The 142,867-nt window shown below is 49.0% G+C and overlaps 3 protein-coding genes and 1 pseudogene across 10 annotated transcripts; 3 read left to right on the forward strand and 1 right to left on the reverse strand.

Moving 5' to 3' along the window:
• Positions 1–3,698: 3,698 nt before the first annotated feature.
• PHC2 (polyhomeotic homolog 2) lies at positions 3,699–53,897 on the forward strand (the record flags this gene model as incomplete). 6 transcript variants are annotated; one of them, XM_080920922.1, is made up of 14 exons in its annotated part: positions 3,699–3,878; positions 6,690–6,848; positions 7,719–7,796; positions 8,235–8,399; positions 9,682–9,834; positions 10,742–11,045; positions 22,770–23,146; positions 23,405–23,567; positions 44,683–44,885; positions 46,335–46,464; positions 46,929–47,043; positions 48,273–48,414; positions 49,227–49,503; positions 52,547–53,897. In XM_080920922.1, the coding sequence occupies 14 exons, from the start codon at positions 3,699–3,701 to the stop codon at positions 52,699–52,701; spliced, it is 2,601 nt and encodes an 866-aa protein (XP_080777048.1). In that variant the 3' UTR covers positions 52,702–53,897. The 6 variants fall into 6 exon arrangements, with proteins under 6 accessions (XP_080777048.1, XP_080777049.1, XP_080777050.1 ...); XM_080920923.1 differs by having other exon boundaries at positions 9,748–9,834; XM_080920924.1 differs by having other exon boundaries at positions 9,748–9,834; positions 10,748–11,045.
• Positions 53,898–61,952: 8,055 nt separating this feature from the next.
• A3GALT2 (alpha 1,3-galactosyltransferase 2) lies at positions 61,953–67,097 on the forward strand. Its single transcript, XM_080921510.1, has 3 exons — positions 61,953–62,017; positions 62,311–62,448; positions 65,739–67,097. Exons 1-3 carry the CDS (start codon positions 61,974–61,976, stop codon positions 66,424–66,426), a joined length of 870 nt encoding a protein of 289 aa, XP_080777636.1. The 5' UTR covers positions 61,953–61,973; the 3' UTR covers positions 66,427–67,097.
• A 5,079-nt stretch (positions 67,098–72,176) lies between these two features.
• Positions 72,177–103,677, reverse strand: ZNF362 (zinc finger protein 362). 2 transcript variants are annotated; one of them, XM_080921622.1, is made up of 9 exons: positions 103,296–103,677; positions 93,078–93,203; positions 88,813–88,876; positions 88,427–88,673; positions 85,297–85,624; positions 84,381–84,605; positions 76,369–76,447; positions 76,080–76,238; positions 72,177–73,715 (listed from the first exon to the last, which is right to left on the reverse strand). In XM_080921622.1, the coding sequence occupies exons 2-9, from the start codon at positions 93,113–93,115 to the stop codon at positions 73,599–73,601; spliced, it is 1,257 nt and encodes a 418-aa protein (XP_080777748.1). In that variant the 5' UTR covers positions 93,116–93,203; positions 103,296–103,677; the 3' UTR covers positions 72,177–73,598. The 2 variants fall into 2 exon arrangements, with proteins under 2 accessions (XP_080777748.1, XP_080777749.1); XM_080921623.1 differs by lacking the exon at positions 93,078–93,203.
• Positions 103,678–128,349: 24,672 nt separating this feature from the next.
• LOC308424311 (small ribosomal subunit protein uS19-like) lies at positions 128,350–128,765 on the forward strand (annotated as a pseudogene). Its single transcript has one exon. The product of its transcript is annotated as a small ribosomal subunit protein uS19-like (transcript).
• The last annotated feature ends 14,102 nt before the right edge of the window (positions 128,766–142,867 follow it).

The following is a 142,867-nucleotide window of genomic DNA, read 5'->3' on the forward strand; positions in this document are numbered from 1 at the left end:
AGCCTCTCAATGAGAGGAGCTGGAGGGAAGAAGTGAGAAGGGTAACACTGAAGGATGGGCAATGGAAGGAGAAGGCTGTTCCCCAGGTGGCTGAGGGAAGTGCTAGTCTTGCTTGGGAACCATGCTGTTCTTTCTTGGCAGTATTTCCATAGAGGAATGCTGCTAGTGTTTGTCAACAGGGCCTGAGTACGCACTCTACAGTACCTGTCCAGCCAAAAGCAAAGACTGCAAGCTAAACTCAGTCACCCGGGACCTGGACATCCTCTGCTCTGTTTCTATGGCTGCCTGCTTCCTGTCTGATTTCTTCCAAATGCTTCAGCTGAGATGTCTTGGAGCATGAGCTGAAGAGTCTGAGAGTGTTGACCCAGTTTTGCTCAACATTTAAGAAAAGGAAGATAAGGGCCCTTCAGGGCAGCCTGTGCTTGAAGGTTGCCATCATTGCCTGGTTTGCTAAGGTCACAGTTGGACAGGCAGATAAGACGGCTCGGCAGCGGTAGCCCTTGCTGTACAAGCGTGAAGCCTGGAGCTCAGACCCCGGCACCTGGCAAATGGGAGTGGAAGACAGGGAATCCTGGAGCAATGTGGCTACCCAAACTAGCCAGAACAGTGAGAGCCCTTACCTCAATAAGGTGACGAGAAATGAAGAAGGTGCCCAACATCACCCCAGACCCCCACACTGCTGGAACATAAACATGCATTTAGGCCCGCCACATAAGATAATCTACAAAATAATTTTTATATACTTTTAAATTTCACTCAGTAGCTAGCTTTTTGGTTTCTGCAAGGCCTGGAATGGTGTTTTGCATGGTTTTTCATCAGCCTAAACACCTGTTCCTGGAACATAGACATGGCAGATCTTTCAGAGCCTGGCACAGGAGATCCATCTTATTCTCATCCACGGGCATCCTTAACAAATGACCAGCCATCCTGAAGCCTGGCTCCAGTGCAGGTCAGCACTAAGTGTCTCATGGACAAGGGCCTCTGTGGCAGTAAAAGCAGACAGGCCTCGGGGAGAATCTGCTTGGTGGTCCAAGTCACAGGCCAACAGGTACTTGGCAAAGTTCCCACTTGCTACCTGGAAGTGGCTCCAGTTTCCAAACCCCCAACATTCCTGCCATTTGACCTTCACATACCCATACATGTGGGATCCAAAGGTTGAGATCGGGTGCCAATTACCCTGTCTCCCTTATGTATAGGGCAGGGTCTCTCGTACCCAGAGCTCGAAATACCTAGTCCAGCTGGCTGTAGGGAAGTCCCCATCTCTGCCTCTCAAGCTCCCGTATGACAGGCATGCCATCACATCCATGTGACACGTGGGCACTGGATCCACACTCTGCTCTTCATGCTTTCCCGGCCAGTCTCCCTATCAAGCCATCTCTTCAGCTGCCTTCCTATAATTTTTTTTTTTAATCCCACAGGGAAACTTTCTGTCTGAAGAAAGTGGCTTGGGAAATGTCAACCGCAAATTGAGAGAAGACATTAACAATTCTTTACACAAATCAGTGTTTTTACTAATATGAAAAATACTGTTTTCTTTATGAATTTGGTGTCATCTACAAGGAGAGGATTTAATGTCTACAGCAGGTGATATGGAACCAAAATGAATATCTAGGTGGATGGAGGATGTATGGATGATGGATGGATGGATGGGTGAATGGACAGACAAATGTATGGATGGGTGGATGGATGAATGGATGGAGGATGGATGGATGGATGGATGGATGGATGGATGGATGGATGGACAGACAAATGTATGGATGGGTGGATGGATGAATGGATGGAGGATGGATGGATGGATGGACAGACAAATGTATGGATGGGTGGATGGATGGGTGGATGGATGGACAGACAAATGTATGAATGGGTGGATGGATAGGTGGATGGATGGATGGATGGATGGACAGACAAATGTATGAATGGGTGGATGGATGGGTGGATGGATGGATGGATGGATGGATGGATGGATGGATGGATGGACAGACAAATGTATGGATGGGTGGATGGATGAATGGATGGAGGATGGATGGATGGATGGATGGATGAATGGATGGACAGACAGACAAATGTATGGATGGGTGGATGGATGGGTGGATGGATGGATACTAGTAGTGTGTGTGTGTTTACAAACAGGAAAGAACAGAGAGAAAGGTTTAGGAAGAGCATGAAATACTAAAAGTAGGACTTGAACTCAGGCCTGATGTGCCTCTCCCACTGTTCCTCACTTCTCTCCCAGCTCTCTCCAATGAGGCTCTGGGCCTATAAGGTGATGAGGACACACATCTAGACCAATGAATGGCCTCTCGGGGAGTTTCTGGTGCTCCCTTCTGGCTAGGACACCAGATTCTTGGAGGCTGCATCATCTTGGGAGAAGCATGACTTATTAGAGGCAGACAGTGGGAATCAGACAGGGGCAGTATCATGACCGTAGCAGGGAGGGTCATTGAATAGGTGATAGCCTGTTGGCACTTGGCATGGCCTATTACTCTGTTCTTTGTAGACTGTCACATTTGACAGGTTAAGAAACAGGGCAAACAAGGGTGCTGTGTGTGGTCCCCAACTAGAAACTGGCTAAGCCAAGACTCTGACCCTAGTCCATCAGATCTGCGACACAGGAGATTTTAGTTAGTCACCGAAGGTAGAACCTGTTCCACACTGAGTACCTAGGCAGTGGGGAAGGACTTAAAGCAGAGACTGCAAACACCTGAAGCTGTCAAAACAACAATGCCCATCATTTCTTGATTTGCCTCTTTTTTCCCATTCTACAGAGCAGGGTTCTCAACCTTCCCAGTGCTGCAGCCCTATAATACAGCTCCTCGTGTTATGGCCAAAGGGCTCACAACCCCTGGTTGAGATGGAGATTTTTTAAATCTCACTTTTTTCACCATGTGGGCTGTGTAGCGCTGGTATAGGTCCAGGTGTTCGTTTTCTCCATCCCAAAGATGAAGAGACTGGTAAGGTGTAAGGTGGTCCCTACCAGGGAGAATGTACCAGAAACCCTCTTCCTGCAGAAGAATTAGACTTCAGAGCAGACACACCTGATTTCAAGTCTCCTAAAGAGCTTTTCTTCTTTAGGGGTCCATATTCTTCTGGGGTCCAGTGACTCAAAGCCACAGTTGGGAGCTGGGTTCTGAGCACTGAGAAGTCTGAGAAAGGAGGACAGTAAGTTTGAGGCCAACAGAGAGCCACATAGAAAGATCCTGTCTCCAAAACCCACACCAAAGTACAACAAAAGCCTGAGTTCACAAGCGGCCCCACGGCAGCCAGCTCACAAAGCTGGTGTGCTGGAGTCTCACTGGCTGACCCACAGAACAGTTCTCAGACTTCCCAGTACCTCACTCCGCAGCTGCTTCACTCCCTTACACATGCAGCCTACGTACGTCATCCCATGTCTTCCAAATAAGCTCTAGATCTTCTACAGCATAACAAGGTAGATGCCAAGTAGCTTGTACTATATTATTTGGAAACTAGCAAAAAAAAAAAGGGGGGGGTGGTCAATTTATGTTTAATTCTGACACAATTTCTCCAAGTGTTTTCCATCCTAGGTGACAGAATTTACTGAACTGGAAGGCTGGGACATGATGGGTCAAATGCTCGTATCTGCTAAGCTAACATTTGCTAAGCTTTTCATTTCTCTTCCGTCCTAGCATCCACCTGCTCTTCCGCCACCTGAGCTCCCTGACCGTGCCAACCCATAGGCCATGGAGAATGAGCTGCCAGTCCCCCACACATCCAGCCGGGCCAGCGTCACCGCCAACACCAGCGGGACCAATAGTAGCAGTGGCTGCAGCGGCAGTGGCAGCAGCGGTGGTGGCAGTGGCCGCCCCACTGCACCCCAGATTTCTGTGTACAGTGGTATCCCTGACCGGCAGACTGTGCAGGTAAAATCCTAATCAGCCTGGGATTCCATCCCTCCCTTGACAGGGCTGCTCAGAAGGAGTGTTGGGGTGGTCTGGTGGGCAAGAGGGAGTGTGGGCCAGTGGATAGTACTTGTATGTGATTAAAAGGGGGAAGTGGCACCTGATGCGTCCAACACGGGACGCTGAGACAGAACTTACATGGGGAAAGCCCTGGCTCCCTAAGAGATGGGTGCTGAGGATGCTGCCTGTGGAGAAGAGGTGTGTGAAAGCAGAAAGGCTAGAACTAGCCAACGACAAAATGACCGGAAGCCTCCGCTCAGTCACAGCCCAGACTGGTCATCTAAGTGGCCACTGCATTTAAAGAACTAACATAAGGAGACTGCAGGGACAGCTCAGCCATTAAAGCACCTGCTGTGCAAATTTGAAGACATGAGTTCGGATCCCCAGCACCCACTTAGGAAAACCAGTGCTTTTGGGGGTGGAGACAGATGGCTCCTTAGAACTTATTAGCCAACCACATCGCCTAGTCAATGAGCTCTGGAAGGGAGAGACCCTGTCTCAAAAGGGAAAAACAGGTTAACAGTGATCGAGGTTGGCAGCTGACATTGACCTCTGGTTTGTACACACATATACACAATACATGCATGCACACATACACACATATACACTCACACATACACAACACATATACACTCACACATACACAATATATACATGCACCCATATATAATACACATACACAAACAATACACATGCACACATGCATGTGCAGATATACACATTCAGACAAGCACACACACATGCACAATATACATTCCCACATACACATGTTCATGCATATGCACACATACACTTGCAGACATGCACACATACACACACACCCACAGACATAAATTTAAGGCTTTCGAAGACAAGTGGCCCCAGACGATTCTTTGTCCTTGAGGCTTTATCACTTCTCTAAAGTTGGCTGAGTGCCGCTTGTCAGGTTCTGCAGGGCGTTGGACCAGTCATGGCATACACTTGACACTGTGCTAAGCTTTTACATTGTAATCCTTATTGTAAGACAAGATCTCAGTCTATTCTAGACTGGCCTGGAACTCACTGTTTGGTACAAGCTGGCCTAGAATTCATGGCGATTCTCCTGCCTCAGCCTCTCAGTGCTAGGCTTACAGGCACGTACCACACGTCTGACCATGTATGTCCTCTTCAGTTATGAGAATGGCTGTTGTGAGGCGCAGGTCCACACTTGACAAGTCAGAGTCTCAGATGAGGCAATGACTTACCAACATAAAGAGGAAGAAGAAGAACCCAACTCTCCAGCATCCTCAAGCAGATGGCATTTCCTATTTGTTATTATTATCTGTTTGAGCATCCTTGTAAATACGGGTTAGAGAAACCACTCCTGAGAAATGTTTACTTTAAGTAACTGCTGTTGCAGTTTGGATAAACTAGACAAGTGACCTCATCCTGCGCTGGTCTTAGGCCCAGAAGAGAGAATGGGGAGAAGTGACAGCAGAGAGTGGGCAGCCTGGGAAACTGGCCTGTCACTCTCCAGGTCTCTCTGTCCACACTTCATTAAGTTGCGTCTCTGGTCCCACTGCAGGCTCTTCCCTGTCCTTTCACACTTGAGTCACAGTCAAATGTGCATTCACCAAAACTGTAGGCAAAAGACTGTTGGGATTTCTGCCCTAGTGGTCTCTGCATTCAGGACCCAGACAGAACTACTGGGTTCCTCTTGACTCCGGATAAAGTCACCCTGGTGTAGAGGCGTCACAGAGTCCCTGCCACGACTGGCTGGGCTGCTGGGGTCACTTTCAGGAATCTGAAGGAAATGGACCTAGTGTGGGAGGAAGGACAAATGGAACAGGAGACAGTGGGACAGAAAGAATGTGGTTCTTTTATGCAGGGTCTCAGAGTAGAACACACTGAAGCTGAGAGGAGTCAGAACTGCACTCACAGGAGATGGGGTTCTGGGGAACACCAGAGCCCTTGGAGGATCTGTGACATCGGCCTGCTAGAACTGAACCTCCAAATCCAAGCCCATTTCCCTGGAGCCACTTAGGGGAGATCTTCACCAGACACTCTCTGCCAGTCACTGCTGGTCAGCAACAATCCTGAGAGCAGACACTGTACTGGAATGGGGGAGCAGGGCTTGGGCCTGCGAGGGGCATCATATGAAAGGGGTAGTCAAGAAGGGAGGAAGAATGTTTCTGGCTCTTTTCGTGCTGGTGGTGAGTGGGGAAGAGACTAGCCTTTACCGGTAGCTGCTTGGAGGCAGCCCCTACGAAAAGGAGGAGCGGAGAGAGGAGGGAAAGGAAAGTCAAACCTAGTATGTTGCCTCTGTGCCAAGGCTATGGCCCTCAGAGGCCACAAAGGGCTTCTTAAGGGAATGACAGGACTCAGGGAGCTCCAAGTTGGCCATCTAGAGAAACAGTTACTTGGATATTAGTCAACTTTCCTGGCCCCTGATGAACCTTTGGATTCATCTTTTTGTTCTGCACCCCTTCTGCCTGTGACCATGAATGTAAGGGTACAGAGTAAGGGGGGAGTTGTCTACCAAGCCTGGCATGGGAGGCTGTGTTTCCCATTGTGGGCTGAGGAGCTGGGTACTGGCAGCTGAGGCAGAGCACCCTGTTAGGCAGGAGCTAAAGACAGGCATCTGACTGATTAGCATAGGCAGGCATAAAACTCCTCGGATGGCTCTCTGTGCCGCCTGAGGAGTGACGTGGGGCTCTTCTCCGGGCAGCTGTTGCGGAGGAGGCATGAATGCAGAGAGGACAGACACCCTGTGTGGCCGGTCCATACTCCTGCTTCCTCTCCCACGCTTCGCAGGTGATCCAGCAGGCCCTGCACAGGCAGCCCAGCACGGCGGCGCAGTACCTGCAGCAGATGTACGCTGCCCAGCAGCAGCACCTCATGCTGCAGACAGCAGCCTTGCAGCAGCAGCACCTCAGCAGCGCCCAGCTCCAGAGCCTGGCAGCAGTGCAGCAGGTGAGGGATGGGCTGACGCTGGTGCCCAGGCTAACTCGGAATCTACATTGTAATACAGGAGGGATATGAGCAGAAACAAGTCCTGTGGCTGAGTCCCGACAAAGCCCCCAAGCAGCAGGTATTATTGTAACATGTCCTTCAGCAGGTGAAAGACAGATACCAAGGTCTACTGCTTGTGAGTGGAATATCTGGGGTTCTCACCTGCTGGCTTAGCAACTGCTGGGTGAGCCCATTTAATGACTTACCCAGCAAGCCTGCCTGTCTGGTGATGCCCTCGGCAGACATACGTTCACTGATGGATTCGTTCCTTCACCCAATGCAATGTTTCATGTACCTTCTGTGGGTGAAGCTGATGTCTGGCACAGCACAGGTTATATGGGGCCTGCCTCCTTGGAGCAAGTAAGCAAGCCCTTCATCTATGCTGCGACTCTCACTAGAAAAGAATGGGCCGCAGCAGCTGGACCACAGGGGCTGCCCCTACATCAGGTGGTCAGGGACGCTCTCTCTGCTGGAGAGGGGCCAGAGGAAGAGTCAGGTTGGACTTGCCAGTGTGCAAAACTCTCATGCGGTGCCAGTGACCTCATGGATGGGATGGGTGGGATGGAGGTCTGGAGAGAACTGGAGTTGTTTGCTGGGCTGTGGTGATGACCAACTGTCAGAATAACAGGGTTCTCGATGGTTCCTCCACACACTGAGTTATTATTACTGGCCCCTTATGAGACAGGAGACCGGACCCATGTGGATGAGGAAAATGGTGCTAGGCCCCGGGGGCTGCTCTCCTAATCACTGCTGAGAGCGCTTCCTAGAAAATAAGGGGCTATGAGTCACCGAGATGGAAGACACTAATGACCAGAGTTTGCTCTTCTCCAGGCGAGCCTGGTGGCCAACAGACAAGGAAGTACTTCCAGTAGCAGTGTGTCCTCGCAGGCTCCCGCCCAGTCTTCTTCAGTGAGTATGGTATGGGAATGGCAGGCCCACATTCATGGACCGACTCTTGCCTGTGATGCTCCTTAGATCCTGGATCCAGCGGAGGGGAAGCCCTAGCCATGTAGGGTCATAGCTGGAATCTGTTGTTCCTGCCAGAAAAAAAAATGCACATGCCCCTTCTAGCTCTGATATTAACACCCCATCGTCTTTCTGGCGGCAAGGCTCCGTTGCTAACCGTGCTTGTACCATAGGCTCCCACTGTGTGTCCAAGCCAGCTATGGGGCATAGTTAGAGGAACCACCCAGAGCCAAGAGCAGGAGATTGTCCTAAAGGATGCCACATAGGCCATAGAACAGGAGAAGAGGGAGGCAGAAAAATAGAGACAGTGCTTGCCCCAGCCTCCTGAGATACTGCTCACCCTGGCCTCCTGTTTGCTAATGTGCACGCCTCTCTCATCAGCTCAATTTGGCAGCCTCCCCGGCCGCAGCTCAGCTTATCAACAGGGCCCAGAGTGTCAATTCAGCCACAGCCTCCGGCCTCGCTCAGCAGGCCGTGCTCTTGGGCAACACGTCCTCTCCTGCCCTGACTGCCAGCCAAGCACAGATGTACCTCAGGGCACAGATGGTGAGTATGAGCGTCCTGGGTGTGTTCCTGGACTACGGGGACACAATCAGGAAAGATGGGAGATTAGAGTGAGGAGAGAGAATGCTAGGAACTAGGCGCAGGAGGAAGGGGATGGAAGAAGCCCAGAGGCTGAGTGGGAGGCTGTAGGGCTCAGGAAGGGTTAGGTCTAAGCTGGAGCCAGGGAAAGTCAGCCACAGTGCTTCCCTCCCCTCCCCAACTCAGAACTAATTAGGTAGATAGGGCAGGATGTGTCCCCAGTGGTGCCTACAGCTGCTGCCCAAAGGTGAGCTGGCTCCCAGTCCTTCCAGCTTGCCCCATTCTACTGGGGCCAGGTGAGCTTGTTCGTGCCTGGCGTCTCTCGTTCAGATCTGCCCCTAAGGGGTCCTTTGGTCTGGGAACAGCAGACTGGGAAGCAGCCACATAACTGCAGTGGGCTCCAGGTGACAAGTCCTTGCTTATACACCCTGTGCTGAAGAGCTAGTTTTCTCTTTTTACCCACGAAGACACCATTCTGAAGACAGCATAGTCCGTCCCTGCCTCTGTTGTTATGACAGACTCCCATGTCTCCAGCCAACTGGCAGCCACACCTCACTTTACTCTATGTCCCCACTGGGGTCCTGATGCCCATCTGCCTCCCCACTAAGAGCAGAATATACAGAGGGAATGATCCAGGATGCCCCAGAACTGAGAGGAAGGGAAGGCCCCTGCCCAGACTCCAGCTTATCCACAAGCATGCAGACAGAGTCACACAGAGGTCAAGGTGCCAGCAGTGTCTGCTCATTGTCCGCACCCCTCCAGATGAGGTGCGGTTACCATGGCTCCAGGCCATCTCCTTCCTCTGCTGCTGCTGCTTCCAGACCCCCCCCCCCCCCCCGCTAAACTGGAGCTAACCAGAAGGTGACCATTGTGCATACCTGATTTAATCCCTTTTCAAAGATAATCTTACTCTGATCTAGCCCCAGGGACAGAGCTATCTTAGACCTGGAAGATGGGCCTGTGACAGCTGCCCAAAGCTCTCCTCACCAGGGCTGAGTGACTGAGTCTGGGGAAACAGACTCCTTCAGAATGAGCCCCTCACAGAGGGCTGTCCCTAACTGTCTGGCCTGGTTCATCACACCCCAGCCTTTTAAGATGTCTGTTCAGTGTCCCTGGGCTTCCTGCCATCTTGGCTTTGTGTCTTCCTTGCCTAGCTGCCTACACATCTATTCCCTGGCTACTTCTCTACCCTGTAGCTGAGCCCATGCCGGGCAGGTAAAAGGCACCTCATTCCCTGTGACCCCAGGCCCAGCCAGGTGACTTGGTGCAGGTAGCTAGGAGCCTAGGCCGCACTGTTCCTTTGTCCCCTCAGCTCATCTTCACGCCCACGGCCACCGTCGCTACAGTACAGCCTGAGCTCGGCACTGGCTCCCCCGCTCGGCCCCCTACCCCTGCCCAGGTGAGGACCCCGGGCTTGTGGGTGGGCTGGGGGGTGGGCAGCTCTTAAAGGGACAGGGGTGCTGGCAGTCGTAGGACTCGCTCAGTAATTCCCATCTAGCTGGACTCAGCATCTCTTGGCTCTGTTTTGGGCCCTCTGAATATAGGTAGGCAGGAGAGGGCACCATGAGCCAGCACTGAGAGATGGGGACTAGACGCAGGGACATACTGAGAGAAGGAACAGGATGAGTCCTGACCTCCTACCTCCTGCTATAGCACATAGGTGCTATTCTGTGTGAGAAGTCTGGGAGAACCTGAGAAAAGATCTCTTACTCCACCTTCCCACCCCATCTCCAGAAGGGGGACCCAAGCTCACAGATGGAGAAGCTAGGTTATGAGTCCGGCACTGCCTCCCTTTGTCCAGCAGAGGGCAGCAGGAACCAGACTGAGTAAACAGGCAGCTGTCTTGGAAATGCCAGGCGTTAACCTGATTGTGAGGACAAGCTATGCCTGCATGTCATTCTTGTCCTGGCTTTTTCCATTCTGTGCTTTGCCTTGGTGGTACGCAGCAAGCCCCGATGGTGTCAAAGGGGTGGGGAGTAAGGAAAGAAAGGTGCTGGCTTCCCTGCCTCTGTCTGCCCCAGCTGGGTAGCCCCAGAATTTGGTTCTGATCACTAAACCATACTTCCTGTGTTCTTTACAAACTCCACCCACTCCTAGCTTCTCTTTCAGCCCCTAACTAGCCCCCTCCACCTCCCCGTGTGCCTCTCTTTCTGCTGTCTTTTTTCTATCTCTGTCTCTTTCTCTTGCTTTCCCCACTTAGAACCCATTTTCCTGTCTGTAGTCCTGGATCTGCCCTAACTTCCTGGTGTGTGTTGCTGTTGCTCCAGCCTGCATTCTCTGGAGTCTCACAGGCTCCTCTCTTTCAGGTACAGAACCTGACACTTCGAACACAGCAGACACCAGCAGCAGCAGCAGCCTCAGGCCCTACCCCCACCCAGCCGGTCCTGCCCAGCTTGGCCCTGAAACCCACACCCAGCAGTAGCCAGCCTCTGCCTGCCCCACCACAGGGCAGGACCATGGCTCAGGGTTCCCCTGCGGGTGCCAAGCCTAGCGTGACTGACAATGTGACGGAGCCTCTCAAGACAGGAGATGGTAACAGCAACATGGAGGGCCGGCCTGTGCCTAGCCGAGCAGTTCCCGCTGTGGCCTCTCACCCACTCATGGCACCAGGTAAGGTCCCAACATGATGAAATCGGGGCTGTGGGTGAAGAGAGCCTTCCAAACCTTCCTTCCCATGTGTGCATTAGGAGACACCAGCCTCTCCCTGTCCTCTCCCAATCCTGGGGTGTTTGCCAACTCCAGGGCCAGTTCGTGCGTAGTCTGAGTTTAAGGAAGGAAACCACATCCTTAGGGATAAGCATTTTCACGGACACAGCCCTGGCTCTGGGAAGCCGGTCACAGCCTTAACCCTGAACGGGTGGAGACTGGTAGCTGGACTATTTTGGGATTCCTAAAGTTAGTGAAAGGGATGTGGCAGCCAGAGCTTGTGAGAGCCACAGGCAGAGGAAAGGCAGGAAGCTGACTGTCATCCATCAGCAGGCCTCAGCTAACTAACATGGGCAAAGCTTTCTACCTCCTCTCAAGGAGAGTGGCACTGTGGCCTGTTCTGTGCCTAAGCTCTGAGCCCCACGGTAGAGCAGAAGGACCACAGGAGGACAGGAGCTGGGAAAGGCTTGCCTGGGATCTCCACACTTGGGTGTAAATCTAAAAGATGGCAGGGGGTGGAGGTAGGGAGCCGATTGTTTGTAAGGCACATCCTGCAAGCAGGGAAGAATCCTTGGTCTCTGGCTAGCCCCCAGCCCTGCCCACTGAACCTCCCAGCACTGGTCAATAAGAAAATCAGCCAAGAGCTCTGGAAGCAGACTTTCTAGTTGAAGGAACAAGTGCGAGCAGTTCAACAACAGAAATGACACAACAGGGAGCATATGGTTGGGTTAAAGAAGTCCCTGTGGCCAACCCCTGAGAAAGCCACCATCCTCACTCACACCACTTAGATTCCAATAGACTCCACATGGCCTCTGACGTTCTCCTGAGAATTTGTCACTAGAGTAAAACCAGGTGCTCAGGCTGGGGTGTAACATGGCCGTACAGTACTTACCTTGAATATGTGAAGCCCTGGCTTTGATGCCCACTGTCACCAAAAAAAAAAAAAAAAATCAAAGTATGATTTCTTATCTAAGAGAGTTTACCTATACCGTTAACTGCAAGTCCATTCAGGCTTTTAATCCAGTGTAGGTGTAGATGGCCAACTCACTGCCAGGCAGCTGGGTCTAGGGTGCTCTCGCTCAGAGGACACAGCACCTGAGTCTTTCTTATGTAGCCTGGGCCAGCCCGGAGCTGCCCATCTTCCAGCCTCATGAGTGATGGGGCACAGGCATGTGCCAGCACACCCAGCTGGCACCCGAGTCTGGAAGTATGCGTGGCACTAGCCCAGCACACCAAGTGCCTCTGCCTGGCGCTGCGCTTTACAGAGACTTCCCCTAGCCTTGTTCTGGTGGGAAAAGAGACTGAGACTAGACAGCCAGACTTAGTGGCAGCCACATGTGTTGAGAACATTAGGCTGGAACTAGGGCTCCAAACCTCTTCCTGCTCCTTTTCTTCTTCTTCCTCTTCATCATCTTCTTCTTTTGATTCAATAACATTTAAAATTTTTTATTGAAAAATGTATACAATATATTGATTATCTTTTCTCCTCCCCCAATTTCTATCAGAGTCTCCCCAACCATCCAACTTATCTCTCCTCTTAAACACACACACACACACACACACAAGCAAACAAAAAATACACATCAAAAATGGAAATCATACAAGCCAAAGACCAATAAGACAAAAACATACAAACAAACAAAATGAGGTAAAATTTCTACAAAACCAGCATCGACTTTGTATTGTGTTGGCCAATTACTCTTGGGTATGGGACCTGTCCTAAAGTGTGGTTAATATACCAGCGAGGTGCTAGTGCAGAACACTAGTGTTTCCTTTGCCTGTGGGTATCAGTTGCAGACCGCACCGTGGTTAGGGCTAGGGGCCCGTGTTTACTTGCCTCTCTCATCACTGATAGGCCTGTGTGTGCTGCCGTGATCTCTGTGAGGTCATGTGTGCATCAGCCTATTGTGTCTGGAAAACACTGTTTCCCTGGAATTACCCATCACCTCTGCCTCTAACATCTGCCCAATTCCTTTTCCAAAGGGTCCCCAGACCTCGAGGGGAGGGCCAAAGCCCCACTTCTAAGTTCCATCACTGGAGCGATGTCAGGACCTAGGACCTTAGGGATCCCATTCCTGCCCAGACCAAAGTGTAGCTTCTCTCCAGATCGAAACTAGCAAATTCCAAGGATTTTGAAACAATACAAAGCAGGTCTTGAGTGTCTCCCAAGGCTGCTGGCATCTCTGTGATCTCTACGAAGCTGGACAGAGAGGAAAGACACCCACCGGCAGTCTGTCCTTTGGAGAGCATGCAGTCTGTCCATGCCATTTTTCTCTACCTTTGAGAGAAGCTGAAGCCAGGGAGATCTCCCCAAGAACTTCCATCATACCGTCCTCAGAGTCACAGGCAGTCAGTGAGGGGCTAGGTCCAAGTCTGTACCCCATGTCCTCAGCTCCTGAGACTGGCCCAGAGCCACTCCTAAATCTCATGGTGACTTGGAGCCTCCTTGCCTCTCCTCTTCCCAACCCAGAGCTCAAAGAGCCTGGAGGTTCTAACTAAGACTGTTTAGGGATTTGCAGATCCAAATGGCTACCTCTCTGTGCTCTTGGGCCCCAGAAAGGTTAACAGCTGTGAATGGCAGGCTTGAGGGCCAGGGCCTAGGTGTGGTCTGAGCCTGCCAGTGTGGGTGTGATACACATGAGACCCGTGGCCCCACAGAACTTTCCGTGGAGCAGCTGTGTGCTGAGGAATACAAAGACCCTCTCCCCAGAGACACAGATCAGTGGGCTTGGCATTGTTCCTGCCTCCCACTGTCTGGCCCATTCTTCCTTTCTCTCCCGCCCCCATCCCTCCGTAAGCCGCTCTACTCCTCAACTCCCACCTCCCAAAAGGAAGGCAGCTGCGGGGAGGCTTAGGAGCCACTGGGCCTCTCTGGGCCTGTGGAACAAAAAGACTAAAATAATTCTTTCAACCTGATGGGGGGTTGGGGGGCAGAGTGAAGCAGCACCTGTCAGGCTGCATAGTTCCTCTGGAGCAGAGGTGACGGCTGGCCTCCTGCCCAGCCAACCCACTGTGTGTCAATGAGGCAGGGGCGAAGGCGGGAGAGCCGGAGAGCTGAGCAGGCATGCTGGTGCTTGTGAGAGAGCACTCACAGACTGGAGGAGAGTCTGTTTTGTTATGGGAGCATTTTTTAAAGCTGGCTGGCAGCCCCAGAAGGAAGGTAGGCAGTTGAGACTTGTGGGGGGCAGGGGCAGAGTAGCAAAGAGGAATGTGTCTTCCCTAGGGGTGTTTCCTCCAGAGAGGCAAGCCCTCCAGCCCCAGCTGGGACCGCTCCCACTGACAGCTGTTTGGGGGCAAAGCCCCTCCCCCATGGCAAGCTCCCTGCTGTTCCTGCTCCTGTCACCTTGGCAACCGGCTTCTTTAGGCTGTGCAAATAGAAAAGGTCCCTTATGCCCTGAAAGAGTGTGGATGGGGGAGGGGAGGCAGGACAGGAGAGCAGAGCCGAAGATGTTTGGCCTTGGAAGAGAAGGCAAAGGGGTCTGGCCTTGTCCTTCTTAGGGATAGGGGGACTGGGACATGGAAGGCAGAAGAGGACAAGCAGAAGGGTCCTGTGGGCCCGGCTTTTGGGGCAGCCAGAAGGCAACCTGACCATGGCTTGGTCCTTTGAGTCATAATTCTGGGCGATGAACTCCGGGCTCTGGGTAACATTCAGGCCCAACGGTAAGGAGACAGTTGCTGACCAGGAGTGTGTTGTTGTCAAAGACAGTTGCAGAGTCTGAAGATCCTGGGCCCCTTTCACTCAGATATACCTCCAGATGCCAGGTCTTTGTTCAGTCTCCTCAACCGCCTCAAGTCTTGGCTCAGAGGGGGAATCTTCTGATGGGCTGTCTTGTTTTATCACAGTGGATTTGTGTCAGGGCGCAGGCTTCCATCTGTGATAGGCTGGCCATAGTGATGCTTGTGACTTCAAGGATTCTTGAGTGCTGTGCACTTCCCTCCCAAAGCAACTGCTAAGTTAATGGGTCACACTTTCGCTGGGGAAAAACCGCAGAAAACAGCTAAGCATGCAGGTGAACCTCTCCAGCTGCAGGTCGAAATTACCAGCGATGTTGATGTTCAAATCATAGAACCAGCCTTGGAAGTTATTCCAGCAATGTAGGACCAGATTTAGATTATGAAGTCTCTTAGACTCAGGGAAACTCAGAACACATCAGTTATCAGCGGGAGACGTTTACCCAGGATCCTTCACTTCGTAGGTGAGTGTGAATGTGTGCATACACGTGTGCCTGCGTATGTGTGGACATGCGTGTATTTTTGCCAAGAAAGAGAGAAACCCAGTTGTGTGTGCATCTCCTTTCATCCTACTGGTGGGAATCCCGCCTCACAAAGGAAGACAGCCTGGTGTCCAGTGAACAATCAACCGCCATTCCCAATTCAGTTCAGTTCAAGAAACAGTCATTTGACACATACTCTGTGCCCACCACTGCGCCAAACCATGGGAGGTGCAGAGCTGAGCAGGAGCTGAAATTCTAGGAGGTTTTGGAAATCTGAGCTATCCTTTGAAAATGGAACTTTGTAGCATGAACAGGAGGGCTGCCTCAGCCAGCACAGAGGGGCATCCCAATCCAGAGTGACTCACACAGAAAGCTCACTGAAGCCATTCGTTGTCTCTCCCTCTGCAGGCCTGACGCCCTTGTTCTCTGGACTGGCTTTCTGCCTTGCCCAGAGGCAGCTGACAGTGATGACCTGCAGGACCCACAGCCTTAGCTCAGTACCACTGTATACTGTCGGTTCCTTTATCTTAGCTCAGTACCACTGTATACTGTCGGCTCCTTTATCTTAGCTCAGTACCACTGTATACTGTCGGCTCCTTTATCTTAGCTCAGTACCACTGTATACTGTTGGCTCCTTTATCTTAGCTCAGTACCACTGTATACTGTTGGCTCCTTTATCTTAGCTCAGTACCACTGTATACTGTCGGCTCCTTTATCTTAGCTCAGTACCACTGTATATTGTTGGCTCCTTTATTGATCTTCAGATACCTTCACCTTATTTTCTCTTTCCTACCTGGTCTCGTAAGGACCTACTATGTGACATGTTGATGACAGCTGGGGCCTAACACTGACTGTGGGACCTTTGAGACCCCGCCACACTGCCCACATATCAACTGCCATGCTTACATTGGATCTCTTATACTGATTGCTACAGCCAAGCAAATACACTCTCCTCTCTTCTCATGCCCTAAGCACTCTGTGACTGACTTGACCTGAGAGAGGGTCTGTCTGTTTGCCTGACTGACTGACTGACTGCCTTTGGCTACCTACCCTTTTCATTGTCTCTCCAGGGTCACTTTCAACGTTCTTAACAGCCATGGGCTTGCTGTGTTCGTGTGTGCTTGCTGACATGTTGATTGCTCTGCCTTACTTTATATGCAAGACACCATGCCTCATCTGTCAGCCTCAAACCCCCAGCCTCCTGCATGGGAGATGTCACAGGGAACTGCTCTCAGTTCTTGCTTATAAGATAAGAATACCATAGGCTTACTGCTAGGAAAAGGTGAGATTTGAGTTATAAAATTATTTGAGACATTCAAAGCACTAGAGTATTTAAGAACAGCTACTATTAGCCGGGTGTGATAATGCATTGCCTTTAATCCCAACACTAGGAGGCAGAGACAGGCAGCTCTCTGTGAGCTCAAAGCCAGATTGGTCTACAGAGTAAGTTCCAGGAAAGCCAGGGCTACAAAGAGAAACTTTGTCTAGAAAGACAAAAGAACAACTACCATTTCCTAGTGCCTACTATGTACCAAGCATTGAGCAAAAGTGGTGGTGTGTGTGTGTGTGTGTGTGTGTGTGTGTGTGTGTGTGTGTGTGTGTGTGTACTCATGTATGGTTTAAATATAATACTCTACTTGATACTAATACCTACCCTATATGATATGCATCAACATTAACAGAACAGGAAATCAAGATTTAGAAAGGTTAGGTGATTTAACTAAGGTGGCATAGCCTGTAGGTAGCAGAGCCAAATGTCCGTCCTCGATCTGACTCTAAAACTCATGCCTGGAGCCACCCTGGCATGTCAAGGGTAGGGTGGGACAAAAAATACCAGGTTTTCCTCTAAGGCTTCAAGCTGTTTAGCAAGAAAACTTCTACACAGAGCATTTGGTGTCTTGCCTTATGGCTGCCAAAGAGACCTAAGGACATGGGGCCACCAAAATGTATTCCTCAGTGGCAGTCCTGTTTTTATGCCCAGTTACCTGTTATGGGAGGTTTTTTGTTTGTTTGTTTTGTTTTTTTGTTTTTGTTTTTGTTTTTTTTTGTTTTTTGTTTTTTGTTTTTTGGGGTTTTTTTTTTTTTTGTTTTTTTTTGTTCATTCTCCTTCCTTCGAAAGCTGCTGCTACCCAAGCCTAGAGGGAACTCATCATTGGAGATTCACGGATTGCTTAAGGTCTATCTAAAAAGACTGTCCCTATCTACTCATGCAGAGAAGAGCTTCAGTCCTAGTCATTTCCTGAAAGCTGGGTCACATAGGCGTCTCAGGAGAGGAGCAGTTCATGGGAAGTGCTGCCCAAATGAGACCCACGCTGAGAGCACCTTCTCTTCCCTCACCCTGGCCTCAGCAGTGCAGAGCACCTGGTAGTCCCTAGTGTGCCCAGTGTGCCGGGGTCCCACCTTGCTCTCCAGTGCCATTGGCTTTTGAAGGCTGATCAGGCTAAACCCATCTCTGGGGAAGCAGCCTTGAGAAGTGTCCCTCTAACGCTAAATCATCATGTGTGTGTTCTTCGTTGTCTAAGCTTCTTTCCTGTCACATTTACCAAACCTTACAAAAGCCTCTGTTGGTCATCCGGTCTGGCTTCAGAGAGGTCCACTCCACAAACAGGAAGTCCTCTGATGGTCCAGTGTTCAGCTTTCTGGCCTTTCCCTTGATCTTGCATTGCCCTCTTGGAATCCAAGAAGGTCAATTCACTGCTCCCAAACCATTTTGTTGATAGTGTCAAGAGGAGTAAGATCTCCTAAGGAGAGGGGCTGCCTGGGAGGGGTCATAGTTATGTGCACTCACCCCTGGTAGAATCTACCGCTAAGATTTGTCAGTAATAGGCGTCTGATAATCTCAAGACTCCAAGTATGCAGGAGAAAGTTCAAGAAGTTTCTCACTCCAGCCTGCGGGCTGACATCTGCCCATGCATTTCTAGGTATCTGAAACTTACAGAATCTCACGATCAAAGTAGGATGCTCATAGGGGAGAAACAGCATCTCTTTTTAGTAACCACTGCATTTCAAGATTTAGAAAGGTAGCACGTAAACTTCTGACATCTATCCACTGAACAACCATTTCCTGAACACCTACTACAGACTAAGTACACGGTTCCTAAAACGGAGGCCAGTAAAGAGCATTAGGTGGCCCTGTCAGATAGTTGTCCACAAAACACTATGGCTCATGGGGCTCACCGAAAAGCGCCTGTTAGGCAGCAAGCCAGTTTTTATGTGTGGGTGCCTCTTACTGCTCCTGGGTTGTGGGTGTCCTTCTTGGTCACCAGCACCACCGCCCCACGCCGTAACAGAAAGGGTTGGTGAGACTTTGCAGAGCTCTGTTTGATGTCTTCTGGAGCCAGCCCACTGGGTTTCTTAAATGCAATGGACTTTCCAGTGGGTCCTTAGGAAGAAATAAGACAGATTCAGAGATTTCTGGGCATTTATAGTTCACAAATGAGCCCCATCCAGGCTGTAGGGAATGGGGCATGGTTTCTTCTGGTGTTGTGGCTTCAGTGGTAAACGCCCCCTTCAGTGCCCCCATATTGAACTGGGGCCTTAGGGAGGACAAGAATAAACTGATCTTGCTTTGGTTGGCAGCAGGTAGTCTGAGTACCTGTAAAGGTGTAGGATATTCTGTGGGACTGTGCAGAAGACAAAAGAAACATCTTTTAAATTAAACAAATGCATGTGTTTTCAGTTAATAGAAAAAAAAAGTATGTCTTCAACTCAAAAAGCATTCAGTCTGGCTAGAAAGATTAGGGCACAATGTATAGAAAAGTATCCCCTGAAATTTGATTTCTCTGAAGACCCCTGTGATAGAAATCTGTGACCTTCATTGACTCTTAGAAAGGAACATGCTGTCAGTCACTGATAGCGCTTCACTGTGCATCCTAACTAGAAGATGCTAATGTGGAGGAAGGTGATCAATGCTTAAAGATCAATGGCATGCATATTTAAGCAAGGCTATGTTATCTTACAATAGATATAACAGAAGCATCTAAGAAAACACCAGTAACTGTGGGTTCTGGCAAATGGAGAAAACAGGAACAATGCCTGATCCAAAACCCTGAAAGCAGAGGTCATTGGACCAGAAGGAGCACATTCCAGCAAATGCAAGCATTGCTGCTGGGGCCCCAAAGGCACACAGCGACATGCCATTTCATGGCACACATAAGTCAGTTTAGGTTGCTGAAGGCAAGTACAAGAAGGGCAAGGATGGGACAGGGCTTCCGGGGAGAGAAAACTGGTCTGAAAGGTCATACCTGTCAGTCACATTTGGACTCAGAGAGAAGCAGATTTATGGGAGAGAAACAGATCCCACAAAGGGAGCCCTACCTCGTTATGGACCAGTCAGTGAGCATCACCGATTGAGTATCTACCACATTCAAGTAGTTTTAGAGGAAACAAGTGGGTTACATAAACTGCCCATCAAGGAGATTAGAGGTTTACCGAAATAACTGTGACATGGGCATCATGCTTAACTTTATTTAAAAATGGTGGCACAGAGATCCAGAGCTAATGGTGTCACACAGCTGCTAAGAGGCAGAGCTGGCACACAGATTCAAGTATAGTGGTTCTGGACACACACACACACACACACACACACACACACACACACACACACACACTGACACTCAACATACTGCTTCTCAGAGACTGCAGAGTAGCGCATGCTCAGTGGCAGCTCGGAGAAAGGAAGGATCCTACTGATGGTGCAACCCAGGGGAAGAGGACCAGCATTTGGTCTGCGCCCTAGACCAAATGGCAGCAGTGCCGTAAAGAAAACGGCAAAGCTTGCTTAGCCAGTAAATCATTAAAAAGATAAAACATGAGTTTATGCTACAAAGAGATATTGAATGCCAGGGCTTTAGACAACTGGACAAAGGGGGTCCCTCGCTGCTTCTTAGTCAGGGTTGTATCTGTGCACTGGGGCGATTCATTAGAACTCTGTCCATAAGATGGATTGCAGCCGGAAGAAACCAGAATCTGGAAGACGTAGTAGAGAGCTACACCAATATGCTGAACAAAAGGATTTTTGACCCAGGATAATGCTGCAGTTAAACCATGATCTTTGCTTTTTATTAACCTCAAAAGATTAATGATGCACACTTCCCCAAAATGCCTTTCCTGCTTTGATCTATGAGCTCACTCACCCCCATGAGCTACCCCTAGCTTGGGCAGATATGGCACCATTTGTCCTGTAACAATTGTGGTTTTCACAGAAGTGCCACAGTTTGAAGCAAGAGTAGGAGGCAACTTGCAGGCCAGAGGCCAGCAGGCCAGCAGTCCCCTTTCCACTGATGGTGCCTTAGCTCACATCTTTGTAACTTCTCCTCCACTGTTGCTTGGCCTTGCTGCTTCAGGCCTATGGCAAGGCAACACATCCTGGTGGAAGCCCATGGCAAAATTAAAACCATACCACTCATGGCCAGGAGCTGTGTTCTTTGCCTCCCGACTACACTCTTTGTGTCTTTTAGCATTAGAACCTTTTTTCTCTTCAACCTTGTTTTTCCAACTTCATAAATCATGAAATATTTTGTGCATGTGAATGTTCATGTGTGGTGTGTGTGTGTGTGTGTGTGTGTGTGTGTGTGTGTGTGTGCAGGCCAATGGCATTATATGAGGACAAGGGATCCAAACTCTGATTCTCATATTTACACAGCAAGCAATTCGCTCATTGGGCCATCTTCCCAACTACAAGACATCCTGAGTTTTAAAACATTTTTCTAATGCTTTCCATCAAGATGTAGAGCTGGAAGATGTGTGCAATCTCCTAAACTGGATCTCTGCTGCAATGAATCCCTGAAAGGATACAGCCCTTGTCTTGGATCTCATAGCAGCAGGTGGTGAGCCATCACCCACTGATGCGGGTCCCCAGACCTGGCTTGTCTCCAGCTCTCCCTCAGAGGGCAGTTTCTGGAATGACTCTGGCCAGGATCTCATCCCCTTGGTGTTCTAGTTGCTGGAGCCTGGTGGTAGAGGCCCCTCAGCACCGCCCAGGCAATCTCACCAAGGGTTATCGTTACGCCTGATGAACAGTTTTGGTTTTGCTTTGCTTTGTTTCGTTGTTAAACTCTGAGCTATCCAATGAGGGATTAGGAGACAGGGTTTAGTCTGGAGCCACTGTACAGTTTATAATCCCCAAATGCCTGCTGGCGTGGTCTGTGGGGGCTCCTCCCTCCTCTAAAGACCAGCACAAGCCCCTTAAATTCACACTGATCCCCAAGTGTTTTTGGTTTATCACTCATTGTCCTCACAAGACCCTGCTGTGCTGGCTGTAGGCACTCTATTCTATGGGGGCCACCCCCCCCCCAGGCCATTCTGTTCCAGCTTCCTGCTGCCTCTCCTTTCTGTTCCTTCTTCTCTATTCCTGTTGGCAACCTGCTTAGAATTCTATATGGGGTTATGATGACAGCCAGAAACTTGCCTGTAAAGAGGTGAAACCGAAGAAAGGACACACTTCCCCGAACTCAGTTTGAAGCCTCTGTGGCTGCCGACTTGGGTCCTTGGTAAATGTTAGCTTGGCCCCATTATCTGTCTGTCCTTATGTAGATGTACAGATCTGGTGTGAGTGTGCAACTGTGGCCCTCTATGTCTGGCTGGTGTGCACTAGTCACTCAGCTCTCTGGCTGTGAGAGTCACCGTGGAAGGTAGCATCTCAGTAAGGATATATTTAGCTGACCTGTTTGCATCCTGAGCTAGCCTGGATGCTCTCTGAACTGGATCTCCTGGGTCATTATTACATATAAGGGACTACTTAAAGATGTAAGAATCTGAGGGATGGGGGATGGGGGATGGCTCAGTCAGTAAAGTGGATTCCCAGCATCTATTAAAAACAAACAAACTCTGAGGGAACAGAGATGGACAGATCCCTGGAGCTAACTGACCTGCCAACCTAGTAGCCAAAATGATGATGTCCAGTATCAGTGAGACATCCTGTCTCAAAAACAATGAATCGGAAAGTGGTCGAGGAAGACACCTGACTTAGACTCCTGCCTCCTCATCACACATGGAGTCACATATGCACATATCACATACCCATACATGCACATGTCACACACACATATACTTACACACATGTGCATGCACACTCATACATGTACACACATGTACACACGCACACATACACACCAGATCCTTATACCAGATCCTTACCTCAAAGAGCCAGCATTGTTAAAATGGAAAGAAAACTGGCAATGTATGGGAATGCTGGGTCAGGACAATAAACTAATATGTATGTGACAAGTCCTGGTGGGTACTAGGTTAAGTTGTGGGTAAAGGAGACATGGTAGTTGCTAAGGTAAGGTCCCCCGTCTGAAAAGGAAGATCTAACACAAGAAAGGTTTTCCAGCTCTGGAACTGGGCAGGCCAGTCTCCATGCAAAAGATAACAGGGAGAAAAACAAGGGAGCCTGGGAAACTGCCTTTGTGTGTGAAAAGGACACAGCACGGGAGGTTGACCGTGCTGTCTAATCTGGCTTTTCTCTCTGCAGCTTATGCTCAACTGCAGCCACACCAGCTCCTCTCACAGCCTTCATCGAAGCACCCACAGCCCCAGTTTGTGACCCAGCAGCAACCACAGCCACCACGGCCTGCACCCCAAGTCCAGTCCCAACCCCAGCTTGCCACAGTCTCCCCAAGTCTGGCCCTACAGTCCAGCCCAGAAGACCATGTCATGCCTCTAGGCCCGGTGACACAGACCCTGCCTACTGTGCATGTCCACAAGCCAGGGAGCAGCCAGCAGTGCCACCTTCCCCCACCAGACACCGGGTCTCAGAATGGACATCCTGAGGGTGTGTCCCATGCCCCCCAGAGAAGGTTCCAGCACACCTCAGCTGTTATCTTACAGCTGCAGCCCACTTCTCCAGTGGTAAGTAGGCTGCTATCAAGGCACTGGGGACAGTAGGGAGGGTCATGGCTCAGGTGGTCCTGCACTCCTGACTCCGGATACATCAGTGTAGACTAAAAGTTGAGGTTGTCGCTGAATATCTCCAAGAAGAAGAGAGGGCTCTTCCTGACGTAGAGATGACAGAATCTTTGCATCTTTGCCCAAGCTCCAGGGAAACCAGGGTAGTGTCTGAGAATACAGAGTTGATTTACGAGACATCTCTGTTCTGCCCCTTGATAGCCCCAGTGTGCTCCTGATGACTGGAAGGAAGCGGTGCCATCGGAAAAGAATGTGCCTGTGACTCGGCCAGGCCAGTCCCCACACCAGCAAGCCATCATCACTGCCATACCTGGTGGCCTGCCTGGACCCAAGAGTCCCAACATTCAGCAGTGTTCAACTCACGGTATGAAGGGTTGGGGAAGGAAGAAGTTGCCTTTGCCTGCCTCTTCCTGGCACCTTTGTCTTGGCATCTAGGAGGGGAGGTGATATACCCTAACCCTAATAAAGCAGCACAGAAGCTGTGTGGCTGGAAATGGGGTTGGGGGTTGGGGGAAGTGAGGGCATGGACCAGGGACAAAGGTGGTCCAGGAGCTAGAAAAGCAGGAGGATTAGCAAGAGGAGTGGACCCTGCAGCTCTTTTGCCCTTGGTTTTGAATGCTACATAAATGTGGGCCAAGCTGATAGCGGAGGTGTCAGAGGAACTGAGATTAATTATGGCCAGAGGACCACAGAGTCTCCAAGAGAAGGGAAATGCCCCAGAGGAGAGCCAGGAGGAAACTCAGAATGAGCTCTGCTTGCCAAAAGCATCTTTGAGAGCACTGTGCTCATCTCTGAGGTCTCCATCTGTCTATCTGAGTAACAAGTGGACTTCTCATGGCCTGGGCTTCGGGACACTCTGCTGGAGCACTCCACCCTGGTGGGAGAGTCACAGCGGTACCTCCGCCCTCTGTCATAATCCACTTGCTGGCTTTCCTCTCAGCCAGTCTGTGGAGTGATCCTGGCCTAGATCTCAGAGTGACCTGAGCCAAGGGCCGCTGACAGCTCCAGGCCTACTGCTAAGTGTGTGCTGAGAGTAGGGGTGGGAAAGGAACAGAAAGGACATGTGAAGGGAGAGATACTCAGGGATACAAAAACAAAAGGCAAGGTAGGAGAAGTCAAACAGAGTCTTCTAAGGAGAGTGGGATCTAGGAAAAAGAAAGGAGAAGATACTGGAGAAGGAACACCAGGAAGTGAAAAGATGCTAAAAGGGCATGCACTTGCTGTGCATGCTCGCAAGGAGGAGGAGTGCTGAGGAGTGTCAGTGCTCCTCGTGTGAGACCCTGGGTTCTATCCCCAACACTGAAGAAAGGGAGGTGGGAGAGGCCAACAGCTTATTCCCTTACAGAATGCATTCTAATTATCAGCAAAGTCCTCCTCTAGTTAGGCCAGAACCACTGTTCTGGAATTTGGCCATCATTGGTTGTGACCCTGTCTTACAAATTTACAAGTCCGTCGGCAGAGATGGATCTAGGGACCTGAGGGGTTTTTTTTTTGTTTGTTTGTTTTTGTTTTTCTTTCCTTCTGTGACATGCCATGTTCTCATCCCCACATTTATAGTCATGCTTCTCTGTGTTCTAACTTTTCATTGATTCTCTTAAAATGTAGCTCCCCCAATTAAGCTCATTAGTTCCAAATATCAAAAGCTACTGTCTTCATAAGGCAGGACTTACTAAGAGGCAGAACTGTCCCTAGATACATGTGGGATAGTCAGAAAGAACAGATGCTATGTGCTGAGAACCATTCTAAGTCCTTAACTCCCCATGCCCCTCCCCCAGAGGTAAGTGTCATCATCTTCTTCATCCTACAATGGGGACAAAAACCAAGAAGGAGCAGCTCCAGGCTGCAAGGAGCTATGAGAGAGCAGCTCCCTGGCTCTAGTCTCAAGTGTGGCAGCTTCCTTGCCTGCCTTTATCCGGCCTTAAGCACACAGGGGGGTCACATTTGATTCCTTCATCTAGCAGGAACAGACCTTGGATTAGCAGACTGTGCCAACCAGAAGCTAGGTGGTTTTGCTGTGGCCGTTTCTTTGACAAGAGTTGCCATCCCTCCAGGTTTCCTTGGTCTGCAACCTGTACTATTTATATTTAAAGCCAAAATACAATTACTTACGTCTGTCCAGTGATCTTGTGTGAATTTAGCCCATACTTTCAGAGAATAATGATCGTTCATAAAGCTATCCTTGAACTCTCTCAGGCTTTATACACATTTCCTCTCTGAAACCTGGTAATAGCCCTCAGGGGCCAGAATTTTATTACCCTCCTTTTAAAGATGAGAAAACTAAGTTGCAGAGTCAGTGGTGGGGCAGGAATCTCTTTCGTCTGAATTCTGCCATTCATTATGTGAACTTCACTGCACAGTGTGGCTGTGGATGAGTTTCAGGAATAAGCATTACCCTGCTCTCTATTCTAGAAGGGCAAAACAAAACTCAGAACAGAGCAGCAGCCCTGGTTCCTTCCAGAATATGTGTTCTTTTGCCAACTTCCTGGTGGACAGGAGCTGCCTGAAAATTCATACACTGTTTCTAGTATGCTTGTGATCAACGCTCTTCATCCAATATAGTTATCCAAGAGAATTCAGCTTTGTACAGTGAAGGCAGTTGCCAGCCTCCCAAGCCTTCTGTGTGTTTGAATGCCCACTCCAGGTTAAGGCACTGTAGGTTGGAAGGCCCTGAGGAATAAGGACTGGTCCCTATCAAGGAGCTTAGAGTCTGCTGGGAAAGATGAACACACTGGAAATGACAATGAAATCTGTAATCTAATAAGTGCCACCCACAGGAGGCTCTTAGGCTTTCCAAGTTACAGAGGGAAATGTTACTGCCAAGTGGAGATTAGCAGGCTAAATTTCAGAGCAGAAGTGGCGTTGCTACAAAGCAGGGGTTGGCAAACCCCAGCCCCCAGGATACATCTATTACCTTGCCAGTGTTTGTACATAACAAATGTACCGATTCAGATGTTAGCGCTCACCGTGAAGCTCTGTGGGAACACAACCACACTCATATCCATTATGACCGCTCTCAGGTTCAGCAACAGTATGCTGGAATAGCTGGGACACACGGCATATACTATTTGCTTCCTCTATGGCCCCTTTAAGAAGTCTGCCAACCGCTGGTCTTCCGCCTTGAAGGATGAGTAAGTCTTGGGCTTGTAAAGTCAGAGACAGAGCCTTCCTGGCAGGACAGTGGAAGTTAAGTTATGGTGTCCTGGCAGGACAGAGGCCAAAGAGTGGGCAAGTGTCAAACAGAAGGTTTCGGCCCCTTGTCATCATCCTTTTTAAAATGAAATGTGAGTGTGTGAGAACGAGCAATGTGAATTCTACTGCAAAGAAGGTTTGAAAGTTTGGAAAGTAAAGGATAAAGAGGAGGAATGAGGGGCGAGAAAGGGAGAGAAGTAAGCCTGCAGGAAATAAAAAAATGTGGACAAAGCGAAGTTAGTGGGAGGCAGCCTGGTAGAAGATGGTATGAATGAAGAAAATTAAAAATACCGAGACTAGAGAGCAGTCAGGAATGGGGGTGGGGGAGTCACTGTATCCATCCAGCAGCTACTATTTTTGAGGATAGTGCTACTCTTGTGGCCGTGTACCCCCGGAGCTCCTAGCCTGCTTACTGCGTGGAGGTACTTCGCCAGGATAGTTCAAGCTACAACAGTGTTTGGGAAAGAAAACTAACATTTATTAGGCTCCCACTGCGCACCAGGCACTGCAGGCAATTTGTAAATCAGTTAACCCTCACATTAAACCTGGCGGTAGGGATTACGCCTTTTATGGAGGTAGGACTGGGTCCCTTTGGTCATTACTTCACCTCTGATCCTCGCTCCCAGTGGGGAGGATAATGACCACTTGGAGGGTTATTGTGGACAATAAGGGAGAGGGTGCGTGCACTTCGCCCTGACACGCACTAACCCTCAATCATTAAGACTCGCCTCCGAGACCCCACAGTGAGCCACCGGGGCGGGGGTCACAGGCCACGGGTCCCCGGCCCCGAGCCGGACCCTTTCGAGTCTTCCGGAGGACGCGGGGCGGGGTTCGGGTGCACAAAGGAAGCGCGCGGGCCGCGTCGGCAGCGGCTCCGCCCCGCGCCGCCTAGCCCCGCCCTCGCCCCGCCCCGGCGGAGGCGGCCCGGGAGCGGGCCCGGACGCGCCGCATTGTTTCCGCGGCGCCGCAGCCCTTGAGCTCTCGCCGCAGCTCGGCCGTTGCTTGCCGCCCTCCCGGCCCCGCGCCCCGCGCCCTTTGTCCAGGCCGCTGGGCCCTGCGGTCGGATGCGCCGCGGCAGCCCCGGGCCCCGGCTCGGAGGCTCCCGGCGCGGAGGACGCGGCCCGCCCGGGCCTCCGCTTCAGGCGGCGCCGGGCCGAGGGGCTGCGTAGGCCCCGCCCGGTCAGGCCCGCCCGGGCCCCGGACAGGTCAGTGCTGCCGCGGGGAGGGATCGTGCCGTGCCAGGAACGGGCGCCGCCCTGGGCCTCGCGGAAGCCTGTGGGCCGCGCCGCCGCGCTCGGCCTCCGGGGAGGGCCCGAGCCGCCTCCGCTCCCGCTCGGGGCCTCTGGACCCCATGGTCCCGCGGGGACTTGTATTGATAGGAAAGAACAAGTGGTTTTGTGCCTGTCCTCTTCCATTTTGAGGAGAGCGTTTTCTCGCCCTCCTGTGCCAAGCGAAGGTATGCTGCATCTGCGGGCTCTTTACGTTAAATCCGGAATCTGTGATCGTCTGTTTAAGTTGACGTCCAGAGAGGCAGGTAATGTGCACGGCCAGAATGCGAGCCCGTGAAGTTGTCGCCAGAGCGCCCTATCCCTGATTCCCGCGTCGGGTGCCAGTTTGTACCTGTGAGACCCTCCCTCGGACCTTAGCTGCTGAAGATTTCCCTAGCTTAATACTAACAGTTCCCATCAACTTTCCTTCCCTAGCCAGACCTAGTCTGCTTACCTTTCTGCACTGTCCGCTGAACTCTTTTTCCTGCTTTACAAATCAATGACAGCTTTACCCTTTACTTTTCCCATCCTTGATCCTTAATCCCTCCATTAGCATATTAGGCGGAGAGGATTTCTTGGGAAGTGAACTTCCGACCCAAATCCTCCGTCTGTCCGCAGTTTTCCTAGGATGGCCCCACTTTAAACTGTTCCATCTCATTGCCTGCCTGAGCTTTCAATTTCAGGTTTAGAAAGCAGTGTCACTTTCACTGACTATCAGTGCAGTGTTCACCCCTGGCCTGGCCTTTCTCAGCCATTTGGCCCTGGGGCATTGCTGGATAATCCAATTATCATTCACCTGGGATTTTTCTAACCCCTCCTGAGTCAACCCAAATGTTGGAACTGCTAGGATTTCTAGGTCAGTGTGAACATTACAGGCTAATGAAGCAAGGGAATTTCTTGTTCTTGTATTTCTGCACATATGGGCACACGCTCGAGCTCGAGAGAGTGTGCGCGCTTGCGTGTGTGTGTGTGTGTGTGTGTGTGTGTGTGTGTGTGTGTGTGTACACACCCTTCCCATTCTCCCCAGCTTTTATTCCCACACAGAACTGCAGACCTGTGGCACTGCCTGTTGGCTAGCATTTAGATTTGAGTCACCAGGGATGTAGGAAGTCTCATCATTTTGCCTGGAAAATAGAAGGTAGTTTATTAGCATAACAGCCATTTGGGCGAGAGATTTTTCTCTTGAATCTTCCCACAGCTGCATAGCCGAGCAGCTCTGGTCTCATCCCGTTCTATTTTGCACATTTTATCAGGCTCCTGCTTTATGTGAAGCATTTTTGGGCCCCACAGACTGTTTAATAAAAGATAGTCCCCCAACATCCAGATTGTTTGGAAACCTTTAGACTTTTGTCCACAAACTATTTCCCACCGTTCATTTATGTTCCTGGGTGCCAGCAAGGGTGAGGTAGGGATTTGGCTTCTTCACAAGGGAGGCATGTTCCGCGGCGGGTCGGCAGATGGGGAGTGGTGCTCTCTTGGCACCTGCTCTCTCCTGGCACTGTCATAAGAGTTCTGCTTCCCTGCTCACCCAAGATGTTTCCAGGCTTGTCTTTATATACCACAGAGAACAGATGTCTTCCCCCACCCCCCGAAACTTTAAACTTGAGAAAGCGGGTAGTTTCTTAGTTCACTGTGCTGTGGGTCAGGGGCTGGCAGGTGCCTCTTGTTCCACTCCCTCCTTTCTTCCTTTAATTGTTCTGTGCTCACTGGCTTGGGCCCTATTGAATGTTGGCATTTCTCATCCTGTAGCTGCCTTCTAGCCCTTTGCGCTTTTCTAGGTGTTTGTTTATGGCCCTGGGAGTGGAACCCATGGCCTTAGGCCTTTTCCACTTTCTCCTGTGCTTAGTTTGTCCATTTAGCTCTGCCAAGTGGGCTTTGCACACACTGTTTCCTTCCCCAACAGTGAAGAGGAAAACTCCAGCCCCTTCCTTCTGTGGCAGAAACAGTTTTCTGGCTACCAGGTCTTCAGGCAGTCTGTGTGTGCGCCACACCCTCCTTTGAAGGATCACACTTTAGGGAAGTGTTTGTCCAAGTCTGCCATTGGCTTTAATCTAAGCTGGGTGACCCTGAGATTGCCTTTTCTGCCAAGAGACCCCTTCCCCTAACTCTGACCTGTGCTGCCTGTTTGCTCTGGCTCAGCCCCAGAATCCACTCTTGTTCAGACCACATCCTCTTTCCTGCCTTACTCATTTCCTGTCTCACATGCTTTGGATCTTTTAGTTCTGATTTTTTGGAGGCAGAGGGAATAAATTGGAGAGGGATAGAGGAAGAGATGAGCTTAACATTTGAATCCTCCTTGTGGGTAGCTTACATGTTTTTTCTTGCTCATCTGTTCCTGAGGTTGTCTTTTTGAGGGAAGCACACACAGATAAAACAGTTACTGGCTAAAAATTGGGAGTTTTTACCTCTGTAGTAGAGAATGCTACAGGGGAGTAACTTTTCTAGCCCTATCTTTTTCTTTGCTATTATTATCTAGAGAGGTGGCTTGGCTGCATTCTAGGTCTGCTTTCTTGCTTTATAAGGCCCACCTGTCTCCTTATCAGTTCTTCCAGCAAGACAAAACTGAAAACTAGGGAACAGGGTGGTGATTCTGGACCTATTACATGTTAGTATAAAAGTAGCACAGACTTGAGTGAGTTCAGTTTGTACTGAAGTTCTTCCAGCCCTCCAGTATTTAGTCTCCAGGCATTTGGTACCATGTACAGAAAGAATTCTTTCATGTATGACAGTAATGTGCTATTATAAGTGGTAGTTTCTACCTTAGTCTTGTGCCTCTTGGCAATGGGATGATGAAAGTGATGGTTTGCAGTTGTTGGGAAAAATCTCAAAAAAGTTGTGCTCTCCCTTTGGAGATCATCTTGAAGCAAGGTCTGGTGTGAGCCTTCCATTTTTGTGGGGTAGCAAGGTGCTTTGAGCACTGTTGTTGGGCCTTTGTGTTAGCAACAGAAACCTCTCACCAATGATTTAGTGATTCAGAGCTGGCCTCCCTTCAAGGTAAGGGCCTGAAAGTGCACAGATTTACGATTTAGATGTTGGTGTGGCATGGCACAAACTTTAATAAGAATCACCATTTGAAAATCTTGGAACATGTTTTTTTTAAAGTCTTGGAACTTTTTTTTGTTGTTGTTGTTGTTAAAAACACATGCCACTTAGAATAAATATAATCTATACATTAAATAGATGTAGGTTTCATTTTAAGAATTAATATTTAAATTTTTTATTTTGAGTTCCTAGCTACATCATAATACTGGTTTGATATTTGTAAAGATATTCAGAGGCAAACTATCTTTAATTCTACCTTATATCATAAATACTTAAGGAATTGTTATGAAAATAGCCATTTACCTAGGATAATATTCTTATTAATTTTAGATTTTCTCTACTATTAGTAGCAAAATGGAATCTAACCAACATGACCAAGAAATTAACTATCTTTAATTTTTTTTTAGATTTATTTAATTTTCTGTGTATGTGTTTTGCCTGCATGTATTCTGCATGCATGCCTGATGCTCATGGGAAGCCAGAAGAGGGCATGGAATGAGATCCCCTGGAACTGGAGTTACCACACTTAAGTTGCCATCTAGGTGCTGGGAGCCAAATCTGGGTCTAAAATGTTTTTTTTTACAGCTAACCAAGAGTTATGGAATATAAAATTAGTAGGGAGGTGTGTGTACATGTTCATGTGTGTGCATGTGTGTGGGTGACTACCTTTATTACACGCCTCATTTTTGACACAGTCTCTCACTGAACCTGGAGATCACTAATGGGTATGATTAGTTGGCCAGGAAGCCCTGAGAATCTTTCTGCCTCTGCCCCCTAACACCGGGGTGACAGGCATGTGTCACCATGCCTGGCTTTTTACATGTGCTGGGGATCTGAACTCCTAAAACAAGCACTTTACAGACTGAGTCATCTCCCTAGGATTATTAGCTTTGGAAAATACTGTAGTCAGAAACAACATAACTTAAATAGTAAATTCTCACTCTGGGATGCATTATAACACGACACAGACCCCTTCATAAACTTTACCCCCACACCTCATTATGTGTAGTGAAAGGGGGCATGCTTTCCCTGTCTTTCGGTTTCCAAAAGCATTTTAGTTCAGATGAGTCCAAAGAATACTGTTTGTACATTTGCTCAAGAAATAGTTGCTGTTTGATGTAACTTGCCAGTGTTCTGAAAGGAATCCAGATGTTAGAGAGGCTCATTTTTCTATTTCCACTTTCTGTAAAGCATACACCAGTAAATGTATTCTCACCTCTATGTCCAGAAAAGAGTGCCATCTTATGACACTCCTCTCCAGTAGATCGGGGGCCAGGCCTGGTGCTGTGATGCAGCTACTGAGAGTTATTTTCAGAGTGCTCGCTGCAACCACTCCTGGGCCTCAGACACTGCATACTATTATTCCTAGTTACTAATATGTTCAGAATATGTCACCCAGAGCCACACAGCTGTATTGACACATGAACAGGCAAGCACATGCCACTCTACCATTAGTGTGAAACATTAAGAAGTGGGTTTGTTCCATTTTCCAGACATCCAATTATCAGTACTCAGCAAATGCAACTGAGACCTTAAATGGTAGCACAAAAAAAAAAAAAAAAGCAAGTGACTGCCAAACCTGATGTCTGTCTCATATGTATGTGTATACCCTCTCTATCATACGATGAAATAAACACCAAAGTAGTGTTTCTAAGAGAAGCCATCAGAATTGACTTGTAAAAGTCATCTGGACAGCTGAAGCTGGATGTCCTACATTCTGACCTTGCTTGGCATTTGTTACCTTTGGTGATCCTAAAGTTAGTAGCCAAAAATAATAAAGTTGGCACATCAGGGGGCATGATCACTTCCAGCCTGAAGATATTAGAACATTAATAAAGATTTCTAGATTTCTTTTGTAAATGGAATTTTAAAAATATTTCTTTCGTGATTTAACTTTAGCATTTTAAACTTATTTTCTTTGACAGGGAAACAACTTCCTGGCTTTCTAAGTTTCACTTTAAACCTTATATTCCTAGGTAGGGGTTCTTCCTTTGACTTGAGTCAGAAAACCTTCCTTTGGTTTCTGGGTTTTCTCTGCATTGTTTACTGACGATTCTTAGGCTCTTTATGACAGATGACATAGAAAGGAAATCTTGTGTGTCTTCTTGGCCTCTGCATGAATAGTCTTGGTGCATCGACTTGGCTTTCACTGAAGAGAATGCTTCTGTTCTGTTACAGTCACGCCAAAGCAGAGATAAATAATGGGACTTCCTGAAGACTGACCTCATGTGCAAAGACAAGGCACAGGGTAAACCCTTGGTAGACAAAGCATTGGGGAACAGGAACAAGGCCTCTGGCCTCTGGGACTGGGTGATGTCAGCCTTAGTGAGAGTGAGGTCAGGGCCACTCGTGAGTGTCGTTCGTGCTTCCTGCTTTTACTTAAGTTCCTCTCTGCAGGCACAACAGGTATGAGTGGACGTGTCATAGTTGAAGACTCTCAGGTCTGCAGTAGTTTGATGGTACCACAGGCTAAGATTTAAACCCAGTCTCTTCCTGCTTTTCTATTTACTCAGAACCACAATTTTCCATAAACTTAAACTGACTGAGCACAGAGAAGACTGTGTACCTAAAGCTGTCACAAATGAAACCAGAATGAGCCATGGCCTGATCCAGAGCCAGAGTTCTTCCTGCCCTGCCACCCTTGATCTTTTCCTCCTGGACCTGGGATATCTCTGTAGAGCCTCTCCCTTGGTCCCAGATGCTATGTGAAGTATTAGTATGTGCCAGAACACTGATGGAGACAAGCTGGGAGTCCCTGAGCTGGGCATCGGGTGCTACTCCATGATGGCTCTCCACTGTCAAGCAGAACAGAAAGACTTTGCCTTGCCTATGCAAGCAGGACTAGCCCAGCATTCCTGATGCTGGAAGCCAGCATGACCTGTTGAAAGTCACTTTGCTATAGCTCATTCCACCACCACAGCACCCTCTTCATCTGACCTCAGCCCACTCACTCAGCCTGAGAGCTAGGGAGCAGGTACGGGTCTGGGTGGAACTTACCCACTACTCCCTCGTCCTCAGCTGCATGGGGGCGGGTGGCCTCTGCCTGCTTTGATTGCTTCCCTCCTAGCTCTGGGTGACAGCTTGGCAGACATCCAGCTGTTTACAATTCCGCTTCTGCACACTCTAGCCTGTGATTTGGGGTGAGTCATTCGGGCCCTCTCTGCCTATGTCCTGAGAGATGGCATGAAAGTCAGCTGTACAGTAATGGCTACCAGGAGGGAGGGTTTGGTCCTCCAGCCAAGACTGTAGATAGAGACATTCAGCTCTTACCCAAAATACTGAGCAGCTCGTCTGTCCTCCTGGCCTGCTAACCTAGTCTCAATGAGGTCATCCTACAATGACATTCAGGCTGACTTGCAGTCGCCTGGCTCAGCTACTTTCCCATTCTCCTGGCCAGCTCCCTCCTCCACCCTGACCTGGGTTCATCCAGAGCCTTGTTCTGTGCCTGTAAATCTTCCTGCTGTGCTGGCACAGCAGCCCATGGGACCCTCTGTCACCGCTGTCTCTTCAGAACAGCTACAGTTGGCCCAGAGAAGAAGGTGCTCTGAGCGCAGGCTGAGGCCACAGCCATGGCTTGTGGTCTCCAGGCAACAAGTCTTCCGTCTCACAGATCTATCCTTAGAAGAACTGAAAAGGTTATAGGCATTGGCTCCTCTAGGACTTCAGAGGGCCCAGTGTGGGAAGGAGCCTACAATTTTCTCACCACTAAGAGCTCCCTTGGTATATGCCCTAGAAGATACCATCTTCCAAATGACATTCACTCTTGGTTGGATTCTAAAACACACACCTGTAAGTTGTCCCATCTGCATGGGAGATGCATATGTGATCATTGTCTAAATTTAGTGTAAAAATGGGTGGGATAAATGACTCATCCTAAATTGTAAAAAAACGTGGGAAACATGGCATTAAATGATGGTGTGCGAAGCCTATTGAAAGACCATGTGCTGCTTCCCTTCCGACATTTTGGAATGTCAGCTGTAGTGCACCTGGATCCTGATTAACCATGCTCCTTTTCTTATTAGTTGAAGTCTCCCATCTGGGAGTCACTCACCTAGACCATTGCCAGTTCCCAGCCCTGATGTCCCAGACCACACATGATGCCTCAGCCGCATCCTGGGATGAGTTTACATTTCCTGCCACCTTCTAGGAGTGCTCTCATACTGGCCCCAACCAGTCAAAGCACAGCCCTCCCCTTCCTGGCTGCTTCACTTACACAGCCCACCGCAGGGAGATGAAACCACCATGCTCTGCCTGAGCAGACCTTTGTGGCAAAACAGGCGACAAGAGCAACCTAAGGGAAGAGGGTATGTTTTGGCTCACAGTTTAAGGACACTGTCCACCATGACAAAGTAGGCATGGGGTTGGGAACTGGAGGCCACTGGTAACATTGGGATTGTGCCAACCCATATTCAAGATGGGTCTTCCCACCTCCATTAAACCCCTCTGGGAACATGCTCACAAACCAGCCCAAGGTTTAACTCATACGTGGCTCTAAATCCCCTCAATCCTGAAGACTAGTTGCCTCATCTGAAAAAGTAAGGCCATAGACTTGGCCCTTTCAACTGGATTTGGTCTCTTTACCTCCTGCCATAGCTGGGTCTGTGAGCAGGGTCAGAGGGGGTTGGATGGGGTCTGCTTACCTGAGCAAAGCAACCAACTTACAGCAAGATTTGAATGGTTGTAACCACACTTGCTTTTTAAAGTGTTCGCCCTGTAAGCCTCTTTGTGGAGTACCTAGATTGAACTTCAGCCCACTGCTCTGCCTCTGCCATGCCTGGCTTTACTCTCTCCTGTGAAGGGACCTTCTTGGGGGATTTGAATAGAACTAAACAGAATATGAAGGTTGACCCTAGACTTTTCTACAGGCCTAACCATGCTGCCTTCAGCTTTCCTCTCTGTAAGGTGACCTGCTCGGACCCGCTGTGGCCTCCTGCTGTCTCCTGGATACAGGCTCAGCCGGCATCATTTTGCGGGTGCTTTGCTTATATTCTCAACAGGCTGAGCAAAAGGAATCACGAGGCACATGACAACAGTGCTAAGCCGGGAGCAAGTCTGCCGGAGTGGCTTGTTTGTTGGGCCAGGTTACCAGTTACTTGTTGCGGTAAATATTTAAAAAAAGGTTCTGTTGATACTGGTCCCGTGGTCTCACTCTTCAGGAGCCATTCCAATGTGGAGCCAGGCACCCGGTCCCACACAGTCCTCTACAGCCCAGTAAAATCACGACTCAATAATCAATAACTTATCAAACAGATTTATATGTTAAGTTCTCAATCCACAATATATCCACACAATAAATTCACTGCCAATTAATAAAGATATAAACCACCCACCTAGACGAGATAAAATCGATCTAGTTCACCTTGATCTGAACCATCCTCCTGCCACCTCCATCTTGAGTCTTCCACTCCTTCTCTTCCCCCTTACCAAACCTTTGTTCCCACCCACTCTCTACTGTCCAGTCACGTATCACCTTGACATCTGGTAACTGTGAGGAGCAGATATGTCTCAACAGAAGGTAAATAACATTAAATGCCATAATTGTGGATTTCTGACAATATTGAAAACCATTTATCTATATAAGGTAGTCTGGACTGTCGTCTGTTAACGACTCAGCTGTTCCTGATGAGAAAATTTTTAAAATACCCTCTTAACTAGGAGCCATGAATTTGTTATTTGGCCCCTAATTCCTATGTTTAACCAACTCAGAAGTTTGCAAAGGCATCAATAGAAGCACTGGGTCTAAATCTTCTACTTTAAAATTTTTTGTAACAAATAGGTTCTATACCAATGTAAAGATATGACTTTAACCTAGTTACCAAACGAGATTATGGCTGTACATATCAGTCTGGCTAATTCCTCCCTATTATGACCATTTCTAAAATTCTCATAAAACAACAGAATAACTGCCTTCCCCTCACAAAGTCCAAGGGATCGAGCGATGACTCTTATGCTTATTCAAGCTGCATATGGCAGTTGAGATATGCAGAAGGGGAAAGGGATGAGGAAGCCAGCCAGGCCTCAAGAAGGAAGGCCATACTGAGGGTTGTAGTCTCTGACCTCTGTCCTGGCTGGATCTGTCTGAAAGTCCCTGAGATCAGGAATCTAAGTAGGCCAGTTCAGCATTCTTATGATGAGCTTCATCAAAACTGCACATTCTGCAATATATAAATCTTAAACATTTTATTATCAAGATATCTGTTTGATCCTTTTGAATTTAGTTTTTCAGGCGGTTTCCCAGGCATCTAAAACCGAAACACGCTTTTTAAAAACACAAAGATAAAACCCTTCTCCCAAAATAGCATGTCCTTTATTCGGCAACCAGAATATCTTGTATCTTGTATTCTCTCCCAGAGAAATAATATAACCACAAAACTCAACATCACACCCATTTTGGAATTTAAAACTATAAAAAAACTGTATGATCTTATTCTTAGGTCTCTAATAATCTGTCATGTCAAGAAATCAACTCAAATTCCCGTGGTTCCCACATTAAGAGAATATGAGCCTCTTGTGGTAATTTTAAAATAACCACAAACCTTTGCTAGCTGTCATCTGAGCCACATGGCTTTAGTGGGGTAATTCATAAAGCAAACTAACACCTATCAATTTCTATGTCAATAAATAAACAATGTAAAACCAGGATTTTAGCTCAAGATACATTGATCTGTCCAGCTCTCAATCTGGAGCATGAGATCTTCATTTATTAATAACTTCCTCTATAATATACACCTGTTATTTATTCTGCAGACTTCTATTTTTAATAATCTTAACTTGCAAATATCACCACTCTCTACTTGGAGTCAGTGACTAATTTTCTCTATCTTAGTTCCAAACCATGGATGAAAATCTCCACTTGATTCGGGTGAACTCTGTACTCTCTTCTTCTAACTATAAAAAACAAATAAGTCACGTTAAATCTTTCTACCATCTTTAAGACAAAATAAACCAGCCTTTTCATATATTATCTAAACTTTTTTTAAAGAACCAAGCAGCTTTTAATCTCTGACAGTCTATGTTCAGAGTAGCCTGCCTTCTCACAGCAAGATCCCTACAGCCTACCAGCAGAGGCTGCCTCTCTGTTTCTTTTGTTTAAGGTTCCCTCACTTGAGACATCATGTGACTCAACATGGCATTGATCCCTCTACTTAGAAAATAACATTTTCTCAGGCTAATAATCTTTTTAGTGGATTCATGCCTCATGTTGGGCATTACCTGTTGCGGTAAAGTTTTTAAAAAAGGTTCTGTTGCTGGTCCCATGGTCTCACTCTGCAAGAGCTGCTCCAGTGTGGAGCACCCAGGTACCCGGTCCACACAGTCCTCTACAGTCCAGTAAAATCACGACTCAACAATCAGTAACTTATCAAACAGATTTATATGTTAAGTTCTCAATCCACAATATATCCAAACAATAAATTCACTACCAGTTAATAAAGATATAAACCACCCACCTAGACAAGATAAAACTGATCTAATTCACCTTGATCTGAACCATTCTCTTCTGCCGCCTCCATCTTGAACCTCCTGCTTCTTCTCTTCCACCTTACCATTCTCTACTGTCCAATCATGTATCGCCTTGACATCAACCTACAGTTACTGTCTGCTTAATTTCTTTGTTAATTTCATTGGCTTGTTCTCATGCTGTAGCCAGCCAAGACATCCATTATCAGCCTCAGGTTACTACACATATACACACACGGGGAAAACCCCTCCACATTCTTTTTTTTTTTTTTAAGATTTATTTATTTACTATATATAAGTACTGTGTAGCTGTCTTCAGACACACCAGAAGAGGGCATCATATCTCATTACAGATGGTTGTGAGCCACCATGTGGTTGCTGGGATTTGAACTCAGGACCTCTGGAAGAGCAGTCAGTGCTCTTGACCACTGAGCCACCTCTCCAGCCCACCCCTCCACATTCTTGTATAACAGATAGTTAATGTGTCTGTATGTCTCATCTGGATATAGGAAGAACCTGGTTTTGAACTGGCCAGGCTTTTCAAGGGGTGGACCAGCCTGATGTCTCTCCTGCTGGCTAGACAGTGTTTCTGTAGATGCCTTCCTGCCTCTGTGTCTAGAGGTCATCCTACCTTGACATGTTTCTGGATCTAAGTTGGTGCTTTAACTCTCCTGTGCTGAGGAAATCCTCCATGTTGACCAGGCAAGAGGATGAAAGAATAGTATCTGTCATAGGCAGGTCTGCAGAAATACCACTTGTACAATAGACACTAAGCCACTCATTGTCACAGCTTCAGAGAGTAGTTTTTGAATCTTACCTATGACAGATCTCTCTGTAGTACTAAGGAGACCTATATTCTTTATGGTAACGAAGACTAACTTTATTATTCATTTTTATTACTTTATATTAAAATTCATTGCAGTTTAATAGGCCTTGCATGTGTCATATATTGGACATTGGGTTGGTTTCTGGGACAGAGGTAACTGGGTCACAGCCCCTTCCTTTGTTAGCAGAAGTGACCTGTTCCAAAGAGAATGGGTTCAGAATAATAGCACAGACAGGGCCACTGGGTAGGCTTCCCTGTTTATTTCTTGTAAAAGCTGTTTCTGCTGGGGCCTGTGAATGAGATCAGCAGTGACTAGCAGCCTAGTTGCTGATCTATGCTTACTAAGATTGGCACTTACTAGTTAGTAGTCCAGTGTGGTCAACTTAATGGCAGTTCCAGTCGGCCTTTTCCCAGTGGGGCTTGGCCTATTTCTCTCTCCAGTCCCTGGAGCTAGATGGTGCCCACCATTCTGTTGAGGTGCTCACTGTAGGAAGGCATCTGAGACCTGTGGGAATCCCCCTGGCAGAGCTTTCAGAGCAGGGCATTGGTGGAGTGCACTGAGGAACTGAATTCCAAAGACAGAGTTCCTTTGTCTCTTTTCTTTGCCTCAGGCCAGCAGGGCGGGTTTCTGCAAGTTTCACTGTCAAAGCGGCTCCCCTCCCACCCTCCCCAACAGGCTGCAAAGCAGTCTGGGAGAATGGAAAGCAGATTAAATTAATCTCAGTGTGTTGAGCATGGCAGGGGGCAAGACTGTTTGGTCATTCCAGAAATAGTCCAAACTCTTTGTTACAAAAGCAGGTGATGAACTATAGGCCTTCCTGATGGTGGCAAAGCCAGACAGCTGTGAACCTTTACTGTTCACAGAACACCCTTCTCTGCCCCTGGGATTCTGCCTCCTGTCATCTGTCCCAGGGTTATAGAGACTAAAACTTCTGGTGTCAGCATGAAGGAGTTTATCTTCTTGTTATAAGATCTTTAAAAGAAGAGAGAGGCTGGAGATTTGAGAGTCCTTGCTTCTCATCTATGAGCATTGATTTGTAACCCCAATAGGTAAATGCCTAGAAGATGCCCTCTGTCTCACAGGGTCTCAACAGGCACAGCTCTAAGGAAGGGGTTGGAACATGCTAGAAAAAGTCCACAAAAGGGGACAGGGTGTCAGGAATAGCTCGGGTGAGTGTCAGTGACGGTTGGTAAGCAGCCATGATCCCATAGTAATAAGGAAAGCACATTCCTTCCAGTTTAATCCTATGACAAGCACTAGCAGCTTGTAAACCATGCTCTTCCTTCAGCCTGTACTCTCAGGCCAAAAAGTGGCTGTTCAGAAGCAAACAGTAGCCAAATACCCCATGCACATCTGTGATCCCAGCACTGGGAGGCTGGGAGAGAGCCTAGTAGGGCCAGGACAGGAGGATGTCAAGTTTAAGGCTGGCCTGAGCAACTTGGTGAGACCCACCCCTCTCTAGACGTGGAGACAAATAACAAACAGAAATAGCTTATGAGTGAGCTCTCTGAGATGCACACTTGGTGGCCATGTTAAGGTAGGTCCTGGCATGTTTATTTTGTAGCCCATGGAACAGGCTGAGTAGGCCAGGGTGTGGCATGATCCACTCACTGATGGAGACAATCCCTAAAACCTGTCTAAGCCCATGTTTGCTCAGCCAGGGTTACTGGGCAGAAATTAGCAGAAAGATTTGTGCTCATTATGAAGAACTTGTACTCCCCAAGGTGGCAGCAGACTGCCTCAGATTTAATTCCTCTAGAATTAACTAGGAGCATTCAGACAAACAAATGCTAAAAGTCACTGAACAGGGAGCACTGTAAAGAATGGTGTTTAAGTATTGATAAGAGACTGGAACTGGTCTTGTGCTTTTAGTGGTCCACAGGGTGTTCAAATCCACACAGACTATCCAACTGGGCTATAAATAGAGGAAAATGGCCATCATTAAATGTAGCATTCAGTTCTTATATTTGAACAATTGTCCATCATTTTAAATAAAATCTATATTTCTTTGTATATGTAAAATCTTAGAATATAAAAGCAAGGGAAAATTGAATAAACACATACTTTAAAATTTAAAAGAGAAACTTAGTTTGATTGCTTGTGTTATTAGCTCCATCCTAGCTATTTCTAGGTTGTGAAATTCTTACATTGGTAGAAATCTTTATAATTGGTGCAAAGTTAAAGTTATAATTACTTACATTGGTACAGAATTTGATACAGATTTAAGGTTTTCATTGGTATGAATTTCATATATTGATACAAACTTGGGATTAATATTGTTACTCTTAGATAGGCATTGTGCCTATGCATCACATTTGAGAATACAAAGCTTAGACACAGTCCTTCTACAACTGCTATTACAAGCTGCTCTTAGATGATTAAGCAATAGGAGTTAAGGGCCAGTTAGTAAACTCTTGGTTCTGAGTTAATTATAAAAGGGTGTTTTGGCGATATTTCAGTTTAAAATGACTGAGCATAGTCAAGGCTTAACAACTCAGTGATGCTTTGCGTAAATGGACAGTCTTCAAAGGTGTCAGAAGTCCACAGAATATGATGTTTAAGCCATTTCGTTGTTAGAGATCATTTGACTAGAGACATGTCTGCTCTGGGCGGCATCCCTTTCTTGGATTCTAAGAAGAAACTGAATATCAGTGGAGTTGCTCCAGTTGTGAGACAGCCACTAGGCAAGAATTGCCTCAGTTCATCTACAGACAAAAGTACAGGAAAAGGACACCCTGTGTGGAATAGTGACTGACAGCTCTGTCAAGACAGGGTAAGCAGTCCTTCAAAATTCTGCTACAAAGGTTTGTCAGATGATGCTGGCCAAAAGGCTGAAGACTGATGCTCAGTGTTTTGAGGAGTGAGGGACTGTCCGGGTAGTCAGCTGTCTCTACAAATTGGTTATGTTTTGGAAGCTATGTTTTGTGCTTCCTATATTTTCAGGTGATATCTAAGCCTTTTCATATTTCTGACAGTGTTAAGGACTGGTCGAAATCTCATAGCCAACCCAAGCTGTTTAGCATTGAGAGAGATGATATAGATTTGAGAGGATGGTTTTCAGATGGTATTCAGGATATAATTCAAGTGTAGAATTGTAAGCCTTTTACATGAGGATAGATGGTAGAGTGCTTTATCTAAATTGACAAAATTGATGGACTGGGTGTTAAAGGTATCTTCTACTTTATAAATCACATAATTGTAATAGTTGTGCTCAATTTATATCTTAGAGAAAAATAGCCTATTAATTGGACAAAAGGGGAAATGTTGTGGATTACACTGGTGCTGTTTGAATTCTGATGCTAATTCTGCATCCTCAGAAAGGGCTGCCCCAACAAGAAGTGCATCAGATACTCAGGTGATTTCATGTGAACCTTCTCCCCATTTTAACTTCAAATAAAGGCTACTGCCTGTGATTAGCAATGGAAAGGAGAGGTGGGGCTGGAGGTTTTAGAAAGGGGGAAGAGGAGGAGGGGGAGATGAGATGGAGGAAGACAGAGGAGGAAGAGGTGTAAGGAAGATGGAGCAGAACTACTTGGCCTGGAAGACCCTCAAGTAGCAAGGGCTCTCATAGCTGGGGATAGAGCAGTGCAGTGGTAGATACACACAATCTAGGCATGCAGCTTATAAACACCATAACTGAGTTATCTGTTCTCTGCACAGGCTCATTGGGGTTGGAGATTTACTACAACAGAAAGTTTGTAGGTTTTTTTTTTCTGCCATTTTTGACCACTTTTACTGATTAAAAAGACTAATTCTAAATGAGAGAATTTCCAGCGGGGGTTGGTGGCACACACCTTTAATCTCAGCACTCAGGAGGTAGAGGCAGGAGGATCTCTATGAGTTTGAGGCCAGCCTAGTTGGTAGAGTAAGTTTAAGAACAGTCAGAGCTGAATATGAAAACTTTATCTCAAAAATCCTAAGCAAAAAAAGAAAACAAAAAGAGAGAGAGAGAGAGAGAGAGAGAGAGAGAGAGAGAGAGAGAGAGAGAGAGAAAGGAAAATGGAACTGTTAGTGTTTTTTACAGAAAACCCAAACCTAGTAAAACTTATTTCACATTAACACAAACACTGAAAGGATCTTTTTAAACTTGCTGGTGTGGCTTCGTTTCAAACACAATTTAGGATTTAAAAAAATATGTATGTGTGCACGCGCACAAGTGTGCATGTGTACACACAAGCACAAACACATATTAAAGCACTGGTGGTCAGAGGACAACTTTGAAGGTCTGTGTTCTCTCTCCACAGTAGGATCTGCGCATCAGACTCGACCATAAGACTGTAAGACACTGACACTCACTGAGCCATCTCACCAGCCCCAGGAAATAGGTTTTAAAAACTCTTATCAGTCACCTCTCGGGGCAGATTCTGCTCAGCTGTGCACTCAGCTGTGCAGTGTGTTCCTCGCTGGGGTCTATAGGAACGGGGACCAAAGCCATGTCATAGCCTGTGCTTTGTCATTTAGAAAGGCTGGTCCTGGGTTTTGAATCAGGAGTGCCGTAAGATGAAACAGAGGTCAGAGATCTGCTGGAGCCCATCTAGAAACTGTTACTAAATACTTCTATTTTTATTTCCTGTGCGCATGGTTTTCCATTTCCTGGGAATATTTTGGGTTCTTACTATGAAATAGCATCTTCATAGAAAGTGTTGTACAAAAATTACCTGAGTAACAACAGTTACTGCAGTTACTTTTATTATTATAATAGTGTTTTAACTTTGTCGTATGTCACTGGTTTATGCTTAATATTAATAGACTTATTGCAATCAAGAAATGGCTTTCCCACTTTTCTTTTTTAGGAAGTTCCAGGTTAAAGGCACCTCAGCTCACTGAGCACTTGGTGGTGACAGAAAACAGCCTTGGGAAAGGAACTGGGGAGAGGGCTCTAAAAATGGGCAGTGGCGCCTTGTACCTCTGAAGTAGTGCAACACATCACTCATAGAGGGGAGGCCTAGCCTGATGGGCGTGGGAGGTGCCCATCCCACTCTCCTGAGCATTTTCCCACAGATGGAGGGGGGTGGGTGTGTGTGTGGTTTGCTGAGGGCTGTGTGGAGTGTATTCTGCACTCTGAGCAGGAGGTATGATTAAAAGCAGGGGGCAGCGGGGAAATGGCGGCAGGACTAACAGCTTCAGCGTTGGACAAACAAAACCCTGTAACTCAGTGCAGTGGCCTCCAAAGGATAGCATCTGCTGAGGTGTCAGTCCCCAGATTTCCTGGGCATCAGTTCCAGAGTGCTGTTAAAATCTGACCCTCCAAGGAATCTCACAGAAGGTCTCTTTCACCTCCATCCACCAAGCTGCTCTGTTACACCACGAACCTAGGGTTAGTGGAGCTTCTTGGTTTGGTTGTAAATATCTTGGTCACTATTTGGAATTCTTGCTTCATCTATCCCCAGTACTGGCTGAAATTTTACCTCCTCAAGGACAGAATTCTGGACTCCTCCGCCTGGTTAGGTCTGTCTTGAGTAGATGTTTAAGAAATGTTGCTGGGTGCAGAACCAAATTATTACAAACTGTTGGTATTCACACTGGGCAGGGCAGCCATTGTCACTGCACCACTTGTAGGTAGGTTGTGGGGATAGGGACTGCCTGGCTGGCACTGTGGCTGGGTGTGCACTGCGGGTGCTGGTTGTCCATCTCCAAGATGGCCTCTGTTCTGATTGAAATCCCCCCCCCCCCTGTCTTTCTGTCTGTCTTACAGAGACAGGGCAGGGCATTGTTCATGCACTGACCGACCTCAGCAGCCCCGGCATGACCTCAGGGAACGGAAACTCTGCCTCCAGCATCACCGGCACTGCCCCCCAGAATGGTGAGAATAAACCACCACAGGCCATTGTGAAACCCCAAATCCTGACGCATGTTATCGAAGGGTTTGTGATCCAGGAGGGGGCGGAGCCTTTCCCGGTACGGACTACTTCTTTTCCCCTCTTTTTTTTTTTTTTTTTTTTTAAAGTATATTTTGGATGTGTACTAGAATATTTTTACAATTCCATGTAAAATTTCTGAAAATGTGAAATTTGTTCTTCCCTTGCTAATTTCCCCAACCTCCAAATGTTGGAATAATTTCTCTCTAGGATTGAGTTTCTCCAGTGTCCAAAATGACTTAGTGATCAAGGCTAATTGACTAAACCCCTTGGTTACAAGTTTATGCACACAGGTTTAGCTGTACCCCTGACGGATGACATGTAACCCCTTAAACAGGAGGGCTTAGTTTCCCTGGGGATATTTGATGAGAGACAGTAGGCTTTGGGAAATTATACTTTATTGAGTTTTCAATGACAAAATATGGACAGCAAAACTTTGGTTAGTTAGCAAAAGAAACCTGTTAGTACAGAGTTCTAACATGTTAGAAATCAAGATGGCGGCTTGGGGATGCAGTCTGAGATGTGCTTTCTAGGAGCAGAGCCTTAAAAAGGCAGTGAGTAAGATCAAGGGGCCTTCTTCAGACAGGACACAGCTCAGGAGGATTGTGTGTATGGGAACCCCCCTCCTCCTGGGGGGCCATATGCCTATTGCTTATGCTTTGGATCCATGGGAGGTTTTGTAAGTCACTAGAAGACTGAGCTTAATTCCTGCAGTGTGTGAGCCTATTTCTGAACCATCAACAGACAGGCTTATTTGTGGCCTCTCTTTCTGGAGGTTGGCCAAGGCCAGTGGCACATCTCCCAGGAGCAGCTTACTGTATAAGGAGCTAGCTCTGGTCCCTACCCGCTCACTACTCCAGTACAGTCCTTCCTACTTGTGGAGAAACACTGGAAACCTATGAGCCTGCAGAGTGAAGGCAGATAGAACTCACATTGTCCTAGAGCCCCACTTTTATCCTGTGAGTTGGCCAGCAGACAAAGCAAGGACCAAAAAGAGGCAAAGCCAGCCTTGGGTGTTACCACAGGGCATGTCCTCTGTGGCTGGGGTCCTGCTCTTCCATGTGCCTGCCTGTTCCTCTGGCTTGGCTGTGGTCAGGTAGAGAACAGTGTGAAATCAAAACAGGGTGCTAAGTTGCTTAAAAGTACACCCTCACACTTAGCCCTGCCTTCCTGGTACCCTCTAAATACAGGACCTGGTGCCTGATCAGGGAGTGGTGAGGGGTCTGATCTCTACTTGGACACACCTGAGCAGAGAGTGCCTCTGACTTCTTGAGGTGCCTTTGTACGCTGACGCCCACTGTTTTCGCTTTGGGAGCCAAACAGTACAACTGAGCCTTGAGTGGAGCATCCTTGGATGGTGGCATGCAGAGGTGGCTTGGAGGGGTGGGGCTGATATCTGCCTGACTACTTTGTACCTGTAATATAATGAGGCTGTATAGCAAGGATTCAGGATCTAACCCTGGTGGCCTTCATGTCACCTGTCCTCTAGGTGGGACGCTCGTCCCTGCTGGTGGGGAATCTCAAGAAGAAGTATGCACAGGGGTTCTTGCCTGAGAAGCTTCCACAGCAGGATCACACCACCACTACCGACTCAGAGATGGAGGAGCCCTACCTACAAGGTACGAGCCACAGTCACAGGGCTCAGGTCTCCTGGCACAGGCAGAAGGACAGTCCTTACAGTTCCCCTTTCTCAGTATCTGGAAGAACCCTGGCCAGGGCTAAGTAACAGTCACATAGAACAGGGACAGGAGAAATCTTCTCTGGTAACTGCATGGCTTCAAAGCTGGCTCTGAGCCTGACTCAGTCTAAGGCCATGGTCAGGCAAGGACTACATTTAGCTTGTGTGAGCCTTGTGCTTCTTTCGTGGTCATGGAGACGAATGCTGCTCTGCTCATGTTCCCTGGATCCTTCACCAAACACGGCAACTCCAGTGGGAGACCGAGCCTTGCAAAAGCAGAGGCAAAGCTGGCGGTCGTCACTGAGTGCCTCATCCCAGAGACATGAAGGGCAGGATAGGGAGCACCTGTGCCTGTATAGAGCCTGTCACAATTTGCCCACATTTAGCCATTTCCATATTTTACAGAATCCAAAGAGGAGGGTACTCCCCTCAAACTCAAGTGTGAGCTCTGTGGACGGGTGGACTTTGCCTACAAGTTCAAGCGTTCGAAGCGCTTCTGTTCTATGGCTTGTGCAAAGAGGTGAGTGGCTGAGCCCCACTGCCCTGTCCTGCTCCTATCCTGTCCTAGGGTTGTACCTAGTGTCCTTCTTCCATAATCATCTACCTTGGATGCCCTAGGTAACGCTCATCCATCCTCCATTCCCTGGTCTGCCTGGTTAAGGCACTGTATTCAAGTGCACCAGCTGAGTGCACGGGGCCCAAGAAACCAGAATGGAGTGTTAATGAGAGGACATTGCTGTCCTAACACAGAAAGTAGCCCTTTAGCTGTGCCCCAAGGAGTGCCATGCACAATGGTAAAGCCATCCACCAAAACAACCAGCCCAGAGCCACGGCAAGCTTTTATCCAGCCTGGAAAATTGACAATGATAAAAACCACTGTCATTCATTGAGAAGCTACTTCAGGAGTGGGTATGGTGCTGCCGATCTGTAATCCCAGAACCTGAAACGCTGAGGCGGGATTGATTTGAGAATGAGGCTAGCCTCCACCAGACAGTAGGGGCTACTGAGGAGACCTTGTCTCAACCCCAAACAAGGATCAGGCAGACAGACAGCTGACAGATAGAGAGACTTGCTGCCAGGGTCCTGCTTGTCAGATGACTGTCTCAGCATCTCTGTTAGCAGCTGACTGCTGTCAACATCGCCTGTTATTGTGCCTTCTGTCCAGGCTGGAAAACTATGGCATGACAGTGCTTGTGCCCACCTCACATGGCCCAGATGATGAGTCCAAGGACTTTAAGCTCACACGTGCCCTGTGCTCTTTGTAGAAGCAGCTCTATGTTGAAAGCCCAGAACCCAAAAAGAACTCTCTGGGTTTCATGAAGGGGTGTTGTGTGTGATGCACCAGAGTTCCTGTCTTCAACCATGGTGCCCAGGCTGTGCTTAGGGAGCCAGAGCCCCTTGGTCAGGCTTTGTCAGGCTGAACTCCAGCAGGGCAGTAAGCGGGGGCAGTGTCCTAGCATCATTATCCTGTGTGGCAGCCACAGGCACCCGTGCTCTGGGGAACTGACTTAAGTGTGTCATTGGTAGTCTTTCGTGTCCTCATGAGACCAGTTTTAGAAGATAACTGCTCTCATACTCTGTCTCCCAGGAAGGGCTCAGAGCTCAAGTGCCTCCCCAGCGTCTCAGAGTCCTATCAGCAGTGTCTTGGAGTCAGGATTTGTACCTGTAGACAGACTGGGATTCTCCCAGACAGTGGCTGTTTGTCCCACCTAGGGCCCCTTCTCTGACTTGCTTGCTCCTGTCTGACAGGTATAATGTGGGATGCACCAAACGAGTGGGACTTTTTCATTCAGACCGGAGCAAGCTGCAGAAGGCAGGGACCACAACCCACAACCGCCGACGGGCTAGCAAGGCCAGTCTGCCCACACTTACAAAGGACACCAAGAAGCAGGTAAGAGAGCACAGAGCCTGTTTCCACAGATGCTCTCAGTTTCCGTCAGCTGCTCCTTCCAGTGTTGTGTTCTCACCTCGTACAGGTCTCACACCCAGCCTCCCTGCACCCTTAGTAGGGTCCTTCTTTTAGACTTAGACCTTCCTTTAGACCTTACCCTTCCAGTAGTCTTTTCCTAGAACTACCCTCTCTTGGGTTGCCATCCATTTTTCTTGGGTCTCATCCTGGTGGCCCTGTGAAGACAGGCTGTTCTGTCACCTCCATGGTGGGCTGGAGAGACGGCAGCAGTCTCCACTGTTTCCCTGCTACCTTTGCCCCTGTGAAAATGGGAGGTCTCTATCAGGAGCATGGGTATTCAGCTATTAAATCTTTTCCCCATGGTTCCATGCCAGGAACTCTGTTAGGCACTAAAGATCCAAGGATGTGGTCTTAAAGGAACTCACACCTAGCCTGGCGGTCTTCATCCTTGTGTCTGTCTTGCTGGGCAATGGGTGGGCATAACTTTGTCTTGCACCCTGTTAAGAACCTGCTCAAAGCTGCAGTTCAGAATACACACAGGCCAAGAAGTCCCTCTTGCTAGTCCAAGTCACATTGAACACCACATATAGGAAAGACAGAAAGCAGATCACTGTGGTACGGCACACGGGTCAGTGCTGAGAGACCGAGGGTTCTGAGCAAGAAGCACAGAAGCTGTCCCTCAAGGAATAATGACCCAAGCAGAAGAGGGAGCTGCGTCTGCCTCTGCCCCTTCTTGATGCCCTAGAGTGGTCTGTGCGCCGATCCTGAGGAATAACGCTCTTCTCCGCTCCCAGCCCTCAGGCACTGTACCCCTTTCAGTTACTGCTGCCTTGCAGCTGGCACATAGTCAGGAAGACTCCAGCCGGTGCTCAGATAACTCAAGCTATGAGGAACCCTTGTCACCCATCTCAGCCAGCTCATCCACCTCCCGACGGCGACAAGGCCAGAGGGATCTGGAGCTCCCCGACATGCACATGAGGGACCTGGTAGGCATGGGACATCACTTCCTACCAAGCGAGCCCACAAAATGGAATGTAGAAGATGTCTACGAGTTCATTCGCTCTCTGCCAGGTAAGTTCCTTGGAAATTCTTTCCCTGATGGGATAACAGGGAGTGGGGACCTCGCCTCCCCCCAGGAGGAAGCAGGACCCAGGGTGCAGGAGTAAGGATCATAAGGCTCCTGCATGTGAAAGTGTGTATTCTAGCACCGCACAAAGTCAAAGGACAGCACTGAAGCAGAGTTTGGCAGGTTGAGAGACTGCCTGTGGGAGCAGCTTGAGCAAGAGCAAGGACAAAAATGCGTGGCACAGTGGGCACTGTGCGTAGCCCTCGGCGTGGAGGGCAGAGTTCTGAGGCTGGTGTCAAGACTCACGCTTGGAAAGGCAAATGATCGAGCATGTCAGATTCTTCCATGGGAACTCTGAAACTTCTTACCTTTTTGCCAGCCTCATGTATCCACTGCCAGGTCAGCAGGGATGGTGGCCACAAGCCTGTCGCAGGGTAGAGCGTGGTATAGAAGTTAGGAGCACAGACGTGGAGGTCAGATAGACTGGGTGCAGTGTTAAAGACTTAAGTAAAGACTTAGGAAGCCTCTCTAGCCCTGCCTCAGGATCTCTTATGAAAGGGCAATTTTGTGTCAGCCAAGGCCAAGGCAACCTGCAGGCTTCTGGGGTTATGGAGTCCAGTCATGCATGGTTTGCAGGAAGGGGCTGGCTGTTGGCAGGAGGCCTCTGTAGGAGCCTTGTGTAGCAAACATGACAGCAGGTTACCCCGCAGCTGGAGAGCAATCAGGAAAGGCCATCATACTCTTCTGGACCCAGCCTCAGAAATCACATTCTGCCATTCCTACAGTGTCTCGTTGGTCACACAATAAGCTCTGTCCTTTGGGGAACCCCCAAGGCTGTCTTAGGTAAGGTTTCTATTGCTGTGAGGAAATACCACAACCAAAAGCAAGATGGGGGAGAGGAGAGGGTTTGTTTGGCTTACTGGTCCACATGTAGTCCATCACTGGAGGAAGTCAGCACAGGAACTCAAACAGGGTAGGAACCTGGACACAGGAGCTGATGTAGAGGCCACGTAGGGGTGCTGTTCACTAGCTTGCTCCTCATGCCTTCCCTGGACAGATTTCTTACAGAACCCAGGATCACCAGCCCAGGGGTAACCCCACCCACCATCAGTCATCAATTAAGAAAATACCCTTCAGGAGGCATTTCCTTGAGTCAAGTCTAGGCATGAAGAGCTCTGCCCCCTACTCTAGAGATCAGAGAACTAACAAAGGTGGTTTCCCGCCCACCACCCTCAGTATCTAATAGGTAACAGGGAAGAAAGGGAACATTAAAGCAGCTCTGACTGACACCAACCCTAGCCCTTTTTACCTTTTTTTTTCCTGAGGATTCAAAGCCTAGAGCAATTCTTACCTGCCCATGCTTGGTCCCATGCTCAGAGCGACCTGCCATTTCTGTGAAAGGCAGCCTGAGTGTTCAGTGCAACTTAAATTACAGTGCTTATTATAAATCCTGCTTTAATTTTGTGTTACCTCTGAGCTTTTTAGTCTCACCTGGAAATATTTCTGACAACGTTAATTTTCTTAAGATCTTTATAGTCTCTTGAGTCATGTTGGGGTTCACTCCATCAAACAAAAAGTACATCCCAGATTGTCTTTCAGATAAGCCTTTTTGTAATGTTGGACTTGTTCTGGAGCTCTTAGGAGTCTAGGCAGTCTTAAACTTGATCAGAATCTGAGGCGGGTCTGTGAACACCTCCAAGGCTATCTAGCTCTTCAGGTTTTCAGAAGGCTGCAGTTTAAGGTTTGTTTGTTTAAGGTAAGATCTTTTATGTAGCTCAGGCTAGGCTTAAATTCCTCACAGCTTCCTGCCTAAGCTCCCAGGGTTTGTGTTACAGACAAGAGCAGGTTTAAAGGAAACACAAGTTTCCTAGCCTACAAACTGCCTTAGGGTTTTTCTGTTTTTTTTTGTTTGTTGATTAGTTGTTTGTTTGTTTAGTTTTTTGAGACAGGGTCTCATGGAACTCTGACTGTTGTGGAACTCTCTCCAGGCTGATCTCAGACTCACAGAGATCTGCCTGCCTCTGCCTCCTGAGAGCTGAATTTAAAGGCATGCACCACCACACTGGAAACTGTTCTAAACTCCAGCCCCATTGATCATCTGAGGGGTCAGGAGCTTTCTGAACCAGCAAATACTGACCATGGTGTACAGAACCACTCTTTTTCCTTTTTCCTTCCTCCTCCCTCCAACAAGAAGCCTGCCTGAAAATGTCTTTATGGCGCCGGCTCGTGGGACTTTACACTTCAGTTCTCACCTCAGTGCTTCCACACTTGCTGCTTCCTGACAGGATGCAGCTGAGTCCCAGCCCTTCCACCCACTAGCAACTCCTCTCTGCAACCATGTCCTCCTGGACTAGGAGACTTGGGGCCTCAAATCACCTTAAGCAGTCATTGTTACTCTGCCTATCCTAGCTGCTGCTGGTCCCAATACAATACTTTCCCTACGAATTCAAATTATTTTTATTGTCCCACCTCTCTCTAAATTACAAAATCTGTATTACTGATATATTTCTGTGACACAGATTGCTTCAAAACTTAGCTTTAGGTAGTAATGACCCATTAATTTTCTCAAAGTTTTGTGGGTCAGCATTTGTTATGGCTCCAGTTGAAGTCCCACAGGAAGTCTCACTGAGGAAGCCAGTCAGGACCTTAGCATCTGTGGCTAAGGCTCGGCATCTACTTCCAAGCAACTCAGTCACATGACATGAGGCCTCTCCTGCTGTCTGCCAGCATCTGTCTAGAGGGGGCTGATAGAACATTCTGATGTGGTGGTCAGTTTGCTCCTAAGTTACCTGAAAGGGTAGGAAAAGCCACTGTTCTCCCTTTGAAGTTTCAGGGGCCACATGCTTGCCCTCTGTAGCAACCTAGGACAGTTAGTGGAGGGAAAGGTCAGAACAAGGGTGTGCCCAAGGAGGCCTACATCATGACTCCCTGGCTCAGTGGTTAGCCTCTCAGGCTGTGAGACAAGAGCAGTACTGCCCTGAGGTACCGCACTGAGGCCTTCCTGAGCCAGGGCTTGTCTGATTGCTACTGTTTGTCCATGGTCCTCAGGCTGCCAGGAGATTGCAGAGGAGTTCCGTGCCCAGGAGATTGACGGGCAAGCCTTGCTGCTGCTCAAGGAGGACCATCTAATGAGCGCCATGAACATCAAGCTTGGGCCTGCCCTGAAGATCTACGCACGCATCAGCATGCTCAAGGACTCCTAGAGTCTCTGCTGCCTGCCCACTGCGCCACCAGGCAGCCAGGGTTCTAGCCCCAAGCGGGTGCAGCCTCCTGTTGGAGCAGAGCCACACGGACATTCCTGAGGAGCCCAGGAAAGGGCCAGTTTGGAGGGAAGGGGCTCTCCCTAGGGGTGCAGCTGTGAGGAGGTCTGAGTACCTCTTCAGTGGCTCTCAGGGGCCATTTCTGTGGCAGGGGTAGAGGAAGGTGGCACAGAAGATGGGGCTTTGCGCTTGTAAATACTGATAGCACTGGCTTCCTCCAGAGTCCCAATGTTCTAGCCCCCCCCTCTTCTCCACTCTTGTCCCCCATTTTCCAGGGGGTTTATGGTCAGGGCTCCCCAACCTGAGTTGGGTTACTCCCAAGGGCAGCCAGCAGGCCTGGATAGAGGTCTTGAAAGCCCTTGCCTTCTCTCCCCCCAACCCCAGGCCTGGCTAACCTTCTGTTGCCAGCTTCTCCCACTTCAGCCTGTTCCCACAGCACCCAGGGGTTCTACCCCTGTACCCTCTGCAGGTGGAGAGAGAGAAGCTGGGCCCGGCTTGGCCATGCCTGCTGGCACAGACGCCTTAACGCTGTGTGTATGACTGTGTGACTGGGAGCCTGGACTGGCTGACAGGCCATGAGCTGCCCTCTGGCATCTCCAGGTGTTTTGTAGCAAACAGCCACTTAGTGCTTTGTCCTGGACTCCACTCAGCCTGAGGCTGGGGAATAGAAAGGGCAGACCCCAAGAGTTGGAGATTAGAGGTCCCCCCCAGATAGCAGGAGCTTTCTAGGAAGGTCTCCTCACAACAGACTTGCTGTGTGTCCTGCTGGTTAGCAAACAACGTAAGGAAGCCACAGGGCTAGACCGTGTGGCCCAAAGGCTGTTTCTCCTGCGCCTGCCTGCCCACCCATGAGAGGGAGTGTGTGACTGAAGACTGGCTGGAGGCACCGTGGAAGCAGCCTTTGGCTCTCCACTCCCATACTTGCTCATAAAACATGTATAGCAGTACCAGCTACCTAAGGAGGGACAAGGCAGGAAGGACCAGGGCCTGCCTCTGTCCTTACCAACTCTGGGAAGTCAGCTCTTTCTCAGCTTGCTACGCCCCTTCCCCATACCTCCAGGCAGGGTTGGAAATGAAGGACTTTTTTAACCTTTTCTTTTGTTTTTAAAAAATAAATCTGTAAACTCTGCCTCTTAGGCTCTCTCCCAGGGATGATGTGCCTGAGCTTTTGTTCATTGGTGAGGAAAAGGAGCCCTGGGGTTGGGGAAGGATGCATTTATTACACCTGGCTGGAACTGGATCATTTCATTGTCCTGACCCTAAATCAACATCCCTCAAAGAAAAAAATTACAGGACTCTTCAAGTCTAAGTCCTGCCATTCCCACCAGGGCCACACAAGGAGAGGCTGCATTCTTTGTAACACTGGAGCCAGATCTCAGACTCCTGCCTCTAGGAGGTGCGTCTGGATGGAGCTGCTCCTTGTTCACAAGATAGAGGGACAGGAACAGCTTTGGGTCACTGACCAAGCACTGTATGCTAATCACTGAGTAGAGGAATGTGTAGGGGAGGAAGCACCCCAGTCTCAGAGAGGAAAGATTGCAGATGTAATGTTTGTAGCGGCGGTGAGGGCAGGTGAGACTGAAGCTGGATGAACGGAGCTGAAAGCAGCCAAGTGCTGGCTGGGATTGGCTGGCTGCCTCCCGTGAAGGTGACAAGCCAGGGCTTGCATAGACTAAGGAGCAGCCTGCCACTAAGCTGTAGTCAGCTAGGCTTTTCTTAAGGTACCTCTGAACCCACCAGAACCTCTACAGGGAGGTTGGACATGGTCATTTGAGAATCAACACTCCTAACCCTGGGGACCTAATAAAACGGGATTACCCACTGGGGGAGATACTGGACCTGGAAAGTCTGGTGTCTCAGAAACTGTAAAACCAGAGAAGCTTGGGGAGTAGCCCGAGTGGGGTGAACCCCAGGCTGCCCCCTGGTCAGTCGAGATCCTACCTGTCCTCTGGCTCTCTGTAGGCTGTGTACTTGGGCAGCCTAGATGGCCTTGGCCAGTAGTGCCACTGAGACTTCTGCTTTCCTTTGTTGGGGAAGAAAACAGGTTCCTCTCAAGTGTGCTTTTAAGTGGGATGGAGAAGAAGCCAAGGCTACTCAGACATCGGTAAATTTAAGTCAGCAGAGTTGTCTGTCACTTCAGATGGAACATGGTTTTATGTAGTCACAGCTGATCTGGACCTACCTGAGTGTTAAGGATTATAAAAGTGGGCCCGCTCCTGGCTGTTACTGTGACTTTATAGGCCGTGTCCTTAAATATATATTTGTTCCTGGTATTTCCACTTTACATAGTCTCACACAAATGCTTGGTCATGACCCACATTTTAGTCTTTTTCTTTTCTGTGGGGTATGGCAGCACACACCTTCAATCCCAACACTCAGAGGCAGAGACTAGCCCATCTCTGAGTTTGAGACCAGCCTGGTCTACAAATTTAAGTTCCAGGACAGCCAGGGGGTTACACAGAGAAACCCTATCTCATAAAAATTGTTATTAAAAGATTGTTAATTAAAATTTTCAAACCTTGGAAATATAAACACTTTAAACATACACATGGGCTGGAGAGATGGCTCAGTGTGTCTGATCTTCCAGAGGTCCTGAGTTCAATTTCTAGCAACCACATGGTGGCTCACAATCATCTATACTGAGATCTGATGCCGTCTTCTGGCATTCGGGTGTACATACAGATAGAACACTTCATACATAAATCTTTTTAAAAGCATGCACGCATGCACACGCACACACGAACTGCTTCCCTGTGTACAACATTCTAACAGTCATTTCCCTGCTCAACATAAAAATACCTCTCATACCACTAAGCTGACTTCTGGGCTTCCCGTAAAGGTTCAACTTTTAAACAGACGACCAGTGTAAGCTTCAGAGTCATGATCTTCTGTGACTCAGACGTGGTGACAGGCATGTGAACCCCACATTATTGGGGAGCCGAAGAGTTGTATGAGGAGTGAAGTTACCCAAGACTTTTGGCTCTCACTGGTGTGAGTGCCCTGTGGGTGGGGATGCAATTCCCTGAGGATGCCCTCCCAGAAACAAGCCCTGCTGAAGAGCTCCAGAACCCAAAGGGAGGAGGAAGAAAAGTCCATATCTGTTACCCAGGCCTTCCCATGGTCGGTCTAGGCTTACTTGTCCAGTCTTTTGTAGATGATTAGCCCCTAGGGACTTGCCAGCTCCACCCATCAGTTCTTTCCTGTAAGCCCCACCTCCAGTTTCTGAGCTTGTTGATCCATCCCAGACTGCCTGGGGTGTGGCTTCTGAGTCTAGGAGGCAGGAAGGAGCTGGTTTATCCCGGCATATCTTGTCCGATTTCATTACTAGTGGGTCATTTCTTCACCTCTCTGGGCTGAAAAAAAGCTGCATGGCAGGTTATCACAACTGGCTTCTCCCAATGGCTCTCGAGGGACTCAGGTGAGTGGGTTCAGTGCTGGCCTGGTGGGAGGTCCAATTCCAGAGCTCCAGGCTGATGGGCTCCAGGGGCTCAGTCAGGAGGTAGAGTACCTGAGCGAACTGTGTAGCTCCAAGAACAAGGGGGGGGGGGGGGAGAGGAAAGGGAGTGAAGCAGAGGGAAACAAGGGAGATCTCTTCCTTTGTTCCCTGGGCAAGGCAGAATGCCAGGGTTCAGGGCTGCTCTGCTCTCAAAAGCAGGGAAAGGGGCAGAGGAACAGGGATTAATGAGCCCTGGACTATCTTCTACAATGAACTGGAGCCCACAGGTTCTTTGACAAAAATCTGACCAAGAAACGTGAAAGACTAGGTCACACAGGTTCTGGAGTAAAGCTCTAACGGTGCCCTGGAGGACTGTGGCAGATCAGGACAGTCATCCCACACCCTTCTGGGTCCCAGACCAGATTTAGACCCTTGATCCAGCTTGGGCCACTCAAAGCCAGCTCTGCCTGAATGCCCCCACGAAAGCCCAGTGTCCAAGATAAACATTGGTTTCCCTACTCTGGTGTGGGAGAGGAGTGCTAAGAACGTACGCAGCCACCGGGGACAAAGAGAAGTCCGTGTCAGCCTTTCCCTGTTGCTGCTGCAGGGCCACTATGGCCTGCTACCAGGGTTCAGAATGGGCTTCAGGCAGAGCTGGTAGGGTGAGGCTTCTCACAGGAACCACACTAGCCAGACAAGAGACCTCGGGATCCAGGGACGTTTGGGAGAGGAACTGGAAATCACACTGGGTAGGTCAAGGACCCAGCACGTACCAGACACTCCCCCGAGTACTTGAGACCCAGTCTCCTCACTGACAGAGCAGTAGCAGTCCAGGTTCCTCCCGAGGTGCTTAACCCCTGGAGCAAATGGAATTTTAAGCAAAGAAGTAGCAGCAGAGTGGGGAAGGAAGGAGAAGTTAAATCTATAGTTCATAGCTTCATTCGCTTCTAGCAAATCATTGTCAGTGCCACCAACAGGTTCTGGAACTTGGGACCAAGACTACAGAGCCTACTAGGATAATGAGTTCCTACGGCGGACATGGGTTAGGCAAGGGCTAAAGGGGAGGTTTGGTGAAGGTAGGGATGTAGGAAGGAGGACCATATGTCAAGGATCTGGGAAATGGACAGAAGCTGGGGAAAATGGTTGGGCAAAGACGGGGTGACAATCCCAGTGAGTTATGGCAAACCCAGGAAACTTAGGGGTTGGGGCTAAAGGGTGGAACCCAGCAGCCTGACTGAGAGATTGCTACACAAATCCAGATGTAAAACAGAGAGGCGGGGGGGGGGGGGATGTTGCAGATGAGCCTGAGAGGAGCTTCTGTGTATAAACAGAACCAGGAGACACAGCTGTTGTTACAGGAGAACTTGGTTCTGGGATCCCAGGAACACAAAGAAGAGAAAGGGTGGGGACAGGCAGGAACACACACTGGTGGTTTAGATGCGAGTTTAAGGTATGGGGGTGACACCTGGGCAGACACAGCACTCTAGAGGATGAAAGCTACCTGTGGCCATTCCCTCAGCCGGAAACCTGGAAGTCGGGATGGTAGGCACATTGCAGAAGTTATAAGAGAGTTAACAGAGGGGGAGGGGCCTTATTGTGCACCGTTGAGGACAATCGGAGGGCACTGAGTCAAACGCAATTTTTACAGGCCAATCTGGTGGGTCCCCCTACAATCTGTATGTAACAGCAAGCAGCAACGTGTGACTGCTGACCCCCCCCAAAGCATACTGTGTAAAGTTGAAACTAGAAACCAGACTCAGGATTTAGACTTAGGAAAAATAGGCAAGGAAATATAGCAATTTTCACACTGGTTACATATCCAAAGGACACTTTAGATATGATGGCATAAATAAAAATAGGTAAAAGTTTTCACCAGCTTCTCTCTTGTAACATGGCTACTGTGAGACATCTCAGGGTCTGGATCACATTTGGTCCTAGGGGCCTTTTAGTGTCCTAGCATCCCCCTGTAGATAATGCAGCTCCCATGGATGCTGTGCCTGTCGGCACATGGAGCTCTGGCTAGTCCCTGTCCCATGGTATACCTCCCCCCAGCTGTGCTTCCCACCGGCCACGCTGACCACCGTTAGCAACCGTGTGCATTTGCCCGGTCCCTGCTGAGCTTGCCGAGGCCCATTTTTTATAATTGCTTTCTTTACTTGTTTGTTCTTTTTTGGTTCTTTTGAGACAGGGTTTCTCCGTAGCCCTGGCTGTCCTGGGGCTCACTCTGTAGACCTGACTGGCCTTGAACTCAGAGATTCTCCTGCCTCTGCCTCCTGAGTGCTGGGATTAAAGGTGAGCGCCATCACCTCCCAGCTTTTTTCCTCTTTCTTTTTAGCTAGCACACAGAACATTATGGCGCTTAGAGGCAAAGGTGTCATCATACTTAACCATACATTCTCCCTCCTTTTACTAGTCCCCTTCTTCCCGACAAATACACATATTTTTACTGTGTGTGCGTACATACTACAGTGCATGTAGTCAGTACATGTGCATACATGCAGTACAGGTGGTCTGCGAATCACCTGCAGGGGGGGGGTCAGTTCTTCTCCTCCCATGTTTCCTGGGGACTGAACCCACGTCATCAGCCAGGCTTACCAGCCAGCGACCTCCACCATCCCACCAGCTGTCATGTGTCTGTCTATGGTCCTGAAGGTGACCCCACAGTGCACAGGCCATGTTTTGAAGGCTCCTTCAGTCCTGCTAAAAGACTTGACTGTGCCATTACCGGGAGGGGCTGACTCTCTAGTCCTTCATTTAAAAATCAGTGCAGCTTAGGAAGGCCTGAATTTGATCCCAGAACCTACATTAAAAACAAAATAAAGCCAAGTGTTGTGGTACACACTCTGTTACCTCAGCACTGAGGAGCTGGAGACAGGAGCCCTGAGACTCTGCTCAGTCTCATGACACGTTCCACCACATATGACAAGTTCCCAGCTTCAGAAAGACCCTGTCTTTAAAAACAAAATGGAAGCTAGGCCGGAGGCTGAATGGTAGGGCACCTGCCCCGCTTACATGAGACCCTAAATTCAATTCCCAGCACTGGAAGGGGGGAGGGGCCGGTGCTGACAAGTTTTTAGAAGGGTGCCTGAGGTTGACCTCTGGTTGATCCATGCTTATTTCCACATGCATGAATCTGTACATACAGGAACACGTACGCGTAACACAGACACTCAGCAACATAAGAACATCACAGGCAACTGAGGACATACAGAAAACCCCTCCTATAATAATTTTAACATGTCCTTAAGTTGTTCCTTTGGCCCCATTTTCTGGGTTTGCAGGTGTCCATGAGCAGCTCAAACGAGGCCTGTCCCAGGCTTGAGACCTCGCTCTGCAAATGCCTTCTAAGCAGCTGTCAAAGGAGCTGTGTCTCCACCAACTGCAGACCTTTGGCTTCAGCTTCCCTCTGTCCAGCCACAGGACAAGGACCCCCCACACCCTGTTGTACCATCAGCTTCTGTCCCCTCACCTGCTTACTTAGCACTCAATGCCTGGCCTGGCCTCCTCCATCTCTGTGCTCCCAATGAGTCCCAGAACTCTCTGTTGAGCTCCAGGCTCTTTCCTAATCAGAAAGATGCAGTTTGGCCCTAGGATCCAGATATTCTCAGATCCAGATCCAGCAGTGACCACACCCTGTCCATCGGCCCTCCACGGATTCCAAAGCTCTGCCTCACAGCCCAGCACTGGCTCCTAACTGGGTCCCTTGTCTCTAAGTCACATTCTCCCACCCAGACACCATGTCCAGGCACAGAGGACATGAATACTTCTACTTTTTTTTTTCCAAATAAAATTAGCCCAACACCACCCGGTCTTGACGAATGGGAGGTCCCTGGGTACACTGGTGTTTCCTTGTTGGAGGCTGCCCTTCCCCCACATTCTTTTCTAAATAGCCTCTAGTTCTCTGAGGTCTGCACCTCTGAGAAGTGTCTGGAAGCCTCCCGGCTGCCCCTCCCCTCTCAGGCTGATGTGTGCTGCCTCCCTGGGTTCACTGTGCAGAGCTTGGCTCTTACTTTGCCTTCCTCAGCATCCTGATGACGGGATCAGATGTCTTCCCATCTCTTTTACCTTGATGTCTTGGACCCAGCACAAGGCTTGGTGCCACAAAGTGACCAAGAACAGGGCCAAACAAACCCTGGCAAATGTCTTGACGTATGATCATCTTCTATACCAAAAGGCATCTTCTTTGAACAGATGGGCAGAGGCTGGGGCTGTTGGGCATCAGGACAAATAGGGAAAGCTGAGCAGCAGCCTCAAGGGCCAGGATAGTTCTCACTCTACCAACAAGCTGGGAGAGCGCCTCTCATACTGTACGCTGCCAATCTGGTCTGGTCATTTTCCGCCATTACCTTTTTTTTTTTTTTTTTTTTTAAGGTGATCATTTTATAAACAAAATCTGCCGCTGGGTTCTAATTTGCCTTTGCCTACTAGTGAGGGTGAACATGTTTCCATTTATTTGCCTACTAAATGCATTTTTTTCCCCTTTGAGAATGGGGAGTGAGCCAGCCAGGGTCACATGGAGGTAGCAGAGAACAGGAAGGACAGAGACAAAGACAAGGGAAGACAACCTGGAGACTTTCTTGTAGGTGAATGTGGTAGAGGGAGGGGCTGGGCTGCATGCAGGTTTCTTGGCTTAGTCACCCTCCCGAGGCACCCTGTGAAGAGAGGGTTCCCACGGGAGCACAAGCCCAAGGCAGGTTCTTCCAGTAAATCCTAGGCACATGCAGTGTAGAGCTGTTCCAAGAGATAAGGGAATCTGATGTAAGTGGCCATCTTGAAAGGGATCCCAGAAACTGTTGGGGGAGTTATAGGGTGGGAGGGGAATGGAGATGAGACTTCTCAGAAGGAAGAGACCATGTCCTTAGCAGCTGAAGTTCAGCAGGGCAATGGAAGGCTTGCTCCAGTCACTTGGCTGGTATTAACTCCAAGTTCAGGCTCAGACTCAAGGATGAGGAGGCTGTTCTAATCACCCCATCTCACACGGGAAGACTGATGCCCAGAGGACCAGTGTTGCTAACAAATAGTGCCACCAGAGTTCAAAACAAGTACCTGGGCCCCATATCTACTCTTTACTATGATGTGCTTACAGACAAAAAACAAAACACCCAAACAAACGGACAAGACAGATAAACCAACCTACCCACGGTTAAATCCCCATGCCCACTCCCTCCTAACCAGATCTGCGGCCTTTGGGCTATGCGGGTGGGATACCAGACTTGTCCCCTATGATGCCATCTGTAGAGGGGAGTCAGGAACAAGGAGTGCTTGTTGTAACATCTGTATGTGCCTTCTCTGCACACACCATCTCTGGAAGGATGTGTGACACACCACCTCTGTGCTGTGCAGATTCTTGACTCCTTTTGAATGTCTGTGCTGCGTGAAGAGAATAGTAGGTTCTTACTCAGAAATCAAATAAAGTAGGAAAATCAGACACTCATTTCTCCTGTGTAAGTCAGTCTCTGATACCCTCCCTCCTTCCCACTACCCCAGGGCCAAGAAGAGATTCCTGTGGCGGTTCTTCCTGTCTGCATTTGGTTTCTTAGGCCTGTATTATTACAGGTTCAGTATTTTCAGGTACAGTTCCTTCCCTGGGGCTTGGGCTAAAGTGGATCTTTCCAAGGACCCCCTGGAGAAAGGGAAGGTGGTAGCCGGCTTAGCTTGGGCAAATGTCCTATGGGCTCTCCTCACCAAACAAAGAACATGCCTAGTGTCTTTTCCTGCTTCCACTACCTACAGGCACTTAGAAAGCTTGGTCCCCATGGGCATATGCCCTTCAGCCACAATGCCTCTGCCGAGGGACAATTTCACAGGAATACCCCGCCACTGGTAAGCAGCCGCAATTCTCTCACTCTGTATGTCCACAAACTATATAGGTCTGCCTCAGGCCCCTGCTCTCTGCACACCCACACTAAGGCATTCTGGTTTGGGGAATTCAAAGGAGACCCATCAGGTCACATGCCACCCAGGTTATCAGGTTGGTTCTAAGATAGGGGTGATTAGGGACAAGTATGATATGTCTGTGGGTCCCTAGGGCCCAGCAATGGGGCAGTGGCAATAATCAGGTGCCAAACAGCTGGATGACTACAACTGTCTTTCTTACTCCTCCTACTCATGGCCAGGGCCCGGCCTGAAGTCCTGACCTGTACCTCTTGGGGAGCCCCAATTATTTGGGATGACACCTTCGACCCACATGTAGCTGAGCAAGAGGCGAGACGGAAGAACCTCACCATTGGACTAACTGTCTTTGCTGTAGGCAGGTAAGGTCCAGGGAGGAGAGCATGCTGCTAGGCAGGGAGCAGAAGGGTATGTCCATGGACAGATTCATGAAGCCATGGTATGCCATGGGAGCTCATAGTGCAGCTGCAGGCTGTACCCACTATTTCAGACTGTCGGGCAAGCATGGAAGCACTCTCTGCTGAAGGAATGTGCCAGGGGTTAGGCCTGACACACACGGAAACACTGGGTTTGTGGTGAGGACATAAAAGAGCATTTCAGGTCAATGATGAGAAAAGGGGGGTCTAGTGTGGGGCACCGCCTGACTCGGGACAGTCTAGCAACTGGTTTAACTAAGGTCCTAAGCATAGGTGACTCAGCATGGGAGTGGCTTTGCCAGGAAGTCTGATGAAGAAAGAAGGGCTAGGTAGGAGCTCAGGAATTTAGAAAGGGCAGGACTCTAGGCTAGGCACAGAAGGACACAAGAGCAGGTAGCGTTGGAGAGTGATGTATTAGAACTGACAGCTAGCAGATCACAGAGCCCAGGGAGGTAAGCCTGTGTGGGGGCGAAGGCTCGGGGGAAGAAAACTGCATGAATGGATAAAAGAGGCTCTCTCATGGTCATATAGTGACGTTTTAGAGGTACGACGTGAATAATGACCATGTCAAGGGGGTAGCCACAGAAGCAGGTGGCTGAGGAGGACAAAACCATTGCAAGTGAGGCACACAAAGGTATGAATGTAACTCTTTTTTAAATTAATTAATTTATTTTTCATGTGTATGAGTACACTGTAGCTGTCTTCAGACACACCAGAAGAGGGCATCAGATCCCATTACAGATGGTTGTGAGCCATCATGTGGTTGCTGGGAATTGAATGCAGGACCTCTGGAAGAGCGGCCAGTGCTCTTAACCACTGAGCCATCTCTCCAGCCCATGAATGTAACTCTTTTATGCCTGAAATGTGATTGTTGTCTTGGAGGTTTACCACCTCCGTCTGCTAACCTAGGCCTAGTCCTGGAAGCTTCTAGCTTCCGTACAATCTAGTGGAGGTCTACAGTGTTTTCAGCCTCTGAGACTTACTGCTGAATAAGCTCTCCCTTTCTAGCTCTTTCTGAGCTCTGGCTGTGTGGTTCAACTCAACTGCTTTGGCTCAAACGCCTCTCCAAGCTGACTGATTCAAACTGGCTTCTCTTGCTGCTGACTGAATTGCTCCACTCGACTTTAAACTGTCACTCTGATCTAATCTTCTGACTCCTTCTCACTCTCTGGCTCATGCTGACTTTACCTGTGTCTAGCTTGTTCTCTCTGTAACCTGCCTCTGCAAAACTTTCCCACTAAAACCGTCTCTGTTTCTCTCTGCACTTCTTTCTCTTAAGTAGCCTTTTCTTTCCTCTTCTCATGAGAATTGGGCAGACACATCCTCCTCTGTCAAATCTTTGATTCATCACTTTGTCTGCCACACAATTAGACATTGCTTTTTAAACATGAGTGTTCCCTTCAATAAACTAACTTTACCTTCATTGTTTGGGACTAAAAAATGTGTACTAAGGGCACGTCTGTATTCCAGCCAGAGGGATTAAAGGCGTGTGCTAAGGACTGACCCACACCATGACAGAATCTCGGGGGTCACAGTGTGATCAACATCACAAAGGGTGGTCCTCAGCCATAGGAGCTAGGTAGGGGGAGAGACGAAGGGTAAGACCCTGCCCTCACAATGTGGACAAGAGGGAGAGTCCAGGCTGATGACCACTTTCCAAAGTGATAAAAAGGGGACTCCCGGCTGGGTATGGAATCAGACATACAACCCTGAGTCGCAGAGCAATGGAGTATGGAGTACAGTGGATGGGAATGCCCACCCAGGAAGAAAAACCACAAACCCGGGCAAAGAATTCTGAGCCACTGGATACCCTCAGAAAACTGTTAAAGGTTTTTCCAACCATGTCCCAGACCCCTCAGAGAGAGAGAGAGAGAGAGAGAGAGAGAGAGAGAGAGAGAGAGAGAGAGCTAGGAGAGGCGTTGCAACACAGGGTGGCTGAAAGGTTCACAGGGCTGGCCCAAGAAAAAGGGACAGAGCTGCTGCACCCTTGGGCCTACTTCTCTGGCCTATGTGCTGTGTGCCTTAGGGAGGGCAAGCAAATTGCTCTAGGGGCCAAGAGCTCCAAAAAATCTAAGATTTTAGGACAACACTCTGAGTTCCAGGACTATGAACCCTACACTCTGAGATGCTGACCCCATGACCCCAGATTAAACAGGTCGACCAGAATCAGAGCATATGCAAATCAAGGGTCTAGCCCCAACCCCAAGATGGGCTCAACTCTTGCCTCCATTCCTCAGAATTCTGTATGTTTGTTCAAGAAAAACAGCACGTGCACTTAGCAGTGTGAGCTATGTGGCGAACATTCAGACTATATTCGGCTTGGTCGCCATTATTCCAAACTTCTGGTACTGAAGGTTTTGAGGGATGCAAACTGTCAGTATTCTGAGCAGCCTGCTGTTCTTGGAAAGGAAAGCAACAGACTTTATGGCTTAAAATAAATTGCTGTAGTCAGGAATTCAGGAAGGGTCACAATCAAGAAACCAGCAACTAAAGACCCATGGATGCCTTTCACCCCACACAAGCTCCCTCCATGGCTGGCTTGGGCTTTGTATTAATTTGCTTTTCTACCGCTACGATTAACATCATGACTAAACACTCTGTGGGGGAAAGGGGTTATCTCAGCTACTTCAGTTGATAGCCCATCAAGAAAAGAAGTCAGCCAGGAACCTGGAGGCAGGAACTGAGGCAGAGGCCATGGAGGAGTGCCGCTTCCTGTCTTGCCCAGCCTGCTTTCTTATACACCCCAGGACCCAGAGTGGGCTAGTCACATTATTACCTACGGGGCAACTTTGATGGGGGCATTTTTCTCAACTGAAGTTTTCTTTTCCCAGATAAGCCTGACTTGGCAAAAAAAAAAAAAAAAAAAAAAAAAAAGCAAAAAAATAAAAAACCACTACTACCACAACCACCACCACCACCACCACCACCAAAATCCTAAACAGCACAGGCTTGTTTACATCATAGCAGCCTCTGGTCCTGGGACAGCCCCACACCCCTTTTCCACAAGGCCCAGAGTACTCAAACACCTCCCATCCTCCAAGGGTGGTCCAGCTCAGTACTGCCTGGGTCAGATGAATCAGGAGTCCATATTCAAGGGGAACAGGGCAGGGCAATGCATCCAGGCAGCCGGCAGATAGCTTTGCATCTTTTAATCCACGCCCTCAAGCTGGAAATCTGGGATTGCCTGGCCTAGTACAGAGGCCGTCAGGACTGACTCTGGCCCGACTGCCTGGCAGGTACCTGGAGAAGTTCCTGGAACACTTCCTGGTGTCGGCAGAGCAGCACTTCATGGTCGGCCAGAAAGTAGTGTACTACGTGTTTACGGATCGCCCGGAAGCAGTGCCCTACGTGGCTCTCGGCCAGGGTCGCGTGATGCGGGTGAAACCCGTGCGTCGAGAGAGGCGCTGGCAGGACGTGTCCATGGCACGGATGCCCACGCTACACGAGGCTCTGGGAGGGCAGCTGGGCCAAGAAGCTGACTATGTGTTCTGCCTGGACGTGGACCAATACTTCATCGGTAACTTCGGGCCCGAGGCGCTGGCAGATTCGGTGGCGCAGCTGCACGCGTACCACTACCACTGGCCGCGGTGGCTGCTGCCTTATGAGAGGGACAAGCGATCGGCTGCTGCGCTGTCGCTAAGCGAAGGCGATTTCTACTACCACGCTGCGGTGTTTGGGGGCAGTGTGAGCGCGCTGCTCAAGCTGACGGCCTACTGTGCGACTGGCCAACAGCTGGACCGTGAGCGTGGCATTGAGGCGCTCTGGCACGACGAGAGCCACCTCAACAAGTTTTTCTGGCTGAACAAGCCCACCAAGCTGCTGTCGCCTGAGTTCTGCTGGTCAGAGGAAATTGCCTGGAAGACAGAGATCCACCACCCTCGCCTGCTCTGGGCACCCAAGGAGTATACACTGTTGAGGAACTAGCAGAACCCCCTGGCCAGGCAGGCGCTGGAGCATCTTCAGCGTTGGGATTATGAGTGGGGTTGTAAAATGTTTCAAAACCGTGAAGTCAGTTAGAGACAGTTACGGTGCTTCTGCAAGGGGGACTTCGGAACTCAGAGGTACTGAAAAGTGGCTCCTATGCCCGCGGGCCTGTAAACCCTTGTCACCTGGCTGAAAAGCAAGCCTTCTTGTTCCAACCAGATGCACCGTATGGAAAGGCAAGACTTTGGCAGCAGACTTTTGCCTAGGTCTTGGGGTCAAGGCCTTCCTTAGCCCTTGGCAGCCACTAGTGTCTCAGTTTCTGACTGGACCTAAGTATCAGGTTCCCAGACCGCGGCAATGACTAGGGTTGCAGCTACTGGGCCTTCAGTATCTGAGGCTTGACAGCTGTCTGGAGCCATTTCTGTGATGGGGACCTGCAGTTTCTCTTCTCCTGGTCCTTGCAGCCTTCTGTTCTACTTCAGCCTCAGCCGTCCATCCTCTCTGCCTCCGTGGGCCCTCTGGTGCTGTGCAGGTCCCTATCTGCATTGGTTCAACTGCCTCTTCCTCCACCATCAAGCAGGGTTCCCATTTCTGCAGCTTGGCTGCCCCCTCCCCCCGACCGAGTGAGCACTTCCCCTTCGGCTCCCGAGCAGCCGGCTGCCTTGCTGCTGTTGTGGTGTGGCCCACAGACCACTCGATTGTCACGGCCTCTGTCACCACCATTGCGATCTCTTCCTTCATGTTACTAGCACTCTCAAGGTGTCTGTGGGCCGCGCAAGGCACCGGGTACTGGCACGGGGGTAGTCCAACAGGAGCCAAGTTGCCCTTCCCTTATGACTATTTACAGGTCGGTGAGCACAGTAAGGTATGAAGAATGCAATAATTGTTAAGAGATTTTCGGCGTTGCTTAGTACCACCCAGAGTTCCGAGAAAGGATGAGACTCTTCCCCCAGGCCCTGACCTTACTGAGTGTTTCTCTTGACATGATCTTTTTAATTTTTTTAAAATAAGGAGACTGGGGCACAAAGAGGGATCAACCTGCCCAGACACAAGGCCTGTTCGAGCTCTTGGCACATCAGCAGCAGGACAATGAGGATTAGATCTTCCTTCCAGCCCAACCCCCTTTAAGAATGAGCCACTGACAAACCTTTAAGAAAGATCAAGTACTGACAAAAATATATCCATATAGTTTTATGCCAAAAAAAAAAAAGAAAAGAAAAGAAAAGAAAATGGCCCCACAGATATGCCTATAGGCCAGTCTGATGGAGGCATTACAGGCCAGTCTGATGGAGGCAATCCCTCATCTGAAGTTTCCTCTTCAGGATGTCAAGATTTGTGTCAAAAGCCAACACTAGCACACCGGGCTCCTGGAAACTTATCCGATACTGTTGGAGGTACCATTCTGACCTTGGGACCTAGCAGCTAGGCCTCAACATCCACAAAACGGGAGCAAAGATCTAATTTATCAAAGACCTGGACTGTGGTTCCAGGCTCTGGGAAAGGCCATAAATGCACTAACTTGATTTTTGGCTTCTTTAGTTTTTCTTCTCACTAACTGTTCCTGCCAAGGATGTGATTTTTGTGAACAAAAGACAAAGTACAATGAGGCTCGGGACGACGTGATTCGGGGAAGCTCTGGAAATGATACTGTAGAGCCAAGTGGGACATCACTGATGGTGGACAATACAGATTTTTTTACCTACAATAAAAAGAAAAAAGAATGAGCCACTGAGAGAGGAGAGCAGGCGTTCTGGTCAAGGGCTCTGCTAGATCATCGCCCAACTGTAGCACGGTTTGCACGTGTTCAAGGGCTATTGTAACAAACAAGTCATTTCAAAATGATCCTTATGGTATCTTCTACAGCACAAGTATTAAAAATGAAAGAAAGGAAAAGAAGGAAAGAGAGAGGAGGAAGAAGAGGAGGTGGTGGCTGAATTTCCTCATTCATGTCTTCACTACCATTCTCCTCTGTAAGAGAAACACGGGGAGCTGGAGGTAGCCCAGTCAAATAAGCGTCTGTGTCTTAGTTAGTGTTTCATTGCTGTGAACAGACACCATGACCAAGGCAACTCTTCTAAGGACAACATTTAATTGGGGCTGGCTCACAGGTTCAGAGGTTCAGTCCATTATCATCAGGGCGGGAAGCATGACAGCAGCCAGGCAGGAGGTATGGTGCAGGAGGAGCTGAGAGTCCTCCATCTTGTTTCAAAGGCAAACAGAAGACTGGCTCATGGACAGCTAGGAGGAAGGTCTCTAAGCCCACACCCACAGTGACACACTCCAACAAGGACACACTTCCTAATAGTATCACTCCCTGTGGGCCAAGCACTCAAACACATGAGTCTGTAGGGTCAAACCTGTGCAGACAGCTGCTATGCTATGCAAGCAGGGGTGCCTGAGTTTAATCTGAGGGGGCATGTGAAAGCAGGCATACCAGCACATACTTGTCATGGGGCAGAGCTAGGATGATCCTGCTTGAATCAGTGAGCTTCAAATTCAGTGAGGGACCCTGTCTCAAAAACTGAGATGGAGAACAATGGAGGAACGTACTTGACATCGATCTCTGTTCTCTGCATGCACATACACATGCATGTGCACATGTACACACATACATGCACATACATATGTATGTACACATACACTCAGACACATACACATACATGTACACATACACTCCCACATACACATTCATGTGCATATGAACACACACCCATGTATGCATACATACATATATACACACTCAGACACACACACATGTACACACATACACATGCACATACACATGCACACACACATGCCACACACTTGTATTTTTCAGACTGGGCCATTTGCCCAAGCTCTTGAATTTGTACTGTGGTCTCCATTGCTCTCAAGTAAGGCGGTCCCTCTAGCTATTTGTCTGGCCAAACCCTCATAGTGTTTTACAATTTGATACTGTTTATGAACAAGTTCTTGTGTTGCTTCTCATATTGAGTAAACTATCCTTTTTGCTTCTCAGTGTCTTCTACCTGTACTAGATGAACAAAAGCCAAGCTATTTGGACTCTAAAAGAATGAATGAATGGGCCAAATGTACTTAAAGGCAGGTGGGTGCTGTCTGTAAACAGGCATGGTCCTTCCTCGTGGGGGACAATGCTTGTCCTCCCCAACAAACCCTACATTTATCAGCTACAACAAGCTCTGTCTGGCTGGAGAGCTATGAGCCAGAAACACCTTATTGTGAACCTTCCCTTCTAGGAAATGCGTGCGTGTTGTAACAAGTTCCTTATCTGTGCTGGGGCTTAGTTTATTCATAGGAAATGTGGGAAGCCAGAAGTACTCTTGCCATGAGGGAGGAGGTGCCACAATGCTTCCAAAACCATCTTGCTTTCTCCCCCTCTCTGCCTGTCCCCATCACAAGCAAAGTCATAGAGAAAGAGGGGTCCTCCTGAGAGGGGTCCTTCTGAGAACAGAGGATCCTGGGCTTATAGAGGAGTAAGGGGGAAGGAATGAGCGAGATTTTCTAAGACCCAGAGTCTGAGGGAGACCCTCTGAGGCCTGGAAAGAGGATGCAGGAAATACCAGGGTGGTGTAAGATGGTACCTCCTTGGGAACAGTTCCCTGTCCCTCTCAGAGACAGAAGTTAGAGATACGTGGCAGCAGGGCAGGAAGGAAGGAAACCCCCGCCTCTACAGAGACTTCCCCAGTGGCCACCAATGTCCTTGGGTCCACAGGACTTGTCCATATACTCCCAGCAAAGGGGATGAGGTAAACCTTTGGCTTCCACGCTCCTGGACACGCAAACACAGATGGGTAGTTATAAGTCACCAGCACCCCTGAGTGTGTACTTGGGGGGTGGTATGCACCACCTGTTCTAATGAGCCAGGGCGGCCACTGCACCTCTGGCTGACTCTGTGTGGGGACTTACTGAGTCAGGGGGTCATCTCTGGGCAATCAGTTGTGAATAGTGTTAGTAATGGGATACAAACACACCTGGCCGAGTCCAGCTCTTTCCAGCATAGCAGCACAGAAGTCAGCCTTAGAGAAAGAGCAGCGGCCTGTGAGGTTACCAAAAACATGGTTCTGTGCTAGTCCATTTCCAGTTCAAGGGTAAAACACGGTTATCACACTGGCATGAAGTGCACCCCCAAAGGACTTAGTCCTCAAGGGCTAAGCCAACTCTTGAAGGCTCTGACCCAATCAATGGATTTACCACCCATTTGGGGAAATCGAGGCTGGCAGGTGGAAGCAGGTCACCAACTGCTTGTCTTTCATGGTTCCTCTCCCAGCTTTCTCTGTTTCTCTCACTCTGAGGTGAGCAACTGTGCTCAGCCATGCCCTTCCATATAGGTGATCTGCCTCTCATAGCCCCAGCAACAGTGGAGCCATCCAACTAGGGGACTGTCCCACCAGCAGAAGTCATTGGCCCATCTTGCTTCCTATTAACCATCTGGCATTTGTCACAGAATGAAATGTCTGTAACATGAAAAAATCATACCAGAGAATTGGGTTGTCGCGGTGACTCTGCAGCCTTTGGGATGGGTTTGTGGGAAGATTCTGGAAAAGTCTTGATTAAAGCCTAGCATGCTGTAGGCAGAGATCTTGGGAAAGTCTGCTGGAAGACTGGACGAGGCTGTGAAAACAAGACCCTGTGCTCTCTGGGTTTCAGACGGGAGTGGGCACGCTGCTGTGACAGTCCACACTCGTATTACACTCAGCCAGAGAATTCATCCATCCCTCCCCCCAGTCCCTGCATCCACCAACACTGATGCTGGCCCCAGACAGGCCCAGAATCCATAGAGGGCATACCTTGTCCCTGTTCAGTTCTCTCTGTCTCTCTCTGTCCTAGCTGCCACAGGGGTGAGCATTTCACACTCTCTACCCCTCTCCCCTGCAAGTTCAAGGCTCAGGCCCAAACTGACGGCCAAGAGCCACCGGAATGAAATAGTAAGCCAGAAGCAATCAGTCCTCCTGTGAGATTCCCACCCCGCCCCAGGTGTGTGTCCCAGTGACAGAGTCTAACACATGTTCTGGTTCCTTCCTGGGGTGACATACTTCAGATATGGGTTCTGTGATGAGCAGGAGCTAAGGCACTAAGGTACCTCCACAGGGTCAACCTTGATAAACTTTCCTACTCCTCCTCCTAGACATCAACACACTAACTCCACCATGGAGGAAAACCTATGTGAATGTAACTTCATGAGCCCATTCCTATCTCAACACTAGAACGGCTTCCAAAACACCAGGCCCTTGGGGTGGACGATCAGAAGGTGGGGGAAACAGAAGTCAGCACACCCATCTTCAAACTAGGAAAACTGGCTCTGTGCACCATCCCTGCCATTCAAATGGGAAAAATTCTTCTCTTGGGTTGCAGTCACTTCCTGGGGGCATTGCGTGCCATCCCAGCACAAAGCACGGGTGCCCACAGTAAGCGGCCATCACTTTCCTTCCCAAGCCTGGATGGAGCAGAGGAGTGCCAAGGCGGTCCTGTCCTCTCTCCCACTGCACCAGGCACTGCACACCTCCGCCACACACCCTGTGTACAGTTCATTCTCCACAGCAGAGAAATACAGAGAGCAGACGGGCCGCATCCCTTTGTCTCTTGTCCCCTCCAGTGTTCTCCCACACAGACCTTGCTTGGCTCCATCCCCTTCTTTAAACAGAGGAGAAGCTTCTCTCCTGAAGCTCTGGAGGACCACGCGCCCTCACCTCCCTGACACTGAGATGTAGACTGAAAAGCCAACAGACTGTTTTCTCTTTTTTAATAAGGTAACTATTTCTAAATATGGTGGCCTGGAGGTCCCATAGAAAAAAGCAAAGGATGTTAACAGTACTGGGACAGCATATTTACAGGGTAGTAACATGCGGACGAAAGCTACAATACTGAGTATCAGACGACGCAAGTCAAACAAAGGGGTTGGGGTGGGGGGAGCCTGAGACCCCCTCCCAGTGGAAAAGAAACCCCAGAAAACGTTAAACTGGTAAATCAATGGCGAGTTAAGGCTTAAAAAGTGTATAAAAATAACACAGTTAATATTCAAACGGACTCCAGATACAGAATATATAGATGAGTTTTGTCTAGTTTTCTTCTCTGGGGGTGATGTGGAAGGGGGCTTCTCTGGGTTCTGTACATAATTCCTATATACACGGACACGCATGGCTTTCGGATTGGGATATGTCTTGGGGGGGCTGGGGGCAGGGTCTGCTCCTGGGACCTCCTTTGGAGGCTCCTATCCCTGCCGCAGGGCCTGGGGTCTGGGTTGGGGAGTCCTCATCTGTGGCGAGAAGGACAACCCCTCCCTGGGCACTGTACCCTTCTGGAGGAAATTCTGGAAAGGGCACTTAGTCCCAGGCCCCTCCCTCTCCATTCCCCTGCCCACAGTCTGGAGTGGTGGGAGAGGTAGCCGATAGGTTTCCTGGCCAGCACCGAGGTAGACTGGGGTGGTCTTCAGGGCAGCAGGGGAAGGGCCAGGTCTCACCTAGCACACCCCCAACCCATTCCCTGGGCTTGCCACCCAGCCGTCACTGCACCCTTTGGTCCTGCGGCTCTCCAGACCTCTCTCATTTCCTTCCCCTAAAGCCAGGCAGGCCTGGCGGCTGCTGTACCCTCTGCTCCCAAAGGCTAGGGCAAAGCTCAGGCAGTTTGACTGGGTGACAGGGTGAAGGGCTCACTCCAGCTGACTCCTGTCTCCTCCCACCTGAGGGAGGGTGTCCCCTTTGAAGTCCAGAACCCCAGGCCTCCCCTCAAGACCTGAGGTTGTGGCCAGAGAAGTTCCCACGCTGCCCTCTGGTTCTCTGTATCCATCTGTCCAGTCCTTTTAACTTCTCCTTCTTAGCAGCACCAACATTCTGGCCAATAAATATCCTTTTTGTTATTTCCAAAACAAACTTAAAAACAAGAAACAGTGAAGCAAGTGAGGGAGGGGGGGACAAGAAAAGAAAACCCGACTGACAGGTTCAAAGTGCTCTGAGATCATCTTTGGATGCCACCAGAACAGTCCAGAATCCAGAATCTTGCAGTTGGCCTGGCTGCGCAGGAGCCGGACCAGGCAGGGCTTCTGTGGACCAAGCTTTCTGGCAGGCTGGAAAGGTCGTGAGAGAGCTTGGTGGTTCCTGGAGGCTCCAGCAGGAGTTAGGCTGGGTGCTGCCTGGGTCTGTGTCTGCCAAGTGGGCGAGGCGGGGCCGCAGGTGGGCTCAGATCAGAGAGATTCGCACCGGGATGCCGGGGGACTCGGTCCTCTGGGGTGAGTGATGGCTCACCAGGTGTTCCACCACTGTGTGTTTGGACATGTGCTTCATCAGGTAGGTCTCCTGTGGGCAGAAGGGATATGAAGAAGCCATCACAACAGAGGCTGCTGTTTCCAAAGCAGCCACTAGAGGGTATCCCACCGCAGCCACAGCTTTGGAGCGCAGGTGGACCTGTGGAATGGAATGGGGTCTACTGATTGTAGGATGATTCTTTGCTTTGCTGGGATCCAGTACTACACGGTGCTGGCTGGGGAGGCAGGGGGGACACGGCTGACAGGCAACTAGACGCACCCTCAACACCTTTCGCTCAAGCCCTGCACTCCTCAGCTCTGCCCACTATTGCCAGCCTACAACCACCTCAGTAACTGGTCCATGTTCCCCCTGGGCTTGAGGCAGGGGCCTGAGAGGAGCTGAGTTTGCCATTTCTTAGCACCGGAGCAAGTCATGTCCCCAACCTACTCCTAAGCCCCCGTTTCCTTCTCTGTAAGCAGCTCTACCCAGAGCCCTCCTTCCCAGTCTCAATAGTTTATTCCAGTTGGAAACAGAAGTCCTGACCTCTGTAAACCTCCAGGTAACTCTCTCTTGGGGGTGAAGCCACACCTGAGCCATCCTATTCCCCGCTGGCTGTACTAAGTCTGCCCTGAGGCACCATCACTGGATCTGTGAGGTGACCTGGGTTGTTGGCATGCCCACATCCTCCACTGGCTCTGGCCAGGAACAGGGTAACATACCCTGTCCCTAGCCACTACTCAAGATAGGTCATCAGGCAGAGACTGAGAGAGAGCCTATGAATGTGGCAAGGTGCTGCATAAACCAGAGAGAGGAATCAGCAGTCAGCCAAGACAGAAACCCATCTCCAGTGAGTATGAAGCAAGGAGAGAGGGGCGAGGGAGGCTGTGCCCTAAAAGACACTGACGCAGGCTGTGGTGGCTTGAAAAGGAGTGGCTCCCATAGATTGAATGATTGGCCCATAGGGAGTGGCACTATTCGGAGGCGTGGCCTTGTTGGAGGAAGTGTGTCACTGTGGGGGCGGGCTTTGATATCTCCTATGCTCAAGCTGTGCCCAGTGTGACGCACAGTCTCCTGCTGCCTGCAGACCTTCTCCAGCACCATGTCTGTCTGCATGCCGCCCTGTTTTCCGCCATGACAGTAATGAACTGCAAGCCAGCCCCAGTTAAGTGTTTTCCTTTATAACTGTTGCTGTGGTTATAGGGTCTCTTCACAGCAGTAAACCCCTAAGACACAGGATAATATATGAATCTTATTTAGGTCTTGCTCTTGGAAAAAAAATTCTATAAATAAAAATATGACATTTAGGAGACAAAGGAATATGCCCATGCTGTCTGGGTATTGGATAACAGGGCCTCTGAATAGGGGTTATAAAGATATCATGGGTATGTTTTTAAAAGGATCCATGGCCCTTAGAAACATAAAGCGTTTACGAACAAAATAATAGGATGTTTGGGTTTTGCTCCAGGGAACAGGGACTGAGGACACTCAGCGGCATGCATGGTGCGCAAACAGAGTACCATCTCCATGAGCCACAACAAACCCTTCACCTTCTAAATGGACTGCCTGAGGAATTCTGTTACCGTGACAGAAAGCTAACGTGCGTCCCTTTCTCAGTAGACCTTATCTGGACTGTCCCTAACTTTGTCTCCTCAGACTTTACTGTCTCTCAAAACACTGGTTCTTAACTGGAAAAAGGGCCGCCCCTCCAGTGGACATACACAGTATCTGGACACATTTCTGGTGATCTCATCCCAGAGAGAAGTGGCATCCGGTGGGAAGTGTCCAGCCCTAGAGGGGCATCCTGCTCAGGGTTGCTGGGGCTAGATCTGAGCAGTCAGTTCTGCTTTGAAACAGTAACCATTGCTTGCCAGTAAAAGCTTACGTGTAATTTTGAATTTAATCCCTGTCTCCATCAGTAGTCCCTATCTGATCTGCCTTTCCTGTCTCCTTAGTGCCTGGTTCAGTGGACACCGAAGAATGAGTCACTGGCTTGCTGATATGCCTGTTAGCAGTAGCCTGTAAGGAGCCACTCGATAGTGGGGGTGGGTTAGGGAAGGGGGTTCTAAGGGGGGTAGGGAGGGGGGTGGGGACATGGGACACATGACTGATACTCCTGAACACTCTTGGCTCTGGTGGCCTGTTGCCAGAACAGTCAAAGGACTAGAGGCATGCACATAACTGAGTTACCCGAGTACCCAAGGCTCTCCTATGGAGGATTTTCCCACCCAGGAACCATCTCTGGTCCTCTTTCCCTGAAGATAGGTGACTCTGGCTATGGTGCTGTGCCCCCTGCTGGACTGCGCAGGGATTGCAGCTGCACCAAGTAGGAAGAAACTGCACTCTGGGCTAAGGAGAATCCAGGCCCACAACCCTGCCTCTAGGCTCTGGAACTTGGTGCCAGGCAGCAGGACTCACCGAGGTGTAGGCTCGCCCGCACATGCTGCAGCAGTAGGCCTTGGCGTGCTTGATGGCATGGGCGGAGAGGTGGATCTGGAGGGAGGCGGAGTCTGAGTAGGCCCGGTAGCAGTTGGGACATTTGTAGGGCTTGTCCTTATTGTGCTGGCGCTGGTGAGACTGTTACAGAACATGGCAGAGGGGGGAGGGAGGTGAGGTGCTGACTCTACTCCAAATCCAACCCCTTCTGAGGCTCTGGAACGGAGGCTGCAGCTGGGGGTGGGGCAGGGGCGGGGTCAGATAGGCTCACCTGGAGGTTGGAGAGCTGAGTGAACGCCTTTTCGCATCCAGGATGTGGGCACTTGTAGGGTCTGTCGCCTGTGTGGATTCTGCAAGAGCAGGCACAGTGAGGGAGTCACCCTCGACACATCCCACGGCAGTTCCAGGGCCGAGTCCTTGCCCCGCCACAGCTAAACCTCTGCTGCCAAGTACCTCTGTCTCCGGCCTCCACTCACTTTCTCTGGTGGTCGAGAGTAGGCCCCACACAAGAGCCACCAGCATCCTTCTCTGGATTCTGTGGCTGGTCTGAACCGTTTCCCACTCCCCCAAATCCCTGGGACGTGCTACAGTCTCTGTTTTCTTGGCTCCCTCCGTGAGAGCAAGACCTCTCTGGGTTTTACCCCCTGCTACCTCCCCAGAGTCTGACCTAAGCTCAACAGACAGCCGGGGACTACAGAAGGAGAAGGCTCCTCATCTCTAAAGTTAGCCACTGACAGCAGAAATAAGGCTCACATAACATTCAGGCTCTCGCCTGAGGGTGTGGCTTGAGTGTTGGTTGGCTGACTAACATGTGGTCCTCCAGGGACTTTTAAGTTCTTCCACAGGGGATACAGCAAACCGCTTGACCAGCAAACTACCCCCTCTGGCCTCTGTCCATCCAACTGTCCTCAGCTTCAGTTATGATATCGTCCCTGGGGCCTGCCCTTGTCCTGTCCTTGCTCAGCCACCCCTACTATGTCCCTGTTTGTCTGGGACAGGGTCCCGGGCCCTGACTCTAGCGTTCAGGGCCCGTTCACATTCTGCCTCAGTTTTGGGTAGCTCCTCTCTGCCCCTGCTTTTCTGTATTACCCTTCCCTGGCACACATTCAGCCTCGAGCCTCGGGAAGGCCTTTGCCCTCTGGCTGGCAGGTGGGGCCTTCCAACAGGCCCAGATAGTCCCTCACCATACCTCTTTCATGGGCATGTCCACATACACTGGCCTTGTCACAGTGAAGTCATAAAAAGGATCCTCTTGGGCCAAGGCCTGTCCCTACCACTGACTTGTCTCTGTATGAGGCAACCAGCTCAGGGCTACCTCAGAAAGATTCAAGGAGGGTAGCCACTAGACAAAAGACTGGACTGCCTGTGCCCACTACCTACAAAGGGCTCATTTCCAGCCCTGAATGGCAGGCCGTGCCCACCACCAGCATCCTGTTCCTAACATCTTCCTGTTAGCAGAGCTTCCAGCCTTGGCTCCCTGATCTGTAAGATAGGATGCTCAGTCTGACCTTAGGCAGTCCCTCTTTAAGCACAAGAGAAATCAGCAGTAACAGGTATGCTCCCATGTTCCCCAACCCCATGATCCCAGCCCCACGCGGGCACCTCAAAACCAGACCCACTCTCTTACCTAATTCTTGCCCCTCCACACAGCCCTTGCAATGCAGACCCAGGCACCCCCTCCTTTCCATCTGGAGCCCAGGCCCCTTGAATTACACTTCTGACACCTCTTGTCTCCCTGAGTCTTCAAATTTAAACTAGGGATGATGATAAAGTTCATAGGCACAAAAGATTCCATCTAAGGGCATTCAAAAACCACTGTGTTAGGGGAGTCGACTCTCACCATGTGAGCTGCAGGCAACAAACCTAGGTCATTAAGCTTGGCGGAAAGCGTCTTCACCAGTCAAGCCAACTCACCACCTTTTTTCTTAACATTTATATGAACACACTGTCAGTCTCTTCAGACACACCACAAGGGGACATCGGATCCTATTACAGATGGTTATGAGTCACCATGTGAGTGTCAGGAATTGAATTCAAGACTTCTGGAAGAGCAGTCAGTGCTCTTAACCACTGAGCCATCTCTCCAATACTTTTTAAGGCCGGCCTGAAATTCAAGGCATTCTTCTTGCCTTGGCCTTCTACATGCTGGGATTTCAGATGTGAGCCCCATATTCCAGCATTTCGCTCTACTGAGTGGCTTTAACTACTTGGTCTTTCATAATGAACGCAAGGGTAGATGTAGTAAAAGTTAATATTCAGGGTTCCCTCTCCTTTTACATTCTCTCCTACGAAGAAACGCGCTCACCCCAGACAAAGACTTCAGGAGCCTCTCCTGTGTTAAAGCAGTGCGTGTTGGGCACATGAATAGCTGTTCTTAATATTGTAATTATTGTCATCAGACTTAAGAAAGCCAAAGAACACTGTTCCCAGCTGCACTTAGCATTGTGTGTGTGTGTGTGTGTGTGTGTGTGTGTGTGTGTGTGTGTGGTTAGGATTACTCGTGCACACACACACACACAAACAGCCCACAACACACAGCCACGGAAAGAAAAGCAAAAGCAAGCACAGTTTGCATCCTGCATATGTAAGCAAACAATGTGTCTGGCAGTAGCCTCCACAGACAGACAGACAGACTCTGAACGCTCTCCTGTACTTCACTGAATCCCCCCTGAAGCAGCTTCATTCCTGACTCTCATATTCCCGTACCTGTAGGCATGTGGTACCGTTCACCTGTGTTTCTCTTTGTCACAACTGCAAAAGACATGCTGAGAGGCTACCATGAGCAGAACACAGTGGAGAGTATCCTGCTTGAAGCTGATACATGCTCGTGGTCTGTGCCATTAGGTGAGATGATCTTCCCCAAGTCTGCACTCATGGGTACAGTTTGGGGGTCACCCACTCTTTACATGTGCCTTCCTCTCAAATCCAAGGTCTTCTGGGAGCCACTAAATAGGATCACCCCAACAGTGTTCTGAGGGACAGCTCCTTCAGCCTGTGGGGCCAGCCTGACATGCCTTCTGCTAATGCTGCACCTTTCTGAGTACCCAGCACAGCTTCTGCTCTGGGTTCACCCGCACACCCTTCCTGACAGGAGCATTGGGAAGATGTGTGTGACTTCTCAAAGGGCAGGAAGACAGACATGGTCTCTATAGAATGGAGCAGGTTGATTTCTTGATTCAGAGGGTGCTGGGGGTCCTGGGGCTTGGGGGCAAGGCAAACTCCTCTTTGCCACTGGGTGAGGGCATGGTAGCCTAACTGTAGCCAGTGCCCTGTGACTTATAATTATCTTCTTTTTTTTTTCTTTTTTAAAAAAAAGATCTATTTATTTTACATATGTGAGTACACTGTCAATGTCTTCAAACCACCAGAAGAGGGAACCAGATCCCATTATAGATGGTTGTGAGCCACCATGTGGCTGCTGGGAATTGAACTCAGGACCTATAGAAGAGCAGTCAGTACTCTAACCACTGAGCCGTCTCTCCAGCCCCTATAATTATCTTTTAAATGTTGACAGATTCCTTTATGTTGTTTTGTTTCCTGCCTTTTACAATGTTGAATCACACAAATGAGGAAAGAGAGACAAAACCAAAACAAACACCCCAAAAACAGAAGCAACCTCCAGGTCTGGGAACATTCTGGCAAAACAGTCCCCTTCAACGGGAGGAATAGCTCCTCCTGCCCAGCCTCCTGAGAGCTGGGACTAAAAGCGTAAAGCTCCCATACTCATTCTTACAAATGCTCACACAAAGTCTGCTCGTGGACAACAGAATTCTGAGTCATTGTTACTGCTTGGTACTGTGTCGTTTTCTCTTAAAGAAATGATTTAATTTTATTAACAGAGAGAGAGAGAGAGAGAGAGAATATGTGCATGTATGCATAGCTATGCTTAAGGTCAGCTGTGGGCCTGTGGACTGTGGCGAGGATCACACTGAAGTCTTCCAGAAGAACTGATGAGCCCGTAACCACTGAGCCCCAAGTGTGTCTATTTTTAATGGATGCTGACTTTGATCTGGATGACCTTACTCAGGCCCAGAACTTTAGTTCAGAATAATAAACTTTTCCTCATAGACTTTCCAGATGGTCACTGGACAATACCAACAATTGGGAAGGATGATGCTCAGAGGGAGGGGGCTGTCTGGTACCCTCCCTGTTTTCAGTTAGTTGGACATAAAATTACAAATGCCTTAGGAAATCTGTAGCCTCAGGGAGGAGCAAAGCCCCAAAAAAGGTGCTCAATGCCCATGGGTTCATGTGATACACATGTAAATATCGGGTGCACATAGATCTTTTGTGCCCATTCTGCTTGTTGTTTGGAGTCAGGGTCTTGTATAACCCAGACTTCAAACTTACTATGTAGCTGAGGGTGACCTTGAACTTCTGACTCTCTGGCTTCTAGCTCCCAAGTGCTGGCATTATAAGCACAACATCATGCATGGCTTGTTGTTCCAGAAAAGTTGGCTGCATTTATGGATTTATTTTGTGTATGTATGTGTACATGCAGGCATGCTCACACACCTAATATCACAGTGCACATGTAGAGGTCAGAAGACAAACTGCAGGAGTCAGTTCTCTTCCTTCCGCCAGGGGAATTCCAGATCTATATAACTGGAATGACTCGGGTTTGGCTACAAGAGCTCTTACCCACCGAGCCTTCTCTCCAGTCCACAGCATATACTTTTTAAGATGGACCAAACATGCTAATGTACAGAGACTGTCCCAGAAAATGTCAACAAAATGTATCTTAGCTAGGCACAGGGGCACATTCCTTTAATCCTGCCACCCGGGGGACAGAAGCAAGGGGATCTCTGTGAGTCTGAGAGCAGCCTGCTCTACAGAGTCAGTTCCAGACTAGCCAAAGGTACACAGTGAGACCCTGTTTCATACTGCAACACATCTCCAGGATTGGGGAGACAGCCCAGTGGATAACAGCGTTTGCTGAGCAAGCATGAGAACCTTTGTTTGAATCCCCAGCACCCACATGAAAGCTGCATGTGGCTAAACACATATACTCATAACCCCAGTCGGGAGGTGGGGGCAGAGACAGGAGGAATGCCGGGCCTGGCTGGATGCCAGCCACAGACCTTGTCTCAAGGAATGAGGCTGCCAGTGACAGGGGAGAACCAGATCTCTTTCCCTGGCCTCTGTGCTGTGCTTGCGGCTCTTTGTATGTATCCAGGTATACGCATACACCAGATACATACACCACCCACCCCACGCATGCACACATGCAGCTTAATGGTAGATGCTTGCCCAGAGCCTTGGGTTTGATCCCCTGAACCGCAGACACACAAAAATTCTTTCTAGATACAAAATACCTTTCTCAATTAGCTGTATGGGATAAAGGCCTCTGAAGGTGAGCCAAGCTTACTAATGTACATCATGTTCTTAGTACAAAAGGCAGCACGCTCGAGGCCTTAACAGTGGGCTCTACACTCCCTGCTGATCTTGCTGACTGGGCAGAATCATGCAGTCCTATCAAAAGGTGTCTGAGTCCCTCACATTTGCCTTAAGGCTTATGCCCTGAGCAGCAGGCCAGAAACTTCCAGAGTCTTCCTGATGAGCATCGAGAGAATGCAGCAAGGTCTAGAACAGACCTTGATTTCTTATGCCTCAGAACCTGGGCTTTGGATGTGACACCAGCCTGAGAATAGATGCTGCCTGCCTGAGTCTTTACTCTTAACAAGGACAGCATAGCCCAGTGGACTGTCAGACATGGGGTCAGAGGACAAGCGATTATCACCACCCTTCACTTGGTCTGTCTCCGACCCTTCATTTAGGAAGCAGTATTTAACAAAATAGAACAAAACGGTCTCCAAATAGACGCCTGCTTCATTTAACCCTTCAGCTCCAGGGGAGAGGGGCTATAGAAACTCCACATCCTTATACACTAGTAAATTACCAAGGACAATTTAAAATCACACCTCTCTCAGAAAACCACACAGAACAAGTGTGGTGCTTGAGTGAGACCCTCTCTCTGCCTCAGTGAGACTCCCCCTTCATCATAGCTCTGTGAGCCGGCTCCAAAGGAGTCTTCTCTCCTTTCTAACAGGATACAACTGTCCAAATCAAATTTGTAACCGTGACCGTGCCAGAAATGTCACATCTAAAGATGAATCTCATTTAATTAGCCACAACAAGAACGACAGGACTCTGTGAGACTGGGGCCAACATGGTAAACGGCTGGATGTGTTTGTTCCACTGCCTGTGGAGGCAAAGCCTCGTGTAAAAAGAAAAGGAAGAAGAAAGGGAAATCTGCTGATTGGTTTTGTTCTGTCTTTGAAACAGGATCTCAGGTAGCTCAGGCTGGCCTTCAACTTACTATATAACTGGAGCTAGACTTGGAATCCAGATCCTCCTACCTCTGCTACTTGTGCCTTACTGCCTCTTTCTAAAGACAAAACAGAGCAAGAAAACATGGGGACTTGACATGGGGACCCTTGGTCTCGGGGGGGGGGGGGTTGGGGATGGGGGGGGTCCCTGCTATCCTACCATCCGGCCGAGGTGAGATCATTAGTTCTCAGTTCACTGATCCCTAATAATATTTAAAAATTCACATACACACAATGATCAAAATGCTGGCCCCGGACTTGGCAGAGTCTCCTGGCATTTTGTACCAAGTGCTGTAATTCTCCAAACCATGCTACTGGCAGCTCCTTGGTTATTCGCTGATACCATGTCTCACACACCTATGCACACCAGGCCAGCCAAATCTTTAAAAAAAAAATAAATAAAAACAAAACAAGGCATGACTACATCAGAAAATTGCTGAAACATACATCCACAGTCAGATCTGTGACCAGGGCGGCACAGAGCTGGGGACCGAGGCTGACAGCTTCCTCTGGGCCATGCTGCCAATAGGTTCTTACTATTGTACCTACACATTCTCCGCAGCAAAGCAACGGACAAGGCAAAAACCATCTGCACCCTGGGATAAAGGCTGTGAAGACCAGACCACAGTAGCAGATGAGCAACTAGAAACACTGTGACCAGGCAGAGTTAAAACTAGCTACCAGGGAGGCAGAGGGAAGATGGCGGGTTCATCAGCATCATCAGAGAACAAGTCCTCGTTTCAAAGGAAAAAAACATTAAAGGTCTGGGAGGTAGTTCTGTGGTAGCCAACTTACTTAGTACACAAGGATCTAGGTTTAATCCCTGGTACAAAAAAGTCACCACATCGAAAATTTATCAGGGCTGGGGGTATAGCTCAATGACAGAACTCTTGGCTAGCACACTCGAGGCCATAGGTTTGATTCCCAACACCATGGGTCAAGCAGTTTTTAAAGTAGCACTCACAATAAAATATATATGGTTTCATATATAGCTTTAGTCCATTACAGGAGGAGAAAACCTTAGCTGTCAATAGTCACAGACTCTGCAAACGAACAGCCCTTTTCTCTGTTATCACTGGTAAACACGTGATCTACCTGCAGACAGTCACATGAGCTAGCTGTGTGTACTTCTCCCCCTCTGAATGCATGGAACACACAGACTACGACCCCTTGAAACTTCGTCTCTTTAAAACTCTGCTCGTACGTAGGGAGCCAGTCTTGCCAGCATCTCTCTGCTCTCCCTCACACACACTGCTCTTTCCTTAACTCTCCTTTCGCACACTCAGCAAGGCTACGCACACCACCAGGCAGAGAATTTTATCTGGCTTGTTCCTAGAATTCTGTCTGGCACAGAAGAGGCAATGAGTAAATGTCTGAATCATGTTCGCTGTCCAAACTAGGTCTATGTAGTCCACAAATACTTACCAAACGCCTAAACACTCATACGGGCTGCCACCCACGGGGGATAGATACAGAAAATACAGGACACCAAGCCCTTGCTTTCTATGGCTCCCAAAATATTGAGGGAGGTAGAAAAACACACAGGCAAGTATGAGACAGCTTACTCCTGATTCAAGGGCGACAAATGGTCCTTGGATGCTCAGGACCTGTGGGCACATAGAAGCCACACGCCAGCTATGACAGAGGAAGTGGGACCAAGCGGTGCAGAAGAGGTGGCCAGGATCTCTCAAGTAAAGTTAAGTGCAAAGACCTGGAGACAAGAAGGACTGTGCGGTAGTGAGAGCAGAGCTCAGTGAAGCTGAAGGGCTTCATCCAGCATGGCGCCCCCAGTAAGGGCTTCATCCAGCGTGGCCTTAAAGGCTCATCAGAGGGCTTTGGTCTTGACCCTGGGAGCAACAGACACCAGAGAGTTCCTGCTCCTCTTGGCAATAGTTCTAGCACTGAGGTGCTGAGCTTCAGGGGCCAGAGCAGAGGAAGGGAGAGAGGCACCCACCTGGTGTGCTGCTGGAGGTGGGAGAGCTGCCTGAAGGACTTGTCACAGTAGGAGCAGTGGTAGGGCTTGACGCCTAGGTGGATGCGCAGGTGCTGGGCCAGGTAGGAGGCGTTAGCAAAGGACTTGGAGCAGTGTGGGCACTTGTGGGGCTTGGCCTCGGTGTGCGACTTGGAGTGGATCTGCATCTCAGACTTGGTGAAAAAGGTGAGCGGGCATACCTTACACCTGCAGGCAAGAGGCAGCTTCACACCTGGGAAGATCCCCATCCACACCAGGATGTCTCAAAGGGCAGGTCTCCAGGGAGCCCTTCTCTGCATGGGGCAGAATCTACTTATGGAGTCCACAGGACACAGACCCACTTGAGAGAGAGACAGGGGCAAGTTCCAGTGCAGGCACCTTCTAGTCTGAAGGGACCTCTGAACTCTGGGAACAGCTGTCTGGGGGACATACAGACAGACAGCCACAGGGAAAACAGACAAGGTCTTACCTATGGCCACACCTATGGCCCTGGGGGAGGAGAGTCTCACAGGCTAAGTCACTGTGACTTGGATGTGTTAGAATCTTCTGGTATCTTTTGACAAGTATAGGTGCCTACCTCCCCACCTCCACCCAACGAACTCAGACCTTGTGGAGGTCCAGCCCTGGCAGTAGTAGCTTTTTGTGAAAGAGCATCGAGTGTTTTAACATGGCTCAGGTGACCCTCACGAGCCAAGGACAGGACTCTTGGCACCCCAGGGTGCTGCCTGCCCTGGACCACCTCTGATGGGGCTAAATTCTTTTTCTCTCCCCTCCTCCCTGACAGCCGGTGTGGGTCTGCCCTGCTCTTTGAATCTTAGTTCCCCATGATCTCCCCTGGGGCCACACTTTGCATCTGCAGACACACACCTGCGACACAACCTCACCCAGAGACACTCACCTGTATGTCTTGCCCTCCTTTGTGGTCTCACCGGAGGCCAGGATGGGGTAGGGAACAACAAGGACAGGGGGACCCCCTGGGTTCTCTGCCTTGATCTTTTTACGGCCGCGTTCAGACTTGGTGGGGCCAAGCAGGCCATGGCCCTGGATTGTCTTGATGGAATCCAGGAGGGGGGGGCTGGTGATCCCTGAGATGAGGGTGGGGGATGAGGCAATGAGGCGGCTCTGGCTGGTGGTGGTGGGTGTGGACGGGGTACTGGTGCCTGTGCCAGTGCCTGGGCTTGACTCAGATGTACTCACAGCAGGGGTCCGTGACGAAAGCCCCAGACCTAGAAAGACACACATGGGGGCTGGGTTAAGGACAACTCAGCCACAGGCCTCCCAGCTCTTGTCTTTCTCCCGCCTTCCTAACTGAATGACAGCTTGCACATGTCAAACGCCTTAGATAAAATGAAGCCCGGGTTAAGGTTTGTTCAGAAGTCATCGTCAGGGCTGACTGACTGATGGTGTTGTTCACTCGTAGAGTACGGGTGAGCTCAAGGCCTCGGGTTCGCAGCCAGCACTACAGAAACCGAAAAGCACGTTGGAAATAATTCCACCCACAGAAAAAGTCCCAGGTACCCAGATGCTCCCCACCATGTTATTTATAATAGCGAGACTTCAGAGACAACTGACTTATGCAAACTGGGGAAGGGTTGAACAAACGGTGGTCAGTCTTTTCTTCCCAACTTCCCATTATCTCTGTCTCAAAGGGCTGTGTGTGTAAGCCCAGGTAAAATGAACAGGCGGCATGCATGGGTAGGTGGTGGGGGCAGGGCAAGTTTTAAAAGTAATGGTTTAACTGTCTTCTGGTTCTATTACAAAGACATTTTTAAAAAGGGGGTTGGGAACCCTCCCAAAATCTGTAATGTCCTCTTTTATTTATTTTCTTCTTTTATCTTATTTTTGCCTTTTGACACGGGATCCTGTGTAGCCCAAGCTGGCCTGCCCTTTAGGTTTAGACCTCTCCCCAATGTGCCCAGCCCAAAGTTCTTCTCTTAGAAACGAAGGCAGGAGTGGTGGAATAGTTGCGTATAATACACACACTTGGGAGCTGACATAGAGGAAGGGCAGTTCCAGACCTGCCTAGACTACACAGTGAGGCCCATCAGGAAGGAAAGAAGGGGCTGCAAACATTTATAATAACATTCATAGATAAATGCTCCTATAGTAGATTAAATGTGATCATATTTTTAATATGGCTCAATTCATTTATATCTCGCTACATTTTTAACTAAGCCAAAATCTGTACATTAAGTAAACAAGACCTGGAGTCCGAGTGAGCCTGGTTTGTGCCTCACACAGGTAGCAGGAATGCACACTTATGGATTCCACTGAGGACAGTGTGACAATAACTATTAAAAGCTGAAATGCTCCTAACATTTAGCCAGGCAACTGATTCCACTTCTAGAGATCACCATGGGAAAAAAAAAAAAAAAAAAAACAATCACCCTTGAGCACAAAGATCACCACACAGGGGCTTTCCACACTACACTGTGATTCCCCACGATGATATTAAGAGCTTGTCTTCAGCATATCCTGTCTGTATCCATGGATATGGACAAGGGGCCTGTACACAGAGGAAGGCCCACCTACCTCAGAAAGCACACTCTAACCACCTGCAGGGACAAACCTGCTCTGAGTGAGTCAGTGCGGGTTAGAACCCGACCCCTCCAGCCGGCTAACACAGCCCTCCTCACTGAGGGAGGGAAAAGTTTTGGTAATGGGAGGTTTTCCATATTTTGTTTGTCTACTTCAAAATTATTTGAATCTTTTACTTGGTAGATTCACTTATCTAAACATCTGTGATCAGAGGATAAAGTAAAATAAATTATAGAGAAAACACACAAGAATGCTAACAAAAGCGGGCAATGGTAATGATTTGTTTTTCTCCGTTTAGGTTCTCTAAAATTTCTAAATTTCCAATAATGATTATGTTGTTACGTTTACAATAGATGTGCACTAAAGATGTCTGGGAGAGACATGTCAAATAGGAATTGCAGAGGGAATAAAGAAAAAAATCCAAGCTAAGCTGTGGACACAGCACTGCCACAAACACAGCAAACACATGCATATTAAAGAACAAACAAGAGATATGGAAAAGGAAAAAAATGCACCAGAAGAGTCTCTAAGATTTCGGGTTAAAGGGAAAAAAAAAGATTCTGTGTTAGGCACTTGGGATTATGAATAATTTTTTTCTTAGTTCCTCCTTTTCCCAAATTTCCTTTAATATGAGTATATTGCTTTTTTAATATTACTTTTACAATGAAAAATAAATTTAATAAAACCATAATAACGGGAGATGTGCAGAGTACAGCTGGGGCCTGGGAAGGCTCACACGGCCCACAGTTTTCGGGCATCTCAAGGAAGGAGAAGGGCCCTTGGCTGGTGGCAGAGGCTGGGCAGAGGGAGCAGACCCAGCTGTGGGTGGAACACAGTGCTTTCCGCTCAGCTGCTCCCCTTTGCTGAATGGAGACAGCAGGCTGGAATGCATCAAGACGCTGGTTCTATACCAAAACCTGCCCTTCAACCCAGCACAGCCATCACCAGGCTGCTGAGAGGAAGGACTGTTACCAAGCTAACTGCAGTCTCTACCACTGATAGTGTCCCCTGGTTCTCCCCCACCAAACAACCTGGCCTGTGGCCTTCTACACACTGCCCCTTCTGCCAGGGCCATCTATCCTCCTGCTCCACCACCCCCTAGTCTGCCGTGAGCCTGTCCTTTTTCTTCTCCACGGCAGTAGTCTCTCGTCTCCTACACTTGTTCAAACTTCTGGAGGTTCTGAGTCTTCCTCTGTAGATAGTACCTTCCTAGTGAGCATCCAACTGACAGAAGAAATTTTCATAGTTCAAGGCCAGAGAGAAAAAGCCCGGGGGCTATGGTTAGTACCACTAGCCTCTCTGCCAAGCTTCCCCTACAACCCCCCCCCAGCCCTGCCCACCCTGTTCTCAAACAGTCAAGTCCTACCCACACCAAGCCCTACCTCAACAAGATCCTGCCCCAACATTCTTAACCGACCTTGCCAGCCCCGCCCACTCCCCAGGCCCCACCCACTCTCCCTACCACCTCCAGCCCCGCCCACTCCGGTTACCTGTGACAGTGCTGGTGGCCGGCCTCGCGTGCAGCGCTACGTCGGGCTGCGGCACGGATTGCGGGTGCAGCCCCGGCACCTGCTGCAGCTTGGGCAGCGACATGACCGCCTGGCTGCTCTCAGCCGGCGCGGGGGGCACTAGCAGTGGCTGCTGTGATGAGGCTGAGGTGGGTGGCAGGTGAGGCGGCCGGATTTTCTCGGCCATCAGCTGCTCTTTGATCTTGTTAATCAGGACCAGGTTGTCCAGCTGCAGAAGCGAGAGGAGCCAAGTTGGAATGTGTGGGCCGCACCCCAGGACCCTCTCCCGTGCAAGCTACAGCCCAAGCCCCAAAGCATATAGTAGCTCCCGTTCGGAAGGCAGCAAGAGCCGGCCTTATCAGTCTTACCTGGCTTGGCATGGTGGGAGGAGGGGGCCAGAAGTATGGGTTGTTAAATCGAGGTTCGGCCATCCTGCAGGAAGGGAGAGCACCTGTCACTCTCAGCTATGAGATCGCTTTACCCCTTGAGAATTCCTCAGCCAAGTGGGCCTCCCACCAAACCCAAAGACCCACATTCTCAGGCTGAAAAGTCAGGAATTCAGTGTTTCCCTGGGTGGACCTCAAGGGGCAAAGGTCACATTCAAACCAGAATGCTCCCAGTGGGGGAGGGGAGGCTTGGGGGTTGGGAGCAGATGCTGCCAGGCCAGTTTCCAAGGTCCCCTAGGTTTCAGAGCCAACCCAGCTGCATTCTACAGAGAACCCTCCCCCACCCAGAGACAACCCAGAGAATCCAGGAAACACCTTTGTTAATAGCCACATTGCAACTAACTACCCATTCCGGATCCTTGCCCTTCTGCCTTAGCCCTTAGGGAAGACATCTTCAGCAGAAGACATGAGGTGGGGCAAAGATGCAGCCTCTCTGAAGGGAGGTGCTAGAACAATTTACACAGCCCCAGATGCGTACTCCCCTCGCCTCAAAATTTACACAATGCAAAGCCTGGGCGTGAACAGGTGTGTAACATCTGACCTTAGAAGATGGGGTGTCAGGGTGCTGTGCTTAAGGGAGGGGCCTGGGGAGACCAGGAGTTAACACAATGTGACAAGGGCACCTATCGGTCCCCACTGCTGGCAAGTTTGGCAGCCTATGGGCTGGAGGGCCTTTTCAACCAGGGCAATACAAGGACCAAGCCCTCAAGACTAGTTTTGTCCTTCCTCGGAGGCAAGGGGTTGGGGGTGGGGTGGAGAGGCAGTTTTCTGGGATTTGCAGAGCCTGGGTGCTCACAGGTGTTCCCTTACTTCACTTCCTAGCCATGTTGATGGAGTAATCTTTCAGAGATAACTTGTGATTGCAAACCCTACCTGGTATTGCAGCTTTAGACCAAAAGGAAATGCCTGCAACCTGGCTTGTTCCAGTGAGCTTGGGAAGTCCCTCCTGGAACCTTGGCAGAGTCTGAGGACAGCCACCACGTGGATTCACTCTCAACTGAGTATTTTCAGAAGAAGCTTTTATATGGATTGCCTTTTGTGATATTTGCTTGACAAGGGGGCACAAAAGGCACCCCTATCTCTTCTCATAGGTGAAGAGGCTAGGGCTTGAAGAGGCCAGCTAGCACCTCTAGGGGGCTTCTCGCTGCCTCCCCTGGCCATTTGCTCTGTAAATTCTAGTCCTCAGTGGAAAGGAGGCCAGCAGCTGCTCTAAGTGTAAAAGTCCTGCCTCTCACTCCCAGCCTGGGGAGAGTCTGCTCTCAGTCCCTAGGCTGGAGCAGAGGGCTGGGGATGAGGTCCTGTCAGCCTTCTGTCCCCACAGGCATAGGAGGCCCTTCCCTCTGCCCATGCTGGCCTCTTACAGACAAAAAGCATATTCTGCTTGCCCATTTTTCTGACTGTCCCAGGCTCCCTGATGACCTCAGGCCTTTGGGATTTCTCTCCCAGAAAAAACAAAAAAACCTCCAAGCAAGACTACGTGAGGGGTGCTCACCTCGTACCAGGCACACTGACGCCTAGAACAGGAAGTCTCACTGTGCCCCCTTTTAGACATGAGGAAACAAAGATGAGAGAGGCTCAAGGTCACACTACAAGTACTAGGAAGACCCCACTACCCTCAGCCTGACCCCAAGACCTGTGCATTAATCCCTGAACTGTTCAGGGAGAGGACAGAGCCTTCTGGCCTAAGGTTTGTGAGTGTGTCCTGCCTTAGGTTGTAACCCCATGAGTGGGCATGAGGTGGGGCTGAGGGGAGACTGAGGAGCTAATCTACAGTAGCCTGGGTCTAGGTCCACCTGTCCATCCTAATATCCCGGCCTCCAGGACCAGAGTGCGTGGGTGTGAATCTCAGGAAGGAATGAACAGAGACTAGGATTCCGAATTCGGACAGGCCAGTTCTCCTGCTTTCTGGCTGCTCAGTTTACAAAGTGCCCTCTGTGGAGAGCTCTTCAGAAGCCCACGAGGATGCAAGCAGGGAAGACATTTTTGCCACCATTTCTGGAGGAACCCAGTAGTCATTAGGAAGGACACCTGCTCCAGGCTGCAAGGACTAGTACCAGCAGCAGTCTTGGATACAGTCTCCTGAGCTGTTTTCTGCACCAGTAAGATGGGGTGAGACGGGCAGCCCTGCTCCAGGGCTCCGCCCACTGCACTAGGCTGCATCCAGACAGTTCTGAGGAAGTTACTCTCCACTCCTCTAGGGAGGTGAGGGCTTGCCCAGGGTCCCACTGCTGGAACTAAATATGTGCTACCATTTATCATTTACCACTGAGTAGCCAGGGATAGCCCCTGCCTTAGCTACACAGGCAAGCACATAAAGGGAGGCTTTGCCGGAGCATCACACAGTGCCCCTCCTGGTCTTCCTCTCCCCTGCTCCAGGAAGAGTCTGGCAATGACCTTGGCCCTGGTATCCACCAATGCCAGTCTTAGGGCCTTGAATGCCAAGATGAGACAGGGGATGGAAGGAAGGCAACAAAGAGCATGCTGGACCAAGGGAGCAATGTGACAGAGAGGACACCAAGTCAGGGGGGAGTTTACTGGAGTAGAAGCAGGAGCCAGGCCTGCCGGGGCTGAGTGTCCACACTGGATGGGTAGAGGAGACACACTGGCAGCCAGCTGTGGCCTGCGACAACTGAGCAGGAGCCACACACCGTGACTCTCACCCTTGCAATCCACCTACAAGTGCCATTTGTTTTCCTTGTTCTAAAAGGTAAAGGACGTTTAACTGTGGATGACTGACATTGTCTCCTGGAGCTGTTTCACAAACTCTGGGCCAGAGACCAGGGACCAGCAAAGGGGCTGGTCAGATGTGCCTGCCTCCGGAAGCAGCCAACAGGGACTCAGAAAAGGGTTCCCACCTATAAGGCCTTCTACACACCACCAGGCCACTCCCTTCAGGGCCACGTGGGCCCATGAGGGGTCCCTGTGCTTCTGGCCTTCTTGATGGCTTTCACAGTTTCCCACCCAGCCTCCTACACTGGGCTCCTCAGAACTGGGCTGGACCCCATATCCCCTAGCAGCTCAGCACCAGTGGCCTGTCTACCCAGGAGCTATAAGTACCAACAAACCTGAGCCTCCACCTAGAGTTTAGGCCCAGCTCCCTGCTCCCCCTTGCCCTTTCACAGACTGCACCTCAGAAGCTGCTCTGCAGCAGTCTGCCCACGCTGACCTTGACTGTCTCCCGTGGCAAGCCCCTCCCCCTGCCACCCCACCCACCTCTGAGCAAGTCACAGTCACACAGTGACCCTCCAACCTCAGATGGGCTGAGCGGCTTTGTCCAGACACTCTCCAGTCCACCGTGATGTCTCCCCAGCAGTCTGGCCTTGAGTACTTCCTTCCCACCAGGAAACAGCAGGCTCTGCATCTAATCCTGATTCTGCCTCACTGAATGTGTGACTTTGGGCAAGTCTTGCTCAACTTTCTAGTAAGGGAATAAGCTGCCTAGATGCTGGCCTATCCTGCAAAGGTGAGCCAAGGAGGCCTTATGGGGAGAGAAGGCCTGCTTCGAGACTCAAAGAGTGAGTGGGACTCAGACATCAGGGTGGGCAGGCATTCGGGCAGAGGTAACAGTGTCTGCAAAGGCCTATAGGCAAGCGATGCACGGGTGTGATGTCAAGGATGTGCAGCTTCTCAGAGACGGGCAAACAGATGAGCCTGGAGAGTCAGCCAGGATGTGGCTCAGAGGCTGACCGCTAGATCTCAGGCCCAGAGTCTAGGTGTCTGCAGCAGCAGGTAAAAGGGGTGAAACACGTGGTCTGTAAGACCCTGTCACTTACAGCAGGTTCTAGAGGCCAGAGTGGGTGGTATGAGTCTAGGGTTGAGCCTGGACCCAGAGGGGAGTGACCCAAGGGGCCAGGCTACTCTGAAGAGCAGGTGGTCAGGGACGTATACTGCTGTACCCACAGTGTGGCCCAGATCTCTGGACGTCGACAGAGACAAACACAGTTAACACAACATGCAGACAGTACCAAACCCAGACGGGACAGACACAGACCTGGGGCCACAGCATGGAGCCATGGGAACAGAAAGCCAAAGCCACCAACACTAACAGGGCAAGCATACCTCCCCCGTGACACCCCCAGAGGACAGCAGTGAGGGGCACTCGGGACTCTTATGGACACGATATCTCGATCCCCAGAGAACAATCCCCTCATCCACAGCCCCGCAGCCTGGAATCACAGGTTCCTTACCTAGAGGGTCCTTTCCCACTTGGTGAGCTTCTACTCATCCTTCAAGACCCAGCTCAAGTGTTCCCTCTTCTACGGAGCTTCCCCTGAACCCCCAGCCAGTCACTTCCTCTGTGTTCCCAACGGCACCTTGTATATGGGAACAACAATAGCAATAATAAAATGACAGCTACCGTTGATTTAAGCACCAATGCGCTGAGCATATCATGAGTCGAGTTACGGATTCCTCCCAATGGCGTTGTGGAGTGAGCACTTGACAAGCACAGCTCACGGTTGTCACACAGCAAGCGAGTGAGGGTGCCACCCAGCCCTGGCCCAGCCCTGACGGGACACATGGGCTCTGGTGTGGTCCTGACACAGAGACTAGAATCGATAAGCTCGTCCCCGGTATGCTGGCATCTAGCATCTCACCCGGGCCAGCGTCTTACCCGAGGCGACCACCTACAATAGGCTGAGGACTGTGGCAGGATATTTACGGCATCACTGCAACAATAGACCCATGGTACAGACGGAGAAACTGAGGTCCAGACAGGTTAGGCAACCTGACTGAGGCAATGGAGCTCAGTACAGATTTCAAAGCAGGTCCCTCTGTCAGCTTTTCCCAGAAAGCCTCTGAAGCCAGGCTGGCAAACTCCAGAGGGAACACACTAGTTACCAGGCTCTGCCACATGGGGAAAGCACAGACTTGGACCAGGGGACACAGAGGACACACAGCCCATGGTGGGTTGTCGGTAGTGCAGGGCACTGCTGCTAGGGTGAAAGAAGTGAGGGTTGTCAGTGCAACAAATTTAGCCCCCCCACCCCCAAGCCACACCACAGACATTAAAACTGAGATCTGCCCAGTCCCGCATGGGAACAGGCTTTCAATAAAGCCAGTGGGGATGGGAGTGGGTGGGTGGGGTTGGGGAAGTGGGAGGAGCCGGACCTAGACAGCAGGGCCTCTGATTATAAGGAGGCTGCAGGGAACCACGCCCACAGGGGCGCAGCGCCCAGGGGGCGGGGCTAGCCTCAGCTGCATGAAGGGGAGGTGCTAGCCTCAGCTGCATGGGGTTTTTTGTCTTTGTTTCTCTGATTTCCAAATTCCCAGTCAGGGCATTCCGTTTCTTTTTAAAATGAAAACAATAAATTTATTATTTAAAAAAATGAAAGAAAGTGCTTGAAAGCCTAAGGGGGTAACTCTAGAGGCTCATGGGAAAGCCAGCTCAGCTGATAGGGGCACTCCAGAACCCCAGCGCATCAGGCCTCTCATAGCCCAATCCTAAAACTAAGCGCGGGGAAGGGGGAGGCTTGGGGGAAGGGGGATGTCAGGAGGGCTTCTTGAAGGAGGCAACACAGTCTGCACTTTGACCCTGATTAGGACTCCACAGGTTGGGGCACGAAGTAGGTCTCGGCCCCTCCAGGTACTCCGGCCCAGTCCTTCAGCTCTGGCCTCGGCTACTGCACCAGCCCCAGCTCTGCAGGTTCTCCATCTCCACCCTACCCTAACTCCAACAGTCGCTGCACCCCGCCCTACCTAGACACTTTTAGGGCTTCATACTGCAGACACGGTGAGGATGACTTGGGTCATGTGACCAGCTCTTGCTGGTTATTGGTTGTCCTCTGGCCTCACTGCCTGACCCACTGCACAATGGACACCCAGGCTGACAGTTTCTCTCCACACAGCAGCCATCCACTTCCCTTCTTGCTTTCTCTCCTTTCCACTCACTGGCCAATTCCAACTCTGCTCTTCTTCCTACAGATGGGGTCTGCTAACCCCACGTGGGTCCGCGTCCTGTGCTCTGCACGCCCATCATCAGGACACTTCCCACACCTGTCTTTTCTTAGCCATCCTAGACATGGTACTCCATCAGAAAGAATTAGAGACCTTTTGGCAGCATCTGGTGTTTGAATAAATGAGTGAGTAAATGAATGAATGAATGAGTGGATGAATGAATGAGTGGATGAATGAGTTAGTGAATAAGTGAGTGAATGGATGAATGAAGAGTGAATGAATGAATGAGTGGATGAATGAATGAATGACAGTGTGCATGGATGGTTAGGTGGAGGGAACTAAAAATGTTACAGTATGGACAGAAGTGCCCCCTGCATTACACTCGGTCCTGCTGCCCATATCTGCCCAATCCCATCCCTGCTGACATGAGAAGGGGGCGTGGCATGTGTTCTGATCCTTAAAGATGTGAACGGCCAGTGAACATGGCCAACGGTTCTGCCTCACTAGCCATGAGAAGTTAACGGGCTTCCACTGCCAGAGGAGCAAGAACTAATGGAAACGAAAACAGCCATTACTGGTGGAGACCCAGGGATGGCGACACTCCTGTGGCACATCGGTGGGAGTGTGAGCTGGAACAAGCATTTCCAGAAGGAATAAGCCCATGATGATGTGTGAGGAGCTCCAAACAAATTCAGACCCCCAATCTTGGTCAGCCATCCCTAGAAAACAACCCGAAATTCCATGCACGACACTGCTTATGTCCAGGGGTTCTTAGGAACCTGAGACAGCCAAACTTGCAAGCAATAGAGAGATGGTTCTGAAATGGCACTCCTCTGTGACTGTCCACAGTGGCACATGAGTCTATGAGGCGCCAGGGTCACAGAGGGACTAGGGAGCTGCCCAAAACCAAGAAGGGAATGTGGGGCTCTGATCCAGATTATAGGTGGTCTGGAACGCGGGCTACCACACCCATTAAAAAGTACAGTTAATAACCCTCCATGGGCAGTCGGGAGATACTTGTGAGACAGTAGCAGTCCGGAGGCCGAGACAGGGCTGGGGGCTGATGTACTTCATAGCTGTCTTTTATGACTTTTCTACAGTGTGGCTATGCGGCTGTCTTGAGGAATGCTTTTAAAATAAAACTGAAGCTTTTGCAAGCTTTTTGTTTGGAAAGCTAGGAACCCTTGTCTCCTATCCGAACTGTGAAGTTCTCCAAATTTTTCTAAGAGAAGCTAAGGGTCCCACTGCAAGCTCCAGCAGCACCCATGGCCCCAGTGGGAGGGCAGATAGGAAGGGACTCAGTCTCATTACATCCAGGGGCTTCAGCCAGGAAGACAGGCCAAGGAGTAGCCCAGCCTGCCTGTCTGTCACCCACTCTCCCACAGAAAGAAGTCCTAACCCACAGCTGGTCAGTCAAGGCCACCACAAGGCCCTGTTGGCCACATTCTTCTTGCCATCTAACAACTGCACCTATCCTTCTGGTCCTCAGAAACTGGCTTCTGTGAACTTCCTATGAAGAACCAGACTGAGGATCCTGGATCCAATTAGGGCAGGCTTTGTAGCCCCACAGGCCTGGGAGAGCAGAGAGGGGTGATCTGGGCAGAGGGCTGATATGTGCCCTCCCTGACCCTCTACTCCCCCATCCCTGTATCCTCAGCAGCTTCCCACCGACCCGGCACCAGACACCCAGAGACAGGGCAATGAGCCTTCCGGAGCCTGAGACCATCATTACCTTACTGACTCAGATCAGGGTCTTTTCTCTACTACCAGCTCTCCCCAGGGAATGCCGGGTTCATCGGGGTGACAGTCCCCTTCCTCTACCCAGGTCCCTTGAGATGCCTTCCAGATCTTTCTCACTTTCTTCCCAACCCCTCAAGAAAGATTCTGTGAATATTTTGAAATGTGGCACACTCCCAGAAAGATGTCTAGAGCGTACCTGAGCAGCATGCCAATGCATCAGAGCATCCTGTCAGGACATCTGCGTGGTGGTGGTGGGGCTTTACCCTGTTCTTTTACTACAGATCTGTCCAGTGCGCAAGCCCTGCCCCTGCCCTCTGGTTGTCAGAGTGTTCCCTGAGTTAGGGCTGAGCATGGTGCTCCAGTTACTAAACCACTTAAGGTCATGATTTGATGTGGGCTGAGGGGACAGAAAAGTCTGACAAGCCTTTCTGGGTCTCTGGGTCCTCCTCTAGGAGGTGAAGGGGCTTAACTAATCACAGCTGGGGAAGGGTGGACCTAGGCTTCACTGGAAGGTTGAAAGGGCAAATTTTATAGTCAGAGAGCCCAGTCCTGGGCCTTGGGATCACAGCAAAGCCCAGAGTTCAAAGTTGCCATTTGTAACCTCACAGGTGAGGGTGGAGGGTTGTCACAGTTCGACCACAGGGCTGCTGGGAAGACGGTACAGGTTAACAGGCATAAGATCCCAGAATGGTGCCTGACTCTGGGATATGCAGTCACCACACATGTCTACTAAGGTACTGGGGGCCTTACATGTGTGCTCCAGCTTCTGGGGTGCGGGACCTTCCTTCAGCTCTTCTGATTCTCCCCACAACAGGGTTGCTCTGCTGACATGGATCCACCTGTCTTTCAAGACAGGTCCCAAACTGAGAATCCCAGCATGTGATGATAACTCCTCCATGAAGTAGCTCCTTCCCCTCCCATGTAGGCCAGGTCAGGCAGGGCTCAGGACTGAGGAAAGGCTAGCAAATGGAATGGACCCCAAGTAGAAGGACCGGGTGGCCATGTGGGTGGGTGGTTCCGGGAAGACTTACTACAAACTGGACCAAACTATCCCCAACCCTACTTGGTTGCTCACAACCTCCCCAAGTTCTCAGGCCTACTGCCTTCTCCTGTTTATGAGTGACTTCTCCAGGTAGATCCAGGCAAGGAGTGGGAGTACCAGGGGATGCATGAAGACTCAGGAATGGTGGTAGAGCAGATGGCTCTGTGTATGACTGTGTATGTTTGAGTGGAAAGGGGAGCCAGGTGTCTCCTGACAGAACCCCAGTACCTGGCTAACTAGACTATCCTCTGAGGCAGTGGTTCTCAACCTTCCTAATGCTGCCACCCTTTAATCCAGTCCCTCGTGTTGCGGTCACCCCCAACCATAATATTGTTTTTGTTGCTACTTCGTGACTAAAATGTTGCTGCTATGAATGGTAAAGACTTGATATGAAGGATATCTGACAGGTGACCCTGTGAAAGGGTTGTTTGGGACCCCCACCCACCCACAAAGAGTCACAACCCACAGGCTGAGAAGTGTTGCTCTAACAAGCCTGAAACCTTTGCCCAAAGCTCAAAATGGATTATCCTTGCTGGCCACAATGGTGAGGCAAGAGCCAGCAGGTTGAAGATTCCTCAAGCCTCAGAGTTAACTCTCTCAGCCAGTCTGTCACACCTGATCTACGAATGACACCACCTAACCACTCGCCCCATCTAGCATTCCAGAAAGCCCTCTTACCACCTCGGCCTCAACACACTTCTACAACAGTTGGTTTCCTCACTGTCAGGCGCAGCCCTGTACTTCAGGGATACTGCCCCATGATGGAGAAGAGGATGGTACTGGATGGGGCATGGCTACTCCAACTAGGGTTTCCTCCTGCCCTTGAACCCCCCATGCCCCCATGCAAAGGCTGGGCAACCTGTTGAAGCCCGATGAGCTTCAGGTGAAGAAGGCCTCAGAAGACACATATGGTCTTAGACCCAGTCCATTCGTTTTCTCTAACCCTGTAGTCCCGCCCCCCATGAGTAAGAAGACATTGGCTACACAAGCCTCATCAGATGCCTACCACTACAGGAGCAGAAAGTGAGTCTCATTTCTCTGAGGACATCGAGCCTATCTGGGGACTCCAAGCAAGTGTCAGCATATTGCTACAGAGATGGAAGTGTGGGGCTTGGGGGGCTCAGGTAATACCTAGCAGTCTCGGTGTGCCTACTGGTTCAGTCACTCATACGTTCCATAGCATGCACCCGTACCACCAGACTGACACAGTCAATGCCCCCTGGAACCTGGCACTCTAACCTGGCTTCCACGGCCATTCACTGGAAGGTGCAGCAACTCTGTGTAAAGAAGAAACTGTGTCCTAGCAGTGACCACCATCTGACCTCCATGGGTGACAAGGGTTCTGGGAAGGAATTCTAGGGGAGAGAGCAGGGGCTTTTCAGTCAGGATGTGGACAGGGGCCAGGTAAGGCTGGGCTTACCCACAACTGTGGGATCCTAACCAGACCCAGCAGCGCCCCCACCTGGCACCAGTCACCCCTCAACTCCCCAGAAGCTCCCTGACTTCTCCATGCTTACAGTTCCTCAGCTGCAAAAGAGGACAACAACGACAACGGTATATTTCCATATGCACAAAGCCTCAGAGAACATAGTCTGGCACCAAGTGAGCACCCTCTGCTGCTCCTTAAGCACACGGTGACAATTCATAATGGGGTCACGGTCAAAGTGTCAAGGGTTCTGGGTGGAAAAGCCGCTCGGGTTGTACAGTTCTGAGTCTGAGCCTGTGATTTAATCATCTCATTAATGCCTAACAAGAACCCCAAGATTCCCAGGGGAAGATGACAGACCTCGATGTAACATCATCTCCCAGGCAATGCCAGGACACAGCAGCTGCCACCACACCTGGCTCCACAGCCTGTCCTCACCTCTCCCAAAGCCCTGGCCACACCTCACTAGAAGCCTGAGGGGAGCTTAGGCTTCCCTAGAACTTAAACACGTCCCCGGGCAGAGAGTGGGAAATACAAATAAACAGGCGAATGAGAAGGTCTCAGATGCCCAGAGCCACAAAAGAAAATACGAAGGGGCTCATGTGACAGTGGGCAGCTATTTACAGCAAACGGTCAGCAAAAGGCCCCTTTGAGGAGGTGATGTCCGGTGGTGCCACCAGCTCTGCAAGGATTCAGGAAAAACAAAACAAAACAAAAAAAACAAAAAAAACCATTCCAGGCCAGGGAAGGTGCAAAAGAAGCTAGTGTGGCTAAAGGTGGTAAGATAAGGGGGGTGGGCAGGGTAGGCTGCCTCGGGAAAGTTGAGGTTGAAAATCAAGCAAGGTTAAAATTACAGAAGACCCCCAAAGGCCCAGAATTTAGCTATGTATTTTTTCTTCTAAACGTTCAGGAAGTAGTGGAACTCCCAGCAGGGGAAGAAAGGCAGAATTGGACTGTCAGGGTTCACAGATCACCTAGCATTCTGAAGACTCCCTCCATGGTTTATAAAGTCAAGGCAGGGCCTGGAAAAGTTAAGTGACAATCCTTATGGGGCAAGGAACATGTCCAGCACATGCCTGGCTGGGGTGGGAGACCTCCAAGCCACTCTTGTTGTCTCCCCCTAGGATCGATGTGATCAAGGAGAGCGCCCACTGTGCTCACTGTACAGGTGCTCGCCCCAAAGCTCACAGAGGAACAGAGCATGCTCAGAGCCCCGAGTCCCAAATGGGACTTGATCTTAGGACCCAGGCTCAACAGCTAAAGAGCCTCTGACACTCTCAACCCCTAGGAATGAACCTGAAGCCTTGGCTTTTCTCCCTTGTTAGCATTAGAACAAGACAGGGCTACATTTGCATCTGTCTAACCTGGGCTGGGGGAGCTGGATTGATCAGATGGCTGGCTGGATGGATGGATGGCTGGCTGGCTGGCTGGCTGGATGGGTAGATGGGTGGGTGGGTGGATGGATGGATGGATGGATGATGGGATAAACAGGCAGACTACTGAACTGACTAAACCATAGACTAAGGAGCAGACAGTGGAAGAACAAATGAATGGCCTAGCCACAAATGAGAGAATATACGAACAGTAAGAATATGAAGCAACGAGGGGGAGGGGACAAGAAGCACCTGCGTGGGGACAGGCAGAGCTAAGCTAGCTTTAGACCGAGGTCATAGTTCACACACCAGTTTCTTCTCACCTACAACCAAGATGGCCTTCATTTTCCAAGGTCACTGGCAGACTATTCTTGAAGCCCGTGGACCAGCCTTTGGGGCCATTGTCCCCCAGCCCCTGCAGCAGCTAGCATCTCTACAGTGGGCCCAGTGGTTCAGCATCTCTCTGAGCATTTTACAGGAAAAGGAGACAGGAGAACTGGGCTCCAGAACCAGGCAGGGCCAGACTTTCAGCCAGTGCCTTCCTCTCTGAGTCCACATGACCTCCCAGGGCCTTTCCATCTCTGACATTCTTCGGGTGGGGGTGAGCCTCTGGATTTTTACACAGCCACAGGGGTCAGCAGAAGAATTTCAGACCAAAAACTCAAAGTTGGGAAAGGTCCTGCCCACAGCACCACCCACTGAGGAAAGGCCCACACAAGGAGTCTGCAGGCCTGAGTTGAAGCCTTCTTCCATCACTGCCCAACCCCTCTGAGCCTCAGTTGCCTACATTTTAAAATGAGGTCAACCGTCCCCACCTGAACATCTGACCTCAACTCAGTTTGGGGAACGGTCTAACATGGCTGCAGCCACATATGACATTGTACACACTGTAAAGTTCGATTCCCTGAAAGATTATGATAATGGGTTTCAGGGAAAAATGAAGGAGGGATGTCACACTGTCCTATTCCTGTTCAGTTCTGTCTGAAACCAAGCATGCTGGTGACAGCACTGCAAAACAGAGAACATTAGACAGAACCCTGCAGCAGGTCCCGGCCTCAGCTCTCCTCTACTGGGCATAGTGAGACTCTCGGGCCTCAGTTTCTCTATCTAAAACCTTGCTGGCTCACGACCTGGTGACCTAGGCATGCCTAACTACAGCTCCCAGACCTTGTTACCACTGACTGTCCTTAGGGAGCTCACAGAGCCTAGTGAAGCCAGGACAGAGATCTGAAGGCAGACTCCGAGTGTTTTCCCTCCAGGAAATGGGGGTGGGGGAGGGACCTAGATAAGCACAAAGGCTCTGAGCTTATACAGAACAGGGTCCTCCTGGGATTCTCCCAAAGGGAAAAAAGACCGAGTTCAGATTTTATGGGCCTGGCCTCATACCTAACTCTACTGCCTGCACAGTCACCGGCAAGTCCAGCCAGACACTTCAGAAACTCAATCGATGTCCAATCAGGAGGCTGCAAAGTAGCAGACCCGGTGGCAGAAAGGAGTTAATACAAACACAGGAGAGGCCCATACATATCACAAGGGCCAGGCAGCCAGCTACTCCTGTGTATATTGGGACCCACAGGAGCTGCAGGCCTGTTCCAGCTAAAAACCCACCACTAAGGACATTCTTCAATGGAAGCCATCTCTGGAGCCTAAGAAGACCACCAATACCTGAAGGGGGGTCTCTGACTGCAATCAATCAGACCAGACGTGCCCCAAGAGGGGGCTACCAAAACTTCCTGTCCACCTAGGGGCTCTGGCCACCCATGAAGGGGCAAGCCTCCCTCCACCTCCAACACACACAGCTCCTTAAGGACCCACACTGTAGGACAGGGTGGTGAGTAGGATCGTGTCCTCACGACAGGGATCTTAGCTCCAAACCCTGGGCCCACTCTAAGCCGCTAGAGCCAGCCACCTCCCCCAAATCTGGGGCTACCGTATAGTTACTTACAATACCACTTTGATACAGAGCCTCGTCCAAACGACTCCTCCCAAAAACTCTCACCTCAGCCCTACACACACACACACACACACACACACACACACCATCCCCACCCACGCAGCTCTGGGGAAACCGGCAGTTAACTTTTCCCAAAAAACCCTGCAAAGGCGACTAGCTGGGGGTAAGAAACAGAAATGGGCCTCCATATCCTTTCGCGGCATCTCAGGGCCCTCAGGGGAAGAAAAACAAATCTTAAAAAAAAAAAAAAAAAAAAAAGCAAGAAAGAAAAGAAAACTTTCAGAGTTAACTTTAAATTCCCAGTCCCCTCCCCCCAAATCACCCGGCAGCTTCTCTCCCCCTTATTTTTCCTTTAAAGTGTAATTGTATTGTGTCTCACCTCCCCGAAAGGCTCCCGGCTCTCTCCAAAGAAAAGGAAAAAAGCCAACCCTTCGGGTGCCCCCTCTGCTTCCAGCCGCCTCTCCCACATTCTCAGACAGTTTTATTAAAATCTTCAGACAAAAGAAAAACAAAAATGGCAGCCTGGCTTATTTTTAAAACAGGACAGGGACGCCATATTCTGCAGATCTGCAAAAAAACGGAGAAATCCGGCACTGGCCGCTCCACCGGGCCGGCTGCAAAGTGCGCGAACCGCGCCGTTTGCAATCCGTTTATTTGCATTAAGCCCCATGAATCATTGTTTACCGGAGAATTGCAGCAGGTTTGAATAGCCCGGCTTAGGAAAACACACACGCACACACTCGGAGACCAGCCCCAGACACGCCGCGGGAGACGCTGCCTACCCCGCGCGCGCAGCCGCCGCCGCCGCCGCCGCCGCCCCGGGGCCCGGCCCGAGGCACCGGCGACCCCCAGGCCCACGCAGCGCGGCCGCCCCGCGCTGACAGCGCTCGCACCCGCCCGGCCCCCGCCCCGCAACTCGGCGCAACTTTCCCGCGGGCGGGCCCGCTCCCCCGCGCGCCCCGGGCCCGCACGGACCTGGCAGTGCTGGCGGCGCTCCGGGACGCGGCCGCAGCCCCGAGCCCGGCGGCCCGAGTAGGGCCGGGCTGGGGGCTCCCGGCTTCGGCGGCGGCGGCGGTGGCGGCGGCGCGCGGCTGGGGCTCGGTGCGGAGCGGCGCGCAAACCTTCCGGGTCGCCTGCTGTTCACTTCTGGGTTCTGCAGGCGCCGCGGCGGCGGAGGCCGGCTGTGCAGCCGCGCGGCCCCGGTGCGCTGGGCCCCGCGAGCGAGCCGCGTCCGGCCCCCCGCCTCTCGGCTGCGCAGCCGGCCCGGCCCCGGGGCTCCGGCGAGTGGGCAGCGCCCGGCGCTGGCGACGGCGAGGGGAGGGGGCCGGCGGGGCGGGGACGGGCCGCGCGCTGGGGGCCCCCGCTCGGCCCCGGGGCCTCGTCTCGCGCTCGCCGCCGCCGCCGCCAAGGAAAGTTGCGCGGCGCCCCCTGCCCGCGCCGCGCCGCGCCGGAGGCTGAGCCACAAAGGAACTCCGCGCCCCCCTCCGCCCGCCCGAGCCGCGCGGGGAGGGCACCGGCGCCCGGCCCTAGGACAGCCCCTTCCCCAGCACGGGGGCTCCCCGGGCCCGGGCGGCCGCAGCCATTGTCCCGCCCAGACTCGGCTCCCGGGTGGCCGTGGCCTGGGGACCCGGGTCTGGCTGGCCACGCTGCTCCTGGGAGGGGTGGGGGTGTCCCTCCTTGGGAAACCGCAGACTGCTGCGGACCCCCACAGTGTCCCCCTCCCCACGGTGACAAACGGCCCGGCTCAAAATCCGTGCTAAGATTTTTGTTCTTTATTTCTGAAGAAAGGACGTGGGGGCGGGGTGGGGGTGCAGAAGTTTGCACAGGCCAGGACACCGCTTCCCAACCTTAGGCCCGAACCTCAGCGGTGGGGCAGTCAGGGGCTGACAGCACTTCTGGAAAGTCTATCAGAGGTGGCACCCGGCTGTCCCCCAGCTCCAGACCTCAGAGCCATCTGCGCGACTCCTCCTCCCGCCTCACCCTCCCCAGCCAATCAGTCACCAAGTCCTCTTGATTCGGCCTCGCGGGCTGTGTCAACTTCTAAACTTCACTTCTACCTGAGGAGGCAGACATTCCCGATTCCGAACCGCCTTAGATTTCTGTGTTATATTCTGCTGTCCACCTGTCCTCTTGCAGGCCTAGAAGATCAAGGCTGCCTCTGCTGTCACGAAGCATCCCAGGGAAAGGACACAAAAGCCATCTGCCTTCTCTGGAGAGTAAAAGTTCACAGTCACGTGTGCTACACGTGGGAGCACAGTTCTGAAAAGTGGACAAAGTCGCTCTCCTCGTGGGGATTCCAGTCGAGCACAGGATGTCAAACATTGGGTTAACTATTGCAGAGGTCGTTGGTTCCTTCACAAGCACACAATTCCAGGAACAGGGCAGAGACACAATAAGAGAGTTACACGAATGGTTACTGTATTGACAACACAGAGAGGGCCACTTGGCTGTTTTCAGAACATGGCTCTGAGGGGAGCCTGGAAGAGAAGAGAGGGAGGCCTTTCGGTTTTCAGAACAAGGGTAGAATAAAATGATTGGCCCAGAGTTGAGAAGGTTCTGTGAGGAAACACACCAGCCAGCAATGGGAGTGAAGAGAGAAATCACCCATGTAGAAGGATCAAGAATTAAGGTGGGGGACGTGGGGTGTGGGTTTTACCGAGTGACTTCCTTCCAAAGAGTACAGTCAGAAAAGGAAAACTGACGGAGGTCACATAAGCGGTCATGAATCGTGCTGACGGTGTGCACATTTGACCTGTGATGAAAAGCAAGCCTTCCAGGTCTGGGGGGCTGACTCAGTGGTTAGAGTGCACCCGGCACCGTGCTTTCAGATGACCTGAGTTTGGTTCCTACCACCCAGGTACTGTAGCTCACAACTGCCTATTACTTCAGCTCTGGGGGATCTGATGCCCCTTCTTTGACTCCTCCAGAACCTTCACCCATAGGTGTGCATACCTTCTCCCCCCCAGAGTAATAAAAAATAATAAACACTATTTTAAAAAAAAACATGTTAGGGGCAGGAGAGATGGAGGGCTTGCTGTTCTTTCAAAGCACTAGGGTTTAGATTCCACCATCCATGTTAAACAGCCCACCATGGCCCGTAACTCAGCTCCTGGAGATATGACACACTCCCTTCTGGCCAGTCAGGGGCTCATCCAAAAGTCTCTGTGGTGCAATAAAGGGGAAAGGTCCCCATCGAGGTGGGATCCCAAGACCTCTCCAGTCTACTGAGGGCCCACCACTGGCCAGTCTCACCCACCGAGCTGTGGCGATGGAACACAAACACGTTGTGACCCAAAAGATGGTGAACTATGCCAAAGGAAACTCTGGTGAAGGTATAGCCTCAGTTGTAGTTTATGGTCCAGGACTAAAGCAGTCATGCAAAGGATTTGAGGCTTGGCACCATGAAGAGAGACTATGAGAGGCTACTGGTGAAGCCTAGTTGCAGCATAAAACTCCAGTGTGTTGGAGATGCCAGTACCCTGGGATGATCACCAAGAACAGCACCAGCAATAGGGTAGGTCAACCTGAGCTTAGAGCGCTACACAGGGCAGAGCTGGAGAAATGACTCCAGCCCTTTGGAGGTTTTTTTGTTCAGCTGGTTTCCTCTCTTGCTTTGGGAATTACAGTTAAATGATTAGATGAATGTCAGAAGAGACTTTGAACTTTTGACTTTTCACATTGCTGAGACTGTTATAGACTGGGGGCTTTGGAAGTTGGACTAAATGTATTTTACCTTATGCTATGTTTAGGTGTGGCCCCCATAGACTCATGTGTTTGGACAAGCCTATAGGGGCAGGGAGTAGAATGTAATGGTTTATATATGCTCAGATCAGGGAGTGGCATTATTAGTAGGTGAAGGGTCTCTCCCTTGTTGGAATAGATGTATCACTGTAGGCATGTGCTTAAGACCCTCATCCTAGCTGCCTGGAAGTCAGTCTTCCACTAGCAGCTTTCAGATGAAGATGTAGAACTCTCGGCTCCTCCTGCACCATGCCTGCCTGGATGCTGCCATGTTCCCACCTTGATGATAATGAACTGAATCTCTGAACCTGTCAGCCAGCCCCAACTAAATGCTGTCCTTTATAAGATTTACCTTGGTCATGGTATCTGTTTGCAGCAGTAAAACCCTGCGAATGTGCACGTGCGCACAGGCACACAAACACACAGTATTTTTCCATTATCTTTTTCTTTTTCATGTTTATTGGTGCTTTGTCTGCATTAGTATCTGTGTGAGTGTATCGGATCTCCTGGAACTGGGGTTACAGACAGTTGTGAGCTGCCATGTACGTACTGAGAATTGAACCCAGGTCCACTGAAAGAACAGTCAGTGCTCTTAACCCCTGAGCCATCTCTCCAGCCCCAAGTGATTTTTTTTTTTTAATGGCACATTACCACAGTGGTATTTTTTCCTATAAAGCAAAAAATATCTGTTACATCCCACTAGTGGTGAAACAAAATATCTTTCTTCTCAGACCAGTCAAGATTATTAAAAAACAAAACAAAACAAAAGCAAAGCCAGGGACGTCTGAAAGTCACAGCCTGGCAGAGCCTGAGGAGACAGGATAACTAAATGCCATGGGTTGCCCTAGGCGAGGTATTGGAGCAAAAAGAAAAAAAAAAAAAAGAAAAAAGAGGTATTAAAGCAAAACTAAGAACCTCTAATCAAACTATAGATTAATTAGTTAGGTCAATAAAACTACCAATAGTTGTGGAAAACTGTATCACTTAGTCATAATATGTTGGTAATGGGGGAAGAGTGTGGGAATATGTGTGGGGAAACCCTCGACTATATGCTCCAAATTTTGGTAAATATTAAAATTTGCCCTTAAAAATAAAGTCTAACTGGGTGTGGTGTTGTATGGCTTTGAGCCCAGTATCCCAGGAACAGAGGATCTCTGTGAATTTGAAGCTAGCCTGGTCTACATTTGCAAGTTCCAGGACAACCAAAGCTACATAGTGAGACCCTAAATACATACATTCATATATACATATATACACATACATATACACACATAGATATTTATACACATCTATACATCCACACACAATATATACACATATACACACATATATACATACACACATATACACATATATACATATGTGCACAATATATACATACATACATACATACACACATATGCACATATATACATATGTGCATAATACATACATACATACATACATACATACATACATACATACATACATACATACACACATACATATTAAGCCTAAAGAGAAAACAACCCTGAGTATACTGGTTATGGCATTGCAGAGAGGTTTTGCTCATCACTGTCCTGAACGTCCTAGGGGTTCTCAAATATAACTGTGTGGCCACCACTGGCACTTAAAATAAACCTAGAAAAAGGCATTGAGGCCTAAGTCCAAGGATACAGGACACTGAAGGCATTGACCTCAGAGCTGGGGACTTTCGAGGGGGTTTATGTGTGCAGGAAACATCACCTGCCTTCCCAGTCTCCTTTCTAACCACCCACAAAGCAGTTTCAACTGGCATGAGCGGCCCTCCCATTTTTGCCATATCCCTTTTCGTCTGTGGTTCCCCCACCCAGGGCTCACCTGTCCTTCCACCACACCCTTCCTGACCAGCTTCAACTCACCCTTCAGATTTTAGCTGTTTAAAAGCTATGAGGAGGAGAGGTGAGGACACTGGGCAGAGAGCTCAGTGGTTAAGAGAATCCACAATGGGAGGCTCACATCTACCTGCAAGTCTACTTACAGAGGATCTGCCCTCCTCCTCTGGACTCCTTGGGCATCTGCACTCACAGATGTTCAAACCCACATAAACACACACACACACACACACACACACACACACACACACACTATACACATAATAAAAAATAATAATAAAGTAAAATCCATCCACGGCCTTCCAGAATTTTATTAATGTGGTCTCAAGGGAAATGAAGAACCATGACACACAGAAGCCAGGGGTGAAGACACTCAGCAATTTGCCAGTGGCATTCACATTCTTCCCCCTAAAGCCAGATAGGTGGTTCCCTGTCCCTCAGCCCTGTCCCCTCTCTGCCTCTGCTGGCACTCCTCCATCTGTCTTGGATCTCAGTAGTTTTTCCCATCCCTTCTGTCTGGGAAACGCCTTTTTGTCAAGCCTGTGAGCAAATATCATCGTATCTAGGAATACACTTCAGATCTCTTGTGTGGATAGAAGTGTATCCTCTGACTCTACAGAACTCCTGGGGCCAACGAACACCCTGCTAGCAAACCGGGCCAGGGTAATTTGCTTGAGGAAGGAACCATGGCTTACTTTTCAATAATTTAGCACACATTCACCAAGTGCCTACTGAGGGGTCTCATTCAGGGCCCGAGGTTCTGCAGAGGCAGAAGAGGACAAACCCTGGTCTCCATTCAGAGCACAGTACCACCTAGACTGTGCTGTGGTAACAAAGAGCTCCAAACCTCAGGTGTAGAACACAACAGGATATTGCTGCTGGCTTGTCCCACTTGCCCACATGGGTCCTCTGCTCTAGTCATCGAAGACCTTAGACTGACTAGCCACTGATATCTTTGAACAGTACCCATTGGAACTTAGGATTGTCTGAATGGCCAGGTGCATGGGTTTTCTACTGCTCTGGCCTGGAAGTGACTCATCTCACTCCTCACCATCCATTGGCCAAGATTAGTCACATGGTCCGTCTAACCGCAATGGAAGCTGGGAGACTGAGTTCCCTGTGAGGAAGCGCGGTAGCTATTGGTGATGTGAGTGAACTCTCCAAAAGTCTGTTCTCAGGGACAGGGTTTAGCAAAGAATTCCTCCACTGATTATTTATTTAGGGCTCATGATCACTACAGAGGAGAGATCTGAAGTGCCGGGAGACAGAAGAGATCGTGGTGAACTCTCCAGAGGAAAAGGGATTTAATCTGAATCCAGGAAGAGAACAGTGAGAGAAATCAGAGAGAGACTGGCATGTAGAGGCCCAGAGCAAGGAAGAGCTTGCCATACAGAAAGGATAACAGACCTGCAACCGAACGAAGCAACCGTGACATGATCCTGAGGGATGGATGTTTCGTGTGGGCCCAGGGAGGAGAGGATTTAGGGTTTCAGTTGTATAGAAATAAGCATGATATTGCGGGCTTGAAATGACAGAAGCTATGATCACACACATGTGGTACACAAGACCTCTCAAATAGAAGGAGGTATAGCAAACCTCCGGAGCTTCAGCTCAGATTGAGAACTGCTCCCTCCTGACCCCTCCAAGATGCATGTAATCCTGCTTTATCTGCATCTGGCCTTGGAAGGTGCTTTTCGAGTTCTTAAAGGGTGATGGTTAACTGGAATGGGCACTCCAATAAAGCTTTGGGGACTTTTGTTTTGTTTTTTAATTAAGAGCATCACCCATGGAGGAGAAGGGATTTTTCAGTGATGTGACTATTTGGGGCTCACCTATGAGCCCTTCACCCACATTCCTTTAAAGAAGTCCAATAAATTGGTTATTTGCCAGACTGGATTCTTTAGTTAGGATGGATTCTGATGTCTAGTCTGGGTGAACAGATACTTAGTCGTTCACGTTTCCCTAGGAAAAAGAATCACAAGCATGACTTCTGGTCCGAGTTCTATCAAAAGTGGTCATATGGTCATGGGAAGCAAACAGGCTGTAATGGGACAAAGTGGGGAATTAGGGAGGCCAAGTGGGAAGACTTTCAAAGTCTTCTTCAAGAAGGAAGAATATGGTTTGGACCATGTGTTACTGGCTGAAGTGGAGACATTATGATTCAGTGCTGGACAGGTATGGGGGGTGGGGCAAGAGGCTTCCAGGGCAGCCCACATTCTTGAGGGAAACTGAGTATTTAGCTCACTATTAAAAACCTGTGTGGGGGGCTGGAGAGACGGCTCAGCAGTTTAGAGCACTGACTGCTCTTCCAGAGGTCCTGAGTTCAAATCCCAGCAACCACATGGTGGTTCACAACCATCTGTAATGAGATCTGATGCCCTCTTCTGGTGTGTCTGAAGCTACAGTGTACTTATAATAAATAAATAAATAAATAAATAAATAAATAAATAAATAAATAAATAAATCTTTAAAAAAAGAAATCTGTGTGTGGGAGTGGGTATGGGTGCCACAGAATATGTGGAGGTCAGAGGTTAATCTCAGATTTAGTTCCTCAGTTTCTACCTGCCTGTGCCAGACTAGCCACCCTGCATGCTTACGGGTACTCTCCTGTCTCCCACCTCTTGTATGGTTGCAGGAGCATTGTGATTGCAGACACTCTATGTGTTACCTTCTGAGGGTTCTAAGGATTTAAATCTAAGTCTTCCACTTGCAGGATGCCTTAGTTGGAGTTCTCTAGAGGAACAGAGCCTACGGAGTAGATATCAGGAGAGAATTTATTAGGTTGGCTCACATAATATGATTGGGCAGTCCAACCACCAGAGAGGCAGACAGCTCAGTGGTTGCTCCTACGACAGGACTGGCTGCTTCAACAGTTCCAATCTGGCGCCGGCAGCCTAGAAGATTCCTGGAGAGCTGCTGGTCTTCAGTTCACATTGGAAGCCTGAAGAAGCCGGTTCTAGTACCAGTGAAGGAGAAAGAATCAAGGTGTTTCGGCCACCCACATTTGGAGTAGCTTTTTCCTCATCGATTACAACAATTAAGACAGCCCCACAGACATGCCCATGCGCCAGCTCGGTGTGGAGCACCGCTCCCTGAGAACCTCTGCCCAGGGATCTGAGCTCGTGCTGAGCGGACATCATGTAGCAAGCAGTTTACCCACAGAGACATCTCCCCAACCTTTCTTATTAAGCAGACATACCTTCAGAACTTGGGATAAACCACAGTTGTATGTGAGCTGAAGAAGAAAAACTTCGCATTACATGGTGGATTGGGGCCTCCAAACCTGACTTTGGCCCTTCCCGATCTGTCTTTAACTACCATAAGTTCCTGACTTGGTGTCTGTCTCCAGCCACACAAACCTGAGCGATGTCTGTTATTTCATCTTCCTGCGCGGCTTTGCACATGCAGCCCTCCTCTGCTCAGAATGGATGCTCCACCCAACCATACCCACAGTCTCTTCACCTAGGGAAACCCTTCCTCACTCTGTGTCACGGCCATCTATGATCCAATGTTTACTTGACGGGTACGGTGACTGGGAAGAGGGGAGACCCTGGAGAGGTGGCTCACTGCCCTGTATGACAGAGCAGATTGTTTCCACAGCTGGCTGCCCTGTGCCTCAAAGGGATGTAAACATCTTCTGTCTCCTTAAATATTTAGCAAAATGAACCACGCTTCTGTGGTCAGGTGGCACCAGATATCCTGGCTTGGCACTTGGGAGTGGGGTGGGAAGGTTGAGTGTCAAGTAAAGACTAGTGGAGATGTGCTGAGATTAGAAAGCAGGGGGAGAAGTGATCGGCACTTTGTCAATCACTGGGAATTGAAAAGCTCTTGGACACACTGTTAGATTTCTACCAAGACATGGTGGAAATTCTAGTTAACTATTATCCAGATCTGTAAGGCTGAGGAATCAGGGTTCGAACAGGAGGAAGGAATGTTCTGACTGGGTTTCCATGACAGCCCAGAGGCCACCAGGCATCCATAACTCCAGCTCTACCGTTCAGCTCAGTTCTCACTTGCCCAGAGATAAAGCCTCATTTTTGCCATCCTCCTGTCTCTGACATCAGGAGAGCTGGGAGCAGGGATTGAGATGAGTGGCAGGGAAAAAGGCAGACCAACAGTGCAGGGCCAGCAACAGGCCAGAGCCACATCCAGACAGGGCAGGGCACAGATCACTAGGCCCTGATACTGTTAAATCCCTGAGCTTGTCAGGGCAAGTTATTTGGTGCCTCTGGGCTTCAAGCTCTTCACTGGAGAAACGGCCAATAGTATAAGGACCAAGGTCCATCTATGGTGAGAATACCAGGGCTCTGAGATTGGGCACTTAGGAACCAACTCTTGCTTTTCCCAGAAGATGTCAGTCTTTGGCTGCCCCTTGACATTTCCCACCTCTGTCCACTGACCTTGAATTCAATCAGTAGCCACTGATGGCCTTAGACTGGGGACCCTCCTGCTGGTATAACACACGGATGCCACCACACCTGGTTCGCACAGTGCTGGAGAACAAACCCAGAGCATGCTAGGCAAACTCTGTTCCAAGTGAGCTCTACCTCCAGACCCAAGATACTAGTCTTCTAGTCTGTAAATGGATAAGGTAATCTCCCCTCAACGGGGCAGGGTGTCAGGATTAGAACACACCACCACATGCCCATCATTAGCTGTAAACAAGGCATCTATTGGGCTTTTAGTGGAAAGATCTTGTCCAGAGAAGAGTGGGTACCTAGACCTATGCCCAATACATTCCCAGGATCCTTATTCTTAGGAGGATTGGAGAAGTTGTGGAACTTAAGAAGGTGAAGTTACCCACAAACCATCTTTAGAAGGTGATGCCCTTGGCAGTAACCTTCACAGCCTTTCTCCAGGACTGAGCGGCATTCTCTGGAGGGACCCTCCCTACAGAGCTTCACCAGCTCCCTCTTATTGTTGGCCTGAGGCTATGAGAGATGCCTTTTCCCCCCCCAACCCATAATGAAAGGACAAGCAATTACTTTCCCTTCTAATTACCACTCCCAGTAATTAAATAATAATGGCCTTTGTCCCCTGGAGACCTCAAAACAGCCTGCATGGTACCATCTGGCTCCCTTCTGCCAGGGACAAAGAGCCCATAGGGACAGAATAGGGAAACTGAGGCAGAGAAAAATAAAGCAAATAGGGAAACTGAGGCAGATAAAAATAAAGCCAGCCACCCTAGGTTACACACAAAGCCCTGAGTTAGAGAAGGTCCTTCGAGAGAGGCTCAGAGCGGCAGACCACTGAGGTGTGTTTGAAGTCCCCTGCACAAACGCTTGTGGCTTCAATAGTTCTCTCCGTTCTCCAGGCCTCAGTTTCCCCACCTGCAACCTGAGCTGAACCCAACATTGTGGCTTCTGTGCCGTGTTCATCTGCCACAAGTGGATGGTTCCGAGTTTTACTCCAACCATACACGATCTTTTTGCATGCTCCATGTTGCAAAAGACAGAAATCTTTCTTAAGCTCACAAATAAGTGACATCCAAAAGGGGGGAGGGGTGAGCAAATCGAGGACCTCCGTGTTACAGTTCGGATGTGGAATGGCCTCCATGGAGCCACGGCTGAAAGCATGGTTCTCCATCCTGTAGTCTTAGGGAGGGCAGAGACTTGAAGGGGTGAGATCTAGTGAGGGGTCTTCCGCTGGTGGCGGGTGTGCACTTGAGGGGCATATTTAGTCCCCATCATCCCTCTTTGCACATCCTGCCCATGAAGTGAGAAGCATTGTCCCAATATGTGTTCCTGCCATATTGTGGTTCAAAAAACAATGAGTCCATTTGACCATGAACTGGACTCTCTAGGACCGTGACTCAAATAAACTCCTCTCTCTTACTACCTGACTCCACAGTTCAGAGTCACAGCCACCTAAGAACATCTGCCTTTACTGGCCTTGCCTGAGTCAGGGGACCACCTGTGGATTAATCATCTGCAGCCAGTAGGGCAACATCCACTCTCTATGGTCACTTCAGAGGTGAGGGAAGAGAAGGGCCCAGGCCCAGAAGTAGGAGCCTGAAGAAAGCAGGTAGCTTCACAGCTGCAACAGATGTTCTGCCTTGAGCCTGACCAATGGGGTAGGCAAGATGTCATTAAACCAAAGTGACAGCAGAAACTTGCAGGAATGCAGAAATACTGGAGGCTTACCCAGGAGGGGCAAAGAGAGATGGGACTTCAGAGATAGGACTAACTTCAGAAGCCACTCCTCCTGGTTGGGTACCCACTGTGGAGAGGTGCAATTTGCAGTTTTTTGTTTTGCCTCGCTGTGTGTTTTTATGGCCCACAGGCCCCTTTCTTGGGGGTGAGGCTCAACTAAGCACTCTTCATCTTCAGGGGTGACTCTAGTGGGGACTAATGGGCCCCATGACACAAGCCTGCCTGCCCAGTCACCCCTCGATTTGGGTTTTTCTCTGGAGCTGCTGGAGGCCATGGTTTCAGAGGAAACCATCTGAAACAACAGAGGGGAGGGGCAGTTGCCCCCTGCCTGACCACAGCTGCCCCAGAGTCAGCCACTCAGCAGGCCTTTGGCTACAGTCAAACTTCCCTTTGGGCATCTGGATTCCTGTCTGGGGCTGTTACACTGAGTTACCATAATGGTGGCTTGAAACAATGGAGATTTATTCTCTTCCTTCTGGAGGCCAGGAGTCCAAATGCAGATGTTCATAACCCTGAACTCCAACCTCAGGCTCTAGAAGAGGCTCCTCCTTAAACCCCGATGTGTGTGCCTAGCTCTAATGTTCACCTCCGTCTCCGCTGTTTTCCACCTCTTTTCCTCCGAGGGACTCTAGCCAGTGGGTTAGGATCCAAATGGGAAATTCGGAATGATTTTTCTTTTTGTTTTTCTTTCTCATGTTTCTAGAGATTGAAACCAGAGCTTTGCTTAAGCTACACAGAAACTCTCTCCCACTGAGTTACATCCCAGCCCAAAGGAGCTCTTCACACTCCCTGACGCCTGCCAGTAAGATGACCCAGTGAGTAAGAGCTTCTCCTGATAGCCTTGGTGATCTGAGTTTCAGGCCCAGGAGAGCAGAACCACCTTCTCCTCTTGGCCTTTGACCTCCTGTGGCCTGTCATATACGTACCTGCACTCTCACGTGCCTGAACCCACACAGACTCATACCAATAAATACGACATGTTTTAAAAGATCACTTCATCCCATCTGCAAAGATCCTTTTACCAAATAAGTTCACTTTTTTTTTTTTTTCAAGTTCTGGGAGGCAGGATGTGAACATATCTTTGGGGAGTAACCACAGAACCCACTGTAGCCTGCCTACCCTCCCCATTCTTCCCCCAACCAAAACAATCCTTGGTGGCTCTCAGTGTCACATACCACTGAGAACAGTCTGTTTATGGTTTGGGCCATTTTGTTTTCTTTTGTTTGCAGGAAGAGTCAAATGTTCATGTTAGGAAATTTCGATTTTGTAGAAAAGGTACAAGCTCGCATAAGAACCCCGGAGTGGGAATGTCTTTTCCACGGGTTTGCCCTCATTCCCTGCAGCTTTCTGTAAACACACATTTTTTTCACATAAAAATATGCAGAGGAAAGCGTCGAGCCCACCAAACATTTCAGAGACTGCTCCCTAAGAACAAAGTTCCCCAGAAGAAGTGAAACCTTGATCACAGAAAATGGGAATTGGAGCAAGACTCCATGTAAGCCACGGTCAAACGCTGTCAGTCTCTCCAATAAGCAAGGGTCCACGGTCAAACGCTATTCATCTCTCCAGTGAAGCCTCTGAGAACTATTTGTTTTCCGGTGGAGCATATCATCCAAGATAGTGTGTCTGTGTTTATTCCCCCCGCCCATTCTCCTTTCATCTGAAACAGTTAACCACCTTCTCTATCTTCCTTGAACTTGACATTTTTATGTCTATCTTGAACTTGACATTTGGAAGGTTCTGGAGAGGTCAGTTACTTTGTAAATGTCTTTCAGTTTGTTTTGTCTGATGCTTCCTTGTGTTCAGAAGGGAACTTCTACGCTTCTTGTAAAAAGGATTCAATGAAATCAATCATCCTTGGTGATTGTCCTTGGCACTCGATACCCGGGCCAGATATTTTTATTTATTATTATTCCCTCATGTGACACAAACATTTCCAGAAATAATCGTAATGTTATATGAATGATAACGGTTACAAAAGAAATAGAGACACCAGTAACAATATCAGAAAGTAAGATATTTTAACACAAAAAAATTGAGAAATTTGTGATTTTTTTTTACAATGTGTATGTACCTGTGTATGATGTATGTATGCTTGGGTGTGTTCGGGGGACACACTTTAGCAAAAAAATAGAGCCTCAGTGTGGAAGTCAGTGTATGACCTTTTTTCTTGTTATTCATTCTGTATCTTCCAGAAGAACTGGCCTATGAGTCCTTGGGGGTCTTCCTCCCCCCCCCCGTCTCTCACAGTGGTTTGCTGTGTCTATAGACATATGGTACTTCATACAATCTGAGCTCTGGGGATTTGAACTCAGATCCTGATACACAGCCAATGGCTTACCCACTGAATCATTTCCTCGGGTTGGATTTATAATTCTTAACTTATTGGTGTGGTTTTTCAAAGACGGGAGTAAACGTAGACCTATATACTGACACAGGATAACTTCCACTTACTGTTTCTGTACCTTCACCTCTACAAATTTCCCATGGCTCCATCCAAAATTAATTAACACTTAGTGAAACTTCGGTCACATAAGTTTGAATTCAACATTGATGGAAATATTTTTTATTAATTTTAATTTTCACGAGTCATTTCACACGAGCCTAGTTGTTTGCTATGTAGACAAGAAGAACCTTAAACATTGTGGTGTCAAAAAAATCCCTATCAAGACAGGTACGATGGCTCTGAGGCAGGAGGATTGCAAGGACAATCTGGGTTACATAGGGAGTTCCAAACCAACCTAGACATTGTGGGACACTGTTTTAAAACAAAACCTCCTTTCAGAATATTCGTTGTCATTGCCATTTTTATTGTTATTATTACTGTGATGGGGAGGACCTAGATTATTAAGTCGTTGTTATGGTGATAGGGAAAGACCCAGACCTTCGCATGTTCTCTATACCGAGCAGCGTCTCTAGAACTTTTCCTATTAAATGTGAAGAACTGGGATACGGCTCATGGCTGTTTCTTTGGAACTGATACAGATTCGAACACTCCTCCACTAAGCAGCTCCCGCTAAACATGTATTCACCACCCAGAGTTGGGGACCTGGTATTCACCACCCAGCCGGGAGGCAGAGGCCGGAGGTTCCAGCTTTTGGAGAACAACTTGTGCTAAATAGTGAAACTTTTGTCTCAAAAATAAAGAAACAGGGAGCTCCCTGGGTAAAGCACCATTACAAGCATGAGAACCAGGGTTTGGATCCCCGGCACCCACATAAAAAGTCAGAATGGCATGGTGGCTCACGGTAATCAGGAGCTGGAGGGGGACCCCAGTGTAGGGGAGACCCCCGGGCAGGCTGCCTACTATGCTTTAAGAGTTAGTGGGTTCTGAAGGAGATCTTGTCTCAGTAAAATACAAATAAATAAACCTGATGTCAACCTCTGGCCTCCTTAACCATGCAGAAACACACACAAGTGCTTGTGTATCTACACACACTCAAGCACACACACACAGATACGCTTATACCACATGCACACAAACACATACACACACACATACAACAATAAGTAAATATAATGTATTTACCACAGATTCATCAGCTATTTCTGTTATATGTGGTTAAAAATAACAAACAACAAATGACAAAAAAATCATTAACCAAAAAATAAAAACAATAAAAAATAAAAATCAATCAGATGGCTCAGTGGGCAAAGGTAGTTTCCACCAAGTCTGAAAACTTGAGTTCAATTCCAAGAATCCACACGGTGGTAGGGAAGAAACTCTTTTTTTTAATTATTATTTTTTAATTAATTAATTTATTTTATGTATATGACTACACTGCAGCTGTCTACGGATGGTTGTGAACCACCATGTGGTTGCTGGGAATTGAACTCAGGATCTCTGGAAGATCAGTCAGTGCTCTTAACCGCTGAGCCATCGCTCCAGCCCCTGGGAAGAAACTCTTATAAGTTGTTCTCTGACCTCAAAACTCATGGTGAGTATATATACACACACACACACTCACACACACACACACACACACACACACTCACACACACACACACACACTCACACACACACACACACACACTTACACACACACACACTCAAATGTAAACAAGGATTTTTAAAAATTTGCTTTGTTTCTTTTACAAAAACAGAAGAAAATGGCTGCACACTGGTATTAACTGCTCCATTATCTCTGAAGAGGATCCAGTTCTTTGATGAAGGTGGCCATGCCTTTCAGGATTTCCTCTGTATTTCTTCTAACAACCCAAGACGAGCATCTCTCTTTTTCTGCAGTTTTCTTTGCCGGTTGATTGTTCTTACTGTGAAAACGCTCAATTCCTTCACACGGCCATCGCTTGCACAGCTGGCGGACCTCTGGAAGGAACATAGGAGGAGCAATTTCGTCAGAGCTTGCTGGTTTACTGAACTCGGCTGTTGTAGCTGAAATCTAATATTTTTGTGTCTGATTGACCTCCCTTGAAACTTCCCACTTTAAAAAAAAAAAAAGGCAACTCAGTGGGTGGGAAAAGTCATCCATTTTTGGCAGATCTTAACTCGAAGGGCCCTTCCTTCCTTTAGATGACTGCACTTCAAACATGAGGTTAACTTTCCCCACGCCATCTCTGCGGCAGGCTCAGTTCTGCGCAGAGACGTGTCATTCTGTCGGAGGAAAATTTGCCCTCTCCCAACTGCATTCTGCAGGTTTCCCATCAGTGAAGCAGGTCTGAAAAGAACGATCAAGTTTCCCCCACAGTGTGACCTCAGGGAGGAAAAAGAAAAACCCTCCAAGTCACGGAGTTACTAGAAGCGTCAGTTTCTTGGTTATTGTTCTGTTAGGCTTCCCTAGTTCCAGTGTCCTCTTCACACACAGGGACACATGACAAAACGAGCCGGGAACTGACCGCACCCATGTTGGTTTACTGGGGAACGTTATCAGAAAGTAGATGATAGGGCTGGAGAGATAGCTCAGCGGTTAAGAGCTGACTGCTCTTCCAGAGGTCCTGAGTTCAATTCCTAGCAACCACATAGTGGTTCACAACCATCTGTAATGGGATCTGACGCCCTCTTCTGGTATGTCTGAGGACAGCGACAGTGTACTCACATATATAATAAATAAATAAATCTTAAAAAAAAAGAAAGTGGATGATAGGCGCACACACCCATTTGCATAGTCCACTATAAATCTAGGAATTGCCGTAACCTTAATGCTTGCTTGCTTTATCTGTCTGTCTGTCTGTTTGTTTTAAAGCTAGAGTCTCACTATGAAAAGCACACACTGACCTCAATCTTGTGTTATACTTGCCTCAGCTTCAGCTGCTGGAACCACAGGGGGTGCACAAAGACGCCAAGCTAAACTCACGCCTGCACGTTGAGTGCAGTGTTTACTAAATAAGTAATTCAATTTTGCCAGCGGTGCTGGGGATGGAGCTCAGTAATATAGCACGTGCCTAGCATGGACTAGCCGCTGGGCTCAGTCCCCACAACCCACACTGCCCAAGGTACATAACAACAAAGACTTGGTAAATTGTACGGTCTGGGAGTGCGCCCACACATGTTCGTGCGCATGTCTGTGTATAGCAGTAGGGCCTCAATGTTTTCAAGGACGTCTGTTTTAAGACCAAATTATTGGTGGGTGACAGTAATAAAAGCAAATGAATTTTAGTCCGTTTTAATAGTTTTTAAATACGAGGCTTGAAGAGATGGCTCAGTGGATAAGGCCCCTGTTCGCATCCTCCAAAACCACATAAAAAGCCAAGACTGGTCACCCAGGGCTATGGAGGATGGAGACCATAGGGTCACTAAAAACCAAACTCAAGGTCAGTGAGAGTCCTGCATATGATGGGAAGAGAGAGAACAGGACACTTGATGTCTTCTGGCACACACACACACACACACACACACACACACACAAAACCATTTTCTAAAATCCAATATGGCTGCATGGACCTCAGAGGACTCCCAAGTGCAGCCTCCCCTTGGCACAGCCGTGATGCTGGCTACGTATCAGGAAGCACATGGTGTCAGTTAGACACAGTATGGGTCAGACTCCTCTCTAAAGCTGCCATGAACCCCTCTGTAGGGGTGACCCTCTGAGGCCACTCTGCCATCTTGTTCCATACTAGGCTGTCACCCATGGGTCCTACTGTCCTTTGGAAATAATCTGTCTCAGTCTTCTTATTTATTCACTGTAAAGGAAAAACATTTCCTGCTCATTGACTGACTAGTTAATTTTTTGAGATAGGGTTTTGCTGAGGAGCCCAGGCTAGCCCCACCCTTGTCACCTGTCCCTCAGCCTAGTGAGTCCTTTGTACCCCTATACAGGGCACACAGTATGTCTTCCTCTCCATTTATTTACTTTTTTTCTATCACTGGGAACCTACGGCTCTTTCTGCCCCACCCCATGGTTTCTAGTGCATTATTACCGCTGTGATTTGTGTGGGTGTCTGAATGTGTATATACAGGTGCACGTGTGTGTCCGTGTGCCTGTATGGTGGGCAGCCAGAGGACAACCACAGTGTCCTTCCTCAGACGCTGTCCATCTTTGACATGGAATTGACTTGTCTTGGGGGGGGGGGGTTGTGCATGCCGCAGCATGCATGTGGAGGTCAGAGGGCCACGTGCAGGAAGTGGTTCTCTCCTTCCACAACAGGGGTTCTGGAGATGGGATTTAGGGTGTCAGACATGGCAGCAGGAACCTTTGCCTACAGAGCTATCTCCAAGGTCCCACTTTTCCTCTTTTCCGTTTCTTCCCCTCCCCCTCTTCTTTATTTTCTTTCTTCTTCTTCATTTTCAATTGAGAAGGGTCTTTCACTGACCTGGAGTTCTACACACAGGTTATGCTGCCTGACCACCGAGCTCTGAGCATCAGCCAGTCTCTCCTCCCCGGTGCTGGGACCGCAAGTGTCTGCCACGCCCAGTTTTTCAAATCACGTCTGGTTTAGGGGGAAACCTGGGGGCTAAACTTAGGCCCGTTACTGACTGAGCCACCTCCCCAACCCTGTCATTGTTAATTTTCATTTTAAATTGTCCTTGATTCGGCGAGTGGGAATCCCTTCCATCGAGCTCCTCTGCCCGTCTGACCCGTTCCCAGCAGTATTTTGAGCACTTGGCTTACTTTCCAGCGTGAATCCTATGTGTCTGCATAGACGAGTGTGGATACGCACCGGTGAGTGACTACATCATCCAGAGGACCCCAGAGGACGTGTGTGGAGTCAATATGGGAGCCCATGGGCGAGAGTACCAGGTCGGGAGAAAGCCATCAAGAGCCACTGTGTCTACAAACCTCCATCCCGGAGCACTGCCTCACCCCACCCACATTCCTGCTGGCAATGGTCGAAAAGAGTGCTGCCGACACAGATGGGGAATGGAGTGAGCATCCCCTGGTCCGGTGTTTCTCCCAGCTAAGCCATCACGCCCGTACCACCCCATCCCACCCCGCCCCCAATAACATCTGCACCTTGGGAAACCACTTCTGTATCCATATGTCCAGGCTATCATAGCAAAATACTACAGACGAAGGAGATGAAACGGCAGATGGTCCACTCCATAGGTCTGGAGGCTGGAAATCCAACATCCAGGTGCCACAAGGTTGGATTCTGAGGAGGCCCCTCGGCAGCCTGCGAGGGACTCATCCTGTTATTTTCTCATTTGCCTTTCTCCTAGTACACGGAGAGCAGAGAAGGTAAAATGGGGCGGGCAACACACACATCCTTCCTCTGTATAAGGACATCAGTCCTGGGGTTTACGGCTTCAATATATGAATTAATGGATGAACGTCCACAACATCTCCCTTTGTTCTGGCTGTGTGGCCCAATCTTCCTGGGTCAAGGTGGGCCAAGGGCAGTTCTCTTATTTTCAGCTAGTGTGATTGGTCTAGCTCAGAGTACATGACTCAAGTTTGCTTTCCCCAGATGTGGAGACTGCAAGCTCAATTTCAAGGTGAAGTCTGTTTTGTTTTATTTTGTCACACACACACACACACACACACACACACACACACACATTCCATTGCTGTGAAGAGACACCATGACACCATGACCTTATAAAGGAAAATATTTCATTGAGGCTGGCTTAGAGGTTCAGAGGCCTAGTTCATTATCATCTTGGTGGTGTGCACACAGACATGGTGCTGGAAAGGGAGCTGAGATTTCTATATCTTTGTCTGTACGGAACTGACAGGGATTCTGTCTGGCACACCTCCACAGTGACACACGTCCTCTAATAATGCCACTCCCTGTGGGCCAATCATTCAAACATTAATTTATGAGGGCCAAACCTATCCAAATATATATATTTGATTATATATATGTGATTATATATATGTGATTATATGTATGTGATTATATATGTGTGTGTGATTATATATATATATATCTATATATATATATATATATACATTTGAATATATATATAAATATAGGTTTGTTTGTTTTTTTTATCCAAAACAGGGTTTCTTTGTGCAACAAAGCCCTGTCCTGGAATTTGTTCTGTACACCAGACCTCAAACTCAAAGATCTGCCACCTCTACCTCCCAAGTACTGAGATTAAAGTCACATGCTACTGCTGCCCAGCTCTTTTCTATTCCTAATTAAAAGATGCTATTTCTGTCCTAATTATTATTATTGTTCATCCCCAAACTTATTTATTTTTTTATTAAAAAGAGAAAATCATAGTAAACGGCTCTGGCATAGGCTGGGGTCTATGATTTAAATGTCCTCTCTAACATTCACATTGGACTGTAATTGCCATCGTGATCTGTATGAAGACGTGAGGCCTTTGAGAGGCAACCAGGGCTTCTAAGGTCACGGGGTGAGGGTGGGGCTGTTTTAAAAGAGGCAGTTCAGCCCCCACAGCACTTTTGCCTTCCATTGTGTTAACATGCTTCAAGAAGACCTTTATGGATGCCAAAACTCTAACATCAGACTTCCCAGGTCTAGAGCCAAGAGTCAATAATTTTATGCTCTTTAGAAATTATTTAGTCAACTGCCTGGAACTCATTGGCCATGTTGGCTAGGAAAGCAGAGAATCTGGGGAAGCAGGTAGGAGAGCCTCAGATCTTTGTTTTCCCTCCTTTCCTCCAAATCCAATTCCCCAGTCTCGTCCCCAGCTCTGTGGCAGACTAATGGCCTCTATTTGTACCCATTTTCCAGAAACTAAACAGATCCTTAAGACACACCTTGCTTTCCTCTCTCCTGTGGATCTTCTCAGACCATCTCCATTCCTAAGTGTCAGCTCCCAATACTAAAAAACACATTCTAGAGGCTGAAGAGATGGCTCAGCAGTTAAGAGCACTGACTTCTTCCAGAGGTCCTGAGTTCAATTCCCAGCAACCACATGGTGGCTCATGACCATCTGTAATGGGATCTTCTGCCCTCTTCTGGTCTGTCTGAAGACAGCTACAGTCTGAGGATGAGCTACAATGTACTCACATACCTAAAACGAATAAATAAATAAGGAAAGAAAGAAAGAAATAAAGAAAGAAAGAAAGAAAGAAAGAAAAACAAATAAACAAATAAATCTATCTTTGTTAAAATCCAGGATATATGGGACACTCTAAAATGACCAAATCTACAAGTAACAAAAAGCAAGAAAGAAAAGAAACCCAGGTCAAAGGCAGAGAAAATATTTTCTGCTGAAATCATAGGGAAAAATAAAAATCTAACCTAAAAAAGAAGATGCCTATAAAGGCAAAAGAAACATAATGAACACCAAATAGACTGGACCAGACAAGAAATTCCCTAAGTCACTTAATAGCCAAACACAAAAGCTGCAACAGAAAAAGACCAAGTAATGCACAAAGGCAGATCTACTAGAATCATGCCTAACTTCTCAGTGGGGACTCCAAAAGCCAGAAGGATAGATGTTCACAAACTTCAAGAGACCACAGACGCCATCCTAGAGGAGTATAACCAGCAGAACTTTCTATTACAATAGAAGAAGAAAGGAAGACATTCCACAATGAAACCAAATTTAAGCACCATCTATGTACAAAGCCAATCAGTCCTCTGCTGCTAAAAGAAGAGCTTCAACCTGAAGAGGCCAAGCACAGGAATAAATGATATCCAAGAAGGATATCAAAAGAAGGGGGTGGAGGGTCCCACACACAGCAACACAATAACAGGGATCAAGTGCTGTTCATCAGTGATTCTCTCTCATTATCAATGGTCTCAACCCCCCAATAAAAAGCCACAGACTAACAGACTGGATTAATAAACAGGATCCATCTAAGAAACACATCTTCACGTCAAGGAGAGACATGACCTCAGGGTAAAAGGATGAAAAAATGATAAATGATAGTCCAAGCCAACTGACCTAAGAAGTAAGTCAATGTTTTAACATCGGAGATAAGAGACTTCAACCCAAAACTAATCAGAAGAGAGAGGGGAGGAGACTATAAACTCATCAAAGAAAAAACCCACCAAGAGGACCTTGCGATTCATAACATCTCTGCACCAAACAAGTCACGGAGGTTCATAAAAGAAACTTGTTCACGACTACACCTTAGACTGAGGATCAGTCTTCACACCATGATAGGTGCTGATTGCATCCACTCTTGCCAATAGACAGGTCATTCCGGCAAAAGAACAAAAGAGAAATGCTAAAGACTACAGACATCATAAACCAAATGGACCTAACAGATATTTACAAAACACTTGCCCAAAAACAAAAGAATACACCTTTTCAGCACCTCATGGAACTTTTTCTCAAATTGACAATGTATTTGAACACAAATGAAGTATCAACAGACAAAAAAATTTAAATAATATCCCATATCCTATCTGACTACTATGAATTAATCTTGGGAATCAACAACAGGGTAACAGAAAGCTACATCATTACTGGGGCAAAGAGACAGTCTACAGAATGAGAAAAATACTTTTTTTTTAACCAACTACACATATGTTAGAAGGATAATATCCAGTATATATATTTAAAACTTAAAAAATGTTAAATATTGGACATTGGGAAAACAAATAACTCAGTTTTAAAATTTTAAAATGGGGTAAAGAGAATTCTCAAGAAAGAAAACTTAAGGGCTGGAGAGATGGCTCAGTGGTTAAGAGCACCGACTGCTCTTCCAAAGGTCCTGAGTTCAAATCCCAGCAACCACATGGTGGCTCACAACCATCTGTAATGGGATCTGATGCCCTCTTCTGGTGTGTCTGACTGAATACAGCTACAGAGTACTTAAACATAATTAATAATAATCAAATAAATCTTTAAAAAACTTAAATGCTGAGAAGCACTTAAAAAATGTTCACTCCCTTAGGCATCAGGGAAACCCAAACTACTGGTAAGATTTCATCTTACATAATCAGAATGGCCAAGATCCATGACACAAATGGCAGCTTATGCTGGTGAGGATACAGAGCAAGGGGAACAGTCATCCATCACTGATGGAAGTGCAAACTTGTACAGCCACTGTGAAATCCAGGGGGTCAGTTCATCAGAAAGATGGAGACCCATTTACATCCAGACCCAGCAATACACCCAAAGGACATTTCGTCCTATGACATACACACTTGCTCAGTCTTGTTCATTGCTGCTCTGTTCATAATATTTGGAAACTGGAAACTACCTAGATGGCTGCCGGTGGATGATCAGATAAAGAGAATGAGGTATATTTATGCAACGGAACACTACTCAGTCATTAAAAAGAAGGGAACCCATGAAATTCGCAGGTAAGTGGATGGAACTAGAAAAATGTTATCCTCAGACCCAGAAAAACAAGTATTTGCTTATCTATGTTTGTGAGCCGTTAAGTCACAGATGAGCAAGCTACAATCCATAGAGGATTACAAACCATAGAGGGTTAGGTGGAGAGTAAGGGACTAGAGAGGAGGAAGGGATCTCCCTAGGGGAAATAGAATAAATATTTTTGGGTGGATGGGGCAAGGACTGGAATCAGAGGAACGAACAGGGAGGGTGAGGCAGAAGATGCTGGTAGATGGAATATGGGAAGGGACAGCTGAAACCGAGCTATTTGAGGGCTCATGTGGAAACCTAATCCAGCAGAAGCTTCCTAAAATATATACGTATATAAAGGCAATCTAAATGAAGTCACCGAATTACAGCGGAGATAGAGCCCCAGGTGAACAAGTGTAGCTTCCCGTAGTAGGAATATGTTGCATCTAATCCGGTTTCTGGCCAAACGGGTCCCCCAAACAATCCAGGCTGTTGCCAAGACTGTTGGCTGGCTCTCTGCAGTCTCAGACGATACAGAGACTAAGAGACCTTAGAACAATCAGCCCTGAAAGGGCTCCCCTCGGGTCCCAGGGAACCCTGGCAAAGAGGAGGTGAAAGGGTGTAAGAGTCAGAGGGAATAAAGGACACACTGAGTCTAGGATTAAGAGCCTTCTAGACACAACAGGGCTGACACACGTGAGTTTACGGAGACCGCGGCAGCTTGCACAGAGCCCACACAAGGCTGCACCAGATGGGACCCTAGAGCTGAAAGGAAAGGTAGACACTGAAGGAGACGTGGCCACACGCCCCCATCCCTAACCTGGAAGCTAGTTCCAATTGACAAGCCTCTTGCAAATGAAAAATTGCAAGGTCAGGGTTTTTTTGTTCTGCCTTACAGGACCTTTGCGTCTATACTAAATTTCCTGCTTTTGGCGTTCCTATGACATTCCGATGTGTGTGAGAGTGTGTGTCTCTGTGTCTACGTGTGTCTCTTGCACTTTCCCTTTGTCTCTTTGACTCGTTTGATTGTCATATTCCAATTTGCTCATTTCCATTCCATTTCACTTTATTATTAGTCCTTAGATGTCTATCTGTTTTCTAATGAGACACACAAAGAAGATGAAGGACCCAGATGGGAGGAGAGACGGGAGGAATTCGGAGGAGTAGGAGGAGGGAACACTGTAATCAGAATATATTGTATGAAAAAAAATCTATTTTCGTACAATATATGAAAATTCATGAAAAAAAATTAAATTACCCAGTCTCAGGTATTCTGTGGCAGTGGCCTGAAATTGACTGATATTCAGGAACGGGAGGGGCACGTTCTCTACTACAAATGATCAGTTCTGCGTTAAACTCCGTCCTTCAAGGAACTCTCGACCGAGTCTTCTGTATACATCACAGACTTGTTCTATGGTGCGGGTCTACTGTCTGTGATACCTGGCTTCGAGGCTGTCCTCAGCTGACTGGCAGGTTAAAGAAGGACTGGAAGAGTTTTACTCCAGCCTGGTTCAACCATGGGTAACTACTGCTCACACCCCTCTGGTAAGAACTAGTCACGTGGCCCGTGGCCCCATGGATGCAAGGAGCAATGGACTCCTCTCAGAGCCAGGAAGATTAAATGTGCCCGCTGAGCACTGAGTCTCTCAGCCATGGCCTCTGCCCTGGGTTATTGGGAGGCTTAAGTAAGAGGACACAGTAAGGCTTTGAACTGTGTAACCCACAATAAATGTTAGCCATGGGCAAGCATCTGGAAGCCGGAGTGGGAAGGGAGGAATTCTTTTTCTTCCTTCTTCTCCACATTGATGGTTGTAGCTGAGGCTCCTACTCAGAGGCAAAATCCAGCATAGGAGGAGACACAGCTCAGTGGTTGAGAGCTGGTCTTATAGACTGTTTTTCCAGAGGGTCCTGCTTCCATTCCCTGCACCAACACAGCAGCTAACTGACATCTCTAACTCCAGTTCCAAGGCCATCTCATGGCCTCTTCTGCCCCCTATAGACACTGCATGCGTGTGTTACACAGCCATACATGCAGGCAAAAACACCTATACACATAAAAACAAGTTTAAATAAATTTAAACAAAAGGAAAGAACATAGGCATGCTCAGAAAGAAACCACAGAGGCTGAAGAAAGAATTCTGCGATTATGGAGGAGTTTACCGAGGCAAAGTCTGTCCTTTAGTGTTTAGTCTGTTCCTGTCACAGCCACAGAAGACAGTAAGTCTTATGATGTGCCACATGCTTTGTTACTCTGGGGCAGGGGTGAGGAGGGAGCCCAGGCTAGCTCGGGCTAGCCTTAAATTAATGACTCTCTTGCCTCTTGATATTGGATAAGAAGTATGAGCAGCCACATTCATCTGTATTGTTAAGCTCTTCATGGGCGTTAGTAAAGTGTGTGTGTGTGTTGCATGCATATGAATGTGTACATATGGTTTATTGTCCTCCCCCTTATTCCCTTGAGACAGGGTCTCTTGTTGAACTAGAAACTAACAAGCTTTCAGGGTTGCCTTTTGCATGGGGTCATGAGCACGCACAGCCATGCCCAATATTTTCCTTACTGATTTATTTATATTTTGTGTATGAGTGTTTGCCTGCATGTATTTAAGTGCATTGCGTCTCACTTCCTCTTCCGAGCCGCCACCAAGATGGCTGAAGTGGAACAGAAGAAGAAGCGGACCTTCCGAAAGTTCACCTACTGTGGCGTGGACCTCGACCGACTGCTGGACATGTCCTATGAGCAGCTGATGCAGTTGTATAGCGCCACCCATGGAGAAGCCCGAGGTGGTAAAGACCCACCCGAGGGACGTGATCATTCTGCCTGAGATGGTCGGCAGCATGGTGGGTGTGTACAACGGCAAGACCTTCAACCAGGTGGAGATCAACCAGAGATGATGGGTCACTGCCTGGGTAAGTTCTCCGTCACTTACCAGCTGTGAAGCACGGCCGGCCCGGTATCGGTGCCACCCACTCCTCCCGATTCATCCCCCTCGAGTATCGAAGGCCAATAAAGACTCATTATTCTGAAAAAGAAAAAAGTGCATTGCACGAGTACAGTACCTAGAGAGGCCAGGAAGGGGCACTACATCCCCTGGAATGGTAGTTACAGATGGGTGCTGGGAACCTTGGTCCTCTACAAGAGGAGTGAATGCTCTTAATCACCAAGCCCCCATGCCTAACCTTTTATGTAGGTGCTGAGATTTGAACTCTGGCCCTTGTGCTTCCAGAACAAATACTCTTTATTTATTTACTCTGTGTGTGTGTGTGTGCCCGCGCGTGCCTGTGCACACACGTTTGTGGGTGTACCTTCTGTGTTCACACAAGATCAGGGGAGGGATTCAGATGTCCTTCCTCACTCTCTGCCTTACTCCTTTGAGTCAGGGTTTCTCCCTGGAGTGTGCTTTTCTTTAGTCTGTGGGAAGCCAGCAGTTCTCTGTCCCCGGGCCCCCATATCTCCGGGGTTCTGTGCATGCGTGGGCTTACTGCATGAGTGTGAGATCCACAATCACGGGCTTGTGCTTGCCCAACACACACGCCTCCCCACTGAGTATGTCTCCCTGCCACTGTGACTAAGTTTTAAACCCCAACTAACCCAACTCACAGCAAGGAAGGGAGCACTAAGTTATTTTTAAAGCCAGCACTTTGTTTTTGTTTTGATAAGAACTTGCCATATAGCCCAGGCTTGTCTCCAACTCATGATCCCCCTGCCTCAGCACCCTGAGTGCTAGGATTATAGAAATGTGACAATAGGCTGAAGTAATTTATACACACACTCTCTCTATCTCTCTGTCTGTCTCTGTCTCTGTCTCTCTGTCTGCCTTTCTGTCTCTCTGTCTTTATCTGTCTTTCTGTCTCTCTGTATCTGTCTCTCTGTCTCTCTCTCTCTAGTATACATACATATATTGAGCCAAAGATGCTAGACAAATGACCTATCACCGAGCTATGCCTCCAACCTTCAACACTTTTTTTTAAATAACAGATTCTTCTAGAACAGACTGAACTCGGACTGAAAACATCACAGCATTTCACATGTCATAAAACAAACAAACAATGCTTCATGGACTTACGCTGTATATCCATCTCTGTGTGTCTTGAGTCTTGGCTCAAGCGGTGCACTGTTTTTCTTCCTGAGGGCGGAAGTGTCTGCCTAATTCACTGATGCCTGATGCTAGGAAGGAGGGGCTATTCTCAACCCCGTCCTATAGATCCGGAAGCAGAAGCAGCAACTGGTGACCTCAGTTGCTGGGTTAAAGCAGAAAGTGGCCCAGAGTCTGCAGACCCAGTCTGCCTGCTAATACTCCCGACGGTATCTGGTGTAACGTTCCTCTCATATGCTGATGGTTCTCCTGCTTTAAGCTCTAAGCCAGATCTCTTCGTTGTCATACCCGAACATCCTAAATTATTGAGTGAGTGAGGAGAGTCTGGACAGAGCTGAGGAAGATTCTCGGTGTACATTAACTTCAGTCAGGCTCTGGATGCCCCTCCTGGGTCTGTCTGTACATTTCCTTGTAGATCCAGTTTTACAAGCACCCAAGCTAAGTCTGGTTGGCAAGAGCTCCCATCCTGGATAGCTGATCACCTTTGATATCCAACCAGTCGCCCATCTTGCCTTCCCTCTCAGCTGATGTCTGACCGTCCTGGCCTGCCTCCAGCAAGAAGCCTGTTCCATCAGTTTAAGCTCCAGCTTCCCCTGATGTTTCTTTCCTCTTAGTCATGTTCTTCTCACTGACCCGGCCTGCTCCTTATCTAGAAATCACCTCTTGTTTCCACTGTATTTGTATCTGAGTCTAACCTCTTCCATTGCAATTCCACCATAGTGGTCCTTATCCATTGTGATGGCCGCAGCAGAAGTCAACCTCCCTGTGCTTTAGCGAGTACCATTGAATTTATGTATGTATGTATGTAAGTATGTATGTATGTAAGTATGTATGTATGTAAGTATGTATGTATGTATTTAAATAAGGTACAGGAGGCAGGTCTCAGACTAGGCTCAGTCTAGTGGAGCTTGGTGGAGACCTTCCAAAGAAGACCTGGGTCTCTGTTCCCTCAGAAAATGCCATAGTAAAGTGCCAGCCCTGACTTTAGCCCAGTGGGAACAACGTTGTAGTGTTGGACAGAGTCTGGAGAGGACTGTTGGCTGAGGCACAGGATGGTGGGATAATCATCAATTTGACTGAATCTGAAATCAGCTAAGAGACATGCCTCTGGGTGCATCTGTGAGGTCATTTCCAGGAAGGATTGACAGGTGGGGTGAGGTGGGGTATTTCCCTCTCAGAGTGGACATTTCCTTCTGGCAGTGGTTCAAGTGTGAAGAAGTCTAAGGGGTAAGGGTACTGCTTTCTGACCCTTGTTGGTGTGAGCAGCTGCTCTATTGCTGGGCTTCTCTGGGAATCTTCCAGGCTTTCAGCGCTAGATCAGGACTGCCACAGCATCCCGCTTCCTGGACTGAGAAGCTACAGTGTCCTCAACCTCTCCAGAATGTCCATGTCTGTGTTGTTGGACTGTCTGGCCTGTGCCATGTGACCAATCTATTAAACCCTCCAGAGAACTCACATTCAGATGAGAAGCCGGGCATGAAGACACCATGTGGTCTCAAAGGCCACTCAGAGTATAAATGAGCGTTAACCACAGAGAAAATACTGAGTGGTTTAAGGAGGAGAAAGAAGAAACCCCCCAGTGTCCTAAGGTGCAGACAAATATTTCTAGAACTCAACAGCACGGGAGGAGAAAACGGGATTAAGAATCTCAAACCTATAACGCAGGACTGGGGCAAAAAGATTGAAGAAACATAACATCTGATGTCCGAGGAGGCCTCTGAGGTTCCCAGGGCTGCACAGCGTGCTACGTGCAGAGCCGGAAGCCAAGAGCTACTCAGAGGGCAGGCAGCTGTAAGGCCTCCTCTGGGAAGACACCCTTTGATCTCCCCGACAGCCAGGGGTCCAGCTTCCTGCATCCCAGAATGCCTTCTCCAGGAGAGATTGCTGAGGTCATGGAGTCTGGCCCCACTGGACAGACAGGGCTCTTGGAATCCTGAGAGACCCTGTCTTTGGTCAAGGTCACACAGGGAGCCAGCACGGACAAATGAAGACCAGTATCTGGGCTTGGTGGGACCACAACCTCCAACGACGCCACCATTTCTTCTATTTCTGCTCTTTCGGCAGGAAGCCTGCAGGGAAGGCTAGCTCTCTCCTGTGGAGGGGCTCCACTTCCTGCCACAGCCGAGTGAGTTCAAAGGCCCCTGGATGGTCTGAGATCTAAACAGTACAAGCAGGAGACCGGGATCCTTTCAGTCACAAAGACTTCTTTATCCTTTGAGATTTTAAGTGGACCAAAGCCAATTCTCTAACATTCTTCCTTCTGATGTGGCCCTTGGCAAAAAAATTATGCTGCATATACTGGGCTTGGTGCCAGGTGCATCTTTCACAGACAGAATCTTTCACGGGAGGCTTTTTTTTTTTTTTTTGGTTTTCCAGATGAGGAAGTAGAAGTTCAGGAGGGTAAAGAAAGTTGCTCCAGGTCACACAACTAGAAGCTGATCTCAAGCTTGTCAAGTTGCAGAGCCGTAACAGAGCTGGCCTTCAGGTCACTTCAGGGCCATAGGGAACTGTGTTCTGCAGCAACGTGCACAACAGACGCTTGCCAAAAGTCAAGCACTTTGAATGTAGTGATAGAGATGACAACGGGTAGCGCTACGAGTCAGACTATGTGTCAGCCGTTATCCTAAGCATGTTGATATGTATGAGCACTTATAGAATCCCCACGACTGTGCATGCGGGATTGTTCGGTATCTCTTGGTATATAGGCAGTAAGAGCAGAGGCTCGGGCAGTTGAATGGTGGGTTAGGCATCAAACACGGAGGCTCTCCATTGCCTGTAGCAGGAACTTCGAAGACTTCATCATCCAGCCTCCGTCTCACAACACCCTTGAAATGAGACACAAGAACTCAGAGATACAGGTAAGAAGTAGACAAACTCCATGGGACCCAGGGGCTCCCTCCTACCTATCAGGAGGCTGTGAGCAGCAAGGAACTAAAGCACCCCCAACCCCCGTAAATATGGTTTGGGCCATAAGGAATCCGTGAAATTGCAGGGAGGAATTTGGCGACTTGATATTTTCAGGAGCAAGCCTCCCTCACACATTGATAACATCTCCTTATGATCACAGCGTGAATGGACCAGTGTCTGTCTGCCTTTGTCTGTAGATGTGGCCAGTATTCAGTGAAGAAGGAGTTGCCTTTGTGTATCTTGGCAGGAGGACAACCTTGACTGCGGCTCCCCTTTTATCCCGTTGGCCATGACTAGACCACGTGCTTTTTATGACTGAAGGAATATAATCACCACCGTTGGCTCCATCCATCATTGGCTCCAGTCAATCATGACCATGTCAGATTGTCCATCATTGGCTCTAGCCAATCACAACCGTGTCAGATTGTTCACCACTGGCTCAATTTCAACCGTGTCATATTGTAACCTGTCGTTGAAGTGCTTAGCCTTCTGAGAACAGGACCAAAATCCCAGGCCTTTGCTAAGGAACTATCCTACACCGTGCAGATAATGAACAGCATCCTCAGAGAACTAGAAAACATAACTGTCAAGTGGTCCAGCCAGCCTATGATGTCAAAGAAATGAAATCTGCACGTTACACAGATTTCTACACTAACGTGTTTATTACAGCGCCATTTACAACAGCCAAGATGGGAAATGAGGCATGTTATCCATGGATAGACAACTGGGTGTCCTGGCTAGTTTTATGTCAACTTGACCCAAGCTAGAATCATTGGAAAAAAGGAAACCTCAACTAGAAAAAAAAATGCTTCCATAAGATCAAACTGTAGGCAAGCCGGTGAGGCATTTTCTTACTTAGTGATTGATGAGGAAGGGCTCTCAGATTCATGGGCTGGTGGTTCTGAATTCTATAAGAAAGCAGGCTGAGAGAGCCACGGGGAACAAGCCGGTAAGCAGCATCCCTCTCCTGGCCTCTGCATCAGCTCCTGCCTCCAGGTGCCTGCCCAGCCTGAGTTCCTGTCCTGACTTCCTCCAGTGATGAACCATGGTTCGGAAGGAAAAGCTAAATAAACTCTTTTGCTATCAACTTGCTTTTGGTCATAGGGTTTCATCACAGCAATAGAAACCCTAACTAAAGCAGCAGGGAAAGAAAACAGGATATGCATCATGGAATATTACTCAGCCATAACATAGAAGAAAACCCTGTCTTCTGCATACCATGGATGGAACTGAAGGCTGTTATTCAAAGTGAAATAAGTCAGACTCAGAAAGGCAAGCCCCATGTGTCTCCATCGATATGTGAGAAGGAAAAAGCTGATTTCACAGAAGTAAAGACTGGAACGTGCGTGCCTGCGTGGGTGCATGCGTGTGTGTGTGTGTGTGTGTGTGTGTGTGTGTGTGTGTGTGTGTGTGTGTGTGTTAGCTACTTTTCCATCTCTGAGATAATATACCCTAACAAAAGCAACTTAATGGAGAAAAGCTTTATTTTGGCTTCTAGTTCTAGAGAGATAAAGTCTTTTGCGATGAAAAGGACATGAGCCTTGTGGAGACAGGAGCAGGAGAGTCTTACACTACTGCCTCCACACTCAAACGCAGAGAGTGTGAGCAGGAAGTGGAGCTGGGCTATAAAGCCCCAAGGCTTGCTCCCAGCGACTCACTCCCGCCGGCAAGGCTCCATCTCCCAAAGGTTCTACAGTCTTCCCAAACAGGACCACCAAGTGAGGACCAAGTGAGCTTCTGGGGGACATTTATATTCAGCTCACAACAGGGTCTATTCATAGAGATGCCAACAAGACATGCGGAGCCTAGCCTTCTTTATGGAGTTGTTTCTGTCCTTCCAGTCCTTTGCACGGACGGACTCAGGGAATCAACCTCTGGTCACCAGGCTGAGCCATGTTACGTGGCGTGGAGCTTGCTATTGACACTAGGCTGAATGGCCAGCCAGCCCCAGGGATCTCCCTGTCACAGCCCCCCAGGCCCTGGGACTACAAGCGTTCCCCATCTCGTCTGGATTTTTATATCAGTGCTGGGCCTCAAATCAAGGTCCTCATGCTGGCACAGAAACAGCTCACCCTCTGAGCCATCACCCCCATCCTCACTGCCCACTTTGAGACTTCATCTTCTTATGCCCTAAATCTCTCCATCTGAAACACAGAGCTGGGAATCGAGGGCTACTGGAAAGGTTAACTAGCCCCCCCCCCTTCCGTGTTGAGAGCTGTTAGCAGAGTCTGACACACAGTGGGTCAACAAATGTTGGCAAAGGTTATTAGCATGACTGTTTCTATTCGTCTGAAATTAATCCTGAAAACAAAGGTGGGAACGTAGTCAGTTCAGAGGCTTGCAGTCTAGCGACTACAAAGCCGTTCTCATTTATGACTTAATAACAGAGGTGTTTGTCATAGCAACGCAGGCAAAGCTGTGACAGTTCAACACCCTCAACACCCCCCAGATTTCTGTGACATTTATAGCTTCCTCCAAAATCACTCTTCCGATTTCTCGGCCACTGACGTCTGGGTACCACACCTTGAGAGGCAGCCATTGTTAAGATAAACAAAGCAACACCCAGCCCTTGGCAACTGCAGCTTTCAGCTCCTGTGGTATTTAACCAATCTCCAGCTGCAGGGTGCAAACGGTGCTCCCTAATTGGTTCATCAGGCTCTGTACAGATCAGGTTCTGAAAACAGGCCTGGTGGGAGGATTGGGTGAGCACAAAACCCTCAGCGTTGAGCCCAGGTGGGCTGAGGAGTGTCATGGGCTGAGCTGGTGTCAACGGTCACCAGCCTTCATCTCTGTGTGTCCCATGAACTGGCAGTGTGACTGACTCTTGTGAGCTGGGGAGAGCCAGGATGAGCTTTGCCTCCGTTGTAACCACTGGAGCTCCCTCAGACGTCTGATGTTATTGTCTGTGCTCTGAAGGTGGTCATGCCCCGATGGATGCCAGATATATCAACAATAACAGCTAGCTCTTACTGAGCGACCGCAAGCTTCACCTTCCAGACTTCATCCTTGCTAATGAGGAGGCTCAGAACACCATTCTTAGTTTACAGTTGGCGAGAAAGAAGTAACGGATGTTAAAGAGGGAGGGCTGGAAAGGTAGCTTGGTCAATAAAGTGGCTGCTCTTGCCTAGATGAGGGCCTGGATTTGAATCTTAGAATCCACACACACAAAGCCATGCATATATAAAATCCTAGCTCTGGCGGGGGGGGGGGGGCGGACACACAGGTGAATCCTGGGGCCTCGCTGGCCAGCCATCTTGGCTCCCTTAGGACTCACCAAGTTTCTAGGCCAGGGAGAAGCCTTGTCTCAACAATAAAACAGACAGTACCCAAGGCGCCGTACCTAAGTTGTCCTATAGTCTCTGTACACGTGCACACGTGCACTCCTCCGGCCCCCTCCCCAGCACACGATTCATCGGGGCTGCAGATACAGCGCGGCAAGCCCTGGGTTTTGTTTCTGGCGTCACCCTAAAATAAAAATTAAAGTTAAATAACCTGTTTAGAGCTGCAGAGCGAACGAAAACACCAGCTGCTACCATGCAGTCGTTTTTTTCCCCCCAAGTAGGGCTTCAGCTGGCGAGTCAATGAAGGCGAAGCTACGTGTAGAAAACACAGCTGGGTGTGTGGCTCGGTGACAGAGAGCTTGTCTAGCATGTTCATGACCTTGGATTCTGTTGCCACTCCAGGTGGGGAGAGGAGGGGGCATATCTGTCATTGATGCGTATCTCTAGATTTAGGCTGAAGGGATATGGGTAGAATTTTCCCTTTCATTTTTACTTATGTGCCTTCTATATTTTTCATCAGAAATACATCTTACTTTTATACGTTGGCAGGAGCGGGAGGGGGAGGAACAACCAAAAGTAACGCTTTAAATGGCTGTGGCAAGAGTCTGGATGGACAGTATTGGGGTGGATTAATGATCAGCCGCAACAGTCAAGAGAGGGCAGGAAAGGTATGAACCAGGGTACTTATCTGCCTGGGGGTGAGTGGGGATGAATGGGTTGGCTGTTTGAAATACACACTTCTTTATTTCTCCTGGGGATGGCGTGTCACGGTGCATGTGATAGTCAGAGGACAACTCTGGGAACTGGTTCTCTCCAGTCACTGTGGGGTCTTGGGGGACTGAACGAAGGTCACCAGTCTGGGCGGCAAGTACCTTTACCCTCGGAGCCATCCTGACAGCTGGGTTAACAGGGAATTTAGAAGACAAGATAAAGATGTCCCGAGGAGGAGGCAGCTGACTGGGATTCGTCCATTCACTCCACAGGTGACGATTACGGGGCCTCTGGATGCCCATGACAGGCATGTTCCTGGATTTACAGAACCTCTGTGCAGCCAGGGGAAGTCAAATCATTGTAAGGTGCTTTGGACTGACAGCAAAAACCAGAGAGTTGAGGGGACTTCAGAGTTTGGCGGAGAGCCAGCTCAGACTGGTTTTCTCTTTTGAAGCAATCAGATAGACATGGGAGAAATTAAGGGGCTCCCAAGGGTTTGAGAGAAAAGCCCTTCTTTGCAGAGAAGAGCTGTGCTGAAGATTGCATCAACATGACCTTCGTCATGGAGGAGCTGGTGAGGACACACGGCTGGAGTGAGGTGAGATTAAGGAGTAGAACCAGGAGTTACCAACCAGAACAAGATGAATGAGACAGGCAGCCAACTGAGCTTCCAGCAGAGGAGGGCAGGCTTGACCTTTTCTTGCAAGGGTCACTCGAGCTGGTATACGGGGTATAGGCAGGGGCAAACATTGTGACCATCTGGGGGAGACATGGTAGAGTCAGCCCAGTGGCTGGATCCAGAAAGTACCTGCAGTAACGTCATTAGCGTCTTCAGCTTCCTATGTGCGTAGTGCAGGAAAAGATGCCAGGGGCAGCCTAATCTTGGGGGACTGGTGCTCCTGGGGTGGTTACTTTCTGGTCCTGTCTATTTGGCATTGTGTCTGTGTGGGTGTGTCTCTTCTTAATTTGGGGGCTTTTTTCTTCTGTGATCCTGTTGAAGTTCTATCCATATCATCGATGTGGGGTTCCTTCTTCATCTATGCCTGTGATTCGGTTGCTCTGCTCACGGTGACCTAAGGCTCCTGCATATTCCCTTGGTGTTTAAAGATATGTGTCTTCTTGCTTGTGTGATGCAATTCTTCTACTTTATCTTCAAGTTCTGCCATTATGGTTTCTATGTCTTCTATTTGATTCATTCATGGGTAAGGCTCTCTCCTCTGAGCTGTCTAATCGGGTGATTGAGGGGTTGTTTGTTTTTTTAAATTACATCATCACTTCAGTTTGGGTTTTTCTTGGCATTTCTACCTCCTCACTGAATTCTGCTGTAAGACCCCAAATTGTCTTTGTCATTTGATTCACCTGGATTCTTTCTGCTTTCTTGGACGTGACTCAGGAGAGTCCTGTCCACTTTATTATTTTTTTTATTAGCTAAGTTGTTCTTTTCAATTCTGCATCCTGCGGTCTATCTAAGTACTTCTCATTGGAGTCCATTCCCATAGGAGTGGTGAGGCTGGGGTGGGGTGGGGAGAGGCGGGAATAGAACATACTGTCTTGATCTTCCCTGGTGCTTGTGGTTTAGTGGTGTGACTCGAGAGTGTGGATTTCTTCTGTTGGTTGTGCATCAGATGTGTGGGGTTTAAGATGATTTTCAAATATCCAGGTAGAGAGAGCAGATATCACATGCGGTGCTGGAAAGATGTACAGCGGAAGGGCCAGGGCTAGAGACATCAAAGCACCGATGTTTTTGAAAGGCCACTTAGGGGGCTGGTGAGATGGGTTTGCAAGTGAAGGCACTTTCTGTCAGAGTTCCATCTCTGGAACCTACATGGTGGAAAGAAAGAAAGAATTCTCACAAAGTATCCTCTGACCTCCCCATGTTCTCTCTCTTTCTCTCTCTCTCTCTCTCTCTCTCTCTCTCTCTCTCTCTCTCTCCCTCCCTCCCTCCCTCCCTCCCTCCCTCCCTCCCTCCCTTCCTCTCTCTCTCTCTCTCTCTCTCTCTCTCACACACACACACAAATAACTGTAGTGAAGTTTTTTTTTGTTTGTTTTTTTTAAGAAAGGCACGTGGAAGAGGATTTACGAGCCAGCATATAAGGGAAATATGACTGCTGGGTTTTAAGTATCGCCTTCTGGGACTGTGGTATTCCTTCTTCAGAGGACCCAGGAGATGGAGCAGCCATTGGAGGGAGGGTGATGGCATGTGTGCTGTGGACATGCTGACTCTGAGGCAGAGAGTGGACAGAACACTTGGGTCAGAGATGGAGACAGGAGTGGGAATAGCTGGTGGGCCAGCAAATTATAGAGAAGAGATAAAAATCAGTGCAAAAAAAAAAAGAGCCAGGGCAAGCAGCCATTGATGCAGGTGAAACCGTCAGCAGTATGTACTGTGGAGGGAATGCATCAGAGAAGAACTGGACAAAACAGACCCTGGCTGCCCTGCCCAGGCTGGGCACTGTCTGCTTCTCCGGGGTTCCTGAAGGCTCTGGAGACACCTGTGGAGGGATCAGACCAGACGGAGCAGAGGTGGAAGACAGAAGGTAGCCCCTTCTTAACCCAAGCACACTGCATCCAGTATAGAACACTTTTACTCGAGAGGTTTTGTCTGTCTGTTTTGTGGCACCGGGGATTTTGGTCGGGGCTTTACACACCCTAGCAAATGCTCTACCAGTGAGCCACAGGCCCAGCTTGCCTTATGTTTATTTGTTTGTTTGTTTAAAGTTGTGGGACAGGGTTTCACTAAAGTGTGTGCATGCGTGTGTATGTGTGTGTACACACACGCATGTGTGGAGGGGTGTGCATGCACACGTGTTACAGTGATCGTTTTATATCTAAGTCAAAAAAGACAAAAGTATACATATGTGAAGATATAGTGTGCCAGAGGCTAATAATGAACAGAGAATAATCCCCCAAGAAACAGATGAGGAATATGAGATGAAGTGTTATCTCTAAATTGCGTCACAGTAGCTCTCACTGAAAAATAGTGACTTTAAAAAAAAATAGGGATGGTAGGTAAAGGCACTGGTTGACAAGCCCAACAACCTGTGTTCAATAGTTGGGACTCACATGGTAGAAGAGAACTAACCCCCAGAAGCTGTGTCTGACCTTCATACATGCAGCATAGTTCATGTGTGTGTGTGCATGCACATGTGATTGTGTGCACACGCACAGACCCCCCCACACACACACACATTTAAAGAATAAATAGTGACATTTCAGGGAAGTTTTGTAAGGGATGCAGAGTCATTTCATGAATGTCTGAGTAGAGAACAAATCAAACAGAAGAAACGTGGAGTGAGCAAGGAGCAGGGAAGCTGGGGTGATGGAGGCCAGAGGAAGGGAGAAGCAGATGAGATTGTTAGCCAGGGATGTTTAGTCCCAGGGCAAGGTCAGCATGGGGTAAATAGAGGGTTCCAGACCAGCCAGGGTTACTTAGTGAGATCCAGTTTCAATAGAAGGAGGGAGAGGAAGAGGACAGAGAGGAAGAGGACGGAGAGGAAGAGGACGGAAAGGAAAAGGACAAAGAGGAAGAAGATGGAGAGGAAGAGGATGGAGAGGAAGAGGACAGAGAGGAAGAGGACAGAGAGGAAGAGGACAGAGAGGAAGAGGATGGAGAGGAAGAGGACAGAGAGGAAGAGGATGGAGAGGAAGAGGACAGAGAGGAAGAAGATGGAGAGGAAGAGGATGGAGAGGAAGAGGACAGAGAGGAAGAAGATGGAGAGAAAGAGGATGGAGAGGAAGAGGATGGAGAGGAAAAATATGGAGAGGAAGAGGATGGAGAGGAAGAAGATGGAGAGGAAGAAGATGGAGAGGAAGAAGATGGAGAGGAAGAGGACAGAGAGGAAGAATATGGAGAGGAAGAGGATGGAGAGGAAGAGTGTGGAGAGGAAGAGGACAGAGAGGGAGAAAATGGAGACGGAGAGGAAGAGGATGGAGAGGAAGAGGGTGGAGAGGAAGAAGATGGAGAGGAAGAGCACGGAGAGGAAGAGGACGGAGAGGAAGAGGATGGAGAGGAAGAGGACGGAGAGGAAGAGAGAGCAAGTACAGCAGGGACTAAGACCAAGTTCTAGAGGGACAATGTTTTCTTGCAGCAGGTTGTGCTGGTTCTATAGTCTTCCTCCGCCCTGGTTTCTGTGGGCAGTCGGCTTCCAAGTCCATCAGGGACCCCCTGAGATGTGATACCTTCTGTTCTCTGGCTGCTCCTAACCTCTCCTCTTTGTCTTGTTTTCCACAACTCTCCACTATCATGTGCTCGAATGCAGCTTCCTATGAGTTCCTCTGTCTAGAATTTAGTTAATTATTCATCCTATGATCTGAGATGTCTTTTTATTTTTTTAAGATTTGGAAGATGTCAACAATTACTCCTTCAGATATCACGTGGTTTCCACTTCACAGAGACTCCAGCTCCACATCAGGTGGACATCCCCCGCACTTCAGGCTTCTCCTACAATACTGAGGCTCCTACTTGCCAGTGTCTCCCTGACCTCAGTCTGAACATTTTCTTCTGGCCTATACCAGGTCTGCTAATCCTTTCTCTACCGGCGTCCAGCCTGCCATCCCGCCCACGTATAGTTCTTAATCTCCACTGCCATACTTGCTAGTTCTAGAATTTATTTTTACAATTTTCATCATTTCTGTTTCTCTTCTGAGAAGCCCTATCTTTTCGTTGAAGTGCTCAGTCCATTAATCACTGTCAGTTTAAAGTCTGATAATAGGATTGATGGGATGGTTCGTGGACAGACAACACTGGCCGCACAAAGCTCGTAACCTGAGTTCAATTCCCGAAAGCCATATAAAGGTGGGAGGAGAAGCTGACTCTACAAAATCATCCTCTAGGGGACTGGAGAGATGGCTCAGTGGCTAAGAGCACTGACTACTCTTCCAGAGAGGACTGGGTTCAGTGCCTAGCTTTCACATGAGCAGCTCACAACATTCCAGAGCATCCTCTTCTGGTTTCCAAGGGTACCAGGAATGTAAGTGATGCTCACAACACTAATGTGGGCAAAACACTCATATACAAAAATAATTTAAAATTTTTAAATATTGTCTACTAACCTCCACGTGCTTGCTCAACCAAGATATTAGCCTGCAAGCCCACTCAACCACCACCACTAATCCCCAACACACAATAGTTATAAGTTAAAAATAAATAATAAATGCCTAATAACGGTCACAATTTCCTATAGAGACTTTTTTTTTCTCCTGGGGGGTTTAGTCAATGTATGGGACTCACACGCCTCATCTCGGTAACGGCCCCTGAGAGAGCAACTTAAAAGAAGAAAAGGTGTATTCTATCTTGGGGTTTCAGAGTTTCAGCCCGAGGTTGTTTCCACCTTTACTGTAAACCTGATGTGAGTCATGACTCATTGTTACTGACACAGCAGCAAGAGGTGACAAGGGGCGATGACAGCAAGGTGGCTCACCTTGTGGCCAGGAAGTATTTCTGCTCAGACAGGATTCTTTTCTCTTCACCCTCTGATCTACTGACTTTTATACATGGCGTTGCACAGTTTAGGACCGGCCTCCCCTCCTTGATCGCTCTTCTGGCCAAAAGCCCTACTGGATACACCCGGAAGTGTACATCACTAACCTGCCAGACACTTAACACAGTCAGGTTGTTGGTCAAGAGGAAACACCACCAAGCTGTAGAGAGGGCTCAGTCAGTAAACCACTCAGCCATACACTGTAAGGACCTGGGTTAGCATCTCCAGCACCCATTTCAAAAGTCGGGGGCTTTGTCACATGCCTATAATCTCAGCAGCAAGGACGCAGAGATAGTAAGACCCTTGGGGCTTGCTGGATACTATCTTGGCTGAGGAAAATATCTCATTTCAAAAAATAAGGTGGAAAGCAACTTAAGAAGACATCTGATATCAACTCTGGCTTCCTTGTGCACACAGACAAAAATATGCACAATCAACCCCCCCCCCCGTGTGTGTGTGTCTATCTCTTGTCTCTTTGTCTTTGTCTCTCTATTCCCCCCCACACACATACACACTTAACCATTACAAGGTGTTTAGTGTTTTTTTTTAATTAAAACTGGTATCATGTGTGATAAAAATATAGAGATAATTTGATGTTCCACCTCACCTGCTTCTTCTCAAGGGAGAATGTGCGTTCACACCACGTGGTCAGTGGAGGAGGCCAGCTCACCCTAATGAACCCACACAGAT

This window comes from Micromys minutus (assembly GCF_963924665.1).
Source record: "Micromys minutus genome assembly, chromosome: 9".
Lineage (NCBI taxonomy): Eukaryota > Metazoa > Chordata > Mammalia > Rodentia > Muridae > Micromys > Micromys minutus.

What these genes read in the sequence shown, in the direction of transcription:
- A3GALT2 (XM_080921510.1), top strand. Translation starts at nt 61,974, where the DNA reads ATGCCTCTGCCGAGGGACAATTTCACAGGAATACCCCGCCACTG. An exon ending in ACAGGAATACCCCGCCACTG is followed by an intron (nt 62,018 to 62,310) that starts GTAAGCAGCCGC and finishes ACTCATGGCCAG; the next exon opens with GGCCCGGCCTGAAGTCCTGA. An exon ending in ACTGTCTTTGCTGTAGGCAG is followed by an intron (nt 62,449 to 65,738) that starts GTAAGGTCCAGG and finishes ACTGCCTGGCAG; the next exon opens with GTACCTGGAGAAGTTCCTGG.
- ZNF362 (XM_080921622.1), bottom strand. Translation starts at nt 93,115, where the DNA reads ATGAGTAGAAGCTCACCAAGTGGGAAAGGACCCTCTAG. An exon ending in CTCCCACCATGCCAAGCCAG is followed by an intron (nt 88,674 to 88,812) that starts GTAAGACTGATA and finishes TCGCTTCTGCAG; the next exon opens with CTGGACAACCTGGTCCTGAT. An exon ending in GGCCACCAGCACTGTCACAG is followed by an intron (nt 85,625 to 88,426) that starts GTAACCGGAGTG and finishes GTGTCTTTCTAG; the next exon opens with GTCTGGGGCTTTCGTCACGG.